Source organism: Ochlerotatus camptorhynchus, unplaced genomic scaffold (assembly GCF_037179485.1).
Source record: "Ochlerotatus camptorhynchus isolate MF236.1 unplaced genomic scaffold, CSIRO-AGI_Acam_v1.1 ptg000402l, whole genome shotgun sequence".
NCBI classification, from domain to species: domain Eukaryota; kingdom Metazoa; phylum Arthropoda; class Insecta; order Diptera; family Culicidae; genus Ochlerotatus; species Ochlerotatus camptorhynchus.
Genome location: NW_027040888.1, coordinates 1971242 through 2074326, shown reverse-complemented (window position 1 = coordinate 2074326; position 103085 = coordinate 1971242). Strand labels below are relative to the sequence as shown.

At 40.0% G+C, this 103085-nt stretch overlaps 6 protein-coding genes across 8 annotated transcripts; 3 read left to right on the top strand and 3 right to left on the bottom strand.

Annotated features, from left to right (window-relative positions):
• The first annotated feature begins 3241 nt into the window (after nt 1–3241).
• Nucleotides 3242–4881, top strand: LOC135710753 (uncharacterized). Its single transcript, XM_065233417.1, has one exon. It carries the CDS (start codon nt 3784–3786, stop codon nt 4759–4761), a length of 978 nt encoding a protein of 325 aa, XP_065089489.1. The 5' UTR covers nt 3242–3783; the 3' UTR covers nt 4762–4881.
• LOC135710752 (uncharacterized) lies at nt 4794–6134 on the bottom strand. Its single transcript, XM_065233416.1, has one exon. It carries the CDS (start codon nt 5963–5965, stop codon nt 4892–4894), a length of 1074 nt encoding a protein of 357 aa, XP_065089488.1. The 5' UTR covers nt 5966–6134; the 3' UTR covers nt 4794–4891.
• Nucleotides 6135–6227: 93 nt separating this feature from the next.
• Nucleotides 6228–7628, top strand: LOC135710754 (uncharacterized). The gene has a single exon (XM_065233419.1). The coding sequence runs from the start codon at nt 6531–6533 to the stop codon at nt 7506–7508; it is 978 nt and encodes a 325-aa protein (XP_065089491.1). The 5' UTR covers nt 6228–6530; the 3' UTR covers nt 7509–7628.
• Nucleotides 7541–8881, bottom strand: LOC135710751 (uncharacterized). Its single transcript, XM_065233415.1, has one exon. It carries the CDS (start codon nt 8710–8712, stop codon nt 7639–7641), a length of 1074 nt encoding a protein of 357 aa, XP_065089487.1. The 5' UTR covers nt 8713–8881; the 3' UTR covers nt 7541–7638.
• Nucleotides 8882–16043: 7162 nt separating this feature from the next.
• On the top strand, nt 16044–73040 carry atl (atlastin GTPase). Of its 3 annotated transcripts, none has more exons than XM_065233488.1 (8): nt 16044–16306; nt 54136–54445; nt 54514–54663; nt 58063–58218; nt 58281–58910; nt 58977–59257; nt 59344–59410; nt 70590–73040. In XM_065233488.1, the coding sequence occupies exons 2-8, from the start codon at nt 54248–54250 to the stop codon at nt 70740–70742; spliced, it is 1635 nt and encodes a 544-aa protein (XP_065089560.1). In that variant the 5' UTR covers nt 16044–16306; nt 54136–54247; the 3' UTR covers nt 70743–73040. The 3 variants fall into 3 exon arrangements, with proteins under 3 accessions (XP_065089560.1, XP_065089558.1, XP_065089559.1); XM_065233486.1 differs by lacking the exon at nt 16044–16306 and adding an exon at nt 38178–38411; XM_065233487.1 differs by lacking the exon at nt 16044–16306 and adding an exon at nt 38178–38473.
• A 6231-nt stretch (nt 73041–79271) lies between these two features.
• LOC135710790 (uncharacterized) lies at nt 79272–96266 on the bottom strand. The gene is made up of 7 exons (XM_065233470.1): nt 95859–96266; nt 94442–95791; nt 82059–82328; nt 81822–81989; nt 80223–81755; nt 79899–80162; nt 79272–79826 (listed from the first exon to the last, which is right to left on the bottom strand). Exons 1-7 carry the CDS (start codon nt 96154–96156, stop codon nt 79633–79635), a joined length of 4077 nt encoding a protein of 1358 aa, XP_065089542.1. The 5' UTR covers nt 96157–96266; the 3' UTR covers nt 79272–79632.
• Between the last annotated feature and the right edge of the window lie 6819 nt (nt 96267–103085).

The window sequence follows — 103085 nt, the reverse complement described above, 5'->3', positions numbered from 1 at the left end:
AAAGATGCGAGCTAGGGGATCAGCTAAAACAGCAACACAGCGGCAAAAAATGATTGCAGGTACACCATCAGGACCCGGTGAAACAGATTTCTTCAACTTCCTACACACAAAAAACAAAAACTGTATCGGTAACAATATTAACCTTTCAATTTAAAAGTATAAAAAAAATCGTTATTCTAACTACGAAAATGTTTGATACAACAAGGTTGTTTTTAATTCAAAAGTGATTGTTTTAATTTTAAATTGTAGTTTTAAAAGCGCAGATTTTCAAATTGAAAATTGTTTAACTGTCAAAATTACTTTTCATGTGTTGATTTCTACCCATTTTTGAGTAGTTTTAGGATCGCGTGAGCAAACAAAAAGAAAAACGCGCAAAACGGGAGCTACATAAACTTCAGTTTTTTAACTTGTACTAGAAAGTGTGAAGATTTGGTCTGTAACGCTGTAACTGCTTGCAAATTAGAACCCATGTACTTCTGCACTGGCGGTGTGTGCCATACGGCCGGAAAAGAGATTTTTTTTATTTCAGTTGCAGCTGCTTGACATTGTAGTTTGGGAGAGCATTTTTTTTATTAAACCGTAAGTAATTTTTGAGATCAGATAATTTGCATAATTGAACCACTGACCCATGATTATTGCTTATACGCAGGTATCATTAATTTAGCCGAGAGGGAATCCGGCGAACGTTGATCCTTTTCCGGGCGAATCAATCCGGTAATTTGAAATTCTATTCCGTGGAACAAATAATATTTATTGATTGCTTTTGAAATTGTAGGATGAGAAACACGCTTGGACCAGTAATTTGTGGAAAATGGCATCCTCAGGCAGTGGCGAATCACCAGTAGAGCATCAATCATACACTGTCTATCGGAGACATTTCGTAGCCTACAGTGGTGCAAGATGTTAGAGAACCCGCATAAACGCGAACCATAAATTGACCTTACCTAAAATGGTTAAAAATTGTTTATAATTCCTGCTAAACTTTAACTGAAATGGTTATGGAACTTTACATGAACGTTTAATGATAAAGTTTCAACCTTATGTATTATGGTTTTTTGGAACTGGACCTTACAAATAATGGGTTGTTAAGAACCATTACCGTTCCAAATTCTTGTTTTCTCCATACATTTTCGGAAAGAGAACTATATTAGAACCTTTTAACTTATGGTTTGAGAACTTTAATGGTAATGGTTATGGTAGTCAGTAAGGTCCACGAATGGTTTTGTAACATCGATCAACTTTATGTGGAATATATCGCGAATTGGTTGCCTGTAATTTACTGATTACCAATTCACGATATATTCCACGTAAAGTTGAGCGATAATACAAAACCATTAATGGACCTTACTGATTACCATAACCATTACCATTAATGTTCTCAAATCATAAGTAAAAACGTTCTTATATAGTTCTCTTTCTGAAAATGTATGGAGAAAACAAGAATTTGGAATGGTAATGGTTCTTAACAACCCATTATTTGTAAGGTCCAGTTTCAAAAAACCATAATACATAAGGTTGAAACTTTATCATTAAACGTTCATGTAAAGTTCCATAACCATTTCAGTTAAAGTTTAGCAGGGATTATAAACAATTTTTAACCATTTTAGGTAAGGTCAATTTATGGTTCGCGTTTATGCGGGAATGCCCTAGCAGCAGCAGGTTTAGCTGACGGACGCCGAGAGAAGTGCCCTCAATCAGTACTACAAGGATCTCAAGTGAAAAATGTCGATCCATACCAGCCTACTGTCTAAAAAAACTGCCTACCCAATCCGACGAATATGCAGTGCGGAACCAGACAATGATATCAAATTGTGAATAAAAAATAGAGAAATAAATGAATTTGTAATTTTTAATTAAAAGGATGTTACTATATTAAATATACTACTTTTGAAATAAAAATATTTAATTTGCATTAAAAATAACAATTATTGTCATTTTAAGTTACCGTACTTTCATGTCAAAAGTTTGTTTTGAATTAAGAGTAATACGCTTTTAATTTCAACCATGCCACGCTTTTAATTTGACAGTAGAACAATTTATTTTGAAAGTTTAAACTTTTAAAAGTCATGAGCGGGCAACTTTTAAACTGACAGTTGACGAACTTTCGATTTAAAAGCTAACCGCTTTCTACCAAAAAGAACCAACGCAAACTTTTAATTTCACCGATGCTTTTTTTAATTTTAATAACGATTTTTTTTGTGTGTAACAGCTTTAACGACATACATATTGCTAACCACAAATGTACGCAAATCGATGAGACCCTCAGGAACATTGCAAGCCGCTCTTTCTACTTCATCTGCGTTGGCGGCTGAATCCGAAAAAACAGAACTGAAGTGGCGGGAAAATAGATCACACGATTCGAGCATAGAAGTAGACTCCAAATCGCCAAAAAAATACGGATGAAGGAATATTTGACGATTTTCGCTTGGAGTTCACAAACTTCCAGAAGCTCTTGGGATTTCTACGTAAATTGGTCTGGACACGCAAGACATATGACTTGTATAGGGTTGAATTAAGCTTACGATAGGCGTTGCAAGCGCGATGAAAGTTGCGTTTCGTTTCAGAAGTTCGATGTCGGCGAAGTTTATGCTGCCAGGAATTTTTATCGCGTTTCAAAAGCCGCAGGAGAGGAGAACTCCAAGCAGGAGATATAGGAGGTTTTCGTCTTGGAGTGTTATCGGTGAGCCAATTGCAAATTATGTTGCAAAATTGTGCTGCCATATCGTGCCATGAGTTGAGGGCAATGATCGATTCTCTTTGCATTGCTACAGCTAAGCGAAACAATTTTTTTTAAATTGGTTCAATGCAGAGTAGTAACAGGTTGTATTGGCTATCAAAAACACCAGCAAACGCACCGAAAAACATTAATCCAAGCGAGCTATTAACAAAAAAATCGACGAAGAGAATCGATCATCGAGTCTACGCGCTTATTCATGCTCACTGACGAATTTTCCTCCGTGGAAAATAATATTGTCTATTCGATAGAAATTCAGAAGGAGGGCGCAACTACCCGAATTCCTATTTAACTTGCGAAACGCACACTAAAAAAACTTCTCACATTACAGTAAATAAAATTCAGAATCTAAACGCGTAAGAAAACATTATCAGCTAATCTAGACACATCAATTTAGTCTGTTGACATTTCAAAGTATTTAATTCACCATTCTAATGTTTAAAACATCTTATATTCCATGTATTGTCTATTCGATAGAAATTCAGAAGGAGGGCGCAACTACCCGAATTCCTATTTAACTTGCGAAACGCACACTAAAAAAACTTCTCACATTACAGTAAATAAAATTCAGAATCTAAACGCGTAAGAAAACATTATCAGCTAATCTAGACACATCAATTTAGTCTGTTGACATTTCAAAGTATTTAATTCACCATTCTAATGTTTAAAACATCTTATATTCCATGTAATAAGCTCCCTTTTTATCGAAAGTGTTTTTTTTCTTTGAGTGTGCGTAAAACGTAAGTATTGTGAGGTACTTCTGATTAGCGTGTTGTTTTTGTTGTCAATTATTCTTCACAGTCTGAAATCAGTTTTGTCAATTTGCTCCTTGTTATTGTTTTTATCCGGTGAAAATGGACGGGTAAGTTTATTAAAAATTTACTATGAAATTTAAGACAATTAGTTTATCTTAATGTAGGGTTTATTTTTACAGTTCGTACGGACCGGAAGAATACCTTGAGGAAGAAGATGGTTATCAAGACGGCAACCCACTCGAAGGTACCAGCAACATCGACTCCAGTGCTGGTGGAAATGTTGACGATACGGACATGCCATCAGTACATCAGACAGCGACTCAGGAAATGAACTTTGACATTGAGTTTTCTGGATCGGATGATGAAGGAGTGCAGTCAAAATTCTGCTTCAATGGGATCTATGTTCAGCGTTTATATAAAAGCCAGCTGCGGCCAAAGGAAGTAACCCAAACACTTGTGAATGGGAATTCACTCGAGGAGATACTTCAATGCATTTGGAAACAAGCTTGCAAACTGGTACGTCGACAGGTGATCTTCGAAGAAGAAATTCCTCACTGGTCGGAAAAACAAGATCCAGAATTTGAGGACATCGATAAATTCGTTTCGCTACAAGATACGGTGAAGAAAAAGATCTATGCAACATCACGTATCACACCACGGCTGCTGGTGTCATGGAGGAGCAAATCTATTAAGATATTCGTGTATGCTTATTCCACGAATATTGAATCATTAGGTCAGTATCAATTAGTAATGCGAAGATTGATTGCACCTCAAAACCCTGACCGCTCAGGGGCGCATTCAACTAGGGATGACTCAGTATTAGCTAGTGAGCTACGAAGCAGTCATTCCCACATTGAGGGACACTTCAGTTCCTGGATGCTGTGGGCAAACTTGATCAATTCAGCTCCAGCCCACAACCGTGATCGAATGTTGCAAGCTGAATCTCCTCCTATCGAGTTGTCCAAATACTTTCGCTGGACTGGTGTCTCGGAAGCGGCTCGACTACAATCTGTTCATCGGAGTATGGTTGCTGCCCAAACAAATAATGATGCATGGTGCCGTGATATGACTGATCTTTCGAATGACTTAAACATGGCTCTTAATATCTTGCAAGGAATGAAACAGAAAATAGACAGCATGTCCGCCAGAGGATCGGTGAATTCTGAACTATTTACAGCGATGGAATCGGTTACGCGACCGGAAGAATCAAACCTTAGTCGTGAGATAGCCGAGAAGGTGACTGATTGCGAGGATGTGGATCATGCGGGATGATTATGAAAATAAGCCCGTTGTGTGGAATTATCACATGTACTCTTTTTTTTTATCAAAATATAACAAATATAACAATGCAACTGTTTTAAACATTCCTTTTATTCATCAAATATACGACTGCTCATGACTTTCATTCAGGAATAATATTGAAATCCATATATTTAGGGTCTTGGTCCAGACCTTTTTCTGCAAGAAAAACGCCCCCAGGTAAGTATCCACAGTATTCGAATATCTGCTTACACTCATAGACTTTGAATGCACTCATAGCTGCACAAACTTCTTTCAAAATGGAGCCAGTCTCTCGGTAATTCCTTCTAAGGTACGCCTTAATTAAGCCAAAGATAATCTCTATAGGGTTAAAAAATGGGCAATATGGTGGTAGAAATATCGGTATGATGCCAATAGAGCGAAAATATCTTATGATATTGGCGTCGCAATGGATGCGAGCACCATCCAAAACCCAAATAGAGTGAAACCCAGGATACCGTTGTACATGGGGATTATTTATAGCAAAGTTTCGACAACATCTGAAAAATTTATGCCGGTTGAATGTTCCTTCCGTCCAGAAACTATCTAGCATACCATTGATTCCTAGAAAACATAAGAAAGAAACCCTAGGCTTTCTACAGAATTCCCCGCGATAAATAAGTTTCTGGCCAACAACTCCGTAGCCTTTTTTGCGCAGCATATCCTTATTGTCAATACTAACCTCGTCTAGGAAAACCAGGTTAAACAAGTCCCATGGAACTGCAAGCATTTCCTTAACAAACCGGACTATCTCATCCTCTCTGATCTGGATAGCCCTTCTTTCGATAGTCTTCCAGGTCAATCCAGATTCATGCAATATTGTGCAAATAGATGACACACTTATCGATAGCAGAAATCGCTGTTGGAATCGCTGTTTCGCTTCGTCCAAAAACAAGAAAGGCTCGTTTTGATATAGGTTGACAAGCCAATCACGCATATCGGTGCTGAATTTCTTAAACACTTGCAGGCGCTGCTTCCTTCGGAAAATTCCATCTCGCTCGTACTTGAAGAACCACTCGTAAATAGTTGATCGGCATTTTCCATAAATGATACTAAGATCCTTCTTCGATATCCCGAGAAAATAATGGCCGTAAAGCGCATGATAAACCGTGTTACTGCTGGCGTGTTGACCACGAATATTCTGAATAATTATGTTAGATTTTGTGTTTGGCTTCATATTAAATAGAGGACAATTTTTAATCAAAAATCTTGTGCGATGGGATCAAGCTAACAAAAAAAAACATTATTTATTTGCAAATCCACCTGGTGACAACAGTAATGACAGAACTTTGACATTAACACGTCAAACCACATTGTCGCGACTGAACGTCGGGTCGCAAGTCGCGCTAGCGTGGTCCGGTTTAGTGGCGGCCCGACAATAATAAGCTCCCTTTTTATCGAAAGTGTTTTTTTTCTTTGAGTGTGCGTAAAACGTAAGTATTGTGAGGTACTTCTGATTAGCGTGTTGTTTTTGTTGTCAATTATTCTTCACAGTCTGAAATCAGTTTTGTCAATTTGCTCCTTGTTATTGTTTTTATCCGGTGAAAATGGACGGGTAAGTTTATTAAAAATTTACTATGAAATTTAAGACAATTAGTTTATCTTAATGTAGGGTTTATTTTTACAGTTCGTACGGACCGGAAGAATACCTTGAGGAAGAAGATGGTTATCAAGACGGCAACCCACTCGAAGGTACCAGCAACATCGACTCCAGTGCTGGTGGAAATGTTGACGATACGGACATGCCATCAGTACATCAGACAGCGACTCAGGAAATGAACTTTGACATTGAGTTTTCTGGATCGGATGATGAAGGAGTGCAGTCAAAATTCTGCTTCAATGGGATCTATGTTCAGCGTTTATATAAAAGCCAGCTGCGGCCAAAGGAAGTAACCCAAACACTTGTGAATGGGAATTCACTCGAGGAGATACTTCAATGCATTTGGAAACAAGCTTGCAAACTGGTACGTCGACAGGTGATCTTCGAAGAAGAAATTCCTCACTGGTCGGAAAAACAAGATCCAGAATTTGAGGACATCGATAAATTCGTTTCGCTACAAGATACGGTGAAGAAAAAGATCTATGCAACATCACGTATCACACCACGGCTGCTGGTGTCATGGAGGAGCAAATCTATTAAGATATTCGTGTATGCTTATTCCACGAATATTGAATCATTAGGTCAGTATCAATTAGTAATGCGAAGATTGATTGCACCTCAAAACCCTGACCGCTCAGGGGCGCATTCAACTAGGGATGACTCAGTATTAGCTAGTGAGCTACGAAGCAGTCATTCCCACATTGAGGGACACTTCAGTTCCTGGATGCTGTGGGCAAACTTGATCAATTCAGCTCCAGCCCACAACCGTGATCGAATGTTGCAAGCTGAATCTCCTCCTATCGAGTTGTCCAAATACTTTCGCTGGACTGGTGTCTCGGAAGCGGCTCGACTACAATCTGTTCATCGGAGTATGGTTGCTGCCCAAACAAATAATGATGCATGGTGCCGTGATATGACTGATCTTTCGAATGACTTAAACATGGCTCTTAATATCTTGCAAGGAATGAAACAGAAAATAGACAGCATGTCCGCCAGAGGATCGGTGAATTCTGAACTATTTACAGCGATGGAATCGGTTACGCGACCGGAAGAATCAAACCTTAGTCGTGAGATAGCCGAGAAGGTGACTGATTGCGAGGATGTGGATCATGCGGGATGATTATGAAAATAAGCCCGTTGTGTGGAATTATCACATGTACTCTTTTTTTTTATCAAAATATAACAAATATAACAATGCAACTGTTTTAAACATTCCTTTTATTCATCAAATATACGACTGCTCATGACTTTCATTCAGGAATAATATTGAAATCCATATATTTAGGGTCTTGGTCCAGACCTTTTTCTGCAAGAAAAACGCCCCCAGGTAAGTATCCACAGTATTCGAATATCTGCTTACACTCATAGACTTTGAATGCACTCATAGCTGCACAAACTTCTTTCAAAATGGAGCCAGTCTCTCGGTAATTCCTTCTAAGGTACGCCTTAATTAAGCCAAAGATAATCTCTATAGGGTTAAAAAATGGGCAATATGGTGGTAGAAATATCGGTATGATGCCAATAGAGCGAAAATATCTTATGATATTGGCGTCGCAATGGATGCGAGCACCATCCAAAACCCAAATAGAGTGAAACCCAGGATACCGTTGTACATGGGGATTATTTATAGCAAAGTTTCGACAACATCTGAAAAATTTATGCCGGTTGAATGTTCCTTCCGTCCAGAAACTATCTAGCATACCATTGATTCCTAGAAAACATAAGAAAGAAACCCTAGGCTTTCTACAGAATTCCCCGCGATAAATAAGTTTCTGGCCAACAACTCCGTAGCCTTTTTTGCGCAGCATATCCTTATTGTCAATACTAACCTCGTCTAGGAAAACCAGGTTAAACAAGTCCCATGGAACTGCAAGCATTTCCTTAACAAACCGGACTATCTCATCCTCTCTGATCTGGATAGCCCTTCTTTCGATAGTCTTCCAGGTCAATCCAGATTCATGCAATATTGTGCAAATAGATGACACACTTATCGATAGCAGAAATCGCTGTTGGAATCGCTGTTTCGCTTCGTCCAAAAACAAGAAAGGCTCGTTTTGATATAGGTTGACAAGCCAATCACGCATATCGGTGCTGAATTTCTTAAACACTTGCAGGCGCTGCTTCCTTCGGAAAATTCCATCTCGCTCGTACTTGAAGAACCACTCGTAAATAGTTGATCGGCATTTTCCATAAATGATACTAAGATCCTTCTTCGATATCCCGAGAAAATAATGGCCGTAAAGCGCATGATAAACCGTGTTACTGCTGGCGTGTTGACCACGAATATTCTGAATAATTATGTTAGATTTTGTGTTTGGCTTCATATTAAATAGAGGACAATTTTTAATCAAAAATCTTGTGCGATGGGATCAAGCTAACAAAAAAAAACATTATTTATTTGCAAATCCACCTGGTGACAACAGTAATGACAGAACTTTGACATTAACACGTCAAACCACATTGTCGCGACTGAACGTCGGGTCGCAAGTCGCGCTAGCGTGGTCCGGTTTAGTGGCGGCCCGACAATAATCGCGATCAAGGTAAGCGATCAAATAACCGAGCAAATAACAATAGTAGCTAGGCTAGGGGAAGGACAGGTCCAAGTATCAGCATCAATATCGATGGTGGAAATATTAAATATTTTAATATGAGTGATATTTGCGAATCTTATACTTAATCTGACAGTTGTTTTTTTGTTTTTGACTATTTTTGGTTTGAAGTGATCATTTGACATTCGTTTAATAAAAAATGGATTTTACGCCAGATGCAAGTCATTCTTTGATGATCTTGCTGGTCACCGCCACCAAAATCCGCTCCTTGTTCTAAAAAACTCGGCATTATTTGTTAGCTGATCTCAGTGCAAATAATCGATCGTACTTCTGTCCCAGAAAATAGTTAATTAGGGGAAGTACAACTTGATCTGCAGTAATATTTGGTGTAAAAATTGCTCAAATTGGTAATTATTATAATTTTTAGTATAAATAGAGATTTTTTTTTTAATTTCAGATAAAACGAAACAATAGTCATCTGCGAGCGGACGAAATGGCTCGGAATGAAAGTGAGTGTTCGACGAATACTACAACAATAGACGAGACAATAGTTGTTAAAGGTATATAACAATATTTATTTGATATTACACAGAAACCCTAACCGAAAACGGTCTTATTTCACACTTTCCTTCCGCTATCCACTGCCGTTCAATCTCCACCGGCAACCAATTACGCTGCTGACAATGCTGGAGGTTGTCTTCTGTCCCTATCCCTGCATATGTGACAACACCATGTACCTGCTACTGTAGCAGGTTTACTCAAAGCGAGAATAGCTCCAAGACGTAGAGAATAACGTAAACATCAACAAAGATAACAATAATGGGTTATTTCGCTTGGCGCCAACTCGATACGCAAACGCGAACTCAAACGGATGTTGCTGAATTTCAGTTGGATGCTGAACGATGATTAAAAACAGAAGTTTATTCAATCATTCAAGTGACGATAATTGTATGCGCTGGTACGAGCTAAAATGGTAAGAATTCGTTTTTTACTCATTATATTTTGACGCTATTTTGAATATATGATGACGGTAGGAAGCACCAAGCCAAACACAGACGGATGCACAGACAGATGTTTCACTGTGAACAGTATTCGAGCTGAGCGGTCCTGTGCCAATAGCTGTACGTAATTTCCTAAGTGATACAGGATACGACAGCTATATCGCACTGAAGACTATGACCGATATTGACTCGGAAGATCTGCTGAAGTACTATAAATTACTCCCAGGGCACCGTGCGGCACTTAATGGGTATACACGGATAGAAATCTCCTTATACCTTTTGGCAAATTTCTATTGCTGATTATTCATAAAATGTATAAGTCAACTAATAAGCAGACGCCTTGCAAATAGTTAATGAAGCTCATGTGTCAAATGAAATGTATAAGCGGTCACACATACCTTTTATGCATTCTTGTAGGACCTATGTGGTTTGTCTTATAGAATGTATAAGCACAAACGAAGTGACAGACGGAGCGGCTTGAAAACTTTAGTGACTAACCTGCTATTTCAATTTTTCAGTGTACCACATGGCAACATCACTACTACTGGATTGTACCACATGGCAACACTACTACCAACAATCAATACGAAACTAACGATTTTAAATTGGCTCACCACTTTAGTAGCCTATTGGTCCCAAGCAAACGATTAACGTACCCTATTCTAGTCGAAATTCTAGTACTACGCAATGTTTGTTTTGATTCGCTATGAAAGTTTGACAGATAAAATGAGGGGTTATTGGTTTTACCTATGTTTCGAGGGGTGATTCGACAAGCTTGGGACCGAAGATAGTACCAGAGGTGAGCCAAAAAGTTGAGCACGTTTCTTCGGGACCTACTTGTCTTAGAGTTACCTCTATGCTACTACCACAAACGAAGTGACAGACGACTTACTGGCGAAGAAATCCATTTAAATAATGTGGTTCACTGTAATAGAATTTTCTTGGAAGCTTGTGCCATCATCCACCAGATGGGTTAGTTTTTTTGTTTTGATTTGAACAAAGTTGATTTTGTGTACAATGATTCTTTGACAGTGTGCAAAGAGTGCGTATCATTTTGTCATTTTTTTATGCATTTCAGTTTTGAGTAGAGTGAAAGAGATAGAACCAAAATATTCTAGTACATTTGGTGAAAATGCTAGTTCAATCCAATAGTAGTGTTGCCATGTGGTACAATCCAGTAGTAGTGGTGTTGCCATGTGGTACACTGAAAAATTGCAATAGCAGGTTAGTCACCAAAGTTTTCGAGCCGCTCCGTCTGTCACTTCGTTTGTGCTACTACTAGATTGAACTAGCATTTTCACCAAATGTACTAGAATGTTTTGGTTCTATCTCTTTCACTCTACTCAAAACTGAAATGCATAAAAAAATGACAAAATGATACGCACTCTTTGCACACTGTCAAAGAATCATTGTACACAAAATCAACTTTGTTCAAATCAAAACAAAAAAACTAACCCATCTGGTGGATGATGGCACAAGCTTCCAAGAAAATTCTATTACAGTGAACCACATTATTTAAATGGATTTCTTCGCCAGTTAGTCGTCTGTCACTTCGTTTGTGGTATAAGGCTGATGTTTTGACAAAAATGTATAAGTGAAACACATGAATAAAATAATTGATTTTCGTTTCGTGTAGGAAGCTACTCAGCAAAAAAAAAATTAATATCGGTCAATGTAATTCAAGCAGATGTATGAAATAAGGATGTAATAGCAAAAAGCTGATACAATATTACCATAGAGGTAACTCTAAGACCACTGGGTCCCGAAGAAAATCATTATTATTTTTGGCTCACTCAGTACCAGAACAACGGTCCCAAGCAGTCCCAAGCTATTTCACTCACCCCTGCATGTTCTGCATGAATCCACACACCCCTGATGTTAACTGTCAAACTTTCATAGCGAATCAAAACAAACAGAGTGTAGTAATAGAATTTCAACTAGAATAGGGTACGTTAATCGTTTGCTTGGGACCAATAGGCTACTAAAGTGGTAAGACAATTTAAAATCGTTAGTTTCGTATTGATTGTTGATATTACCTCGAATATTACATCAATGTGCCAGCTGTTTCCTGTTGAGAAGCACTTCTGATACTGCTTAGTCACATCATCCGCTTTACTGTTCTAACAATCCTAATTCATCTCCGGGACGCACAATAGACCGCTCTTTGGAAGCTCCTGGTTCCTCCAGCCCAGTCGTGCCGATTCCTGCCAGCGTATAGCATAGTCGTTCTGGGCTTGTGGCTGGATATGAATCAGGAGTCTACAGGCAAGTACAATCAATATATTGACTATTCACTGCCTGATGCCGATCAAATTTTCAGCAATTCGGACTATGATAGTCATTGTGATGATGCCTCTGTAGCTCCCAATCCTGGGAACCCGAAACGCGCCGTAGAAAGCCCCATGGAAGCCCCCAATCCCTCCGTCTCAGTCCTGCCATCAGTGTCGTTTCGAAGCTATTCGAGCTAGTGATTATGGAACCGAATCGATCATATCTTACCGGTCACCATATGAGATTGCAGATCAGCTAGCTTCTTCGCCACATCAGGTATACCTCAGGGAAGCCACATGGGACCGTTAATTTTTATACTGTACTTCAACCATAGAGGTAACTCTAAGACTAGAAGGTCCCGAAATAACGTGCTCAACTTTTTGGCTCAGCTCTGGTACTCTCTTCGGTCCCAAGCTAATCGATTCACCCCTCGAAACATAAGAAAAACCAATAACCCCTCATTTTATCTGTCAAACTTTCATAGCGAATCAAAACAAACATTGCGTAGTACTAGAATTTCGACTAGAATAGGGTACGTTAATCGTTTGCTTGGGACCAATAGGCTACTAAAGTGGCGAGCCAATTTAAAATCGTTAGTTTCGTATTGATTGTTGCTTCAACGACGTGCATCTGGTCGTCGAAACTCCTCGGTTATCATATACAGATGACCTCAAAATGTTCCTACGAATCTGCTCCATTGCTGACTGTCACTTTTTTCAACGTCAACCACGTCAACTGAATGTATTCGCTAGTTGGTGCAGGTTAAACAGAATGGTAGTGAACCCAGCCAAATGCTCCGCTATTACGGTCTCACGAAAAAAAAACAACCGATAATATTTAGCTATGAACTGCTTGGCTCGACAATTGAACGCGTGAATCAGGTGAAAGACTTGGGTGTGCTCTTGGATTCGCAGCTTTCATTCAAGCAACACATTGCATATGTTGTTGATAAGGCGTCAAGAACTTTAGGGTTCATTTTTAGGATAGCTAAAAACTTCACTGATATCTACACACAAAAAATTATCATTGATTAAATTGAAAAAACCATTGGTAGAATTAAAAGTTTGCGTTGGTTCTTTTTGGTAGAAAGTCTTTTGCATTCAAAACAAAAGTCAGCCAACTGTCAATTCAAAAATAACTCGTTTTTTACTTTTAAAAGTAGAAACTTTTAAATCGAATTGTAGAACTGTCAAAATAAAAATCCATGTTTTTAAATAGACTCACGAAAGGATTTAATTTAAAATATAGGCATTTTTATCGCAACGATGTATGTTTTGATCTCAAATATGAATTATTTTTAATTCGACTGCTATATGCTTTGAAAAAAAAAACAATAGAAATATTTTATTTAATGTATTTTCGTTTATTTATATTTTTGATGATGACTGAAAGGGCACTGCATTGTGGAATCTTCCATTGGAAGCATTTTACGCAAATGATACAGTTGGTGGTGATGGTGGGAGTAGCCTTCTTTTCCGGCAAGACTGACGAGGCTGCTCAAAACACATAAATTAGTAAAATCGGAAGCAAGCTCGAAAGTATTCGAAAATTTCATCAACCTACCTCCAAATCCCGTAACTGGAATATCCTTCCGATCCTTCCACTCGATAGCGTCAGAATATAAACAAGCGCGCCGGCGGATGAAAATGTGGGAAACTTGAAGAAACTGCTGCTGATCATGTTAGCTGCTGGTCTCGTTTTTTTTTCACATGTCCAATTTGGCGGGAAACGGTGGTCCAGTACTGTCAAAAACTTTGCAATGAAGAGATTTTTGACAGTTTTTCGACTTTTATTCTAAAAAAAAACACTTTTAAAATTACAAGCCGAAAGTGAAAGAAACACTTTTAACCCAAAAAAATATGTTTTATTTTGAAAATTTTCATAGTTAAAACTACGAAATTTGGGAAACTTTTAATTTGATCATGCAGTATTTTTAAAGCAACAGTTTTTGTTCTTTGTGTGTACTGTCTAAAATCTCTCTATTGTTCGCTTGTGCGATCGACGCTTGAGTATTGCTCAACGGTTTGGAACCCAAACTACAACAACGGTGCCGAGACAATTAAATCTGTTCAACGTCACTTTCTTCGTTTTGCGTGCCTTGGAATGATCCATTTCGATTACCCAGTTACGAAAGCCGTTGTCAACTTATCGACCTAGAACTTCTCCGGATTAGAAGAGACACAAGCAGAGTATAGTCGCTATATTCATAGTCTGGCGGATAGAATCTCGGGAACCAATTGAGCTGTCAAATAGCGGAACCAATTGAGCAAATCACGACTAACAACAGAAAAGAGCACATCAGCTATTGCGAACAAAACGTCGGAAACCATTTTCTCGTGACTCAAGGCTCGCCTAAGCAAACTAATATCATCTTTGGGTTGTGGAAAGTTTCCCTTATCCGGTGATGCCGGTAGTTTGCGTTCGATTGGCGTGGAAAGAATAATTTACGTTTGTTTATAAATGTTGATAGTATCTTTTCCATTGTTGGTCTAAAATATATTGAATTGGTTCCACTTTTTGATAGATCGAAATTCTATCCGCCAGACTATGAATATAGCGACTATAAAGCAGAGCTCTAACCGTCGCCGATATCCTGCAAGGAAGGACAGATTGCGAGGCTATCATGAGGCAAATTGACCTGAATATTCAACCCCGACCGCTTCATATGCTAAGACGCAACTAACGATTTTAAATTGGCTCACTACTTGACTAGCCTATTGGTCCCAAGCAAACGATTAACGTATCCCATTCTAGTCGAAATTCTAGTACTACACAATGTTTGTTTTGATTCGCTATGAAAGTTTGACAGATAAAATGAGGGGTTATTGGTTTTTCCTATGTTTCGAGGGGTGAATCGATTAGCTTGGGACCGAAGAGAGTACCAGAGCTGAGCCAAAAAGTTGAGCACGTTATTTCGGGACCTTCTGGTCTTAGAGTTACCAACAATCAATACGAAAGTAACGATTTTAAATTGGCTCACTACTTGACTAGCCTATTGGTCTCAAGCAAACGATTAACGTACCCCATTCTAGTCGAACTTCTAGTACTACACAATGTTTGTTTTGATTTGCTATGAAAGTTTGACAGATAAAATGAGGGGTTATTGGTTTTTCCTATGTTTCGAGGGGTGAATCGATTAGCTTGAGACTGAAAAGAGTACCAGAGCTGAGCCAAAAAGTTGAGCACGTTATTTCGGAACCTTCTAGTCTTAGAGTTACCTCTATGGAGTTACCTCTATGGTTATAACATGTTATAGCGCTATCTTGATGGTGGTTTCTATGTTGCAATTATTTGACAACCGTTATAACATGTTATAACTCTCCAGTCTGGACAGCATTTAAGACCACAAGGTCCCGAAGAAACGTGCTCAACTTTTTGGCTCAGCTCTGGTACTCTCTTCGGTCCCAACCGAAGACATCGAAACGATTTGACGGAAACGTGCACTTTTATCACACTTTTTGCATTTTTGGGACAGTTCAGTTTCAGATGCAATCAGTAATAATTCAAGCCATTGACGTATGATTATGCCGAGTTTCTGGCGCGTAGAATAGAATACACAAATTTTAATCATTAGATTTTCGAGTAAAAGTTAAGAGTAAATTGAGGATAAAGTTTTAAGTCGTTTTGTCAGCGGTGCACTCTGTCATCGCGTTGGTTCACAAACGCTACAGCTGATCTAGATCGCACGAAACAATGCGTCACTCAAGCATCACCTCACGGTACCAGCGACAACAAATTGCGTCGTTGGGGAAATGCAAGCTGTCAAACCAACGACAGCGCAGAGCTCCCCCCGTCAAATGCGTTTTTGCTGCTCCACCATCATCATCAGCAGCAGCCAGCCATCCATCCAGAGCAAAAGCAGTCAGCAGCCAGAGAGTGAGATTTTTTAATTTTGGTTCAGTCCAATAACGCGAAAAAGCAAGCTGCGAGTTTTTCTTCAAACCGCGATCCGAAAACGGAAGTGTCGAGGATTCCGGTCATTTCAGTGGAATAATGCGTAGAAAGATTACGAAATACGGATTCTGGTGTTGATAGAAGTGAGCAGTCCATAGTGGCAATTAGTGAAATAGTGGGGCGCAGAAAAAAGAAGCAAAACGGTGAGCACCAATGGAAAAATTGCGAGTTTGTACAGAGTGATTTGGGTGATTTTCTGTCAGGAGAAAAAAGTGCCGAGGATTGCAACACCCCGTACGAAATCGAGGCAAACCGAAACGAAAAAGAGTGAGTGAGGATTGCCCACTTTTTGGGGGTTCAACTCCAAGGTGATTACGTTGTCCGTAGCAAAATCCATTATCTGGCGTGTTTCGGTTGCAGTGGCACCGTGGATGATTGCGTTATTGTTATTATTGGTTTGGAATCCATTCTAAAATTACACGGTGGAAGCCAGTCGTCAGTTCCAAAGGTCGAAGAGCTGATAATAATCGTGATATCAGCACACAGTGAAGAAAAAAAAAATCCAAAAGAGATTGCGTTCGACGCCTGGGTGCTAGAGAGAGCAAGGCGTATGGCGGTGGGGTGGTGCGGGAACTTCGACCCGAAAACAGAACAGGATTTTCCTGTGCCAACACACAGTGTTGGCTGTTGTGACACGTCGACGAGAAAATCGCATCCACGCCAAAAATAAGCCCCTTAGACAAGGTGGTTGCATCGGTGCAGGTTTTGGGTTAATCGCCTATTTTTGGTTTGGTGAAGGCAGGAACGAAAAGAAGGTAAAAATCGGAATAAAAATTTGCTGATGCGAGCCAAAACAAGGCACAGCCAAAAAGAGATCGAAGCTATTCGAGTCGTAGGTATCTATAACTGGCGAGCAGCGTTTGTGTAGGTATTAGCTTTTGTTATGGTCGCTGTGCGCAAACTCGTTCCATTCCTTCAGTAGCCAGGCTGGACTGTTCCTCCACTAGTACTTGTACAACTATACTGTCCAGCCGGAAGGGAAGAAAGAAGAATGTCTTCTAGCTCCTTGCCCGGCCGTGATTGGAGAGCGGGTATGTTTATGTTTGTTTCCCTTCTTGTTGTTTCATCGCTCAGGCGAAACTATAGGCCTTTGTTAGGAGTTGAGTGTGCATTCGAAGAACTTGTTACTTGTTTCCAGTGAATGGGTTTGCTTGTAGCCTCGTTGATGTACCTGATTCCATCCTCTTGCCACAAGGAAGCCTTAGTAAAATGTATCTAAATGCATCTTCCTTGTATACTTTTTTTTTTGAGGTATTTTGGTCCAACCGTGTTCAAATACTTAAATAATTGTCTTACTTTGAAAGTGTGGTTGGCACGTGAGACTATCAATTCTCATGCGATACATTGAAATGTTAAGGTTCAATTTACTTTGATGCATTTTTTAAAAATTCAAAAGCAGTTTTATTCGACGCATTATTTTAGATTGCAAAAAGCTCGCGTCATTTTGTGTAAAATATCAGAAGGAATCGAATAGTGCGAGCTTTTTGCAATCTGAAATAATGCGTCGGAAAAAACTGCCTTTGAAATTTTCCAAAAAGCATCAAAGTAAATTGAACCTTAATTCCAAGAAATCATTTCGTTATGCGATTGAACATGCCGCTTTAAGGTTCTACAAAGGGTCATTATTTTGTTTACTTCTTCTTTTTGAAATATTCTTCGATCATCATTTTCTAAATGTATTGGTAAAATTCATTGGAAGTGCATGTCCCCACGCCAAAACTGCCCATTTTTCATAAATATCAACTGGTATGGTGAGGAAAACTTAACCATCTCTTTTCTTCCTTCATTTAAATACAACAGCAAATGTGATGTCACACTAACTAGTGGATAAGAATGTAGCAGACAAAACATAAGCACTGCCAGACTGCGCTGTATGCAAGTTTGTTTACACCCCTGAGCGGGAAAGTGTATAACAGGTCCCAAGCTAGTCGAATCACCCCTCGAAACATAGGAAAATCCAATAACCCCTCATTTTATCTGTCAAACTATCATAGCGGATCAAAACAAACATTGTGTAGTACTAGAATTTTGACTAGAATGGGATACGTTAATCGATTTACTTGGGACCAATAGGCTAGTCAAGCAGTGAGCCAATTTAAAATCGTTAAGGCCCGAGCGCAATGACAGCGGAAGCGGAACGGCAGCGGCTGCGGAAAAGCCCGATCAGAGTAAAGCCTACATGTCGGATTGAAAACAAGTTAGAATCAAATCGACTTCGGTTAGGCAGCTTGATGTCATTTGTGACAACTGTCAAACTTTCCGTTTCCGTTCCGCTTCCGCCCACATTGCGTTTGGGCCTTTAGTTTCGTATTGATTGTTGGCAAAACTGTGGTAAACTTAGAAGAAAAATGTATATAACATTTCCTTCTTTGGACACCTCCTAATTTTTTTTGGAACCAATTGCATCAAACTTTGATTTCATTTGGTTTCTTAGGAGGAAAAACAGGTCCACGTAAATTTGGAATTAAGTGCTTACATTTTGAAGTCCAGAGAGAAGCAGCAAAATTTGGAACAAGAATCAGAAGAACCATTTGAAAATTATGCAGTGTTTTGAGCTGACTTTGCATCGTTCCATTCGCAAGAATTTTGCAAGCAGGACGATAAATGAAATCGAGCGCTTATCGATACCTGAAATATCCAAGATTTCAACACTCCCTATGTTTCGCCGTCGATCGAAAATTTCTTCAAAAATCCCAACACGAAGAACTACTCCAATTACTTTGTAACAAAAAAACATGGTAAGGTTAATCCTTGTTGATCGAAAAGGCAAAAGAGGAGGTACACACAATCATAACAAACTTTTTTTCGACCACTATGGCTAAGGTCCCAGGGGGGACTCTCAGCTAGCTGTATCAAAGTTAAGCACTATTTACTAACGAAGATAATTGTTAATATGCATCAACTGGATATTTCGTGATGTAATCACAAGTAGACTCACTAAAAGCACTGTTAACAATATTTCATCATACCGCTGACAAAATGATAGTTTTACACCTGTTAAACGTAATCATCAAATCTTCGAATTGTTTGCATTAAATTATATTCAATTAACATAATTTCTTCCATGAATCTAATGCAAACCAATACGATCGAAGAGACGAAGAAATAATGCATCTGTTAATAGGCAATATTACTGAATAACAACGCTCTTGCTTGGCTTCTGACCGACTTGAAAATACTAGTTAAAAAAATCCTTTGAAAAGCCCCCTGTTGAGCTAGTCGAGAAAAGAATGCCCACACGTCAAACTCCGTCATGAATTTTAACAGCGGAGGAACAAAAGAGACGACAAATTATCTGGGCCTCACCTGTTTACATCTAATTACGCATTACCGTGACTATTGACAATTCTAGACTAACATTTGAAAAGGGCGTAATTCCAAAATGACCATATCGAGAAAATCGCTTCTGAATTTTGTTGACCTAAAAATTAATCCTATTTCACGACTTTCCATTTTCTGGTTGATTTTATAAGCTTGACATATAGTTAATAGTGTAATCTATCATCGTGCATCACTAAAAACTCAAAAAAGTTTTCTTTGTCGTGAAATTGAGAAGAAAACATCATACGCCCTGATAATTTCATACATGTTGTTACCCCCCAGATCTTCCACCCTTTGAACTGCCAACACTGGTGATACGCCGTGGAAGTACACCCTCGGGATTTTTTGTTTGTTGTTCCGCCTTGGTTCTTCGTTCGCAAATTTTGTGAGAGTGGAATTACGCCCGGAGATTTTTTGGTCTGCTTTTTGTTCGTTGTTTAAACGTGAACTATCAATCGGATGCATTTCAAATGAATCGGGCGTGACTAGATACTACAGAATCAAAACATTTGGCATATTAAAACCATATAATTCGTAGTTCTGGTGCAAGGCGTAACAACCAGATTTATCATAGATTTGAAAGTTGGAAATACGCCATGTAAGAAGAAACGTTTTTGATAATTTGAATGATATTTTCTTCTACTTTTTCGTATTTATCGAGTAGTTTGTGAACTATTCTCTCTATATGTGGCAAAATATGGTTTGTTTACATTTTGGCTCTTCCGCCCCTTTCAAATGTTAGTCTAGAATTCACCTCTTCGTTCACTCTGTAACTCTTCACACCTTTGGTAAAATCCCATAAGCAAACATCAGTCTGTGCGTGAAACTTGGTGAACATTTCCTTACCCTTGCACTCCTATGAAAATCCCATATGATTCTGTCAATCTTTGTGTGAAGAAACAACGGCTTGCTGGAGGAATGAAGAGATAAGAAAAAGTCCGCTAGATTTCATGCACAGATTGTCAGATGCTTTTGGGATTTTACCAGGAGTAAAGAGTTGAGCCGGCGCCGGTGGTGTAGTGGTAAGCGTGACTGCTTTCTAACACCCCAATGGGTCTGGGTTCAATCCCAGCCGAGGTCGGTGGGATTTTTCTGAGGCATAAAAATCTCTGGTCACGTCTTCCTTCGGAAGGGAAGTAAAGCCGTTGGTCCCGGCCCATGTGTGTTGAACGGGTGCGATATCCTACGCAGGTGTGGAAGCTGCCTTCCTGCACATTCGATTGCCGTCAATGGATGGCAATCGATGTCCGTCGGTGATTGGCACCAGATTGCGGAACAGAGACCGACGTTAAATAAAGGAAAGAAGAAGAGTAAAGAGTTGCAGAGTCGCCGTCAACGTCAATGTTTACTTTCATAAGGGCCAATGCTGCAAACGTAAACAATTACTTTTTGTGTGAATTTCTCGAAAATGAAAACTCCTTCAAGAAAACCAACAACATGATTGTGTAGAGAAAGAGTCCTCCTATCCGATAAAATGAGTGGATTACATGGATTGACTTTGACCTACAAGACATTTACGAAAGAAGCTATTATATATGTTTTCGACATTGGTCCTTATGAACGCTCAGTGTCGATATCACGAAAATTTTATTTTGACAGATCCATGTCCAACTATGCCAGTTATTTGCTCTTCCAGCAAATGTAGACAGTTTCTTATGGGAATTTTCGATGGAGTGAAAGGATAGTACGAAGTCCGCCATGTTTCACGCACAGTCTGACGTTTGCTTATGGATTTTCTCATAGGAGTAAAGAGCTACAGAGTCGCCGTCAACGCCAATACCACTGAGGCAAAACAAAAAAGGGGTCAGATTTGAGTCAGCTTTTTGCATGAAGTTCGACATATGTTATGTGTCAGAGCTGAGCCAAAAAGTTGACCATTTTTCTTCGGGACCTGCTGGTCTTAGAGTTACCTCTATGCTACAACCATAGCCCTGTTCTTGCGCGACTGAAGAGTTTCCAAATAAATTAACTGACATCGACTTCTGTAACTCTAGCCAAGGAAGGCGACATAGAGCAAAACGAATGAACCGGCGTTGAACAGATTCAATCCTTTCCGAACCGTTCCGATAGTGCAAATGTCAAACAGCAGAACGTTAAACGGAGGACCAAAGAGCAGTACAATGACTTTAAACAGTATATTCTTCTTCTTCTTCTTCGCATTTCAAGCTTAATGCTTATTGCATTTTAGCTTATTGCGTGCTCTCAACTTAAGGCCGGTGCACAATGCATACGTTTTCAGGTTTTTTGACAGATGCATGGGCTAACTGTCAAAAAACCTGAAAACGTATCCATTGTGCGCCGGCCTTTAGTGTTCTAGATGCATTACCAAACTGTACACAAACATCATCCTCTGATCGAATGAAACCTCAGACCATTGGATTGCAATCGGATGACGGTTGTTTTGAAATCAGATGATTTTCCTCTCGAATTCAGGATGAAACTTGTTATGAGAAGGGATAGGGCCTTCAGTTGAAATGCGTAATGCTTTCTGCAGGATAACTGTCATACTTAATGGAAATGCATATGGTTTTGGTTCAGCCCCATAACGCAAATCATTCAAAACGATGATGTAAATAATTCTATCGAACGTCATTTGCTGATCTGAGCTGACAAACGAGGTGGAAGCATATGCATCGCTATCAGAGCTGTTACGAACAAAGGTAAAGGATGAAAACCAATGTTTGGCTAATTCGTGGTGGAGGAGGTTTTCTTCACCACGAAATTTTTTTGTATCCATAATGGAATGGCTTATTATGGCTATTCAGTATGGAATTGTAGATAATCAAATTATAAATCTAATTAAAAGCACTTGCATGTCACACTATTCTTAAATGTTTGTCCTCTGAGTGCCGTATGTTTTATAGCTAATTTTCAAACGAAAATCATCCTGTATTTGGATGACAGTCATATGGATGTTCATCATCTGACGACGAATTCAACCATAAGAAAATCATTCGAAGTATTGCGGATGTTTTGGTTCAGTGCACAGTTATTAATTGAGAGCTTTCGATGCCTGTACCATTTTTGCATTATTATAATTGTGTGGCAAGTACAATCATACTCTATGCCCATCATGGTCTTGCTTTGTAGCTGCGCCTTTACCGACTGAGCTAAGGGAGGCCCCGACTTTAAACAGTATACACTGGTAAAATCCTTGGCGACACGGAAGATGAATCCCAAAGTCCTGGATGCCTTCTCAACGACGTGAGAAACATGAGGCTTGAACGTTAGTTGAGTATCCCGAACAACTCCAAGGTCCTTCACATGGTCCACGTGCAGAATAACGGTACCTTGAAGTTTGTAATCGAAGACGAGTGGTCGATGAATCCTAGCGAAGGAGATAGCATTTTTCAGAATTAACGATAATTTGGTTTAATGTGCACCAAACCATGAAGGTGTCGAAGGCGATAGATTGGATAAATCTTAAGATCATCGGCGTAGGATAGTTGAGGAACCCTGAGTACGTGGTTAATATCATTAAAGTATATGAGGAATATCAACGACCCCAGATGTGGCTAAATACTGGTTACATTGGAATACATCAACTGAAACTGTCAACTTGCGATCGACAAGGTAGGAATTGATCCGGCGTAGAATATCACCACTAACACCGAGTCTATTCAATTTAGCTATTGTTATAGCGTGTTGGACGGTATCAACACGCTTACCGGATTTTTTCTCAGATTTTCAAGTTTTCGAAGATACTTAACCCTCCATTACTCGCGCTGTTGTACTTTGTACAACACACATGAGTTTTCCATTGCCATTTTGTTGCTGAGTTACCAATCGATCTGAAACCAACGAGTATTAGTCAAAAAACTTGTTTTGATCTAAACAAGCTAAACTTTGACTACAGTCAACACCTAAAAATGCAGATAATAGGGAAAATGTGAATGGAAACCGCGTAAACTGTGACCATAGTACGTGGGATTTGACTTAATTGGTTACAACATGGAGCACCAAGTAGTGAGAAAATTCTGAACAACTGCCCACTAACGAAAAGATCTTGACTTCCTGAACAACTTTGCTAAAGACATTTACTCTCTATCTGGTCAGGATCTAGTGATGTAGCACATGCAAAAACTTAACATGTATACGAGCACTACCTAGCGAGAAGATTCTGAACTACTGTTAACCCGCACAAAGGCAATGATCTCCTGAACAGCTTTGCCTAAGACAGTAACTTTTTATCTGGTCAGGATCTCGAGATATTATAATGATAATTTCACGTGTATACTAGCGCCGCTTAGTGAGAAAATTCTGAACTACTCTCGACCATCAAAAAATACTTGACCCCCTGAAAAACTTTGCCGAATACATTTACTTTCTATCTGGTCAGGATCTAGAGATATTTTATATCCAAAAATTTCACATGTATAGTAGCGCCGCTTAGTGATAAAACTCTGAACTACTGTCCACCTACGAAAAGGCCTTGACCTCCTGAACAACTATGCCGAAGACAGTACCTTTCTATCTGGTCGAGAACTCGAGATATTTTATATGAGAATTTCACGTGTATACTAGCGCCGCGTAGTGAGCATATTCTGAACTATTGATCACCAAGCAATAGACTTTGAACTCCTGAAAAACTTTGTGAAAGACAGTATCTTTCTATCTGGTCAGGATCTCGAGATATATCACATGCGAGAATTTTACATGTATACTAGCGCTACGTAGTGAGAAAATTCTGAACTACTCTCCACCAGCGAAAAAGTTATGATCTCTAAAACAATTTTGCCGAAGACAGTTACATTCTAGCTGGTCAGGATCTCGAGATTTTCCATGTTGTAACCAATTAAGTCAAATCCCACGTAGTACGGATACCGTTTACGCGGTTTCCTTTCACATTTTCTCTATTATCCGCATTTTTTGGGGGTTAACTGTGATAAAAGTTTAACTTGTTTAGTTAAAAACAAGTTTATTAAGGAATACCCGTTGGTTTCATATCGATTGGTAGCTCGGCTGCAAAATGGCAATGGAAAATTCACACTGTTGTACAAAGTACAACGCGCGAGTACTCGTGTTACAAAAGTTGGCGCGAGTAACGGAGGGTTAATGAAGCCCTCTGCTAAGGACAAGGTTGACAACGGCCATTTGTTAATGATAACATTCTCGTCCCTAAGTCATATCCATATCCAGCCGGTCATTTCCACACGACGCGTCCGGCAGCCATAAGCTAAGCACAGCTGAGCCCTCACTTAATCAAGCGGTAGAATGCTCAAGGAAACAATGTTGTATGCAGTTTGTTATTTATGTGATAAATTGTCTCATTGTTTAGTACCTATTTGAAAGACTAAAATGAAAATAAAATAAAATCAACGATCATCGATCTTGGCATTTTGCACCCGACACAAAATAAACAACTTATCCTCTAGTTCTAGTTAGTGACCTTTCGCTGTTTCGTGCACACACAAACAAAAAAAAGCGATATATGTAATTATACACATCGCCATCGCAAACGCAAACATGTGCTTAATTCCTTTTTGCTTCTATTTATTTATTTTTTTACCCGTCGGCTCGTTCCTTCGGGTAGTCTAGTGAATGTGTGAATTAACCCCGGAGTACCACCGACAGGTGGTGAACGAACTGTACTCGTTCGGAATAGCACTTTTAGATGTACGAAAAGCAGATTCCGATCATAATTCTTGCACATGTAACAGGCTACCAATTTGGCAAAGATGGAAAGTCATGGTGGAAATTATTATAAAAACTAAATACTGTTGATCATGGTACTATACTGCCTATAATCGCATATCAGTCCCATATGCTATAGACACAGACAAACAGACATAACACTCGCAAGTTGTTCATCGAACGAGCATTTAACTGACAATTTAAAAGTATCGTAGTTGGTAGTACCGCCACCTGTGGCGCTCATAGTCAATTCCCTTGCGTTTGACGTTTACACACTACCGCCATCTGTTCACAGTGTACTCAACAGATAGCGGTAATGTTTTAGCGACGATGTTTTACAGTGAGAAATATTCAATTGTTATGTCTGTTTGACTGTGCTATATATATAAGCTTGGATATTCAAGTGGCCCTCCCTAGTGAAATGATCTCAACTGTCGCTCGTTTTTTTTTAAATCCTTAAAATTTATAAGTAAAATGTTGAATTTGCTTCAAAACCAGCGTGATTCCATTGTACCTTTTAGCAAAAGGAAGAATGCTTCATTGAAATAATCACTAAAGCCAAAAACTGGAGCATACCTACTGTCTATAAAAGAACAACTGATGTCAAAACTGGCACTGGAGTTAGAAATTTAAAATTAATGGTTTAGATTATTGTGACTCAAATGTGAAAGATAGGGGAAATGGCTCTATTTTTGGTCTATGGATCTCAGATTGGGCCCATCGCTAAGAATCTGCTATTTATCAATTTTATTTAGATGAACGCGTCATTGGGACGGTACTAATGGATATTTTTGGTCGCTATTGAAAATTTAGTCGATTGCTGAATTTATGTATGGGCCCTAGACTGATGCAAAATTCGACTTTTTCGTTCCACAGTGCTTAAATGGTTTCAAATCGGGTCCTGAGTAGCCTCCCAAAGTTACAACTCATTTGGTTAGAAACAGACTTCGCACAAGCCTTTTGAAGTTTATATGTAAATTACTATGGGAAATCTCAACTTTTTGTTCTAGTTTTTTCCCATATTGAGCTGCGAAACAGTTTGATAGCCATTCTTATAGAAAATTTTCTCAGCTACAACTTTGCTAAAGACCGTTTCTATGTAAAACGAGACAGGAAAAATTATTAATTATTTAAGAGATTCGTAAACTTATGACATGATCAAGCAGCTGCTCTGTAGACAACACTGTATTTTGCAGTGTGACATAGTAGCCATGATTTTTGTGTCCTATTGAACGCCCCAGAAACACCAATGTTGCCTGCTGAGCAGTTGATTGAGCATGATCATAAGACATCAGCGCATTGAACCATTGATAACTTTCGATTCTTGCATTTAATCAAAAAGTGGTCTTGAGCAAAGTTGTAGCTGGGAAAATTTCCTACAAGCACACTTGAAAGCTTTTGAAGCAGACCGATATGGTGAATTATTAGATAGACATGAACAAAAATCTTTGTTTTACCATAGTAATTCCCATACAAACTTCAAATGGTTTGTGCCATCTCAGTTTCTCACCAAATGGGTTCAAATTTTGAGAGGTTAGTCAGGATCCGATTTGGAATCGTTTAAGTATTGTGGAGCAAAAATTTCAAATTTTGCATCTCTCTAATGGGCCCACATTAGGGGCATTTAGGTCGACATTACATTAATTTTTAATATTCAGAATAGTCTTAACTTCAATTGAATGATATAGTTTACTTCAACACATGGGCGTCTCTGTTTAAAAAAAATGTGAAACCTAAATATGCTTAGGGGCAGGAGGGGCATAGTGAGCATCCCGCACTTTGGCTCTGGATCTCCAGCTGTATGAAACAAATCAACTGGTAGTAGGTTCAATGTCATTATGATATTGATCCTACCACCAACCAATTTGTTCCGAACGGCCGGAAGTCCAAGCTGGGGCACGGGATGCTCACAATGCCCCTCTTACCCCTACGAACTAGTGCCAAAACTGGCTCACCTACCCTACTTTTTTCCTTGATTTGTTTTCCGTCGATCTTGTTTTACGTACTGAGTACCAATGCTACCGACGCCAGGGAGGCACTTATCGACCCATCAACTCATGAACTGAGGACGAACGGCCTCACTTCCCTTCCGAAGGAAGGTGTGATCAAAGATGTTATGCCTCAGAACATCCCGGCGGCGCCGACTGGGATTGAACCCAGGCCTGCAATCACGCTTACCAGTACACCACTGCCGCCGCTAACCTACCATACTTTATCTGGATGCCAAAGACCAAAAACCAATTACAGTAACAGTTTGGTTTGGACATGGTTCGCCTAATTGAATCCAGTTCGTCATAGTTTAACTACGAAATCTCTTCAGGCGCAGTACGATAAGTAGAACGATTTATCGCGTAACAAGCAATAACTTCCTCTACCGTTAGCTGGATTGAAAGTTTAGTTTGCACAAAATAAACAAAGCAAACTGTTGGGAAGAGTCGGTTTCACTTTGTGCCTATTCCTGTTCAACAACTTTGAAAACGTTATTTAGGGTCATGATAACATTCAAATCAGTTTCAAAATGCATGGGGCCTTCTAGTTTCACTGATTTGTATCCATTGAAACCAATATTGCTTTGTTTGTTTACGTTTTGAGAGTTGTTGAACAGGTAGATTGAGATTAGGGCGACGCCACTGACAGGTACAAAGCAAAACCATGCGAGAGGTGGCTGGGTTCGATTCCCGGTGCGGTCTAGGAATTTTTCGAGTTGAAAAGTTCCTCGACATCCCTGGGCACAGATTGAGAATGTTTGTACTTAACATACAATTATACTAATGCAAAAATGGTTCAGGCATCGAAAGCTCCCAATTAATAACTGTGGGAAGTACATATAGAACATCAAGTTGAGAGCACGCAATAAGCTAAATTGCGATAAGCAATAAGCTTGAAATGCGAAGAAGAAGAAAAATAAGAAGTTCGTTGATTTGTAACATCGACAGGCGAGTAGTAATTAAATTAAAATATTGTAAATATTTGTTTCATTCCCTTTGGAGGCTCTGTGAGTCGAGTGATGTGAGGAGGGCAATGATTGACCTGACCCCTTTACAAATGTTGGTTACAAAAGACAGGGCTGGTAGCAGGTCACTTTTTAGTGACTTGGTCACTATTTTGAAACCAGTCACTAAAAAGTCACTTTTTACACCAAAAAGTCACTAAAGTCACTATTTCCCTAAAAATAGTCACTAAAGTCACTTTTTCACTACTAAAATAGAGTGAAAATTAAAAATATCAACAAAATGTTTAAATTGAGTACTTAGAAATAACTAATTTTACACGTGACGGAATCCATCTGTGACATAAAAGATCAAACGTAAGCAAATATGTCATGTAAAATTAAGTTCTCCGAGACTGAAAAATTCGTTACTCAACGAAAAGTTCGTTTGATTGAATTTCGCGTCTGCTATGACTCAATTTTATGTCAAAATTGACGCTCGTATATGTCAGTCTCAGAGCATCTAAATTTACATGATTTTTCCAAAGGTATTTGTCTGTGATAGATTTTCAAAAGTCTTTCAAGGATGATTAAGAACTTTAAAAAATCCAAGGTAAATTTTAGGAGAATTTTAAAGGATTCTAGGGATGACACCAAGATATATCAGAGAACAATACCAAAGTACAGACTACGAAAGTCGCATGTAAAATTAAGTGCTCTGAGGACCGATTTCTTCTTCTGCGTTTAAATCTTAAGTCAGGTTTACCTATATAGTTAAACTTGGCTTAACACATACGAGCGTCGCTTTTGATTATTGTTTAAATTATTAGAAACACAAAATTTAGTTCCGAAACAATTTTGGGAATAGTTCTAATATAATTGAGAGTGCATTTTAACGAGAGTTCTGAGAAGAATTCTATGATGATTGGATGAGGATTCTAGGTTCAATTCTAATACGAATCCAAAATTAGTTCTGGAAATTTGCTTAAAGGGGCTCTGATGAAAATTCCATGGAAATCCAATGAACTCCAAAGGTGGTCTCTCCGGATAGTTCTAAAAAAATTCTGGGGTGATTTACAATGATTCTTCCAAGAGAATTCTAAAGAGTTCGAAATAAATTCCAAGAAGAATTCCAATGGAATCGAATTTTGAGGGTTCAATTCCTTTGAATTCTGAGAAGAGTTTCAAAGTTTGTGATGGATTTTTGTTTTGAGAATTCTGAGGAAATACTATGGGGATTCTAAAGACAATACGAATTGAATTTCCAGTTGAATGCAAGAGAGAAGTCCAAGATTCTAAGCAGAAATTTATGAAATTTCTGAGGTTAATTGCATGGAAATTCTAAGGATGGATTTATGGAAGAAGCCTTCAGGGAGTAGAGTTGATAGTTCCGTTATAGTACGGCAGTGTGAAAATTGTATACACAAAGTAGAAAGCGAGAAAAGGACAATTTTGAGGAAGGTACGAATCGGGTAGTTGTCTACGTCAGATGACGACTTGAGTGTGAAACAATCGATAGAACTGTTTCTGCACATCAGAGATAGCAAATAGGCGATCATCCCTTTTTACAGTGGTGGCAGGGGGAAACAGATGCTCTACCCTATTCGTACCTTCCTCAAAATTGTCCTTTGTTCACTTTCTACTTTCTATGTACAAATTTCACACTGCCACACTATAACGGAACTATAAACTCTTTAATTTCATCTTCTCATCCATCGTATAAAATGTCCAATTTAATTCTGATATTTGATGTTAAGCATTCCGAACTACGAAAATAATCTATTTCCAAGAATTTGGTTGATTGTTCTGCACAGAATTTCTCAAATGCAATATTATGTTTGTAATAGCTTATTTGCCTCCGAGTTTAATATAAGGGGAATTATTCTAAAAAAGTTCTTAAGATCATTCTGAAGAAAATCTGTCAAAAGTTCATAGCAAATTATCAATGTTATCTACCTAGATAGGGGAATTTACGTATTCTCGTCAATCTAAGCAGCGTCCGAACTTCTATTAGCGATTTCTCAGCGTCACACTCATACATGACAGGTTTGTTTGTTGACATTTATCTGCTGCTTGCTGTTCTACCAATTCCAATCGACAGAATTGATGAAAACGGGTTGAACATGTTTTTACAACGCTCCAAACTTCTCAGGTGAGTGTGACTATTGTCGGCAGTCTCTTTTTCTTCGGCACCCTTTCCATTTGAACTGCATGTTAACCAGCTGTTCTATTATCGGCAACTCGAAATCAGCCGTATTTTGTAGTGTGTATATTTCATTTAAAGAAATATATGGCATAACAGGATTGCACAGTCGTAAAAATGTAATCAGATTGAAGCTGAAAAGGTAAGAAATCGGCTTAATACATTCAGCGAAGAGTTTTGATGGGAAAATACAGTGAAATTAACGTTTCAATTTCGGTTGCCGAAAACAGTCAATGGGTGCCGAAGCCATAATTTACCCTATATCAAATATTTACAGATTTCGAACGCAGAATCAAATTCAAGATCATAAAAAATGGGAATTACTATTTGCTAGTCATCATGTACAACGTAAGCAAAAGTAGATCATTCAAATGCTCTTCACAGGAGATTCCAGTAATTCGATTAAATTAGAGGAATTTATGAAATTTGATTTTAAGGGGGTATTCCCGATCTTTTTTTTTCAAAAAATCAAATTTTTTTTTCACGTTTTTTTGTACTTTAGACTATATACTTTCATCCCCCCAAGCCGTTTTCCGATCAGCGAATTCGGTGTCCAGGCATAGCTGACTAATGGTAAGAACCCCCAAATGGTTTTAACTAAAGTCAAAACTTTAAACGCGTTTTTCTCGAAACCACATTTTTTTTATCGGGCGAAGATTTTTCTCAGAAACTATAAGAGATATTGACTTGAATCTTTGCGCATTTTGTTCCTTATTAAATTCTTTGGAGCTTCTCCCACTTTCAGCCAAAAATATTAACATTTAACATTGTTTGAAGCACCTTAAAGCTGCAAAAAAGCGGGCTAAAAATCGCCTGTTTTTTCATATGGCCGCCATTTTGTTAATTTGCAAGATTTTTTGCTGCCAACGGGAGAAGCTCCAGAGAATCTTATGCAGATTATTAATTTCATCACGAAATCTGTTTCAGATGAAGCCGTTCCAGAGAAAAGTCTTCGCCCGTCCAGGCATTTGCGGCGAACAGGGGTCTGTTTGCCGCCATTTTGTGACGTCAATAATGTCTTTTTTATGTCGAAAAAATTTTATTTGTAAACTTTAATGTTCAATAAACAAGAATCCCAAAGAGTTAGGCGCATTACTATTCATTTTCCTTGAAAAAAATTAATTGAAAAACAGGCCGAAAAAAGGCAAAAGATTGGGAATACCCCCTTAAGTTCCATGACATAAAAAGTTTATTTCAATATCAAACCGTATTTGAATTTCTAAGTCACTATTTGGTCACTATTTCCGTAATTTTAGTCACTAAAGTCACTACTATTACATCGCATCAGCACTACCAGCCCTGCAAAAGATTTTGACACCGATAAAAGCTTACTACTGACGATAATATCTTATTGAACCAGGGATGCCAGATTTGAAGATATGTCTTAATTGTTGAAGAAGACTTGCGAAGGCTTTTGCTATAGAAATGATGATTTTGACTTCAAATTTTAAGCTCCTTTGTGGTATTGATTATGAATCAAGGTCATTCCGATTGGGGCCAAATTTTTGAGCTGATCGGAGCACTCCTCGGTCAAGGGGAGCATTTTCTATTTTTCGTGATTTTCAAGAATGCACTAGATTCTTCATAGTTGAAGATGCTAATTTCAAATAACAGACTAAAGTGTTAATTTTAATACGATAGATGAGGAGATTAAAGTATAGAGTTGATAGTTCCGTTAGAGTACGGCAGTGTGATAATTGTGTATAGAGAGTAGAAAGCGAGCAAGGACATTTTTTTAGGAAGGTACAATCGGTTTGATCATGTCTCTTTACCAAAACTCCCCCGTTGGAGAGGGATGATGAGGGGTATCTCCCCTCGTCATCACTGGTGAACTTAACGCAGAAGTAATACAAAACAAATAGTTAAAGTACTAGATTCTTGTGTTAATATTTCCAGAACGAATGAAGCTACAGATAGCAGTAGGCACTGTTTTCATAACCATGGACACTTGAAAATTTATAATATCAAGACCAACAATTGAAATGGCCTTAACCAGTGCGCAAAACAGTCAGGTTCATTGAGTCATTTTGATATGAATATGAACTGCCTTCTGCCTCATCATTTACTGCCTCGTGAGAGTCTGAATGATTCAGAGGTAAACGAATCACTGACAGCCGAGCACTCAGTCAGTAGCTCAGTCAACACGTTTATTCTGCCGTGATAGTACCCAATATTTGTTTTGAATGACTGAGCGTGCATTTTCTATGGAAAAATGCCTCAATTACATGCTGTGTGAGCGAAGTCAAGCGGTGTGCGTCGCCTGCTCGTGAGTGACTGAATGTTTTTGTTGGCTCTTTCATTGCCTCGTCCTTTACCGTTTGGTACAAACGGTCTGCACAGAGCAATGGATTGAATAGTGCAGTGCTTTCACACTCAACCTAGGCAGTCAATAATGTTAAGCTCTGGCCTTAACTCCATTTTGCAAACAAACATTATAAGGCCATTTTCTCGCGAACCGAAGTCCGCAAAGGCAAACCAACATAATGAACAGGTAGGAGAAATTATCCTCTACCCGATTGTGGTTTAGGTTTGCGAATGAAGGTTTCGGTTTCAACTTTTGGTCATATGTTTTAACTTCTTGTTAGCAACTATTTTAAAGTAATCTTTGCACAGAAAACTATTTTAAATATCACAAATATTGTGTAAAAATTTCATAAAAAAGCGTACTAGCAAAAAGGGAAAAGGATTTGACCAAAAGTTCTTGTTTTACATTTTTTGTCAATTTTCAAGTTAATGGCATAATCATTTACAAATTAAAAATTTTCGGCTCTCATACGCTCTCAATATCACGCGTAGTACTGGAGCAAAATGTCATGCTTGATATTGATTTTACAAGCTTCTTTGATACTGCGAGACTATTCGAAACGTTTAAACTTGACGCTGAGAGTTGAATCGACGCAAAAATGATTCCGTTGCAGCTCGTTTTTTTAGAACGAGGAGGTATAATAATGTTATCTCTTTTTAGCTCTTCACCGATGGTAAACACGAAGCGAGTGCTGCAGCCTTTGTAGTAGTTTCGGATGCGTTCGGGTGTATAGCAAAATTAATGAAACTCAATCTCCGAGCTGCGATATCACAGCTCACAATATCAATTGCAGTTGTTTTCTTGTTCATTTTTGTTTACGAAAATCAAGCATGATTTTGATCTTTGGTGAAATTTTATTTTTTGATATTTACTGGTTTTAAATGTCTCAAAAGTTTTCATTTTTCATGAGTTTTTTTTAATATGAAAATTGAAGATATACTTTTTGCAATATTACTTTTTTCTCAAAATAATTTTCAAACAAAATGTTCCAAAATTTGTCCCAAAGCTGTTATTCAAAAACTTTTCTTAATTTGTAAGTGTCCAGCATGAAATTTTCGCGTAACATAAGCTTTTTAATGATAAGTATTTAAACAAGATTCAAGTATTTAATTGTTTTTATTAAAATTTTAAATATCTTTTGGATTTTTACCCCAAAGTTTCTTGATTTTTTTTTACAGTGTTTATTTGTTGATGCCTTTGCTTTGTTGAAAAATCTTGAATACACCGTTTCTCGACTAACATTTGAAATGGACCTATGTCCAAAACGTAAACAAATCGGGTTTGATACCATTCTTTAGCACCGCTTGATAGCTACTAATCGTGTAGGAAAGTTCCGCTTAGTCGAGAAAAATCATTAAAAATAACTCGATTTTCGAAACGGTCGATGAACGAAATTTTTCGATGCATTAATAGGCACGCTAAAACGGACAACCATTCATTTATTTCATTTCATTGATAAAGCCTAGTGACGTAGAAGGGCCGATGATTGAAAATTTTCAAACCAAAGCTAGGCCCTACTGCTTGAGGCAGGGCCGATGATTTGTTTTGAATTTATTTGACGTTGCGAAACGGCTTAGCAAAGGGCGTACCATTTCGGATGACAAGCACAACGGCTTAACAAAAAGGGCCTATCCATTGAAAGATTCACACAAAGGCTTATTAATTTATGAATTTAAATTGTTATCGATTTTCATATATTTTTGAAAGCTTTTCGCATATTTTGGATGTTGTTTACTGAGATACAGTTACTATTGTTATTGTGAACTACACGCAAACCAAAAATCTATTACAATGAATGTTAGTTCCGTTTCCTATCATCCTCTGTTCATGAACATCGCAGCGAATGTTAGAAGTTGACCTTACAGGCGATGTAATGGTTTTTTGTCTTTTTCATTTCGTGTTCTATCTACGCTTTCGACTATACCAGTAAGCTTGTAGAACGACGCACATTGTAGAACATTGTAGAACGACGCACACACTTGCCTCGAATCCCTCCAGCAAAAAAAGCATACGAAGTCGAGTATGCGAGAAAATGAGCGCTTCATGTTTGCTTTTAGGCAATCCATATTCAGGAGCATGGAGAGAGCAGTGGAGAAAGCACAGGTCTGATAATCGAAGCGTTCTTGGTTCGAGTCCAGTCGGCAATCGGATTCCTATTTTTTTTTCGACATAACTAACACTCTACATTTTTCGGTCTCCAATTTTCTTGCATTGGACCGCTGCTAGGTATATCGCATCCTCGGTTCATGCGGTCTCCACTAACATCCTCTGATGATGAATCCCACATAATTGTAAGTGAATCTTACATCCCTCGGTTGGGTGTATATAAATGCCTAACATACTTCAATTTTCGTAAATATGAATTGAATAGAGGCGGAAAATTCTAAAATTAATTTTCTGGTTTGTTTACGTTTTGGACATAGGCCCATTTCAAATGTTACTCTAGATTTGTCAGTTTTTTTTTTCGAGATTCAAAATGGCCGAATTTTAGCAAAAATGTGAATGCAAACAACGGGAACAATTATGCAAAGTTTCATGCAAATCGGAGAAGGTCGAGTCTTAAATTATTATTTTTTTTTACTATTTAGCCTGGAAATACTCAATTGTGGAGGTGTACAACAATCTTCAAGAAAATCGCAAATTGAATTATCAGTCTGAAGGAGTTTGATTAGGTTCAATTTTAAAAGAAATTTTCATCAAATTCTGTATCAATTACATTGTAAGATTTTTGAAATTCTTGAGCTGTCCCTAAGATCTTGGGACAAGTTGATAGGCCTTGAACAAAAACTGAAGAACATCCTGGCATGTGTAGGATATCTTCAAAAGACCTCAGACGTAAACCCAATCAACCGATAATGCTAGTCAAAAGAACTAGAGGACACTTCCAGAGAGATGTGAAATCAAAGCTGTATGATTTCAGAGCTCCTAAATAGATGACTTTCAGCGTAATCTTTGAGGATTTCTAGGACAAATAAATGAGATTTAGATATCAATTCCAGAGGAATCTGGAACTGAAGCTATTGATCATGCAAAAATCTGTTAGAAAGCAAGTCTAGATAATCGGAATTGCTCCATTAGTATTGTTTCCATTCCTCAGAAATCCTTTGAAATACTCCTCTCAAGAACTCTTGTTCATCATGAAGTCCTACAAGCTAGATTTACATCGAACATCCATGTAGACGTCATTCAATTGTACTGATTAGACCTTTCCTCTAACTCCTCGGAACTCTTCGAATCCAGTTCCAAAAAGTTAACCGGACTTACCTTTAAAGCGTTTTTGGTTTGACCCTGCATATCTCCAAGATTGCCTAGCGTCTTCAGACATTTCAAGAATCCGGATAGATAAAAACAAAACTCCTCAATCCAGGATTTTGAAAAAAAAATCCTAGACTAACACCTACATTTCAAACGTGTAAAAATTCTTAGGATTTTGAATTTCTGGAATTTTTATGATTTTAGAACTTGGAAGAAACATAAGCGTGATCTCAGACTTGCGTGAAACTTTGCATAATTGTTTGTTCACATTTTAGCTAATATTCGGCCATTCTGGATCTTGAGTTTTTTTTTTTCAAAATGACATCCTTGATTTTTTTTAATTCAAAGTAAAAAAAAAAATAAAATATGTTAAATGTCCTTGATCGATTTTTGAAAAAAAATAGGAAAAAAGCTCAGGAATGCCTAAAAATATAGACACTTAAAATTTACAAATAGACAAGAACTTTTGGTCAACATTTTTAACTTTTTTTTAAAACATTTAATCTAAACCTCTTATTCTAGCACTTAACACATTTTTGGTCAACATAAAGTCAAATTCGTTACTAACATCATTCAAGGAACGAAAACAAGGATTGAGGGGGTTAGAAGGAAAGGGGTGTAAGTGACTTTGATCGATTCTCTTCATCGACTTTCTCTTTCGTTAATAATTCAGCTGCAAACACATTCCTTGATTGGTGTGCCATTCTGGATGCTAGATGACAACCTCCTTTGTGGCAGAAATAGCGCAAAATCTGTTTATAAAGCTGTGGCTATCAAAAGAGAAAGTCGATGAAGAGAATCGATCAAAGTCACTTGCACCCCTTTCCTTCTAACCTCCTCAATCAAAACAATTCGACAGTGAGAATGCATAAGGGCGTATACGCGATGATCGATTCTCTTCATCGATTTTCTCTTTTCATTGCTACAGCTAAGCGAAACAATTTTCTAGAATTTGTGCAATGCAGAGTTGTAACAGGTTGTATTGGCTATCAAAAGCAACAGCAAACGCACCGAGAAACGTTAAATCTAACGTGCTATTAACAAAAGAGAAAATCGACGAAGAGAATCGATCATCGCGTATACGCCCTTATGCATGCTCACTGTCAAATTATTGAATCCAAAGTTCAATCTGTTAAATGGATATGCTAGTAACGGAGAATTACGGAATCGCCGAGGAGGAGTATGCCACGGAATCAGTTCCAGAAGTTCGGGACAGTCCACGTTGCCGTTTATGAGGTCGAAAATAAAAAGTCGTTGCAATTTGAGGCGCCTGGCAGAGGGGGATTCCAAATCAATCAGCTTGCATCGGTCGGGATAACTAGGAAGATTGACTGGATCATTCCAGGGGAGCTGACGGAAAGCAAACCTTACAAAACTTTTCTGAATCCATTCAATCGCAACAGCGTAACAGCGAAGAGCACTCAAAAGCTGCTGGTTCATGTGATGTAATTCGTGCCTAGTGACCTCATAATTGGATTTCGAATGCTTACCTCGATTGTCAATTTCAACTCAAATTTGAGAACGTAATTGGAGGATGATCGGTCAAACACTGCGAAATGGTGCAAATGGAATGCAAGCAAGTACTCGATTGAAATTCAGTAGAACCTCGCAGCAGAGGCAGACCTAGGGGCTCTTGGTGTCGGTGCTTAACAAAGAAAAAAATCAAGGCGAAAGCAAAAAATCCTTCAGGAAGAAAATCTTTCACGTTGGCCTTACACGGAAAATAAATCTGACTCATATTTGAATCCCATTCACTCAATTTAGCAAAACGTAAGTAACTCATAGAATTAGTATATTTTTAGTTGAGTAACATTTACTCATATTTGAGTAAAAATTTACTCATTCTATGAGTGACTTACGTTTTTGCGGATTTGTGAACGGCTCTCAAATATGAGTTCTAAGGATGCTCAGGATAGACAGCGAGCTAAGTATCTCACTAAAATGAACAGAAACTCAACTCAACCTTCCGACCGGTTTGCTTGGGTCCAAGTCCCAACTAACTGCGTGATAATGTACTTACCCAGTAAATACACACCGTAAGCACTCTCACCAACAACCAAAGCTCAGTGATGAATGGAGAAAAGGAAAAAAAATAAAAATAAAAAAGAAGCAAAACAACTTACTCACCCGTCTTATAATAATGTACTACACCCCACTCACCTTGATACGTGTAGGCTGCTAAAGGCAATATGCAATACATTCTCGTGCGGTGGCGTCGGCTCGGAAAAGTGCTAAGCGCATGTGCGCACTCAACAAAGATTAACCAAATTACCTTTAATACGGTCTCTCAACTATACAGAAGAAGAGTTGTTCGTCCGCACTGCGAAACTCCCCGAGCTCAGTCAGTCAGTTCGCCGTCGTCGTGGCCGTCGTTGCTGCGTCGTAGTTCCTCTCTATCGCGGTGACGTGCTCGTTCATTTGAGCACCCGGGTTCAAAAATAAATAGTCATTTGCTAGGGACCATTGCGGTGGGACTCGCGGTGATTCAGATTCGTTCGTGTTGTTCTATTCCGGGGTTACGAGCAAAAGTGCAAAAGTTGTACCTTCTGTCAGGATTTCAGCCAGATTCCGACCTGTTTGGGGTTCGCCAAGGGCATTGAAGTGAGTGTCGTTGAGCTAAGTAGTCGCGGTTGTTGTTGGTCATCCGCAAGCGGTTTAGAAAGGTGGCGTTGTCATTTCACTAACCCTAAAACCTGTTTGCGAAGCGAAATCTGTGGCTGGTGAATGTGCTGTGGAAGGAATTGATGGGATTTGATGCGTGTTGATCGCACGTGCATGAATGTGGTCGTTTACGGTTGTGGTGGAAAGTGGTTCGGATTCGATTGGCAAGTGTCACTCCATTTGAATGCAATAAAGCGATTGAAAGTCAGTGCTACCGTTGCCCCCAGTAGTTGGAAAAGTGTGGCAATTCAAGGTCTGGTAGCGACTTTGGTTCAGTAATTACCACATCGAATGAAAGCTAGATAACAACAGAATCAGAGGCTAGGTAGCAACTGTGAGCAAGAGTGCCGGGCTTATCAGCTGCGGTAGAGACTTCAATTTTTGGAGCGGGACTTGCACCTTGATTGGAGAGCCATTTCTGTCGACCAAATAGCGATCCCTTGTACACCAGTGCTGGCAGAGAGGATAAACCAGAAAATATTATCGTTTTTGCAGTTTATTAATATCCTACCAGAAGAAGAAAAAAACAACACTTGTAAACGTAAAGCTCTACAGTACAAGATTACTGCGAATTTATGTGTATAATTGAGTGCGAACTGACGTCGTGAGTGAGCTAGTGAGTATAGATACGTGGTTTTTGCTACTGTGTGGCTGGTTTCCGAACACGTTGGCGTGAGTTGGCGCAAAACTGAGGTGTTCGGTGTTCAGTTTGACGCGAATAGAGCCGATCAATGATGATGCATTGCATTTTTTTTTGGGTTGATTGATTTTAATGAGGTGATGTATTGTACAATGGACAGGCCATGGGTGTTATCTTGAACCTTCATTGAGTAATTTGCATCAATCAATTCGGTGGCGTCCTTTGCTCCGAAATCAAACGCACTGTACAACGAAATTGCATCTACCGTTGCATGACCTTGGTGCGTTTTTATGAGAAAAACGCGATCCGCTTCGATAATTTCACATCACATCTAAAGCTAAGGAGGGGAGAGGTCAATATATTGTACCGGTATGGTTTCATCTCTCGGAATCGGCTGAATATTCATCTATCTCTATGTATATAAAGATATCCATATCGCGAAGGAGAAGGCGGTGGCAGCGGTTTCGTTTTCAAGATCATCATTCTCCCGTCTCGTCGCTACTATGATTAAACGTGTGCACCGGGGGGAGCTGGTGACCGTGTAAATGTCTTACTATACGCTCTGATAATCCGTCTTTCGTCCGGCTGTTTATTCGATATCTTTTCATAAATGGGTTTATAAGTATACGTGCGTCTGCTCAGGGTGATAATGCGTGCTAAAGTATACGTATTGTTTACAGCCATAAAATGATTGGTACGGTGGGTAATAATACCAAGGATTATAGGTACAAATATGGGCATAAGTTTTTTGTTTTACGGTGAATTGAAATTAGCAGTCTCATCCAATCATGTTTGTATGGGGTGAATTCGAAGATTCTTAAAACACATATTTTGTTGATGGTAGTAAAGATACAAGTTAATCAGTTAGCAAGGCACTTTTTAGTAACTTGGTCTTTTTTTGAAAGCCGGTCACTTAAAAGACACTTTTTCCAACTAAAGTCACTTTTTTTCGTTCCCAAACTTTGTTTGTATTGTCCTTAATCAAGTCTAGTATAAATATGTTTAGTATCACACTCGTCACTGATTATTTTGGTTATTAAAAAAAAACACGAGATGATATACTTTTGTCGGGTGCTGCACATTATTTCAGTCAACTTGATGATCAATACTTATTTTGACAGAAGTGTGCTACTTTGGTGGTCACCTTCATTACTGTTATTATAACAGTCATCTGTACAACTCGCAGTTGTCAAGTTTAACAAAAAAACAATTCTATAGGAAATCATTGGAAGGGACCACTGCAGTAGGCATGAAAATCAACTTTTACTATATGGTTATATATGTAGATATCGAGTTGTAGAGGTTACTGTATTCTCTCCCTCGAAGTGTAATTTGTATTCGACAAGCTGAGATGAACACAGGCCATTTAAAGTAACTATTTGTTGTATATAATATGAGATTAGTTCTCATAGCGATCAGTGATTCAATTGATGTTCACATGATCTACACACTAATAAATTTAGTAATATTATACACGAAACGAAAATCAATTATTTTATCCATGTGGTTCACTTATACATTTTTGCCAAAACATCAGCCTTATACATTCCATAAGACAAACCACATAGGTCATATAAGAATGCATAAAAGAAGTGTGTGACCGTTTATACATTTCATTTGACACATGATCTTCATTAACTTTTTGCAAGGCGTCTGCTTATTAGTTGACTTATACATTTTATGAATAATCAGCAATAGAAATTTGCCAAAAGTTATAAGGAGATTTCTATCCGTGTATCATAGCGGAATTTATATTTAAGGGACCTGCCCTTTAAATTCCCCAATGACTTATTAAAAGCACTACATTTTCATTGTTCTCGTCGTTCAATAGGTCAGAACATTGAAATAGTGCATCAACATATACATTTTAAGGGCTTCTAGGTTACATTCAGAGATATTCTAGACGAAGCAGGAAAGCATTATTTTAGAGTAAGGATACATTTAGGGAAAGTTCAAAGGTCTTCTATGGAACGATCTGAAGACTTCCTACTTCCAGTTAAAGCTTGGAGAACATTTGAAAGAAGTCTAAATTACGGGGTTTTAAATTGTGCTCCGTGCTGCTAAGGAACTTGAAATTGGTAAGGTAAAATAAAAATTTCGACCAATAACAGATTCATGATGACGAAATAATATGAAAAACAGTGCCTTCTCGTTTTGGCAACAAGGGTTTATGTTGCCAAAATCGGGATTTTCTTCTTTTGTTTTTTCCTCAATATGGTGATAATAATCGTCATGAACAGTGTTGGGAAAATATCAAAAAATCAAATCTCACCAACGCCCAAGATCTTGCTTGATTTTCGTAGACAAAAATCAACAAGCAAACAACTGCGGTTGATTTTGCAAGCTGTGATATCGTAGCTCGGAATATCAAGCTAACAAAACTCACCAGCTGTAAATCTCAAACTGTGGTGAGATTGAGTTTCATGATTTTTGCTTTATACCCGAATGCAACCGAAACTTCCATATCGGCTGGCAGCAGTCACTTCGTGTCTACCATCGGTGAAGAGCAAAAGAGATAGCAAACCTTACTTTCTCTTTCTAAGAAAACGATGTGCAATGGAATCATTTTTGTGTCGAGTCAACTCTCAGCTTGATTTTTGCACGTTGTGAATAGTCTCGCAATATCAAAGGAGCTTGTAAAATCAATATCAAGCATGATGTTTTGTTCCAATATCACGCATGATATTGCGAGTGCATGAGAGCGGAAAAATATCAATTGATTGCTGATTTTGCCAACAGTGGTCATGAAAATATATTTAGGGACCTTTCAATAATTTCGTAAGCATATTGAAGGCGTTTCAACCCCTCCTATCCTTGTATGATTTTCTTCATATAAAATTGACTTGTTTTATATGGAGCGTAAGAAAATACCAAACATTCCCTTCCCCCTAAGTTCTTACGTAACTATTGAATGGCCATTGGTTTTGGAGTGCAAAAGAAAGATGGATCGTGGGGAAGGCGAATGAAAATACTGGTCAACTGCAGTGAACTGGTTACGTGATTAGATTGTTGACGACGCCTCAGAAAGTTCTCGAGCTAGATGGATTGACCAGCAAGAATACGATCTGCTATGTATCCGCAAATAACCTGATTGGCGATATGCAGCCATGGATCGAGTGCAACAGCTGGTCCCCATCGATGATGCCCATCTTTTTCCAAGATTGCCAAATAACTTTCTCTTCTACACCTTCCCATCGCAGCTTGACATTCTGGATCACATTCTGATCCATCGGCTTAATCATTGCGGTGACATTAGGCGGTAAGAAAAATTGTGTTATCAGTCCATCATCTCTTTCCATTTTATTATTCAAATGATGGGTGGAACAGTTATTACGCACTCCTGGAACATTTTGTTTGAAAAACCATTCCTTGAACAAGATTCTCGTCATCCATGCGTTCTTTGAAGACATGATGAAACAGTAACACGTACATTCTTCAATGCTCGCGGGTTACGGGATTTTCCAATCACCACCATGGATAGCTTATGAGTTCCTGATACGTTGCAGCATGGCATAAATGTGATTTGAAGCTTGGAAACCTGCGTTTTTCTCGCTGTACGTTACCAAAGTCTCTGCAGGTAACATTCAGAAAAAAAGACCGGATTCGTCAGCATTATAGATCATTTCTACAGTCAATTCCCGCAAAGAAACCGCTCACTCAATGCTGTCAGTGTCGCAAGACAACACCTCACCGCAGATCTTAAGCTAAAGAACACAGAAAAGCAGATGCGATTCCTACTGTCAACAAAGACCCAGCGACAATTATTCTAAGCGAACTGAAGGATCTTTCGCTTTATTCGTCTGAAAGATCACATTTATGCCAACTTCATCATCAACGTTCCCGAATACTTTATGTTTTCTGGGGAAAGCGACGATGCAATTTCTGGAAGTGATCCTTGAAATGAAGAGACTAACAGTTTGGACCGTATGTCGCACAGCACTGTATCGCAAGAACCACAAGTGCTACCTGACTGGTTGTAACAGCAGCCGTCTGGCTGCTTTTGACGTTCCATTTTCTCTTTTCGTGACTCTCCCTCAGATCCCAAACAGTCCTCTGTTGCTCAGTTCTGAAGGTGGTCAGGCGAGGCTCCACAAGCACCCCAATTTGCTGCGCTTATGCATAGAATAGATCATTCTACGTTCACGTTATCGAGGGGCCTGTCAGTGGGATTTTATTAAAGAGTCTTTATCTCAGCGGAAGTAGTTTAAAATAAGTTGCTCCAGTATAAACAGCGGGGGCTGTGCGGAGCATTGAACCGACATAATGTTACAATAATATATTCTGATTTGCTGTAGATTATAAAACACAGTAAACGTCTTCAATTTCACTCACTTTTTAGTGTAATTGCAGGGCTGTTACAACAGGCGCGGATTTCGCGATTTTCGCGGATTTGTCGCGGATTTGAACTTTCAGTCGCGAAAATCGCGGAAGCATTAAATGATGTCGCGAAAATCGCCAAGGGACTGATGTGCTGTCACAAAAATTGTGGAATTCATTGTAACCTCCGGGACGGAATTATTTTGCTGTCATCAATTTTGTTGTTCATTTGGCTCTCAATTTTTTACCGGTTCAAACCAAAAACCCTGCAAATAATCGAGAAATGATCTCAATTCCATAAGTCACACCGGATTTACACGGAAATTCCGTGAGGTCTGTCCAATGAGAGACATTTTCATGTTTTTATTTATTTCCAATATGAACACAGTATTTTTCGATGTCAAATCATTACACGAATCGTATATATGCGAGTAAATGCCATGTATACCGGATATTCTAGGTTCTCCAAATCGTCCTGGAGTTCAGTTGATTTTTTCTACTATATAATCCAAGACTCCAATAATGTCTGTAGTATCGAAATATGTCCAAACAGATTCAAAGTGTCAATGTGGATTGTACCCGACCTATTGCTACGTATACAAGATGTTATAGGTTCTGAAATCATTCTGGAGATCAGATTATTTTTCTACTAGATCACCCAAGACTAATTCAATATCTGTAGTATCGAGGTTACCCACACAAATTTGCAGTGTCTATGTGGATCATGCCAACGTGTATGTCAAATGTTCTAGGATTTCCAAATCGGTATTTCGATACTACAGATATTATCCTAGTCTTTGTTGATCTATTAAAACTAATCATCTGAACTGCAGGACGATTGAGAGAACCTAGATCATCTGGTATACGTGGAAATAATTAAACATTATCCATATAGACACTATGAATCTGTTTGGACATATTTCGATACTACAGACTTTATCCCAGTCATGGTTGATCTAGTAGAATAAATCATCTGAACTCCAGAACGATTTGGAGAACTTAAAACATATGGTATACATGGCAATAGTTCATGCATGATCCACATAGACTCTGTGCATCTATCTGGAAATATTTCGATACTAAAGACATTGTCCCAATCTCGGCTGATGTAGTAGATCAAATTATCTGAACTCCAGGATGATTTAAAGACCCTTAAACATCTGGATTACTCGGAAATAGATCATGCATGATCCACATAGACACTTTGAATCTTATTGGACATTTTCCGATACTACAGACATTATTGCAGTCTTGTTTGATCTAGTAGAGCAAATCAACTGATGTCCTGAACGATTTGAAAAACCTATAATTTTCCGAATATACATACTAATAAGTCGTGCATGATCCACAAAGTCACATATATTCGATTCGGTTATGATTTGACAACGAAAAGCGCTAGGTTCATATTAAAAAAATAAGTATTATTTAATAGAATCTCATAATGTAAGGGTGTTTTATTATGTTCACTAATTACTCAGAATTTATACAATACATAAATAACTGAAGATGATACAATGTAATTTAAAAAATTAAAGGTTACAAACGATACTTCTTTAGCTCAGTCGGTAAAGGCGCAGCTACAAAGCAAGTCCATGCTGGATGCGACTGAGTTCGATTCACGTCCGGTCTTTTAATTTTTCGGCTTGGACAATTTCTCTATTTTCTTGGGCATAGGATGGTACGGGCATAGAAAGCTCTCAATTAAAATGTGAAAGTACTTCAAAGAACACTAAGTTGAGAGCAGGCAAAAATCTAATATGCTATAAGCTTGAAATGCCATGTAGTAGTAGTATACAAATGCTATTTTTAGGCAATGAAAATTATTTTTTTGGCGCTGATATGTATTTGTAGCCGCGGAATTCTTTTCAAAAATCGCGGATTTCGCGGATCAAATTTAGAAAATCTTGTAACAGCCCTGGAACTGCTCATTTGCTAATAACTTAACACAGAGTTGACAAAACATAGTGCTTTTTGAAGCAATAGATACAATAGAGTTTAAGCTTGTTATAGATACATAAAACAAAGTAGATTTGAATTCTAGTAATAAACTGTATTTGTTTTTGCGTTGTAAAAATTAAGTGAGAAATGCTCGCTGCACATTTCGGACTTTGAGAGTAAAAATTCATTGGTGTTGATTTAAATGCAAAGATTTATCTACTTTTTGCATATCTATAGTAAGCTATAATCCTAATCTATCAATTACTTTAAAGAAAAACAAATTTCAACAACTGTGTAAAAAGTTATTAATAAATGAGCAGTTGGTGTGTACAACTGTGTATGCCAAGCATGGGTGTAGCTTATGGGGAAGAGCATTTCTTATTCAGCCACTGGATGCCAGTCAGACGCTTTTTGAGCCGCACCTCCGTGGTGGACAGACGCTCAGAGACGAAGCATTTCCTTCACCGCCGTGCTATGGTTACCGCGCCAGTGTTCGCTTTGCATCTCCTCACTTTTATATTATCGGATTGACAACATTGTCCAGGCTACGCCATCCAGCTGTGTCCATATTTCAGCTGGTAGTCGTTTATAATTATATGACCCGACATATATGACATATAATTATATGGAGGCGTGAGTTAGGGACTTGTGAGGACCGGAGCTAGGAATCACTCTTCTTCCAGGTTGTCAACTAATCATGTTGTAGCCCAGCGCTGCCGGGATTTTCAGAGGCACGAAATCTTTGATCACGGGAAGTGAAGCCATTGGTCCTCGGTCCATGTGTTGATGGGTCGATAGGTAGGGTCCAGGTTCTAGCCCCATAATCTTGAACAGTTTTCGAAGACCAGGATCATGAAATGTGTTACCAATCTCAGTTTCAGAACCTTAAGTTTTTTTGGTAATCCTAGATCCTGAATTTCTGTGTACGGAATTTGAAGAAATTTCAATGTTTGAACATACTACAATATTCCATTGAAACTTATCTCAGGATATCTTTGCAAATTTCTTCAAATATTTCCTTAGGAACACTCCAAAATGCCAACTTCTTCTTCTTCGCATTTCAAGCTTAATGCTTATCGCATATTAGCTTATTGCGTGCTCTCAACTTAGTGTTTTAGATGCACTTCTACAGTTATTAATTGAGAGCTTTCGATGCCTTTACCATTTTTGCATTAGTATAAAAAATCAATCATACTCTATGCCCAGAGAAGTCGAGAAATTTTCCAACCCGAAAATTCCTAGATCAGACCGAAAATTGAACCCAGCCACCTCCAGCATGGTCTTGCCATGTAGCTGCGCCTTTACCTGACTGAGCTAAGGGAGGTCCCACTCGAAAATGTATTTAAAATTATTTTTACTGTCAGGATTTCCCTCAATAATATTATGATTCTGTCCAGTATTCTCATGAAATTTTCTCCATAGTCTGTGCAGCAATTCCCTCTAGAAAACTATTGCAACCTACTCTACATTTATGTTCGCATTCCTAATAATTCTTGCGACAATTTGCAGGGCTGGGAGTTGGTGACTTTTTTAAGCTGATCACTTGAAAATCACTATTTACGACTGAAAGTTACTAAAGTCACTTTATTCGTTGAAATGGTCACTTAAGTAAGTTTTTTGACTAATGCAAAATCAATTTTAAAGGTTAAATTTTTTGGTATTGCTAACATATCGTAATGTTTGGATGCGATCAATCAATTTAATCATCTTCATGATTTTGATTTTAATGCATTTTATTGTTTGAATTTAGGCTTTTGTTCGATGTTTGGAGAATCAAACGTATTTTTTTAAAACTACAAGGGACAGCCCTATGGAGTTGTACGCAATGGTGACGTAGGACTACGTGGTCTTATATAATAAATCTTATTTGTTAACTGCAGCAGGAGCTTGTGATTTGTGTAGGAGTAGGAATTTGAGCGGGGTTCTCTCTGTTAATACTCTTTAGTATGACGCGCTTGACATAGATGTTCCACAACAACTCACGAAGAGCTACTGGTTCCGATCAATAGCGGTGCAGCTTCTTCCTCTTTCTATAGACGCTCATGTGGGCTGCAGCTTGCTGCTTGCAGGCAGCCTTTCGTTGTGTACTGGAGAACACCACCACTCACAACGCGGTGATTGAATAATCACCAATTGGTGAGACCAGTTGGAATTCAACTTTGAAATCTGTGTTAGGGAAATCGATTCTCGCAGGCAATCGGTGATAATTTTAATTATCATAGCAACAGTTGCACATCCGTTAAATTTTCAATAGTGATATTTTGAAAAATGATAAAGCCTTAATTTTAACAGATTCGTAGAAACAAATCCTATCGATTGGCGTATTAAGAATTAAAATCCATCATACAGTCAAGATTCCTATAGTACGGATTCGTTCTTGCCGGATTCCTATAGTACGGTTACCCCTGGATTCCTATAGTGCGGTCGATCCGGCATTAACGAATACACGTAGCATATGGGATTTGACCTAATTGGGACCAAACACTGATTGTAGGGTAATTTGAAGAGATAACTTCCTGGTGTCTTCTGAACAGTTATTAAACAGAATATTTGCCACGTTTTGGGAACATTTAGCATCCGGAAAGTCACAAGTCTGGTCCTGTGGAAGACCCGGAACATCCGTAAAAGTGGTCAATTCACGAAACAGATTCTAGAGCTCCGCGCTTAATTCGAACCCACTCATAGACTGGTCCATAATTGAAATTGATCCTAGAGCTCCACGGTTTTTTCGAAACCACTCATAGACGTCTAAGAGTGATTTCGAAAAATCCGCTGAGCTCTAGGATCAGATTCATGAATTGACCACTTTTACGGATGTTCCGGATCTTCCGGTGGACCATCCCGTGGTCTCCAGTATCCATATTCCAGTCACAGTTTTGAATTCATTCTGATAAGTTGTCTAGGAGTGGTTTCGAAAAAACCGCGGAGCTCTAGGACCAGATTCATGAATTGACCAATTTTACGGATGTTCCGGATCTTCCGGTGGACCATCCCGTGGTCTCCAGTGTCCATATTCCAGTCACAACTTCGAATTCATTCTGATAAGATGTCTATGAGTGGTTTCGAAAAAACCGCGGAGCTCTAGGATCAGATTTATGAATTGACCACTTTTACGGATGTTCCGGATCTTCCGGTGGACCATCCCGTGGTCTCCAGTATCCATATTCCAGTCACAATTTCGAATTCATTCTGATAAGTTGTCTAGGAGTGGTTTCGAAAAAACCGCGGAGCTCTAGGATCAGATTCATGAATTGACCACTTTTACGGATGTTCCGGATCTTCCGGTGGACCATCCCGTGGTCCTCTGGGTTCATATTCAGGTCACAACTCTGAATTCATTCTGATAAGACGTCTATGAGCGGTTTCGAAAAAACCGCGGAGCTCTAGGATTAGTTTCATGAATTGACCACTTTTACGGATGTTCCGGGTCTTCCGGATGCTAAATGTTCCCAAAAGGTGGCAAATATTCTGTTTAATAACTTTTCAGAAGACACCAGGAAGTTATCTCTTCAAATTACCCTACAATAAGAGTTTGTCCCCAATTAGCTCTAATCCCATATGCTACGTGTATTCGTTAATGCCGGTTCCTATTAACCGTACTATAGGAATCTTGACTGTATCTGGATCAAAGTCAGACCACCTTCATGTCGCGACCAACTTTGGTTTTTGAAATCACACCCCCAATGTTGCCTTAAAGTACGTGGTATGTTAGATTTAAACATATCTAGATAGCGCTGGAATTAGGCGTAACAGCTTTTGTAAACAATGACTTCTCTCGATGATTTTTTATGAATTCAAGGCAGGCCCACGCAAACCAACATTACCGTCGGGTAGGGGAAGTCTCACCCTACCTGATGGTGATGTTGATTTGCGAAGGCGAGCCTGCACTTTCAAGACATCATCGAAAGAAGTCATTGTTTACAAAAGCTGTTACGCCATAATTCCAGCTATATCTTGATATGGGAACTGACACCTTGATGACCTTGACAAATGTCCAAAAAATACTATTTTACAAATTTATGGTGGTCCTAAAAAGAACCGTTTTGTCGTGATGATGAGTAATGTTGAACTATTAGGGTATTAAACACAGATGAGGCTGGTGGGCTGTATGTTGTTTGGAATGAGGGTGACGCGCTTGGCATAGATGGCCCACACTGACTCACGAAGAGCTACTGATTCCGATCAATAGCGGTGCGGCTTCTTCCTCCTTCTATGGATGCTCATGTGGGCTGCAGCTCACTGCTTGCAGGCAGCCTTTCGTTGTATACTGGGAAACAATGTTCAACGCCACGCGCCGAAAGCATTTGCTGCTGCTGCAGCTGATGCCGACGACTACACACGGTGATTGGAACTGAATCCGATCAGCGGTTGAGGCCAGCCTTGGTAGCAGCTGCTTTCGGGGAGCCTCTTCCACCACTCACCACGCGGTGATTGAATAAACACCGTTTGGTGAGACCGGATGGAATTTAACTTTGAAATCTGTGTTAGGGAAATCACTTTTCGCAGGCAATCGGTGATAATTTTAATTATCAAAGGAAGAATTGCACATTCGTGCAATTTTCAATAGTGACATTTTGAAAAATTATAAAGTCTTAAATTTAACAGATGCATTTCTGATCGATTGGTGATAAAATTATTGAAATTTGTCCAGGGGCAGCTGAGTTATTAACGTTCAAAATCTTTCATAATTTTGTTACATGTTCCATTTTCGGTTTTCACAACGTGTACCCCCATATAGAAATCACAGGCGTAGTCCTACGTCAAAAAATCCTATCGAATTTAATGGTAATAATAAGAAAGTGTGGAATTCAGGGTGGCCACTAAATCAGGAAAACCAGCAATGAACCGTGAATCGAAATCAGCCGGAAAATTACCACGAAATTGTTTGCATTCTTAAAATATATTTGTATATATTTTGATCGAATTCTGTTAACTATACGTTCTGCTTATTGTACTTTGCTCTACTTGCGTATGCAAACTGATTTTTAATGTTCAGAGGTGAAACACTCAACTAAACGGCGTAATTTTCCTTGGTCAGGAATGGATAATGGTAAAAAGTCTTAGTTTCTGACACTTGACAGTCTTGATGTGGTTTTACCTTAGTAGACTGGGATAATAAATATTTTGAAAGCATGTTTTCTAGGCAATAAAACGAATCGTAGTTTCCAAATTTAAAATCGATTCCTCAATTACCTTTGTAGGTATATTTGTTAATTTTTACAAGATTCCTTATCATAAACAAACTATCAAATTTTTTAAAAAGATGTCTTCAGAGTTGCTTAGACGATTCCCCTGAATAATCTTATGATTATATCTAGCATTTCCTTGATTTTTTTTCCCATGCAGCCCCTAAATTATGTCAGAGCCAGGGCGTAAATTTATTGACTATTCAGTTCATTGCTCTATCCAGACCGTTTGTATCGAACGGTAAAGAATGAGACAATGAAAGAGCCACCGAAAACATTAAGTTACGAATAGGCGTCTCATACCGCTTGCCTTCGCTCACACAGCATGTCATTGAGTCATTTTTCCATATACAATGTTCGCTCATCCTTTCAAAACAAGAATTGGGTACCATCGCGGAATAATAAACGTGCTGACTGAGTGCTCTGCTGTCAGTGACTTGTTTACTTCACAATGATTCAGACTCTCACGAGGCAGTGAATTATGAGGCAGATGGCTGTTCATATTCATATGAAAATCACATTTTTATCCTGACAGTTTTGCACATTGGGCAGGGTTGGCAGGAGTATTTGAAAGAAAAAAAAATCCTCGGCGAGATCTACGAAATGTCTTCACATCTCTGCACCTCTTCATCGCAATTTGCAGGCGGGAGGAAGGTGTGTTAAACAGTTGAAGCTCATGGATTTTTCTTAATCTTCATTGCATTTCGTATAACATCAGGGACTTTAATAGAAATACTGGACACGTTGTAGAGCTTCAGTGAACTTCATGTAAATTGGAGGAGCTTTGTAAAAAATCGGAAAAACTTCGCAGAAGTAGGTACTTTGTAATAGTCTTGAAAACTTCGTTGATGTTAAGGGAATTAACATCAAGAAACTTCATAAATGTTCTGGGACCCAGTTTTAACTTCATGACCTTGATGTTAAGGTGTTTAATTTAGCAACTTTAATAAAAGTTCCGGCAGCTTGTTTTAGTTGTTGTTTTAGGCCTTGATGTTGAGGGGTTTAATTTCAGGAAATTTCATTAAATCTCAGTAAAACAGAAGAGCTCTTTGCAGAAAATCAACGCATTTCATAAAATTTCTAGGCGCTTCGTAGATGTGCAGCGAGCTTCATAATAGCTCAGCAAACTTTGTAAAAGTTTAGTGTATTACGTAGGAATGCGATGAACTTCGTTAAACTTAATAGAAGTACAAGTATGTTCAAATTGTCATAAAAATAGTTCAAATTATCATAAAAATTGTTCGAACATTTATGAATTCGTCTAAAGTATTCGGCTAAACGGCGTTCGACCACACCAAACGGCCGTTCAAAACACAATTTTAGCCAGATTTTCGACCCAAATACTCATATGTGGCAATGTTTACTGGTTGTGTGTTGTTGTGTTGTGTTGCAACACTTACAATCCTCGTTGGATTTTGTATGAATACAACAACAACTCGATCATAAGTAAAGTATTGCACTATGAGGGGCTCCATGGCGTTAGAGTGACCGTTTTTGCTTACTGCGCAGAAGATCGGTTTAACAGTATATCGTGCGGTGAACTGCGGTTATCAAAACTGTTCTTGTATCATGAAAATCTTATTAGATCCTTCGCAAGATCTAGAAAGTGTGGAGTACTCGAGGAACTATAGACACAAGTTGTCTCGAACGGATTGCATGGTTTATGGTATGGCATATTAATTTGCATAACATTGTACATTTCCTAACTATGCTCAATTCAGTTGGTTCTCATGACAGTTTAATTAATTTTGCTTCATCGTGGTTCATAAAGTAAACAAGTACCAAATCTGTACAGCATCAAAATGCGTTCTCCTCAGACACAAATTAAGAGTTTTGTATTAAATGTACGGATTTTTAATCATTTCTTAGGTGTACGGATTTCGGTCCCCATGGTACCTAGGCTAGCAACTAAGAAAAGTACCAAACAGGAGTTCAGTCCGAAGCACAGAAGTTTCAATCAACTTTGTATTAACGGTAAATAATTAGTGGATTATGCAGAACCTACACCTTGCCTCGATTGTGTTGACATCAGGGTTACTTCCACTCACTTGCTATAAAAAAATGTTTTTCGGAATAATGAAACCATGAAATAGTATAATGCTAATTATTACTTGTAAGTTACAAGAAGATGTCATGAAGTATAGGTTTGACACATAAAATCTGTCAATATTGCTTTCAGTGCGTCACAATCAGCGATTTTACGACTCGTGAGCGCTCACTCTGAGTGAACGTTCACGAATCATAAAATCGCTGATTGTGACGCTCTGAAAGCGAAATTGACAGGTTTTTTTGAGTCAAACACATACTATACATCCTCTTCTTGTTACTTACTAGTACAACATATCATTATAACATCTAATGATTGCATAATTTAGAAAAATATTTTTTTATAGCAAGTGAGTGGAAGCAACCCTGGTTGACATAAGGAAATCTGAGAATTCTTTTTTTAATATTCAAACAATTTTTAACAGTTTCGTTTCTTTGTAAGATGTAGCTGCAACGTACACACACACAAACATGTATGACGGCATCGACCATTTGCCCAGCTGTCTGATGATCGATGGCCAGGCATGATCATTCCTTGTTGAGTGGCAAGTTTCGTCTCCCCTACCTCCTAGAGAATATCGAGAGCGTTTAGAAATAAACACTCGAATCTACCGGTTATAGACTCTTGTCTTCTCATATCTGTATATCTACTACACGAAAGATGGCAAGAACAGTTATTTAATTCTTATTTTTAGCGGCGCATCACCGAGTTAAGGAAGCAGCTACAGCAGCCGCCCCTTTTTGCCTCTCTGCTTGATGTTGTTGTTGTTGTTGTTTCACGAAGCGATCATCAACTGAACATCTTGTTGATACGCCCGATTCGCGAGATGCATTCCGCAATTTGCAGTTATTGAATTATGTTTTTTTTTTTCGGTGCACACACAAACGAAACGAGTTGAATGCTTATCCGAATTAACGGTGTGGGTTGGGCGTGTGAGGTACATTCTGATTTATGACTTGAATATGGAATTGACTTGAATTGAATTTATTCGTTAGAACTGATTTGGATTGACTTCAAGTAGTTCCATCTGCGCTAACCATATACCGGACCTTGATTGATCCACTTGAGCACATCGGGTATGGGTGTCCTATTGGTATTGGTGCGGTGATAGTTTCCCGCGTCCGTCACCGCAACCACTGTAACCGCGATCCAACACGATGCGTGTTTACAAATCAAGCCATAATAGCAGAAACGACCTTGATATACCCACTTTCCAACAGCGCCACTGCACTGCAATCGTACCTCTTTTGTCCATCGTAGGTAGCTTTACCGCGCATCGTTCAGCGTCCCGGGGTGTCTCCGTCGGTGTGAATGTGTGAGATTGATTGAAAAGTGAAGAAATTACTGCGCTATTCGCAAAGCCAGCGATCTCATCTCGTTTTTCGTTGGCATGGCTGGTGGTATGGCATAACCACCTCGATCGTGTCTGGGGGTCAGAGCAATCCTCCGGTGGCATCTCATTCATAATGAGGAATTTTCATTTTCGTTTAAAACTAATTTTACACATTTTGCCTTCTTTTTTATGCTCGTCAACAGGTTTGCAGATTGGAGCGAGAGTGAGCTCTACCGAAGTAGCTATTAAGCGAGCAAGATTGCGGAATTAGGCACACCGTGCCCGGTATCTAGACCACAGACATAGCGACAGACCATGGCCACAGCGAAACCGGTACAGGTGGTCGAAACCGGTGAAGAGCACACGTTTGCACTGAACGAGGATGCACTGACGGAGATTCTGCTGCAGGAAAATGTACGGGACCGGACAGTCGTCGTCATCTCGGTTGCCGGTGCCTTCCGGAAGGGCAAAAGTTTTCTGCTGGACTTCTTCTTGCGATATATGTACTCGAGGGTAAGGCGATCATATGTTATTGGCAATTGATGTTGTAAATTAGCTTTTTTTACCATTCCCATCAACAGTACGTTCACCATCAGAGCGCCTCGGAATGGCTTGGGGACGAGAATGAACCGCTGACAGGATTCTCGTGGCGGGGTGGCAGCGAACGTGACACAACCGGCATTCTGATGTGGTCAGATATCTTTCTGCACGAAACATCGAATGGAGAAAAGGTAGGCAGCCTTTGGTGAACCTAGCAGTAGTCGACCTGTTGCAGGCACATAATCCGAGCAAAGCTAGAGATCAAATTGAAATCAAAATTTGCTGTTATGATGTAACTTATTTTGCATACTCCAGTTTATCTCATTTTGGTTGATTTAACGGTTAACACAGCAAATATGGGAGCAAAATTTTAAACTGTTGAATCAAATGGAAAACTAATTCTGCTATCAATGAAATCAATTACTGATTTTGCATTCATAATATTTAACTGAATACGGGTCTGGCTTAAGTCACGAGTGACCTAAAATGTGTTCAACAAAACAATTAGACAATAATCGTTAGTTCAATTTTAAAGAAGACGTTAACAGCAGAACTTGAAGTTAAGTTGCTGAAACACCTGAAAGAAGCTAAAAGCACAAAATGTAATCAGACTTATTCGCGACAATTAAAATCAAAATGTGTTTTCATTATGACAACAGCAAACTTTAAAATCGAATTGCTTTCATTTTGTTAACCGACTTTGCTCGGGAAGTCATTCGGTAATAAATTGATCTGGGGAAGTTTGGATCTTCCCCAAAACCAGTTCATGACCGGTTGACTTATGTTCCTGCAATAGTATGCAAACGCCGTAAAGGAAATGTAATTTGCCGTAGAACATTGTATTTATAGAAAAACCGTATGATGACTATGCTGCTGGTGGACGTATAAGTGTCCCATGTGCTATGGAATTTCATATACACATGGGACACTTATACGTCCAGTGACAGTAAGACACTCCCGATCATAAGTTTGGGGACACCGTTTAAAATACATTCTTGCTCTTGGGTCATTCGTGACTTGTCCGGGGGGTGAGATTTGAACTCGTGACTTTGGCGTGAGAGGTATGGATGCTAACCACTACGCCGGGCTCGCCCCCTTCTTGTATTTGTGTGGTTTACGTGTATTACTTATCAAGTGACACTGGTGCGTCTTTTCAACTTTAGTTCTTTTGAAATTTCAATTATTATTAATTACAGTTCCTAGTTCTATCAGGCCTGTTTTAAGAATGACCACCTTGGTGGGATTGGTTTGTTTTAAATTTCAAATTTGTTTGCACGGTGATGCATGTCTCTTTTAAAGCGGCGAGCGTTGATGTGGTCGTCGCTGATTGGTGGCTGTTGTAGCCTATTGATGGTCTCCTTCTTCGTTGCTTGTTGGTGGTGTTCGTATCAGTCGACTTTCGGCGGAGATAGAATAGACACTTAGTATTTTTGGGAAAGTTGTACCAAATGATATTTTAAGAAACTTTGCTGAAGACATCAAATTCCTAGCTGAGGATCATAAACTAAGTCGTATTGAACATTGCCTTCATTGCAGGCGACATGCGTATACGTTGCTGAATAACGCGGAGCATTTAATTTTCCGTTATGCTGATGGAAAGGCAGTGGCTCCATCAGCATAACGGAAAATAATTGCTCTGGGGTATGTTATGTAATCCGGTACGTTGCTTCCATCTCAACGGGATCCACATCCAGTGCCTTTACAAAATTAACAATTCAATCCATGGTGGGATTCGCACTTCCATTGGGAAAGTCAAATCCAATTCGACAGTGAGCATGCATAAGGGTCTATACGCGATGATCGATTCTCTTCATCGATTTTCTCTTTGCATTGCTACAGCTAAGTGAAACAATTTTCTAGAATTTGTTCAATGTAGAGTAGTAAAAGGTTGTATTGGCTATCAAAAGCAACAGCAAACGCACCGAGAAACGTTAAATCTAGCGAGTTATTAACAAAAGAGAAAATCGACGAAGAGAATCGATCATCGCGTATAGGCCCTTATGCATGCTCACTGTCGAATTGTATTTTTCACTTCCATCATTTTGAAGTTTTTTTCTTTCCAACGTCGATAGCAAAAGGTACCAACCGAGACACGATACACAAAAGCGATCGACCCGACTGATGACCGTATCGAAGAAAGCAAAGCAAAAGGAAGGCAAACGCTACCGCACTCTTTGCTCTCTTAAAGGGAATTGTATATTCAGCGTCACCATCTGATGGCATGGAAGTCTAGTTGACCGGAGTTATTGATCAACTCTAGTATAGTAAATCTATAATAGATGATTTGTAGACAATCTCTTATGCTCTTTAATAATAACTTTACAGGACTTGTTAGTCTATTATAGAGGATTTCTGGGTTAACTTCAAAGAATTGTCAACAGTTAGGAAGCCTAATGGCGGAATGTCAATGAACTGAACGGCTCTTATGGTCTATATCAGATATCAGGGAGTCTCAGATATTCTAGTCAGTTATCTCTCGTGGACTTTTTAGTCTAGAGCAGAAGACATATACGTAAAGTACTCAGAACATGACGTTAAATGTTCAGGGACCCAAGAAGAATGTTATTACGATTGTGCTCTGCTGAACTTGTATTTATGTTGACTAACTAACACTCGTAAGTTGAACCGCTGGCATTGTAGTGTTGAGCCTTTTTAAGTTAACATACGAATCTTCCGAACCAGACCAGTATATCTGCTGTTGATCCTTAAGATCTCTGACGGTATGCAAAACGTATTGTTGAATTTTCAAAATGTCAGGAAGTTGTTACAATTTTCCCACAATTCCTAGAAATTATCACTGGAGTTGATCCGTGAGTGCTATGAATAAGATCTTCTTCTTCTTCTTCTGCTTCATTAGTTACAGTGTTTCAACTGGAACTTTAAGCCTGCCATTAATTTAATCTAAATTGATTGATCTGCGTTTTAGAAGAATAATTGTATACCTTATTACGTTGTTTTCCTTTTAATTATACTACTAATGTATCTCTTTCACTTTCACTAATTCACTAAAACGTATTTCGTTTACCACTTGCAAAGTTCTACACTGTCTAGTCATAGAAGTTTGCAAGTAGTGAACGAAATATGTATCTGTTTTAGTTTTTTTTAAGTCAAAGTGAATACCTAGTGAATTAAAAAAAAAGTGAAAGTGATACAACAGGAAAAGGAAAAACAACGTAATAAGGTATAATCAATTTAGCGTTCTTGGAGCACTACGTAGGGTAAGCTGGGCAAGGTGGGTCATCTACCTAATTTATTAATGTTATTGATTGTCTACATTGACAGGCTTAATGTAGCCCCAATGCTGGTTTGAAAAATCAAACCATCATTGGGGTTGCATTGAACCTGATGATTTTAATAATCAAATAAATTAACAAATGTACCCATCTTGCCCCATCTTACCCTACCTCAGTTGTTAACACCAGTAATCGGGAAATTTTCTCAACGAAATCGATTGAACTGGGAAACGAAGTCTCTAGCCTTTACCAACGAGGCTGTTGGGCGAAAATTACAGACCTTGGCTGAACCACGACATTTAGATTTAAATCCTGCCTCTACACTAGATAGTAAAAGTCTCTCCCTACATCTTTCAGCTGGCCATCATCCTAATGGACACCCAGGGCGCGTTCGACAGTCAGAGCACAGTGCGGGACTGTGCCACAGTGTTCGCCCTCAGCACAATGCTCTCGTCGGTGCAGATCTACAACCTCTCCCAGAACATCCAGGAGGATGACCTTCAGCACCTGCAGGTACTTCAACCAGCTCTCGCACATCCCTCCCAAAACCTACCGTCTTTTCGATTATCTTCCAGCTGTTCACCGAATACGGCCGTCTGGCACTGGCCGACAGTGGCAAGAAGCCGTTCCAGCGGCTTCAGTTTCTGGTTCGGGACTGGAGCTTCCCGTACGAGGCAGAATATGGTGCCTCGGGTGGCGATGTGATCTTGAGGCGGCGCTTGGAAGTACAGGACAAACAACACCCGGAGCTGCAATCTCTGCGGCGGCACATTACCTCCTGCTTCACGGAAATTGCATGCTTTCTGATGCCACACCCCGGTCTGACGGTTGCTACCAATCAGAAGTTTGACGGCCGGCTAGCAGACATTACGCCCGAGTTCAAGCAGAGTCTGAAGGAACTCGTGCCAATGCTGTTGTCGCCGGATAATCTGATAGCAAAGGAAATCAACGGCCAAAAGGTGAAAGCACGCGATTTGGTGCAGTACTTCAAGTCGTACATGGCCATCTACAAGGGCAACGAACTGCCGGAACCGAAGAGCATGCTGGTGGCGACGGCAGAGGCCAATAATCTGACGGCAGTTGCCGCTGCGAAAGAAATCTACTCTCAGCTAATGGAGGACGTTTGCGGTGGAAACAAACCATATCTGAACACGGCACATCTGGACTCGGAACACAATCGGATCAAGGAGAAAGCACTACACCAGGTATGAATGCCCCGTACTTACACAGAGATTACATTGAAAAGAATTATTTTATTTATTTCCCGATAGTTTTCTTCCAAACGTAAAATGGGCGGCGAAGAGTTTTCCGAAAAATACCGCGAAAAGCTGGAATCTGATCTGGATGAATCGTACGGAACGTTCAGGGCGCACAACGAGAGCAAGAATATCTTCAAAGCGGCCCGGACGCCGGCCGTCTACTTTGCGATCGCCGTCGTAATGTATATCTTCAGTGGCATCTTCGGCCTGGTCGGCCTGTACACGTTTGCCAACTTTGCCAACCTGATCATGGGTGTTGCGCTGCTGACACTGGCCACGTGGGCGTACATTAGGTTGGTTGCCACTTGGAGTTCAATATTGCGATGGGAATGGTCGCTAATTAACTTGTTTATTGGTTTTATTTTTTGCCAATTCGCAGATATAGCGGAGAGCTGAGCGACTTCGGTGTGCGGTTAGACGAAGTTGCCAACCTGCTGTGGGAAAATGTAAGTTATTTTGTTTATTGTTTCTGGTTTACCGGTGTTGGGATTTTGCTGTACGTGCACCAGGACGAGCTTGTGTATTATCTTAAGCTGTTGAAATTATTGTAAATTTTACCAAACTAGTCCAATAATGAACCATACTTTTTGCGAAAAACCAAAGCAGTATTGTGTCATTGCTCTTATGTTTGTTAGTTTTATTTAAATTTTTTATTTAGTTTATTTTGGTTTAGTTTGTTTATTTTTTACTAACATTTTCGTTACCTCAATATCCCTTTATGAGACAAGATATTCTAAGAGAAATATGAAAAGTTACACTTTAGGCACGGTTTCGAAATCAACATTGGCGAAGAATGAAGAATTTAAAAAAGCGATAGTATTGTTTTGTGAAAAGTTGAGAACAGGTAAGTAAAGGTAATTTACAGAATTTGTTTTTCTTTCCTTAGCAGGGCGTGCCAAATACTCGAAATTAATTATTAATTTGAAGAAATTACTATTCGAAGCAAACATCCTGCCAAGAACTGACTCGGGTGGATCAATCAACAAGTTTTACGCAAATTTTTCGATTATTAAAACTCAAGTTATAAATCGGGAAATTAAAAAAAAACGAAAATCTGGCAAATGAAACTGTGTTGGCATAAGTTTGACGCTTGAATAACCGATGAAAGTTCTGCTTTTGCTTTATTATCGAGACTTTCAGCCCTGAGCTGGTTCATCTCTTAACCTAGGAAAGTTGTTTTCGTTGGGTCTCAGTCTAGTGCACTGCACAATGCATCTGGATTTGATCCGTTGCAGCAAAGTGACAGATATTGTCTAACTGTCAGATTATCCCCACATCGTTAATATAGACCAATAGAAGTGTTTAGATATTTTCCATTGTGATCACATGAATTCGATGTGATTTGTCATATAGATTTTATTAGATACTGTTTCTGTGATATGCGATCATATGAAAGTCACCAGGCTTTTGCTTATTCAAGAGTTGTATAGCTATTTCTTCTTTAATTTACTTATTTTTTTGGTTTTTATTAGTTAAATAGGTTCCGATTCTACACGTCGTAGTTTCATTTTTAAATCTGTGATCTTGGCATTTTTACCTAGGATATGAGTACTTAAGGGGTTAGGTTTTTGATAAGTCTTTAGTGGGAATGACACTGATGAAGACTGTACATTGTAGTCGAAATACGTATCTGTCATGGATATCAAAATTAATTACGTTGAATTAAATGGAAGATAACCTTTTTTCCGTTTTATTTAAGCATTCCGCTAACAACCCAATTTCTTCGCTTCATCCAAAACAATGCTGTTAAAATTGATTTTTAGAATCATATTAGTGCATGTAACCAGGGGTCCCATTCACCGCTCATGTCGTAAAGGAAATATTTACTTTTTGAATTCTCTATCTTTGATGGCCATTTAACGCACTATATGGTTTGTAAGTTATCAAGGTACATATTATTTGAATGAACACTCGCCTTTGTTATGAAATATTGGTAGTAATGTCTATTTTAAGTTTATTTTTGGAGTTAATGGTGAAGGGAACCCTTGATCGTTGTTGGATCTCCATTCACCGCTCATGTTTTTCGACAATAAATAGTGAAATAAAAGTGCCGATGGCTAAATATGATCAGCAGGCATAGCGAGTGAACAAGTCGATTAAACTCATGTTTAGAACTTATTTTGGGAACTTTTTCAACAAATTATGACAAAATGAGCGATGAATGGAGGTCGAGCGGTGAACGGGTATCACGCACGGTATGTTTAATTTGGTTGAATGATAATAAAACAAGCACTACGAATGAAGTTATGTTTGCTTCAATTTCTTAATATAATTAATTTATAAGGAAAAAAAAACTAACATCTAACAAAAACTTCATAATAATTTCGATTTCATTTCGTATTCCGCTTGTTTACAATTCATACGAATGAAATATACGGGGATCAGGGGCATAATGAGCACCTTAAGTTGATTGCGGAATTAGGCATTCCAAATAACTGCAATTTTCAAATGTTAACTTGTAAAAAGTGAATGAAGATCATGTGTTAAATGAAATGCATAAATGGTCACACATACCGCTTATGCATTCTTAATAGGGCTTATGTGGTTTGTCTTATGGGATGTATAAGGCTGATGTTTTGGCACAAATGTATAGCACATTTAATGAATAAATAATAAATTTTCCTTTCGTATACTGTAACAGTATTGTAGGGTTTAGAGATGAACTAGCCTATGGCTAAAAATCTCTTAAATAAAGATTTAAAAAAAAAGTATTGTAGGGGAAATGGCTCTAATGTTGGCCTATGGATCTAAGATTGGGCCCATCACTAAAAACCTGCTATTTATCAATTTTAACTAGATGAACGTGTTACTGGGACGGTACTAATGGATATTTTTGGTCGCTATTGAAAATTTAGTCGATTGCTGAATTTATGTATGGGTCCAAATTAGGGACATTTAGGCCGACATTACATCAATTCCCCCTACGAAATTTATTGACAAGCTGATTGGAAAGAGAAAAAAAACTGAGTTCAAAACAAACGATTTAGGATTGTGGTCTTAAACCACGTGAGCAATCGATGTTCGAAGAATAATGAGCACCCCGATGTGGCATAATGAGCAGAGTAACATTTGAAATGGGCCTATTTCCAAAACGTAAACAAATCGGGTTTCGATATTATTCTATAGCACCGCTTGATAGCTACTAATCGTGTAGGAAGGTTCCGCATAAAAGTTAAAAACCATCAAAAATAACTCGATTTTCGAAACGGCCAATCAAAGAAATTTTTCAGATTCAATAATAGGCAAATCCAATAGAAACTAAGCGATCGTTTCAGCCTCTGGTGGTGAATAAGGGAACCTTCAAAAGAGTGATAAGAGCAGCAATTTTCGTCGTGAAGCATACACAGAAAAAAAAAGTTGTTGAATATTACATCCAAACTGCTGCAACCAGGTCAATCCATCGGTTGTGTACGATGTACATCGATTTTGCGAACAGAATTACATCCATTGATGTAATATTGTATCTAGTTTTTGCTATTACATCATTATTTCATACATCAGCTTGAATTATATTGATCGATATTACATTTTTTTTTGCTGTGTAGGAAGAGGAAAATGTTTTTACCTTTTATGATTAATGTAATCATCATCCACGTGGAATATTTTATTTTCTGTATCGATTTTGGAGTGATCCAGCTGGTGCTTCCACATATTTTTGTTAAGAATAGTGAAGATTTATAAAACTACCTCAGCGGTTATTCCGGCTTTTAATGCAATGTTATTTGAGCTGTAATTACGTTCAAATATGTGAAAAATAATAAAATAAGACCCTTCACAATGGAAATAGGCAAGATACGCATTACAATATGTGTTAATTTGAGATGTAAAAAATGTAATTTTGATGTAAACAAACGGTTTGGTTGACGTTTCCTCTCATAATCGCTTAGCGCACTCTACATTGGTGGTGCACAGAAGCAGCCTGTAGGCCTAAGTTTTAGTCACAATTAGTCAAATCGACGTTTTACGAGGGCGGATTTATTTTTTTTCGATGTTTTCACGTACATTTCACATAATATCTAATAAGGCACTTAACTACAATGAGAACTATTGTAATAAATTTGGATATTCCACAAGATGTTTATACCATCAGTTTCTATTTTAATTATTTTGATAAGCTCAGATTCATAAATCCTCTTCTATCTTGATTGATGCTTTCCTAGTGGAGCGGCTAGGGGAAATGGCTCGGAAAGGGTTTTTATTGTATATTATAGCTTTCAAATGGTTTTCAATGCGTACGAGAGCTTCGAGAATACATTCTTCATAACTTTCTCCAGGGTGGGCCAACTAGACATATTCTAGTCTTAATGAGGTTTTGGTGGATGCATTAATGATAAAATAGCCTTGACCAGGGTTTTATGAATGTTGTTTTATAGTTGCTTTGTAGTATTTCATAAAACTTAAAATGTTACTTGGCATAGTGGTGTACCTATAGTTGCGGTTTCGGGGTTGTGCCGGAATGGGGAGTAATACACGGATAAGATTATTTTTATCGGTAGCTCTCCTAAAATAAAACATATTTGCATATTTAAAACTTAAAATTAGCCCAAAAAATGTTGGAAATTTATTAATTTTCCGTAAGATTTTCACTACTTTGCACTAATAGTTGTGGTAGTGTTTTTATAATAGTTGAATCCATAAGAACCTAACGCATTCCACTATTATATGAACCAAAGGTAGGAACTATCATTACTACTGGAACAGTGTTCCTATTAATGGAAGACGAGTTTTCAAAAAAAGTATGAACTTTTATTGCAATGTGATATTTTTATAGCAAAATAAAGCATTAGATTGACGTATAAAACTTGTGTGTACATTACGTAGCATTATTCCTGAAGAAATCAATTCAGGAGAATACGAATGAATAACAAATATAATTGGAAAAGTGAGCCAGTTTTTGACCCTACCGGTTCTCTAATTGGCCCTATCTTAATTGCCAATATTTTCATTATTTTCTAAATTTATATCGATACAAGTTTGGAACAAATATGTTACCATTATCTATGAAATTGGATCCATGAAAATTTATTTCCAATTTGATTTAACCCTACGGCCGAACACTGAAACTTCAGTACCACAACTAGCACACTTACCCTGTTTTGTTATCAAAACAGTTTCTCAAGCATCCCTCATGTCTTGATATCGCGAAATTAACGATTTCCGTATTTTACGTCTCGCAGGGGTTTCAGATAACCTCGTCAGTAAAGGCACGATATTAGCAAGCCGGAGGCAGCGGGTTCGGTCGAAGGAATCTTTCGAGTTGTTGGTTTGCATAGAAAGCTCTCAATTAATAACAGTATGTTGAGAGTTCGCAATGCGCTCCCTACAGATGCGTAAAAATTCTAGAAGACGGATACGAAGTGCATCTAGAAAACTTTGTTACGGACCGAAAAACAAAACTTGCTAAATAAGCGCAAACAAGCCTAGAAGAATAGCATTTGCGACTTTACTTCTATTCCATTCTACACACAAATTCATGAATGCAATCTTGCATTCATATGGATTCAGAAATTTGATTCACGAATGATTTTTTAGAAAGCAATCCTATGACTCAAATGATTCCTAATGAATGTGGATAAAGCGTATGTTGTTTTGTTAGAGTCATTCAGGCGCTTCATTTGCTGATTCATGAATTCATCGGTATAAACAATCTACAGAGTTCATTGGGAGAGTTTTTATGCGGCTGGGAATGATCGAAAAAGAAACGTCAAGCAAAGCATACAGTCAGCAAGAAGAATTCAAGTGAATGAAATTTTCCATCCTTGGGCCTAACAACGCTATAGGAACGCTAAAACGGCCATCCATTCAATTTTTTTCATTTCATTGATAAGCCTAGTGACGTAGAAGGGATTCAAACCCTACTGCTTGAGGCAGGGCCGATAGGCCTCTAAAACCTGCCATCTTGAAAAAGGCTTGATGATGCAGATTTCAAAATATTGCATGGAGAAAGGTATGGGACAGAAGATTTAAAATGCTTATAGTTTTCAAAAGAATTACTTTAAATTGATTTAAGTGAAGAATAGTCTAAATCTACGTATTTGAACCACTTTTTATCAAATATTTGGAAAATCTCCGAATATTTAATATAATAGGTCAGTTGAGTAGCCCTTGAGTTTTACACCACGGTAGAATAAAAAAAAATATTTGAGAAATAGAAGCATTTTAACATTTCAATCCTACATATACCTCGCCGTGCAAAATTTTGAAATCTGCATCATCAAGCCTTTTTTTCCAAGATGGCGATTTTTAGAGTCCTATGATTTGTTTTGAATTTATTTGACGCTGCGAAAAGGTTTAGCAAAGGGCGTACCATTTCTGATGATAAGCAAAACGGTTTAACAAAAAGGGCCTATCCATTGAAAGATTCACAAAAAGGCTTATTAATTTATGAAATTAAATTGTTATCGATTTTCATATATTTTTGAAAACTTTTCGCATATTTTGGATGTTGTTGTAGCGTTGGAATAGTTACATTGTACGTAACACATAATAGTATGCATAAAAGCAAGCACGTAAATAAACGATACGAACATGGTCTCGCTCTCTTATTGCATCGACTTTAGAACAAACAGCAAGAGTTTCTATATGCATATCATACTCATCCTGAAAACGAACTTCCCAATATCTTGTTGTATCTTCACAATGTCTTGATATACAGTTATTATTGTTATTATGAACAATATAAATGCCTAAAATACTTCAATTTCTTTATATATGAATTAAATAGTGGCGGAAAAATTTAAAATTCATTTTTTACATATTGTACATAGGCCCTTTTCGAATGTTTCCGCGAGAATTTATCTCTTTAGAAGTGCACACGGTAAAAAAACATCATGTTCATTGATGCGCTGTACTTTGAAGTCGAAATGTCAACCATACTGATATTAACAATCTATCACTTTAAGTTTAACTAATTTATCCTTGGATTTCATGTTTTCTGAAAATAGGTTTACATAAATATATTGCCTTGTTCATACTGCAAGCCTTGTTATATGTTATTCAGAATATGTCCATTGAACATGTGTCATATTACAACCCAGATCACATTTTTCCAAGTGACATTGAACAACATTGCAAGGCTTGTAGTAGAGGCAAGACAAGACATGGAGCAATACATTTGAAGAGTTTGACAATGTTTTGTAATCATAGACTATTATTGAATACAGCATCAATTTCATAATACTCACGCTCTAGAATGCAAATTATTTCGGGTTGAAATGAAGAATTATTGCTTCTCTCATTTGACTTCATTTGTTGTTGACTTGCCATCTTCGCGAGTAATGTTTGGCATGTGCGTTTAGACATTTGCTTCCAAAAGCAAAACTAATCAAATTCAATGGATGAAAACAGTGGTGCCAATTCAAATAATAATCATTTTGATTTAAAGGTACAGTACATGTACATACCGTATATATTTTCAACGACAAATCACTTTGTCTCTAAACGCAAATAAATTGAAAATCAATGATAAATCACTTCGATTCGTAGTGCCGCATAACAGACTAAGTCAAGTGCAAGAGCATTTGGATTATATATGACAACTTTTTACCGTGCATAGATTCAGCAGGAGCACATAACAAAAGTTCCGGATGTAGAAAGAATGTTCCAGTGCAGAAATAACAGATAAACACATTAAAACGTTCTAGCGTTCAGAATCATAAGGGCCCAACTGCGATGCAACCTCATGTTACCCGAAAATCATTCATAAGTCACGCTTATGAAATTCATATATGTTGTTCATAAGTCGAGCATTATGAAATTCTTAGGTGTATTTGCCTCAGTGTGTGATTTGGAACCCTCGCACAAAACAGAGAAGCGAAAAAAAAAAACCACACGACGGGGTGATCCATGAATGAATTAGCAAGAAAAACCATCAGCACCGTCAGCAGGATCAAGCTCGCGTGTGACGTTTTTCATTCGCAATAATTGATGCATGTTGTAAAGCGAACCCCACACGTATCAATATATTGACGCGAAGGGGAAATATTGACAATAATATTGATGATGTGAATACAGAAATATTGTCAATATCGATGTATTGACGTCAATATAGAATTCAGGCATAACATTTGATAACGGCACAAAAGCATTTGTAAACAAACTTTCTAAGGCCCTTTACAAGCGAACCAAAGTACGCCCACGCAACCCTAATAAAATTGTTATGGTTATTTTGCTTAACGACGTGTTCTGGGTATCTTTCAAACCATTAGTGGAAAAGTTCAATTATTTGGGTTATCGTTCGTTTATGGTTATTTTTTATTAGGGAAACCAACAACATCATCGGATAGGGGCAATTATCTCCTTTCCGAAAGTGGTATTGGTTTGCGTGGGCGTACTTTGGTTCGCGTGTTAAAGGCCTTAGAAAGTCTGTTTACAAATGCTTTTGTGCCGTTATCAAATGTTATGCCTGAATTTATTGACAATACGATTATTGTCAATAAAAGCAATCGTGTAGGATCCGCTTAAGATACCAATTGGAAACGGATGCTATTCGGCAATGTCATCTTTGCGTTATCACAAGAACTCCATTATGAAAGTGCTTGAAAATAAATAGTTAAAATATTTCTAAATTGAGAGTATTTCTAAGTCGTGTGTATGTGTGTATGTGTAAGCTAATTGAAGGATACTCTGTGAATGTTTTAGCCTATTTGATGGAGGTTTTCTGATATATCTGGATATTTTTAAAGAATAATGGAACTATTTTAGAAATCACCCACCTTTGCCATTGCTAAATGAAATATTTTTCAAATCAAAAGGTTCATCAATTTTCCTCATTGTTTCACAAGTATTTTTGGATATTCTGCAAAAAATTCAGCCTATTTTATGAAGGTATTCTGTTACATCTTGGTATTTTTAAAGATAATTAGATAAATTGAACTATATCTTCAAAAATTGTAGAAATCATCCACCTTCGCCATTGATCATTAAATATTTGTTAAACCAATTTGATCTTCAAATTTATCAAGTTGTATCACAAGTATTTGAGTATATTTTGTAAAAATGTCAGCCTTTTTGATACAGGTATTCTGATATATCTTGGTATTTTTAAAGATAATTAGATAATTCCACGAACTTCGGCATAACTTCCCTGAACTTCGGCAGAATTTCCCTGAACTTCGGCAGAATTTCCCTGAACTTCGGCAGAACTTCTCTGAACTTCGGTAGGACTTCGCTGAACTTCAGCAGGAGTTCCCTGAACGTTGACAGGACTTCCCTGAGGTTCGGCAGGCCTTCCTGAACTTCGGCATGAGTTCCCTGAACTTCATCAGGACTTCCCTGATTTCCGAGAATTGAAATGAAAGGACTTCCCTGAACTTCGGCAGGAGTTCTCTGAACATTGGTAGGACTTCCCTATAGTTCGGAAAAACTTCCCTGAACATCGGCAGAACTTCCCTGAACTTCAACAGAACTTCTCTGAATTTCCGCAGAACTTCCCTGAACTTCAGCAAGACTTCCCTGAACTTCGGCAGGACTTCGCTGAAGTTCGGCAGGCCTTCCCTGAACTACGGCAAGACTTCTCTGTGCATTTGTAGGACTACCCTGAACTTGGAATTTTGTGGAAAGTTGTCATTTCAGTAGTAGAATTATTATAATTATACAATAATATTGTGTTTACGAATATGTTCAAAATTTCAATATTTCCCATTTTTCTAATTTGCAATGCTTGTTGGTATTAGTGCATTTCGAATTTGGGTGTGGTTTGAACGGATGTGGATTCAATATCAACGGAAAAGCATTAACTTTCACCTTAAGCGATACCTAAAATATTTAAAGTTGTATGATACCAAATGCGTGAAACGTCGAGATCTAGTGTTAACTCGAAAATTTGTTTTTCCGAAAATCTACTTTCCGACACTTAACTTTAGGAAATTGATTTTTTTATGCCAAATGATTTAAAAATGCTTGAAACGTCGAGATCTAGTGTAATCTGTAGAAAAAATTTACTATCTAGGCTTTTTCGTGAAATTTCGGAAAAAAAAAACGTTCCTGAATGTGAAAAATAATCGAGTTAACACTAACAATAATCTTGGAAATCTCAAATTTATCGAACACTTTCATTTCTGGCTGAATAGGAGCAACCGGGAAACATTTAATATTTGCACCGGGAAAACCGGGAATTTTAAAATGAAAATTCACTGGTCACTCTGTTTTTGGGAAAAATAAAAAATGTTTCGAGTTTACACTGGGTCTCGACGTTTCATGCATGTTGGGAGATTTTTCAGATGAAAAACAGTTTGAATTTTGCGGACGCAGAACATGTCCGATTGAGCCCAAATTTGTGTTTTTTCGAGTCAATGAACATTTTGTATATGGTCGGTTTGAAAAATTCGATGGTCACTTGTTTCCCATACAGTTAAGTGGCACTCTAACTCACATCCACCTTACGTTCTAGAATGTCGGTGGATATTGACTTCTGATGACATCGACGATGGAGCTCAGCATTCGAGATTCAGTTGTGAGGTGAATCTGTAGCTTTTGAGTACTATCAACTGACGCGGACTATGTTTCGTTGGCGTATAACAACACCGAGTTCACGCTAACATTGATCGTTCTCCCCTATTGTGCGAGTCACGTGACTCTCTCTCTCTCTCACCGCTCAGGTGACCATACTCGCGTCACTTTTCAAACTCGTTCAAACTATTGTCTTTGTCCCGGCCGTGGCGATCCAAAGAGAAAGTCGATGAAGGGAATCGATCAATGTAGATAGGACCTATTGAAAAGTGACGCGAGAATGTTCACCTCGTGTGAGCCGACTGGAAATGGAAATTAGATTTGCACACGGCGAATGAGAACGATCCAAATTTGAGTTTAGTTTACACATTAAGTGCAGGAACTCAGTGATGAGTAAATTTGCCTCATGTTTTTCCAGGTTTGGACAGTCTATTGGTACTACTCCTAGACTGAGTAAAATTTTCGTCAATTGCCGGCAGATTTTTGAGGTTTTCCACAGAAAACCATGAGACTAATTTACTCATCGCAGAGTTTCTGCACTTTTGGCGATTATGAGTTAACGTCACTTCACCGGTGACAGAGAGTCGCGTGACTCGCAGAATAAAGGGGATTTAGATTTTGGTGCATTGGCTAATCCAGTTTGATTTCCATTGTATTTCACTATCTCGTAAAAGCAGTAACAGCCTTTTTGATTCGTGCACCTCTTTTTCGATTTTGGCCCCGCCGTATAGCGCCGAGATTGTGCGTTGCGAATACCGTAACATACAAGCTTACACTTCACAGAAGAAAGTAAGCTTATACTGATTACAAATTTTCTTTATTTTGCTTGCAACTCTGCCCGACTGGATTTTGGGTCGAAAATTCTCAACCACAATACACTCAAAAGACTTACGCCGCTAATCGCACGACTACGCAGAGCACTTCATTCTCGCACGACTAGAAACCGTGCACACTTTCGAGGGCTTTGTTAGTTAATTTTTTAATTGTTTGCATTATTTTTCTTTATAAATATAAGATCATCATAAGACTCGACCTGGGCATGTACTGGACAGTTACGCCATTTGATCTTGTTTTTTTTAGTTTTGTTTTATGTTCTAGTTCTTCTATCAACGCAACTGATTTATCTCTTATGTTACAACTATTTTGTTCTCGACTTCCTGTCCCTTACTTTCGTAGATAATGAAACCAGTGTATCAATCCTGCATGGAGAAAGGCATCCAACACGTGGCGACTCACGCGACCGAATATGCCATCAGCGGTGGGCCCTCATCGCCCTCGTCTCGGTCAGCCGGATCTCGTCAGTTGAACGGCAAGGTGAAGCACTCTTGAGAGTACGCTTCCAGTGGTAGCTCCAACGACGATCATCAGCTGGGTCGGTGGTGGTGGCCATTCTCCGGTGGTGCAGCAGCAGCAGCAGCAAATCGTCACAATGAGGTGGCTGATTCGGGTAGATTCGGATGGTTGTTTTCTCCGTCTTCGGCGGCCGCAATGCCACCGGCCCCCAACCACCACCGCCATCTCAGCAATGGTAGCAACAATAGTAGGTTTAGTGTTTTCTTCGATAGCCTTAGAGGTAGTACGAGTAGTAACGTTAAGCGAAGTACCGATACCGACAACAACAACAGTAGGACGGGCGGCCGTGTGATAAAGGGTCCATCGTCGACCGGTGTGGGCAGCCGTGCTGCTAGCGGCGATGGTCCGGCCACCAAGTTCAGTGGCCGAAGACGAACGAAAACTAAAGCATGAACAATACACGTTTCAACCCGCACTTAGCCCACAGAAAAGGTAATATGACAATGTTTCGACAGCAACCGGCTAAATACACACTCGAACACACACGGTAGCATTCTGAACCCCATCCATTTATGTTGCATTTCTTTTGTTTATTATGATTATGGATATTGTGTTTACCCCCGAAGTTTAATATATTCCCCCGTGTACTGCTGTTGTGTTACATACCTATATAAAGTTTTAAATGTACTATTATAGATTCTAGTTTGACCTCTTCCCCACAACAAACGTCTTTCGCTGTTTAAAAAGTATCCTGGTATTGTCCTAAAACATGTGCCAAATCGAATCACATCGGCGTTTAAAAATTCCTAACTATATGAGCTGCGAAAACAAAAATCTTGCCACTAGATAAATTCGAACAGGAGTAAATTGTGTTTCTTTAAGGTGTGACGCTGGTCAGTGAAAAGATTCAGTATTGTTTGCTACATTTCGAAACGATTGAAGCTATTAGCGAGTTGAAATTCAGACTTCAGAGATTGTTCGCGAACTTAAATTGAGCTAAGTAATTTCTTTTAAAATCCAGGATTTTCTACCAGATTCCTTGAATTCTCTCTGAAACCATCTGATCAGCGTCTTGGCAGTATGTTCATTTTTTTCGCATTGAAATTTAGCACCTTTTACTTAGTATACCACCACTTGAAACGGATTTCAAACTGTGTTAACAACAATAATGTTACCCCCTAACGTTATCAAGAGGATGAAAGTAACCTGTAAATAGACCAAAACTCTAGCAGCAAGTGGGCAACAAGGGAAATAATTATTCAGCTCTTAATTAAAATACCTAATGCACTTGGCAAGAAACCGCTCTGCAACGTAAAAAAATAATAAGATATTTGAATGAATGGCACAAATTTAGATCCTACAAGCTGGTTTGGGAGCTTGTTATACAACTGCATGTGACTTTTGTGACACACTACATTCATCGTGAAATTCATTGTTCTGTTTTTATGACATAAAGTAAGATCAGCTATTTGGGACAGGTGTTTAAGTATCGGAAAAATGGTTTAGGAAATCGACCAATTGTGTAAAAACGACATCTGAGTAGAAGTGGAAATGCAATATATTTTATTGATATTTTTAGCATAAAGCGTAAATAATTAATTCGTCAAAATATTTGCTAGTGAGCTATGCAGAAATCATGTTCATCATTATTTTTTTTTATTGGATCCTTCATGTTGGATAGAATAGTAGGGAAATGATTGTTCATATATTTTTTACCATAAGAGAGTTGATTATTTTCCATCCGTCACATCCTTTGAACCGTACTGTGTAATTTTACACTAGATTTTTGTTGTGTTTTTCCCACGATTAACGACACCTGCGAAAATTGATCGGCATGTGCATTTTTGCTCAATAGATGTGTACCCCTATATTGTTTTATGTTTCACCGCCTTATTCCGTGTGGATATTACATATAGTTAAAATAATGACACAAATTCAAAAAATGACGTAACGAATACCGCGTGTTGTTTGTTCCACATTTATTTTAGAAATTTTATCGATCAAAATCCTTGTAAATTTGGCCCCTTGGTAAAAGAAAAAAAAACAGCTGAATGTAATAAAGTTCATACACAGTGACGCTAGAATAAGATTATACCTACTAATAGCGCTGCTAAGAGTAAATTGAAGCACCCACTAACGATCGGCGCAGAGCTTGTGCAAAGGAAGAAGATAATGTTTAAACTGCGCAAAGAAGACACGGAATCACGGATCATGGCTTACACGGTGTAGACGAAAATGTTGCGACAAAGCGGATTTAACCGGAGTTCATGTTGGGAGCGAGAGTTATTACGTGAATTATTTTTATATTAAAGTTACAAAAAAGTGGACACAAAACAAAGACCCGTGTGGTGTATTATCCGAACTGACCCTTCTTGCAATCAATCGATGGTGTTTTGGAATAGGTAGGGTAGAGAACTACTTCGGCCTAATCGCCCATTTTGGGCCTATCGAGTAGAAAACATCAAATAAATTCATGATTTCCGAGTTAACAAGTGAATTAAGGCTTGTACTCGAAAAAAAATGCACCATTTTTATCCGTGTGTAACTTTTTTATCCGTGGGTAAAAATTGATGAAAATCTGGGTATAACTAGTTTGGAGTGAATTGCTTACATGTGCAAAATTTCATAACAATCGGTTCAATGGTTATTGAGATGTCATCGAAACAAGAAGAAAATCGCCGGAGAATTTTGCGCGCCGTCATGGAAAATCCGACTGCGACCATGAGATGGATCGGAAGACAACTGGGAAGCACCCATACAACTGTGTCTCGGGTGGTAAAATCGTTTAAGGAGTCCCAGACGACCGAGTGGCGGGCTGGAAGTGGAAGAAAATCGAAGACAACTGACCCTGTGAAGGCCCGGAACCGGAAGGTGTTGGATTATTTCAAGCGTAATCCGAACCTTTCGATTCGCGACGCAGCTCTGAAGGCAAAGTGTTCCGCCTGGTTCGTTCAGCAAACCATGAAACGAGCTGGGCTTCGTGTATTCAAGGTCCGGAAGGCACCGAACCGGCGTGATCAACAAAACACGGCGGGCAAATCCTGCGCAAGGAAGCTGTATCGAGAGTGGTTAACGAAACCGATGTGTGTGGTTATGGATGACGAAACCTACATCAAGGCAGACGCAAAGACGATACCGGGGCTGGAGTTCTACGTTGCCAAATCACGGTTTGATGTTCCGGAAGACATAAGGAAGAAGAAAGTGGACAAATTCGCCAAAAAATACTTGCTCTGGCAGGCCATATGTCAATGCGGTAAAGTGAGTAAACCGTACATCACAATGGGTACCATCAACAGCAAAATTAACCGCACCGAGTGCCTCCAGAAGCGTCTGTTGCCCTTCCTGCGGTCCCACGGAGGCGAGACATTATTTTAGCCGGACCTGGCATCATGCCATTACGCGCGATCGACGTTGGATTGGTACAAAGACAATAACGCCAAATTCACCAGAGATTCGTCCGGTGGAAAGATTTTGGGCCACAATGAAGGCCAAAGTTCGAAAATCGTCCAAGGTGTTTAAGAACGAGCTGGAGTTGAAGGAAGAATGGATGAAAGTGACCAAAAAGGTCGGCTCCACCATTGTACAAAATGTAATGAGAGGTCTTAAGGGAAAGGTGCGGGCTTTCAGCGATGGAAAGGAAATTGAATAAAGTAATTATGCTGAAACATAATCCATATGTATTAGTTCATTCCCTGAAAGTTTCAAGAAAATCCGACTTAAAATAAATTTTTGGCGAACACTTTTGTCTGGTACATTTTTTCGAGTACAGGCCTTATGCGTTTGGTACGATTCTTCAGTTCACAAGCTACCGAACGAAGTCAATAAAAACACGTGAATATTTGCACCCATTAAAGGGTATCCCACATCAAATTGCATCACGGAAAAACGCTGTAGAAAATTCCTCATTGGGTATTTTCTCTTGACAATTTGGGTAGAAGTAGTTTAGAGTGTATTGTTAACACTGTATTTTTACCGCTGTCAATTTTTCGAAAGTTGGAAAAAAATGGCGTCATCCGAAAAGCAACGTCACGAATTGATTTTGCCCAAGCTTCTGTAAAATCCTCAATTCTGTCATCTGGACATCGGAAAACAACTCGGAATCGTGCAGTCAACGGTGAGTCGTGTGTTAAAACGTTACTACAAAACTCTGAGCAATCGAACGGAAGGAAAAATGCAGTCAGAATCGAGGGGGGAGACACATCTAAATCTCAATTCTAGATGCTCAAAAAATCTCACACTAACGAATCAATCTTCGAAAATCATCTTTCATTTCTCGCATCTACTTGCATCGTGCTTCATCTTTTTGCAGGAAATCTTCAAAATCGACATAAATCTTCCTTTTATCTACTCAGCGTACGTGCAGCTAGCCACAGCAAAACACAATCTTTTCTGCATCGTAGATAGAGTCGTCCCCCTCGGTCAGAATGGATCATATATTAGTGATCAGGATCACAAGCTTGTCGTGAAAGCGTTTAAGCGGAACCTCAATGCTTCGGTCAGGGATGTGGCCAAAAAGTTGAATCTGTCCAAGTCTTTCGTTAAGAGAGCCAAGGACCGGGAGGAACTGCATGAGTACAAAGTGCAGAAGGCTCCAAATTGCGACGAACGGCAAAATACGGTGGGAAAGTCACGGGCCCGAAAACAGTACACCCAGATGCTGACGAAGCCTCACTTACGACAAGGTGAACTTCCGGTAGCTTCCGGGGCTACAGTTCTTCACAGCTCAGCACAAGTTTGATGTTCCGGAGGAAGTAAGGAAGTAAGGAAGCAGAAACTTTCAAAGTTTGCCAAGAAATACATGATTTGGCAAGCGATCTGCTCATGTGGCAAACGGAGCGCGGCGTTCGCGACTGCAAACGGGGAGATCTACCTCAAGGAGTGTCTACCGAAGCGTCTGCTTTCTCTGTTGAAGCAACACGAGGGACCTACGATCTTCTGGCCGGATCTAGCTTCGTGCACACTATTCAAATGTTGTCCTGGATTGGTACGAAGCCAACGGGGTCACTTTCGTACCCAAGGACATGAACAACCCTCCCCCCCCCCCCCCCCAAATACTGGGCTATTATGAAGCAGGAACTACGGAACCATCCCTTACTTACCTTACCAATCAGGCTAAGGCCTTGTTGTCCTCTGCTGTCCGAAGAAGTCGTCTCCACTCTACTCGATCTATGGCCACACTTCACCAGCCTCGTAGTCTGCGAAGGGTCCGCAGGCTTCTACTTGGTCGATCCACCTTGCCCGCTGCGCGCCTCTTCTTCTTGTTCCTGTTGGGTCGCTTTCTAGAACCATTTTCACTGGGTCGTCGTGCGGCATTCTTACGACGTGCCCAGCCCACCGCAGTCACCCAATTTTTGCAATCTGCACGATGGATGGTTCTCCCAGCAGCTGGTGCAATTGTGGTTCATCCGCCTCCTCCATGTTCCGTCATCCATCTGCACTCCACCGGAGATGGTACGCAGCAACTTCCATTCGAAAACACCAAGGGCGCGTTGGTCCTCCACGAGCATAGTCCAGGTCTCGTGGCCGTAGAGGACCACCGGTCTAATCAGCGTCTTGTAGACAGTCAACTTCGTGCGGCGGCGAATTTTATTCGATCGAAGCGTCCTCCGGAGTCCAAAGTAGGCACGATTCCCTGCCATAATGCGTCTTTAAATTTCTCGGCGGTCACCAGTGAGCCCAAATACACGAACTCATCGACCACCTCGATTTCGTCACCGTCAATCTGAACTCGGGATGGGAGGCTAACATTGTCTTCTCTAGAATCTCTTCCTTTCATGTATTTTGTCTTTGATGCGTTGATGCCTTCAGTCTGATGTACGTTTCCGTCATCGTCTCAAAGTTCCGTGCCATGATGTCAATGTCATCGGCGAAGCCAAGAAGCTGGATGGACTTCCTGAAGATCGTACCACTCGTGTCTATCCCAGCTCTTCTGATCACACCTTCTAACGCGATGTTGAATAGCAGACACGAAAGTCCATCACCTTGCCGTAACCCCCTGCGAGATTCAAAGGGACTCGAGAGTGTCCCTGATACTTGAACAACGCACATCACTCGATCCATCGTTGTCGCCTTGACCAATCGCGTCAGTTTATCCGGAAATCCGTACTCGTGCATAATCTGCCATAGGTGGTCTCGATCGATTGTGTCGTATGCGGATTTGAAATCGATGAACAAATGATGTGTGGGCACGTTGTATTCGCGGCATTTCTGCAGAACCTGCCGAATCGCGAAAATTTGGCCCATGAATCCCGCCTGGTATTTCCCCACGAACTCTCTTGCAAATGGTGACAGACGGCGGCACAGAATTTGGGAGAGTACCTTGTAGGCGGCGCTCAGCAATGTGATCGCGTGGTAGTTGCAGCTATCCAACTTGTTGCCCTTTTTGTAGATTGGGCATACGACACCTTTCATCCACTCCTCCGGTAATATCTCCTCTTCCCAAATCTTGGCAATTACCCAGTGCAGCGCTCTAGCCAGTGCTTCACCACCGTATTTTAATAGCTCACTTCGTAGTTGATCTACACCAGTTGCTTTGTTGTTCTTCAGCCGATCGATTTCCTCCTGCTTGCGGCACGTAGCCTTTGCGCGAACTATTTAGCTTCTCGTAGAACTTCCGTGTGTCGTTTACGCGGTACAGATTTTCCATCGCCTCACGATCTCGGTCTTCCTGCTGACGCTTCTTCTTTCGGAAAACCGAGTTTTGGCTGTTCCGCGTTTGTTACTGCTCCACATTCAATCTCGTACGGTGTTGCAGCATTCTCGCCTGTGCTACATTCTTCTCCTCTACTAACAGTTTGCATTCGCCGTCTAACCAGTCATTTCTTCGGTCCGGGATCGCAGTACCTAGTGCCGCTGCAGCAGTACTACCTATGGCGGAACGGATGTCCCTCCAACCATCTTCAAGAAAAGCTGCGCCAAGCTGCTCTTCCGTGGGCAGTGTAACTTCCAGCTGCTGCGCGTAGTCCTGTGCAACTCCGGCGTCCCGTAGTTGCTCAATGTTGGGTCGCATTGTTCGACTTCGATGGGTGTTATGCACCGTCGAGAGTTTTGAGCGCATGCATACTGCAACTAGGTAGTGGTCCGAAATTATGTTCGCACTGCGGTACGTGCGACGTTGATAATGTCGGAGAAGAATTTCCCATCGATTAGAACGTGATCGATTTGGTTTTCTGTGTGTTGGTCAGGTGATCTGCAGGTGGCTTTGTGGATATCCTTGCGGGGGAAAAAGGTACTTCGAATTACCATACCCCGAGAGGCTGCAAAGTTCACGCATCGTTGGCCGTTGTCGTTCTGCTCCAGCTGCACATAGAACGCTTATTTCTCGTCATCGGGTCTCCCGTCGTGTTGGCAGTGCACGTTGATGATGCTGTAGTTGAAGAAACGGCCCTTAATCCTCAACTTGCACATCCTCGCGTTGATCGGCTGTTAATCAATCATGCGTTGGCGCATCTTACCCAGCACTACAAAACCGGTTCCCAGCTCGTTGGTGGTGCCACAGCTCGGGTAGAAAGTAGCCGCTCGATGCCCGCTTTTCCATACCTTTTGTCCCGTCCAGCAAAGTTTCTGCAGTGCTACGACTTCGAAGTTGCGTGGTTGAAGTTCGTCATAGATTAACCTATTGCAACCCGGGAAGCCGAGCGATTTGCAGTTCCATGTTCCGAGTTTCCAATCGTAGTCCTTATTCCGTCGCGTAGCTCTGTGCCGATTGTTCCGATCCGTATTTCTTTCTTCGGTATTTGCAACTTCAAGACCAACAATTGAAATGGCCTTAACTCCATTTTCTAAACAAACCTTGTAAGGCCATTTTCTCGCGAACCGAAGTCCGCAAAGGCAAACCAACATAATGTACCAACGGCCGCGTGCGTGTGTGTGTGGTGTTTCATGTACCTTACAGGTAAAATCCGTAGTTGGTAAGGTAAGATTTGTCATTGAGGAACGACATGAGGCATGAATTGGCGTATATCTAGATAGAACTGGAATTAGGGCCTAACAGCTTTTGTAAACAATGACTTCTATCGATGATTTCTAGAAATTCAAAGGTCGCCCACGCAAACCAACATCCTCATCAGGTAGGGAAAGACTTCCCCTATCCGATGGTTGTGTTGGTCTGCGTGGACGTACCTTGAGTTCCTAGAAATCATCGATAGAAGTCATTGTTTACAAAAGCTGTTACGCCCCAATTCCAGCTCTATCTAGATATCTAGACGTATGTATGCGTGAGCGTATGGGAAGACCAAATCCACCTGCCCACCATGTTCGTCGCACATTTTTTCGATTGCACTTTTCATCAATTTCTAACTTTAAATTAACGCTCATCTCCTCTAGCTGAGGAATCACAAGTGACAGCAAACATTCAAATCGTTACACTTTCATTTATGATTCTTTTTTAGAAAAATATATCAAGAACAGTTAACTAAACAGAAAAAGAAAGTGGACCAATACCGAAACACATGTGCACCCCCACGAAGGCAATCGTGGAACTGCATCATCTTAGGGAATTCTGTTGATGAAAAAAGTTAGAGGCAAATGAATGCTCGAAATGAATGGCCATGCCTGGCTGTGTTGATTGTGTACACTCTTTATCTTACTCCAAGGATTAACTACTGTCAGACCATTTACAGAAGGAAAGTCAGGAGAAACATTTCAGGGTTTCAAAGAGTTTCGAAGCAAGTGAATATTGGAACGATCAGTAATGTTCAGGTGGTTTATTTATTGAAACGGGCAGGTAAAAATACTATAATGAGATACTTACACTCAATGGCTTCCGTCGGTTGCGTCTTCAATGCCACCTTACTATACTACCAATAAACGCATAGCAGTCCCATTTGAATAGGAAATCAAGCAAAGATGTGACCGTTATGCTTTTACGAGCAGTGGTATGTATGTTTTAAAATTCCTGTACATACATTCTAACACCTAAAATCATTCAACGTTCACTTTCCACATACTCTCGGACTATGATTGGAATGCGATTATGCAGCTCTCTGATGGCCAATGCCTTCAGCACCGATTCAGGTCTCTCGAATGTAATGGTAGCGAGCGTGGAATTATCATGGTGCCAGATAAACTCTATTTCCCCGCAGCTATCGAAGCGGGCATACAGGTCACGTTCGGGAACGGCTGTGGAACAAAAAAATGAATGCACATCACTCACAGCCACACGGAGTTCCAACTGGGCCTATTCATACTCACGTTCCGACATTTCCACAATCACACTGTACCCATCTCGATTGGCCGGCTTTCGACAGTTCAAAGCCACGCGCAATCGTTTGCCGTTGAACTTGACTCGGTTCATTTCGAGGGCCCTGAAAGCATCCTCCCGCTGGTAGTAATCGATGTAGATTTCACCATACTTCTCCAGTAAACTAAAATCGCACTCAACGAGCCTTCCATAGCGGGCGAATGTTGCTTTCATTTCTTCCTGACGAACTCCTTCAGCAATGTTGCCAATGAATACTAAAATGTTCGTTCGAAACATACATGTTTAGTGAGAAAGATGAAATTTTCCTATCTTACCGCATTGGTCGGATTTTCCTTCCCGTGCACGTCCCAGTTGACGCATCTCGCGCATAAGCGACTCAGGTCTTCTGGTGTTCTCAGGTCGCCGATTGTAGCGCCGGCCACGCTCGGTCGACCTAGAACGATGTCTTGCGCGATCCCTCGATGTTGATCGGTTTCGGCGATAGCGATCGGGTGAACGTGACCGGCGGGTCCGAATGTTGATCCCCCGATCGCGCTGTTCACGGGAACGGCTACGAGATAGACGACGTCTTCCTCGTGATAAACTCCGACTGCGCCGTTCTCGAGATCGACTCTTTGGTGGATGCGCCTGTTGCTGCTTGTTCGTTTCCTGAGATAGAGAACGGGCTCTCTCGGCAAGCCACAACTTCTTCGCTTCAAGTTGTCGTTTAATGTCGGTGCACTCCCTGTCGAGTGCCGATTGATGTTCACAGAGGGCGATAAATTCGCGAGATTCCCGATAATTAGGCATCCTAAGCAAGAGGCTCAATTGCCGGGTTACATTTACCTTTTCCTCGCGAATTTGCTTAATGCGCTCTTGTGCCTTGCGATCGCTTGGCGAGACAGAGCGCTCTCGCTCTCGAGAATGGCTGGCTTGCGATGGTCCTCCGACGTCGGTTAGCTGTTTGTCTAGCAGATGTAGACGATTCTGGATTTGCCTTTCCTTTTCGCGAATGTAACTCTCTATGCGATCTATCTCTTTGGGAGCGACTGGTCGGTCAGAGTTGAGATCATCTAATTGATGATCTAACTCTTCCGTCGGATCGTAGGTGTCCCGGGGTCGGGTGTTTCTTTTCTCCGCTAAGTATTCACGGAGATCACCCTGTTGCGGTACCGGATGCGGTGGAACATCCGGTTGAATACGATGGATCGTTATGGTGGGAAGGGGTAGCGCAAGTGGACCTCCGACAATGCCCGTTCCCGGTGCCGGTGGTTGTGGTATGAATACATTCCTGGTAACGGGAGCTGGGACCATGGCTGGGGGCTCGTACATCGGCCCTACAGGCGCCCAGCCCTGAATATAATCCCTCGGTGGCCCTCCTAGCGGAAGCATGCTTGGCGCTGGAGGATTGGTGAAAAATAGAGTCTCTTCCCGCGCACGATGGTAGTCGTTTTGATAGCCTGGATTGAAATGTGGTTCCTCGTAATTTCTCAAAAATTCTTGACCGTGGCGATGATATGGTGCAGCTGGTTCCGGTTGATCGTCAGTGATATCCATATCGATTGAGTTTCTCCTAAAGCTAGGAGAACGTCTGCCGCCGCGATCGAAATCCCGCTCCCATTCGTTATCGTGCGCTGGACCATGGCGATGGCCATCCCGCGATGGAGGACGGCGATCCTCGTACTCATCGTTCATAATTCGCTTCTGCATGGCAATGAGATCATCCATCGGAATCGGAAGATTCCGACGAGATGATGCTTCGGTGTGCCGCGGTTGCTGCTGATTACGTTGTTCGGGAGAACCATCCCTCTGCCGGATGGGCGTTGGAAGATCTTGAGTATTCTTTTGATTAATCACATCCCGATACACTATCAAACGAATGAAACCTGTTAGTGCCCTTATCTACACCCTACTAAATGGCACCTAGTACTTACATGATGCTTTAATGGCACTTTTGGCAAGAGTCTTCACCTGAATAATTTTCTTAGCTGTCTTGGAATCTCGGCAGATAACCAGAAACTTATTATGATCCACTTTATCGACAAACGTGATGGCTCCGCGTCCCACCAACGAGTTGTACATTTTGGTCACAGAGATATCATCTGAAATAGTGTTAAGGAAAAACGAGCATAATTCTTCATCTTCTTACCAATTACCCGGAGTTTTCATACCTTGTTCACAATCGATCTGCACCGTCTCCAGCGTTTCCAGCTTCGGTTTCTCGCTAGCCAAGTGCTTGAAGATAGGATAGTTATCCATGGGTCCCTTCATGCGCACGGCATTGAAGGCATCGACGAAGGAGCAAAAGCTGGCGTACACCTTCCGCGTGTTGGTATCGAAGCGGCTCTGCTCCCAGCGCATGTGAGTGACGAAAGCTATGCTGATAAAGTGCCGGCGAAGGTCTTTGAGCGATGTCCTTACGGGGCAGTTGTAGATAACGACTGTGGGAAGGGATAACGGAGTGGTAGACATGTAGATGGCTGTGTGTTTCTCTTCTGGACGCTACTCATGCATGCAAATGATTGAACGTCAAGTGCCGACCAACCGGTAGGCGCACTTGGTTTCAACGAGAGATGTTCTCTCCCGCGGTGGTAGTTAGCTACACGTTTCGCTTGAACTGTGATTGGAGGCGGTGAGTTTACAACTTATCTTTGAATAGAATTATCACGTAATAAGAAAAGTTCATGTGCCAATTTGTTTGTCCCCAAAAAGGTAGTCAACTCTCCCTATCCAGATATTTTATTCTACGGGTAATACGATTGCGCACTTTTCCAATAGAATCCCTATGGGGAGTTGGCTGTACCATTCAAATTTTACTAAAAATTTGACACATGTGATAATAAACATACGGATCATTAAGTTGGAGTGTACTAAAAAATCTTCTCTCTTCTTTGTAACACAACTTTGAAAACAGTTTCGGATGATAGATATATGACCAGCGACCCTATGTAAGTGTATGGATCCCTGTTGACGGTGTGACTAGGTGACCGGGGCTGTTGAGACTCTGTCGGCACAGTTAGATTACTCAGATAGTCAATTCTAATAGCTTGACTTGTGTACATCTATTTCTTCTCACTTTCTTAGTCTAGTCTAACCTTAATCACTTGTTTCTTCTGCCATTGAGGCCCTTCTCCTCTGTTCCACCCACACCTTCACTTTCACCAAAGACAAGATGGCCAGAAACATATGCTTAGTGTACTATTCATCTAACATATGTTTGTCTGAATGAATAGGCCAGATACATCCACCCGATGCGCAACCTGGTGAATCACATTGAAACTGTATATGATACACAAGCACAAACAAACGCTTACAGTACCGTATGCGTGATAATGTTTGCACCATTGAGCAATGTCAAAATTACAAAAATTCTCAAAAATTTCGTTTTCGATTTTTTTTTATTTATTCAAAGGGGGGATGTTTCTCAGAGTCTTAAACTATGTTAATCATCTTGTTGAAAGTTGAAATACAACATTTGGCTTCGGACCGTACTGTTCTTTGATCCACGGAAGAACATACTTACTTAAAATGCCGATGTAGACCTCCGTGTTGACCTTGTCGCCTTCTGGAATGAACACCGGGTCCATTTTTTTTTGCCATCGGAAGCCACCAATCCAAACACCATAACGCTAGCAGGATGCTTGGTCAGATACACGTTCTTGTGCTCGTCGGCTACGTCTTTTACCGGAAGAGTACTAATATACCGGTCGGTTCTGGAATTTGATACGGGATCGACGGTAAACATGGACTCGTCGGTGAACAGGATTACCGGATTTTTTTGCTTAAGGAAGTTCAAGATTTTCTTGCATCGTTCGACTCGTAGCTCCCGGATGCGGTTGGTAATCATGTGAGTTTTTTTTCCGTGCCCTCGACTTCGCCCCGCAATCTTCCTTTACGATCTTCCGTGCCGTAAAGTCACTGATCCCGTCTTCCTTTGCCATTTTCCTTATTGAACGCACTGGATTCACCCGAATTTTCCTTTTGATAGCAGCGATAACCCTTGGAACCCGAGCTGACCTCGGACGACCTGTGGCCACCTTCGCGGATAGTTGTCCTTTCTTTTCTCGGTATAAAATCCTTTTGACGGTCCACCGGGACACTCCCACGGCGATTGAAATGTCTTTTTGCGACATTTGCGCGTGGGACAAATCACGAATACGCTGCCACTTCGTCATAGTGCAACTGTCAAACTAATTAAATCATTTTCTTTTATACACAGCCTACTACCATAGAGGTAACTCTAAGACCAGAAGGTCCCGAAGAAACGTGCTCAACTTTTTGGCTCAGCTTTGGTACTATCTTCGGTCCCAAGCTAATCGATGCACCCCTCCAAACATAGGAAAATCCACGAGACTCTCATTTTATCTGTCAAACTTTCATAGCGAATCAAAACAAACATAGTACTATAATTTCAACTAGAATGGGGTACGCCTATATATGGACTTGGGACTAATAGGCTAGGATTACGGGCAATCACTGAAGGCATTAGCCACAATTTGCCTGATCATCGAATCGATCAACTATAGCTTGGTGCAATCAACGAATACAGCCAAGCAAGCATGCGACAACCTCAAGAAAGCTTCCCAGGACAATGGGATGACACGGTGGATAGGATTACTACGTAAGTTGACCAGTATCCGTCTAGGCGCCTACTCCACCGTGGAAGCGTACGTAAATGAGATGATGAGTACAAGCCATAAAGGGTGTCCACGATGAAATTGCCACACTATGAAATTGCTCTAACTTTTTAACCGTTGGGTAGAATTTAATGAAAATTTACATCCTGCAAGTTTTAAAGTCCTGTGATCAAAACTCGCGGAAATGGAGTCGAAAGAACAGCTCGTGCGTGATAAAATCTTGCGCATTCATCACGAGAACAAGGATCTCTCGCATCGTTCCATCGCTAAAACGTTGGGAATCGCGAATTCCACGGTGTCGCGAGTGATTAAGCGGTTCGAGGAACGGTTGACCACCGATCGGAAGCCCAGAAGTGAAGGAAAAAGTATTCCGTACAACACCAAAAATCACAACCGCGTAGTTGGGGCCTTCAACCGAAATCCGAACGCCTCCGTTAGGAATGTGGCTAAGAAGCTGCACCTAAGCCGAAGTTTTGTCCAGAAGGCCAAAACTAAGGCTGGGCTTCGAACGTTCAAGGTACAAAAGGCCCCTAATCGCGACGAGAAGCAGAACAAGTCCGCCAAAACCCGTGCCAGGAAGTTGTACCTCAACATGCTGACGAAAGTTGAATGCTGCATCATGGACGACGTAACATATGTAAAGGCCGACTTCAAACAGATCCCGGCAACCTGTTTTTCACGACCAAGGATAAGTTCAGCGTTCCGGAGCATGTCCGCACTCAGAAGATGTCCAAATTTGCGAAGAAATTCCTGGTTTGGCAAGCCATCTGCACGTGCGGGAAGCGGAGTGCACCTTTCGTGACCCAGGACACGATGAACGGACAGGTGTACATAAAAGAGTGCCTCCAGAAGCGGCTGCTTCCTCTCCTGAAGGCCCACAACGTCCCAACAATCTTCTGGCCGGATTTGGCCTCATGCCACTACTCCAAGGACGTGCTGAAGTGGTATGCGGACAATAAGGTCAATTTCGTGCCGAAAATGTTCAACCCTCCCAACACTCCCCATCGAGAAGTACTGGGCGATTATGAAGCAGCACCTTCTTAAACGACCTAAGGTAGTGAAGACAGTCGAGGAACTGAAGAAAGTATGGGTTTACATGCAAAAAACGGTTGATTCACAGGTTGTGCAGAATCTTATGGCCGGGGTTAAGGCCAAGGTGCGGGCATTTGCGTATGGACTGTAAATAAAATACGAGTAAAATGGTAAAATGAAGTTTAATAGTTATTTCTCAATTCCTGAAAATTTGATGGCAATCGGATGAAAACTAAAATTTGCGAATCAATTTTGTGTGTGGCAATTTCATCGTGGACACCCTTTAAGCTGAGCGATGCAGGATTCAAGGTTGATCCCCGAGATGTACGAACCGATGGTAATGGGAGAAGATGGTGCGTTCTATACCCAGCAGCAGAAATGGTCGAAATCATTCAACAAGGCTGACGTAAAATGCTACAAGTGCAAACGTTTGGGGCACTATGCTGCGGAATGTCCAATGAAGGATGAGAAGCAGAAGAAGGCCAAATCGAACAAGCATGCTGCATTTACGGTAACCCATTCCTCAACCAGGCGCGAGGCTCGGCACGAGGTGAGTTGGATATTCGATTCAGGTGCCACTTCGCACACAGAAGATGTGAAGGAGGTTCAGCAGCGAATCTGCGTGGCAAACGTGCTGTGCATTCCCGATCTGGCGATCAACTTGATATCCGCTCAGCAGTGGTTACGTTTTAGAAAGATGCATGCGAAGTGCGATCGGCTTCCAACGAGGTAGGTGGTGGCCATTGGAAGAGAAAGTGGACTCTATACACTATGTTTGGCAAATGAACAAATTTTTTTTTGCGTGGCCAAGGAAGAAACCGACATGGTGTTGTGGCACCGAATAATGGGGCATTGGAACATGCAAAGATCGAGCCTTTCAGTCAGATGCTGGTTCATCTCTTGTTGATGCAGAGGTCCAGACTTCACGAAGAACGGAACTCGTGCGGGAGAAGTGCTTGAGCTGATCCATAGCGATTTATGTGGCCCGATGGAGAATGTATCGATGGTAGATCCGGGATTCACCACGAGGTTACGGTGCCGTACAATCCGGAGCAGAACGGTCTAACTGAGAGAGCGAATCGAACGATCGTTGAACGAGCGCGATGCCTTCTGTTCGATGCGTATCTGAAGAAGCGATTTTGTGATCAACTGATCACCGACGAAAGGTTTGCAAATGACCCCGGAAGAACGGTTGACTGGTGTGCCACAAGACCTGGCTGCGCTACGTGTGTTCGGAGCAAAAGTGGTGTGCCATGTGCCCAAGGCAAAGCGATCAAAGTGGGATGCGAAATCTGAACCTGGCGTTTTCGTTGGATATTCCGATCGTTCGAAGGGACTTCGGATCTTCAATCCGAGAAGTGGCAAAGTCTTTGCGTTACGTGATGTCGTCTTTCTGACCGACGGTAGCGGAAATACAGAACAGAGGTCGGAAGTTGAACCTGCGAATGAAACGATGATGGAGTTATTGAATAATGAAATCGTAGGGGGTAGTGAAGTTACCGGCTCACCAGCAGTTTTTGCCGAACTCAATGGAAGAGGACGATTTTGAAGACGAAACGGATTATGGCAGTGCAAACGACACCATTGAGACGATTCTGGTAACCTCGTCTGCGCTCCCCTCGCAACAAGATGAGCAGCAAAATGTTGTCAAGTACAGCGAGCGGGAGCGTCGAACCCCAGGCAAGGATCAACATTTTGATATGACATACAGTGTACTTCCTGAAACGTTTGTTGAACCCCAGGTAACCGACGAGCATGAGAGGGTAATCGAGCCGCAGTCAGTCGGTGAGGCAACGGAGACCGACGATCGTGAGCAGAGCCTATGGAAGCTGAGATGCATTCGTTGATCATCAACAAGACATGAAATCTAACCGAGCTACCGGTAGACAGAAATCCTTTGAAGTCTAATTGGATCTTCAAGCGGTAGTTGAATCCGGACGGATCCGTGGAAAGATACAAGGCAAGACTTGTTATCAAAGGATTCTCGCAGAACAAGGCAATTGATTTCAAAGAGACCGACTAGCCGGTTTTAAGATACGAAAGCATCTGATTCTTGTTGGCTGTGAAAATGTAATAGTCACCTCGATAAAATGCAGCCTCGAGGAGATCAGTATATACAGCATCGACTTGTCCACCACAATCCAAGATCCGAAAGCAAAGGGAGAGAATTAGGTCAAATTTGTCGTAACTGACCGTTTTGGGTAGAATCCCTACCAAACCATGGAGATACAGTTTGGTCAAAAGCTGAAGAGCACATCATTGATGATGATCTCGAATACTTTGAAGCAACAACATGAAGATGTGATACCTCTGTAATTTTGGACATTCCTTTTGCCGGTTTTACTAAAATTTTCACGCTTCAGGAAATTGCTCTACAGCAATGACAGACAGCTTCGCCAAGTGAGCGAGCAATGCTTTCTAACACATCTTCAGAATGGTCGCAGGAATACCATCATCCAGCAAACGAGAGTTTCAACCTTTGAAGAGCCTGATTGACGGTATGTTCACTGATTTGAAACGGGTGCAGCTCGAATGCATCACTAGCGTTCAGAATCATAAGTGCCTAACTGCGATGATCGATACTCTCTTCGCATTACCACAGTTCAGTGAACCAATTTTCCAAAATAATCACAATACAGTGTAGGTTGTATGATTAGCTAGCAAAAGCAACATCAGGGTGTCGATTCAACGAGGAAAACGAAATTCCCTGATATCCAGTAATTTCCTGATTTTCCAATAATTTAAAAAAAAAAAATCCAGGTGCAGTGTCTACCCGGTTTTGGCAACGCAACCCCATCTGCTATAACTTTCCTTAGAATTGTTACTGTAGTGTTGAGGCTGATGAAGACTCGGTGAAAGCGTCTGGCAACGCCGGTCGGTGAGCACAATGGCGGACTCTGGCGAACAAATGTTGGCTCCGCTGAGAGTTTTTGGTTCCAGGCCTGGAGATGGCGGACTTGGATTTAACGGGTGTGTGGAGACCTGCTCGGTACAATTTGGAGTGGAACTCGAATCCTAATCTTCCATCTTCCAACCCCTTGGTTGGGAAACTATGACCGGTATAGCGCAACCACGCGGATAATTAAACAAGTACTCCAAAGCGAGTCCAACCAAGGGGCTTAAATTAATCCAAATCTCCTTCATCTTCATGGTAACCAGCAAATCTCGATTAGCAATTGTCCCGTTTTTCTCCCGGAATTTTGGAAATTATCGCGGTTTAGGTATTTTAATTAAGCACAAAACTTAATGCGATTAAGCCGAAGGTTAAATGGGAATTTTCTAAGACAGCAGCACCTTTGCTGGATCTTGAATTTGGATCTGCGACAGGTTCGAAGTCTTCACAATTTGTGTATGAAAATTTCGCTCAAAACTTTACAGGCTTTTATTTGATTGTTCTCAAGCCTTTCCTTTAGATTAATTTCCTTTCACAGAGATCTTTTCAGAATTCTTCTAAAATAGATTTGAAATTCTCTCTGGAAATCCCTTGTTATTTTTTTATAATAGTACATAAATTCTCTGTGAAACACTCAAAAAAATTCTTGAAATTCATTCTTTCTTCGAATTTTAAACTCTTTTAAGAATTCACTTGAGCTTCAATTTTTTTTAAATTTCCATTATATTCTCCTTAGAATTCACCTCAGACCAACAATTAAAAAGGGCCTATTAGCTTTTGTGAGCAAAACTTGTAATCCCCTATCTGGCAAAACTTGTAATCCCCCATTTGGCAGGGGAAGTTCTCCTGCCGAGAATTGTCTTCAAACTTTGCTCAGAATTATCTTGGAGTTCACCTCTAAATTCGTCTGAAAATTGCATGGAATTCTCATTAACAATTGCTAGAAATTCCTCGCGTTCCTTGGTATTTTTCAAGAATCCTGGAATCCTCTTCACTCTTGGGAGATCTAGTAAAAACTCCCCTATAGGTTTTCCTAAAGCTCCCTAGAAAATATTCTCTGAAATACCTTGGTGTTATCTCTAGAATTCACTCTAAAATCTGCTCAAATTTGCTTTGAAATTTTTTAAAAATTCTCTTAATAGCTCTTCAAAGTGACTGTAGTTATCCTAGGCCAGTCTTGATTGAGTCTTGATCAGGGTCTTGAAATATTATTGTTTTCGAAGAGAGGACGAGGTATATTTTTTCCAGATTAGTCAACTCAATTCATGGGATTTTTCCGGTGACTTCAAATTCCAGCTTTTTCCGGTTTTCCAGGTTTACTGGTCACTCTGCATTTCACATATGAAACACTTGTTTTTAATCCCATTATATTTGTTTTGCCTTGAGCACATTTTGAGACCCAGCTCCGTAAGAAAATTATTCCGGATAATATGCTTAACCAAAAGCTGATTCGAGGGCGGATTCCTCCAGTGGGAAATAGTAAAAACAACGCTTTCATCTCCAAAATTCTGTAAGGTAATTCCATCTAAATTGCAATAGTAGCAACATTACCATACTAAAACTTTACTGTGAAGCTTATTTTACGAGCTAACCAGGTTTACAATGAAGACCTAGAATACTTAATACAGCCACTCTATGTATCTTTGAATCATAAAAGTGCTACTCCAATCAATCAAAAACAAAAAAAAAAACTCCCAAGCAAGACCATTATCAAAGACTTCATATCAAGAAGACTGGCAACTCTTCCATTTTGTCATACGAAAGCTATGAGACAGAGACAATCGCGTCATCTGCCGCTCGAAGGTAAATGCTTCGAACGAACTTGATAAGCAAAGATTACATCCTCAGAAGAAAGGTTTGTGTATTTGCTTATTTTTCCATGCGTTGCTTCCACCTTCACTCAAGCGCAGCGCTACTGTATCTGTCGCTTGGATTCTGGCAAAGTTGCCAGTCTTCTAGATTTGTTGTCTTCGCCATTATCCTAAATTCGCATTTAGTTAGTTCTCTGAACTAATCAAGCTATTAGAACACAATAAGGAACAAGAACTAGAAGTTTTCATAAAAAAATCATCATCTTCTCTTAAAGCTGGGTTTAGACAAGGCCAGTCAATTGATCAACTCAGTTTAATTCAACTGACTTGAACGTGTAAACTATGCCATTTAACTGACTTGAATTGAAAAAAGTTGAACCAGGCTCAACTTTTCAAGCCAATTGAATTCAACTGAGTTGATCAATGACTTGCCTTGTCTAAGGCCAGCTTAACTTTTAACCATTCTTCCATTTACTCAAAAGTGTTCCAATGAGCTCAAGGGGAGGTTAAATGTTGTCAGACGCAATTAGTAAAGACGCACATTCCCATAAGCAGCTTAATTTCGCAACAACTAACAACGTCTGAACGGAACGGAACTGAATTTTTATCTCGGTTTAACTCAGGAATGTGACAACACCCAGTGGGAGCCGAATCTTTAATAGGCTCAAAATCATCGAAATACCCTTTCATTTGAGTAACTTTTTCTCCGCTTGCTAAACTGCAACATCAAGCATTGAACAACCCCAACTTCGCAACTCTTATTAAAATTTTAAATTGAAAACCCTCCTCAAACTAGGTCCAAAAAGGAATTTCGTGATATTCCCTGATTTTCCAGGTTTTTTCCAGGTACTCTACACCCTGAACATCAAACGTATCGAGAAGTGTTAATCTAGTCGAGTTCTTAACAAAAGATAAAATCGATAAAGAGAATCGATCATCGCAGTTAGGCCCTTATGATTCTGAACGCTAGATCTATTGGAGAATCGCATGTATCAATTGTATAGCTTTATTTATGAGGCCGAGGTTTCGTCAAACGAACTAATAAAAATATTGAGCGAAGGCGTGGCACTTCTCAAGTTCAGAGCCAGCAGTTTGCTCACCGAAATGCAAACCGATTTCGTTCTTTTTTGAGCTTATAAATGACCAGAAATGCTTCGGATTTCTGCGAAGAGATGACTGGGTACGAAAACCATATAGTCGTTGTATTTCCTATAGGTTTATGGAGTCTCTGATGGAGAAGTAACCGATGAATTAGCTACAAGCTGTAGCATAATATGTAGTAACGAATAAATTTAGTTTCAATTCATCAATCACACCAAGCAGACCTATTTACTCAATATTATCCCATTAGGTTATGGGCCCAGACAGATGCTATAGAAACGTGGTCCGGTATGCTACTATCCGGTACTTGATGTCGTTAGCTGCCATAATGGATCTCAAGATACATCAGATGGATGCAGTCACAGCATTTCTGCAAGGTGAGCTGAAAGAGGAAGACATATCTATGGAGCAGCCGGAAGGATTTATCACCAACGGAAGTCCGAAGAAGGTTTGCAAGCTGAAGAAAGCGCTGTACGGACTGAAACAAGCCAGTAGAGTATGGAACCAGAAGCTGGATGGTGAACTCAAGCGCTTTGGACTCACGCGGTCGAAGTTTGACACGTGTGTCTATTTCAAAATCGAAAATGAGAAGATTCTCATTGTGGCTGGTGTTTTCCAACAACCAGCGGCGGGTGAATGATTTGAAGAAGCAGCTCACAACGAAGTTTTTTATGAAGGATCTCGGATTGGCCAACAAAGTCCTTGGAATCCGAGTCACGTGAGGAGTCGGAACTGTGTGTTTGGACCAGGAGCAGTATATTCAACAGCTACTGGAACGATTCGGCATGACTGACTGTGGTACAGTAGCAACCCCGGCAGATCGCAATCAAAAACTATCGAAGCAGATGACCCCTAGAACTGAAGAAGATCGGAAGCAGATGCAAAAAGTTCCATTCCGGGGGCTGGTAGGAGGTCTCCAGTTCCTAGCGTAATGTACCCGACCGGACATCAGCTTCGCCGTTAACGCAGTCAGTCATTTCTGCAGCGACCCCGGTAAGCCACACTGGATAGCAGCAAAACGTATTTTGCGGTATCTGAAAGGGACGAAGGATATGAAGCTTACCTACCGCAAGCAAGCAGATAACGGTTTCGTTGGATTCAGCGACGCAGATCGGGGAAACGACATCGAGACGCGACGGTCTATCACCGAGTACGTCTTCATGCCAGTCAGGTGGACCGATTTCGTGGAACTGTCCTGAGCAATCAACCGTGACCTTATCAACGACGGATGCTGAATACATGGCGGTATCAGCGGCTGCACTAGAAGCCATCTGGTGGAGAGGACTACGGCAGGAACTATCTTTTGCGACAACCGAAGTGCGATTCACCTTGCTGAAAGAGAAGTCGGATATTAACCACGCAGTAAGCATATCGATATCCGACATCACTTTGTTCGTGAGAAACTGGAAGAGAAGATAATCATGTTGGCAGTCATCTTCAAACAAAGGCGGTGCCGGACGCCGGTCCCTAAACTTGAAGCTGGACGACGAACAATAGGGATTGGTAGAATTCTCGGTTAAGGGGGGATGATGGAGAAGTAACCGATGAATTAGCTACAAGCTGTTACAATATGTAGTAACGAATAAATTTAGTTTCAATTCATCAATCACACCAAGCAGACCTATTCACTCAATTGTCCCTTTAGTCTCCATAAGCAACTATAGGAACGTAACTCTTCTAACGTACCGTAGGAGCGTTTACCATAGTTATTGCTTGTGTGGTTGAACTCCTGTTTCGTAATGTTAGAACGATTTTGGCAGTATCCTGGTAGCGCTTTGCTCGGTACCGTTTCAGTCGACACAAGTGACCAAGTCAGCCAACTGATTGTAATAATCGTCAGTCCATGCGGGAAGTAGCAGCTCTAACACAGTTGGTTCGTCGGAAATCCAGTGTACGGTTATTTTCCGAACGATCCTCAAAAGGCGACGGAAGATTCTTCAGGACGTCTAAAACAGGATGTTCTGCGTCAAGAAAGGTCAAAGGTTCTATGACTTCCGAAACAGTCAGGCCTATTCTACGAGTCGCGTCACCTCACTAGTGACAGAGAGAGTCACACGACTCGCAGGATAGGCCTGAGTGTATGCTAGCGTTGCTGCTTTCCTATGCGATCCACCATTGAGCAAAACCGTTGAACTAGCTGCCGTTTGATGCTCAACCTGAAAAGACCCATCGTCCGACTTACTCCACCGTGGCAAAGGCTGATTGTAAACTCCGAACGAAGCACCGATAGAAATCACATGGTCCTGACTACTTTTGATAGCGTTGCGACGGGCAGGAGGTAAATGGATCACACCCACACTAACAATCCGACTTGGAAATAATAGTCAATAGAAATTCTAAACCATAGCAACGATCCACCATCATAGGGACCCTATTCAAATGGATCATTTCGATCTACTTGATGATCTCGTTAAATAATCCCCACAGCTACGAATCGCCTTTCGAACCATCACAATCGAAGTATCCCCTATGGAAAGTGCACACGTTCGATTATCCTCTCCCGCTCCAATCGGTCCTGATCATCGTCCGATCTAGCATCGCATATTTTTCCGGCGAATGATGCATAAGGGTTGTGCTGTTGCTCCTGGATAATCACATCCTCCATTTCCATCGTCGCTTTCTCAGGACCCCTATCACGTCCATCATGTTCCAGATTTCTAACGATGTAGTTTCAGCTGATCTGAAGATTTTTTCTCCACGTCTCAACACACACACACCTCGAACACGAAATTGACAAGTTTAACTTCCCCGTTGATCTAGCGCTAGGTCACGATCGACTACATCCGGTGGATAAATCCTGTAGGTAGTTTCCACATTCGGACAATTCACATCCATTGCGTGTGAAAAATTGCCCCTCAATTGAACCGTTGGGAAAATGGAAGCTAAGAGTATTCTTAACATCAACATTTATCACCAGATTGTGGTTTTAAGCACCGACTGCACGAGCATCGACCGAACTGCAAAAGCGACTGAAATATATGCTTATTTTTTTCACGAAAACGAATACGGTATCTACTGCAAGACTGCTCGCTGTACTTAATCTGTTTTCTATTAACACTACCAAAAAAAAAGCAACCTACCTTCATTGCCCAGACTCTTTGGGTCCGGATTCCGATAGTTTGGATTGTACACCGTCCTCAGGATCATGTGCTTGATCCGTTCCTGTTCCTCCTTCATCTCGATATCGGTCAGGCGTAGCTTCTTCAGTGGTTTCTTTCCGCACGGTGCGCTGGCACCCTTCAGGGTGCTATTCTCCAAAGTGAACCTACGGAACGCATCATGACTGAAGGGCACCACCCGCACCTTATCGCCGTCGATGTCCGTCACCTGCCTGGCACGATCCAGCGAAATCCGATGGCGAAAATAGACAACACTCGGCGTCGCGTTGCGTGCCGTTTTTCTCAAATAGACCACTTGTCCGACATGGCGGAAAGCGTCTACCACGTCCTCGTATACGATACTGTCGGAAATGTAGTCTACGATGACACATTTGCCGGACACTTCCTGGAGGACGTCCTCCGGCCGTAACGTGAACACCGAACAGACAACACCGGAAAATTCACACTTTCGCTTGAAACACTCCACCACCTTTTCCGCGACCGATTGATGCTGGTAGATAATGGTGTAGACCTTATTAAATATACAATTCGACGACTGTGCAATCTCGATGCTTGTAACCAAACCAAACTTGGTAAAGTATCGCACGATGTCTTCGTCGAACACCTCCCGCGGAATATTTTCCACCCGGACTGCGCTTTTAGAAATCGGTATCAGAACAGATTTCCCGAAGTCGATGTCCCGTCGTCTGATCTCCACCGAGGACATTTCGACATCATCATCCGCCTCTTCTTCCTGAAAAACATCTTGTTCGGGTGAATGCTGAGGGGATACCAAATCAATCGACACTGCTGTCCCTTCATCCTTGTCCTTGTACCACGAAACCGAAGGTGGAACCAAAATGTCCTCGTCATCATCATCGTCAATAATTTCCTCAACGAAGCTATGTTCTCTCATAGGTTCGTTCGTCTTTGGTTTATCATAGAAACGGTTCGTAATCGGATCATAGACTCGGTTGTCCTCGTCGTCCTCGTAGTCGTCGAAAGCCTGATGAGTCTGAGGAGCCGTTTTGTCCGTTTCCGATACACTGGCGTCATTATTATAATCGTACTTCAGTTTGGCATCCATAAGCTCATTGTAGACCCGTGGTGTTTTAAAGCTGTCCAAATCTTCCAACCTCACACGCATGTTCCGCTGCGAGACTTGAACCGTAATCTTGGTCTTGCCAAGCGTGGTATTGTTCAAACGTTGAGCTGCAACCGCTGCCGACTTATCGCGGAATCCAATGTAGGCAAAGTTGCACGTCGGAATCTGGACAGCCTCTATTGTGCCGTATCGCCCGAATGCATCAAATAGGTCTTCCTCGTTGGTTTCTAAGAACATAATTTCCTATAAGAAATCAACCAACGTAAAGCGCAATTTCCCCATGGGTGCACTCACCAGACGAAATATTCCGCACGATAACCGTATGCCCGGCCCAGAAGTGGCGCTCATCGTTGACCAGCATCACGATGATCCGGTTCCACTGGAAGATGGTCTGATCGAAGCTGCAAGCTTTCAGGGCCTGCATTTCGTTTTCGAACAGGACGAACGCTATCTTGGTCCGGCAGTCGTTTCGCATCTCCCGCATAAAGGACACCTTTACGACTCGTCCGACATCTTTGAAAAAATCGACGAGCTCCGCATCGGTCGCTTGCTTCGGGACATTCCCGACGTATATCACTTCATTCAGATTCATCTTCACTACAGGGCAAGCTAGCACAATCGAGCTTGTGCGAGTTTCGGGGTAATTTTATCTTTAAAAGATACGTATTTTCGTGATAAAAATTGAAGTAAAATTTCACTGCGAGCGACGAAACGATGATGTTGTTTTCTGACACTTTTGCGTCTGTTTCTTTGCGGTTTCCTTTGCGAACCGAGGGATAAGGCGCTGACTTTGTTTCTTATGATCCAGTGATGCCAGTGTGGTGATTTTGTGAACGAGGTTAATACAAGAGGTAGGTATTGCGCATTTGGCCTTTTATTTTCGAGGAATGGTTGAAATAATTGTTAACCCGGTTTTGTTATAGTCGCTATATTCATAGTCTGGCGGATAGAATTTCGATCTATCAAAGAGCGGAACCAATTCAATATATTGTAGACCAACAATTGAAAAGGTCCTATCAACATTCATAAACAAAACTTTGATTATTCTTTCCTCGACAATCGAACGCAAATTACCGGCATCACCAGATAGGGGAATCTTTCCCCAACGCAAAGATAGTGTTAGTTTGCGTAGGCAAGCCTTGAACCACGAGAAAACGGTTTCCGAAGTTTTGTTCGCAATAGCTGATGTGCTCTTTTCTGTTGTTGGTCGTGATTTGCTCGATTGGTTCCGATATTTGACAGTTCAATTGGTTCCCGAGATTCTATCCGCCAGACTATGAATATAGCGACTATAGGTTTTGTGCCCTCGAGCGTTATACTCCGGACAGACTATGGCTTATATCATGTAATATAGGCTGGCTTGCAATGAGCACTCATACATCTAGTTTTCACTGGAAATCCTATATATGAGTGCTCATTGCAAGCCAGCCTATATTACATGATATAAGCCATAGTCTGTCCGGAGTATTAGATAGCCTTGTATTTTTATTTTTATTTAATATATCAGTGCCAAAATTTCAAATGGGCGTCATTGCTTTTGTAAACAATGGCTTTAGTCGTCGATTTCTAGCAAATAAAAGTCCACTCCTCCAACACGCAGAAAAATTTACCGCCTTTAGCCAAAAATATTTGAGGTAAATTTAAACGTAAACCTAGGGGAAGTACAACTTGATCTGAAGTAATATTTGATGTAAAAATTGCTCAAATTGGTAGATATTATAATTTTTAGTATAAATATTAATGATATTAACTGTCAAGCGGAAAGCTTCAAAGTAAAAAAATAATAACAGTGTAACTTTAACGCATACACTCAATGACGTTGCACCGTTGTTGTTTATGTTTACTGCAGCTTTCTGTTTGTTTTAATTTTGCCTAGATTTTCGTTTTCGATAGCTCTGATCGATTTCGTCTTCGGCTATTCATGATAAAAACGGTACTGGACGTTCCCCCAGCAACAAATCTCTCCAAGTTGCATTCTCATGGCGAATCGAGCGTAATACGACCACGGGACCATCACTCTGGGCTTCCGTTAACAGGGGCGGCATTGTCAATCGATTCCCGTTCCATAGGAGAACAGCACATTGGTTCACAGACGATGAAGAATTTGTGGAAATTAATTCCTGGGAATGGAATTGCGGCCGATTATGTGCACTGAGAACAGCTACAGAAAAATGCCGAATTTATGAGAACAAGGAGCGGATTTTGGTGGCGGTGGCCAGTAAGATCCCAAAGGAATGACTTGCCTCTCGTGTGAAATACATTTTTGATTAAACGAATGTCAAATGTACACTTAAAACAAAAATAGTCAAAAACAAACAAAAAACAACTGTCAGACTAAGTATAAGATTCGCAAATATCACACATATTAAAATATTTAATATTTCCACCATCGGTATTGATACTGATACTTGGAGCTGTCCTTCCCCTAGACGTAAACTCAGTTTGTTCTGGCCACAAACATAAACTAGGTTGATTTCAAACGTATTCTACGTTTGAATCCATTGATAATAATGTTTAAAACAAAAATAATGTTACGTTTATTTTAAAAATATTCGTGTTGAAAATAAACGTGAATATTTTTGATTTATTTGAAAGCTATATGCAATCAAAAATTAATATGTTTATTTAAAACATGCTTTTCATGTTTAAAATAAACAAACATAATTTGGAACTATTTTAGTATTTGAATGCTGAATAAATCAAAATAAAATGGATAGCAAATTAATGGAAATTCCTGCGATTATGGAAAGTCTGTGGATGTTTGGATCCGGGGGCCGTCGGGGTGGGTGTCCGATCCGATCCAGTTCAGTAAAACCGGTGAAACTTTGTGATATTAGCGTCATTTTGTCGTTTCTGACGCTGGTCCTCATACCGGCCTCTTTCTAAGTTTAGTGTTCGGGGATGATATGCTTTTCTTTCAACGTCGGGTGGGGGTGAGGATGATATGGGGATCGGTATCAGAAACGACGGATTGACGTTAATATTGTGATGTTTCACCGGTTTTGTCGAGCTTGGAACATTTGCTTGCGTGGGTTCAGGACCCTCTACTTCGGTTTTGCCGCTTGCAGGCCGTTTTCGGTTAAGTTTGCCGAATGTAAACAAGAAGGAAAAAAGGACACGCTAAAAATTGATTACCCAGATTATGTATTGTTGAAATAAACATGCTTTTGAATTTATTTTAAACATACATTTTTTTGTTGAAAACATGCTTGGAATTTAGTTTGAACTATTCATATTTTTATTTAATAAACATATATATTTTTAACTTAAATGAACAAAATTTGGTTCCGTAAAATTACAAATGCTAGCTGGTACAGGAAACATCCCCTACAAATGCAGTTACGCCCCTTTGAAATGATGGCACTGATACGTTGGTTTTGAGTGCAATCTGCTTTGACAATAATTAGGGGAATTTACGTATTCTCGGCAACCTAAGCAGTGACCTTCTTTCTATAGCCTTTTTCTCTAAGGAACGCACACATATGCAGTATTGGTTTGTTTACAATCTTTTGCTGCCAGCTGCTCTAACAATTTCAGTCGAAAGAATTGTCAAAAACTGGTTTGAAACGCTTTTACAAAGCGCCAATATTCTCTACTGAGAGCGAGTATTGTCGGCAACCAGTTTTTCTTCGGCAACTGTTCCATTTGAACTGCATGTAAATCTGCTGTTCTATTATCGGCAACTCGAAATCAGCTACAATTTGTAGTGCGTGTGTTGCATTTCAAGAAAACCTTGCTAGATTGCTTTTTCTCAGTGGTAAAAATATAGTCAAATTGAAGCTGAAAGCATAAAGAAACGTTTGCATGCATGCAGCGAAGTGTTTTCGTAAGAAAATCCAGTGAAAATAGTGTTTCAATTTGGGTTGCCGAAAATAGTCTGTCATGCCGAAGCCGTCATTTCCCCTAATTCAAAAATTAATTATTAAATTAAATAATTGATCCTATTACGTTTCTCGATGATTTCTACTGGGATTTCTATGCGTTCAAGGCACACCAACGCAAACTAATACAACCATCAGGTAGATGAAGTCATCATCTACCCAATGGGGATGTAGATTAGCGTGAGCGAGCCTTGACTATCTAGAAATCATCGAGAGAAGTCATTGTTTACAAATTTGTTACACCCTAATTCCTGCTCGATGTAGATTTGCTTTCTAGTCGCAAGATTGTCGTGACCTGACCGAGGTTTCCAGCCTCAGCCATGTCTGAACAAACAGCATCCCGTTAATCAGGTACAACAGCTTCACAAATCAGTGATGCTGCTTCGCTTCCATTACTGCTGCTGCTGATGTTGTTACTGCTGCTGCTACTGCTGCTGCTGCTGATGTCCTTCGCTGCCAAACTTGCTAAGTAGTCGTACACTGAGGCAAAAGAACGTAAGAATTTCATAAGAACCACTTATGAATTTTAGTCACAAGAAATCGGTTTGCCGTATGAAAAATAATGTTGACAAACATAATTATAAAACGGTGCAGACTGGATCCATGCACGTTGAGATTACAGGGCCCGTGTGTTGTCCACTCGTCTTGCGATGCTTGGGCAAATTTTGCCTCTAGGAAGAGTAAGCAGAGCTCTTCCTAGAGGCAAAAAATGGATCCGCTTCCTCATTTCTGTTTCATTTGCTCATCAAAAAACTGTTTGTCGTATGTGCCAACCAATCAAAACATAGCTCAATGTTACATACGAAACCCTGGGTATTGCGAACTCTGTCGATTTAATTTTTCAAGTGAGCAAGAAAACATCTTGAAAATCTTTCGAAGCTTCAAATTGTTTTGCTGAAACAGCTCATGAAATCGTATATACATGCTGTCAAATGAATTCTTGGCTCATCATGCTCTGCTCCACAAATAACGTATACATGGTGTTGGGAGTGCACCTACCCACAAAGCTCACATGACTCTTATAAAGTTTGATTAAATTCTTGTTTCAGCAATTCGTAACCGAGTTTTGGCATTATTATAAATATCAAATAAAAACACTTATTCGAGCATCACGTTCGATGATTTACATTATCCGTCTACTAAGGTTGATGTTTCGGCAGTTTCATAATTATAATTATTAATTCGTTTTCAGTAGGTGGCAATACCTTTACTTGTGGTTCAAACAGTAACTATCCACACGACTTCTGAGCTCTTTTGAATGTTTGGCTCCCGTTAGACAGTTCGACTCGTCTCCCAGATGAAAAGCATTTTGAGTTAGTTCACAGTACTCAGACGAAACCTAACTTCTATGGAGGTGTCAATTGTCGTACACAGCAAAAAAAAATTTAATATCGATCAACGTAATTCAAGCTGATGTATGAAATAATGATGTAATAGCAAAACGCAGATACAATATTACATCAATGGATGTAATTTTGTTCGCAAAATCGATGTACATCGTACAATGTGATATTACACAACCGATGGATTGACCTGGTTGCAGCAGTTTCGATGTAATATTCAACAACTTTTTTTGCTGTGTATGTAACGAATTAGACAGTGACGTCGTAAAAAATGTACATACGACTTGTTGTTTTTCCTGGTAAAAGAGCAAATTTTGTAAAACTTCAACGTACAAGCGTATAAGCATAAGGGTTGTGGGTGGTCCAATGATAACTACGCTTTCCGTGAGATATAACTAATTTTAATGCATTTTTAAACCACTAAAATGCGTATATAGACGAATGTATGAAATTTGATTGGTTAAAAACCGTTTATTTTTTAACAGGAACGTTACTCAGTCGATAGAAGCACTCCTGAGATTTGTCTTCAGCGACTGAATATAAATATCTTATTGTTGTTATTGCTGATCAGGTTTACCCAGGAAAATTTCCGAATATCATAAAAGTAAAGATTGGATTCACTCATTTTATTGATACTAGTCTATAGACTGAGTAAAATTTTCGGCAATTTTCCTCATTTTCGACAGAAAAACACGAGGAAAATTTACTCATAGTGGAGTTCCTGAAATTTTGGCGCTCATATATAAGTAAATTTAACTAATACCCCGTTCACATTACAGCGTATATCACGTGATATACGCTGTCTTGCAATGAGCACTCATACATCTAGTTTTCACTGGAAATCATATGTATGAGTGCTCATTGCAAGACAGCCTATATTACGTGATATAGGCTGTAATGTGAACGGGTATAAAACTTGGTTTTTTTTATCTAGTTCGTTTATTTGTTAGACTCAGCGTTAGCTTTATGGAGCTGATAATTTATTGTTTTTTGCTTGTAACAAAATTCACTTAATTCTATGTCTAGTAGGAGTTGGGCCGAATCGACGAGGCTCGGTACTGAGCAGAAGGTCGGGAGTTCAATCCCAGGCCCGTCCCCTTCCTTGCAATTTTTCACTTTGTTTTATTCTATACCCACTAGATTTTAATGAAAACAAATTCATCTTTAACACCGATCGCATCACTTACCACAGTTTGGTTCCTGATCTAAAACTAGAAATTTGATGAGTGCGCGCGCGTGTGTGTGTGTTTGTGTATTATAATCGCAACCTTTCCCCACATCCAACATCCCAGTGATTTCTCGTGGAAGCGCAGAGGATTTCTCGGTTTCCTTCACAGCAAGTACCACGTCGACACATTCCTTCCCATTCCCTAGTTGACCTGCATTCGGACACGGCCGGCGCTGGTATTGCTAAAATATTAGATCACCAGTTCTTACACATTGAGGATGAATGTTAGTCCCAAACATCATCTGTTGGTTCTCTGTGTAATTGCAGTTGATCTGGTAATAACAGAGCAGCAACCGTGGGCGGTCAATCATGCTTTTTGCTTCATGCATGCTTTCTAGTAGGAGTTGGGCCGAATAAAACTTGGGTTGTTCTCATTACTAATCCTAGGTTTAGTAGTTCTCATTGGCCGTGTACTTTACTCAAAAGTGAGTTAACAAGGGGTTACTCATGTTAGGATAATTCCACTTTAATCGAAAGTGAGTGGAACGTTACTCACTTTAGAGGAAATTTAAACGAGGGTGGAGGAAAAATGAGTAACACGCTATTCTAAAGCTACCCAAATTTGGGTAGAATTCACCCAGATCGGTCAAAACTTAACCTACCCAAAAATGGGTAAACTATGTTGTGAATGACAAGTTGACAAATGAACAACGTCGATCGGATTCATGTTGACGTCCACGGTAAGAAAAAAGTACCCAACGGCCAGTTCACTTTTACCTACTTTTGACTAGTTTGTCTCCTTTTCTCCTTCTAATGTTGTCAAAAACGGAGGAGCAAACCACCCAACAGGGGTAGTAACGTGTGGGAACCCAACGTTGAGTATAATAATATTTACCTACTGTTGGGTACAACTAACTTACTTTTGCGTTGAAAGCTAGTGGAAAATTCCATACGAATTGCACACAAGTAAATGAAAACTACTTTGACCCGTTTTACCTATTCTTGGGTTCCTGCACTATAGTGCCGAGATGAGTGAAAAGAACTTACTTTTGGGTACTTTTTTCTAACCGTGTCCATTTGTCAACCTTCAACATTGTACCCAAATTTTGGTAGTTTTAAAATAGCGTGT

Coding starts and splice junctions, on each gene's coding strand:
- LOC135710753 (XM_065233417.1), top strand. CDS start 3,784: ATGCCATCAGTACATCAGACAGCGACTCAGGAAATGAACTTTGACATT.
- LOC135710752 (XM_065233416.1), bottom strand. CDS start 5,965: ATGAAGCCAAACACAAAATCTAACATAATTATTCAGAATATTCGTGGT.
- LOC135710754 (XM_065233419.1), top strand. CDS start 6,531: ATGCCATCAGTACATCAGACAGCGACTCAGGAAATGAACTTTGACATT.
- LOC135710751 (XM_065233415.1), bottom strand. CDS start 8,712: ATGAAGCCAAACACAAAATCTAACATAATTATTCAGAATATTCGTGGT.
- atl (XM_065233488.1), top strand. CDS start 54,248: ATGGCCACAGCGAAACCGGTACAGGTGGTCGAAACCGGTGAAGAGCAC. Junction 59,258..59,343: donor GCCACGTGGGCGTACATTAG/GTTGGTTGCCAC, acceptor GCCAATTCGCAG/ATATAGCGGAGAGCTGAGCG. Junction 59,411..70,589: donor CCAACCTGCTGTGGGAAAAT/GTAAGTTATTTT, acceptor TTACTTTCGTAG/ATAATGAAACCAGTGTATCA.
- LOC135710790 (XM_065233470.1), bottom strand. CDS start 96,156: ATGAATCTGAATGAAGTGATATACGTCGGGAATGTCCCGAAGCAAGCG. Junction 95,792..95,858: donor CGTGCGGAATATTTCGTCTG/GTGAGTGCACCC, acceptor TTATGTTCTTAG/AAACCAACGAGGAAGACCTA. Junction 82,329..94,441: donor AAAGAGTCTGGGCAATGAAG/GTAGGTTGCTTT, acceptor CCCTTCCCACAG/TCGTTATCTACAACTGCCCC.